This window comes from Myodes glareolus, chromosome 9 (assembly GCF_982192425.1).
Source record: "Myodes glareolus chromosome 9, mMyoGla1.1, whole genome shotgun sequence".
Taxonomy (NCBI): Eukaryota; Metazoa; Chordata; class Mammalia; order Rodentia; family Cricetidae; genus Myodes; species Myodes glareolus.
The window spans coordinates 103,730,497-103,874,675 of NC_142034.1; the positions used below are offsets into that span (position 1 = coordinate 103,730,497).

Genomic DNA, 144,179 nt, shown 5'->3' on the forward strand with positions numbered 1-144,179 from the left:
ACTGGCTCTAGCACAGAAACAAATAAAGAGATAAGGAAGGGGGGGAGCAGAAGGAGTGAAGGAGCCAGTGAGCTGAACCTGGTGGAGGATGCCTGCAGCCTCAGCACTTAAGAGGCTGAGAAAGAAGGATCAAGAGCTTGAGGCCATCTGGGGCTCCTGTCTCCAAAATAAATCAGTTCTTTAGCTAATAAAATATTTTCCTAATCCCTGCCACTTAAAAATGAAATGACTGTCTTTGGAAAATGACAACAGGACAGGAATGCTATAGACTTTGATTTCAAAATGAACTTGATCATATTCATCATGAGTATCTTCTTTGAAACAGAAAGATCTAAAATAAAATACAATAAAACACCCACTGTAATGACTTAATATATTAAGATAAAATGACAGTCCTACTCATAAACTTAAAAGTCACCTGTCATAAGTCAGAGCATAATAGCCACCAGGTCACCTCAGATGTATGTGTGCCAGCCTGAGCACTGACTATGCCAACATCAGGGGTGACTCTCCTCCATGCCCCAGGCATTGCTGGGAAGGCAGGTCTGGTCTCTTACCGCCATGCAAGATGGACAAACTACAAAGCGGTTCAGGGACAGCACCTCAGTGTCTACAGCTTTGTATCCCCATCCTTCTGATCCTCCTATTCACTTCATAGGGTTGCCTTGCCCATGTTATTCCTGCCATATTAAAAAACTATGAGGAATTTCAAAATACACTAAAACACAGTGAACAGAAGCCTCCATGCACACTGTCCCCCCAAAACTCCCAGCAACCATTAATCTATGGCCAGTCATTCCGTTTTACACATTCTATGTGGATTACTTTGAAGCAAATCTAAAAGCATTTCACTTCAAATATAAGTGTTTGAACAGATAATCTGTAAAAATGCCTGGCTTTAAGATTTTTTAATTGTATGTGTATGAGTGTTTTCCTGCATATATGTATGTTCACCCCCCATGCCTGCCTATTGCCCTCAGAGGTCAGAAGCGGGCACTAGGTTCCCTGGAACTGGAGCGACCACATGGGTGCTGGGGACAAGGTCCTCTACAAGAGCAGTGGGTGTCCTTCTTAACTGCTGGGCCATCTCTCCAGCCCCCAAAGAGGGACTCCAACCGACGCTTCTACCTTCTATGGACACCAACTGCATCTGTGCCTCTGATGCATTTGCTCCTGCTGTTGGCTACAGGGAGAGTGTGAATGCACCTGGGGCTGCATATCTGACAAATGCAGCAGCGGCACTGGTGTGGGGCTTCCCTGGGTGCACATCTGAACAGCCATGTGTGAAAACATGGACTTTTATCTTTGTGAGCCTGACTCTTCTGCAGTGCAGTGCTGATAACAGAAGTCTTTGACTTGGTTAACTAAAGAAGTGTGTGTGTGTGTGTGTGTGTGTGTGTGTGTGTTGTGCTTGCTAGTTTTGTGTCAATGACAAACTACAGTCATGTGAGAGACGGGAACTTCAATTAAGAAAAAATGCTTCCAGGGGCTGGAGAGATGGCTCAGTGGTTAAGAGCACTGGCTGCTCTTCTAGAGGATCCAGATTCAAGTCCCAGCACCCACACGGCAGCTCACAACTGTAACTCCGGTTCCAGGGGATATGACACCTTCACATCAATGTACATAAAATAAAAGGTAAACAAGTTATTTTTAAAAAGAAAAAGAAAGTACTTTCATAAGATTTGGTTGAGATAAGCCTGCAGGGCTTTTTAAGTCACTGTGGGTGGTGGTCCTGGGGTCTATAAGAAATCAGGCTGAGCAAGTCAGTGAACAGCATGGTCCATGGCCTCTGCATCAGCTCCTGCCTCCAAGTTCCTGCCCTGCTTATGTTTCTGAAAACCTTCAATGATGAACAGTAGTATGGAAGCTTAAGCCAAATAAACCCTTTCCTACCCAACTTGCTTTTGGCCAAGGTATTTTATCACAGCAATAGTAACCCTGAAAAAAAATATATAAACATTCATGTGTATACACACATATGTATATACATATACACACACAAATATATAATTAGTGTCCAATTCAGGCCTACATTTTGAGATTGGTTTGTTTCTCAAATCTCTTTAGCATAAATTTTAGAATATTTCAGAAGCTTCCCTTGTCCCACTAATACCCACCACATTACTTATCTATTTAATCCCAACACTCAGGAGGAAGAGGCAAGAGAATCTCTGTGAGTTCAAGGCCAGTCTGAGCTACATCTGGAATTAAAGACCAGCCAGGGTTACACAGAGAGACCCTGCCTCACACACACAAAAAAATAAGTAGAACTTCTCAGGGTCTGGGGAGTGCTCTGTGGGTCAAGCACTTGCTGAGCAAGTGTGAGGACAGGAGTTTGCACCCCCAGATGAACAGGGGGCGGAGACTGTGAAAGATCCTGCTTCGAAACATAAAGGGCAGTACAATGGAGGAAGACACTTGACAGTAACCTCGGGCCTCCACTTGCATGTGTACACACAACTGTGTACATACACACACCTTTGGCTACACACGAGAATGTGCACACACACATCACACACATAAGAATGTGTGTCACACCACACACACACATGCATGCACACATGAGAACATGCATGCACACATCACACACACGCATGCACGTACACACACACACACACACGCACACACGCACGCACGCACATGCACACACACCAGAAACAAAAAATAGACCCTTCCTTTGTCTGTGTGGTTTGGTTCCTCACTTTTAAGGAACAGAATGAGGTGGAGATGAAGGACTTGGTCACAAGGTATCCTTGTGTTCTGTTGGGAATTACCCAAGGGAAGCCAACCACTAAGTAGTTAAGACACTGAAGCAGCCCTAAGGTAGGTGTTCACAGCAAAGATCTGAGGCCCCACACATAGCCCAATGAATGAGCCACTTTGGAAGATGTAAGCACATATGTCACCAGAAATATTGGCACATGTTGATAATCAAAACACTCTGGACATAGAGGCAGGAAGATTAGAAGTTCAAGGCAAGTTTTGGCTACATGAGATCATGTCTCAAAAAAATTAAAAATTTAAAACTTTAAAAAAGCACATGAGTGTAAAATTCCTGTGGCCAAGCCCAACATAGCTGCTCCAGGTTCATGTGCAGAGTGTGTGGAAAGATCTTAGCCAAGGCAGATATTTACATTTTATAGATAAGGGAATTCCAGCTCGGAGAAGGTAGTGAAATGGCAATGCTGGGTTCTTCTGCGGCTCCCAGTCCTTTGTGGGTCTTCAGTGGTCCACCAGCTCTGGCTACCTCTGGCTTCTCCATCCCTTCTCTGCTGGAGGCTTCAATCCAGTGAAGAGGCCATTGTGCTGGGCTCAGCCTTAGATAAAAGCCCTGAGGTGGACCTGGGAAACAGCTCCTGCCAGACCTGGAGGCCGATACCATGGTGGTGTGAACAGAGCACGGGATAGACTGATTCCCTCCAGGTATGAACTAATGAGTTTATTTAGCTTTCTGAGGAGAAGCGTAGGTGATCATGATCCCCAAACACTTATCACAGAAAAGTCTCAGGCCAGCCTGGATGTGCTTTCCTGTGGCTGCTCAGCTGGGATCCCCCTTGAGGCAATCTTCCATCTTCTATACAGGAATAATCGGGGCAGAATAACATACGCCTGGAGGGAGGAGCAGTACAGAGTGGCTGGGACCTCAGATGAGAGTCTAATGATCCTTCCATCTATAAAAGGTCACAGGCCCCTTCTTGAAGGTCTCTTGTGGATAGTAACAACCTACTCTGATAAAGATGGTGATGGCTACCATGCTTGGAGGATGGCAGTCCACCATGCCCAGGGACCCTGGGGTTCATCGCCTCTGTTGTCCAAGAACGAGGAGGTCTTCTTTTCTTTTCTGTTCTTCCCTTCTCTCCCTCCTTCCTTTCTTTCCTCCTCTTTCCCTTTAGACAGAGTCTAGAATGGTCCAGAATACTCAATTCTACTGGCCTCTGTCTCCTAAGTACAAAGATGACAGGTGTGGGCTCGAATGCCCTCCTGCCCCCATTAGCTAGGGCTCTGGCCTATGGAGGACAAATGCAGGGCTTAGCATCCTTTATGAGAAACATGAGGGAATATAGCCTGGGGCTGCAGAGCAGTCAGCAGAGGCCCATCTAGCATGTGCAAACCCCTGGGTTCCATCTATGTTGGACATCACAGAAATGAGGCCCTGTGGTGCATGCCTGTCATCCCAGCACTTGAACAGGGAGGGGGAAAGTAACTCATACATGTTTGAACATTCGATGTTTGTTAGCCCTAAATAGTCCTGTTTAGAAAGGAAAAGCCAGGCGTAATGGCACACGTCTTTAATCCCAGCACTTGGGAGGCAGAAGGCAAGCTGATCTCGGTGAGTTCGGGGCCAGCCTGGTCTACAGAGTGAGTTTCAGGATACCCAGGGCTACACAGAGAAACCCTGTCTTGAAAACAAAGAAAGAAAAGGAAAGAGTGTGTCAAAAACAAAAGCAACATCAGGCTCATAAAGTCAAAGGGAACTGAGACATAAATGCATAGAAAATAACACATTAGCTCAGGAGTGTCAGCCACCCGAAATAGGCTGGCAAGCCTTCTCTCTGGCTCTAAGAGCTTGAACCAGCCATAGAGAAAGCAGCAAAGCCATCAGCCCTGAGAGAGAAGCTGTGTTCCTTGGAGCAAGGGGAAGCTCTCTGTATTCCACAGAGACTCATTCTGGAGAATTCACCAGTGGTTCCCATTCACCCATCAGGAAACTCCCCTGTGGCCAAGTAATATTCACTTTGTTTTTAAGCCTGAACTGCTCCTGGGAATGCCTGGGAAACAGCTAACCGGCTCAGACTGGTAACCGCTGGCTCTACAGAGAGGCCCCGTTGCAGGGTGTCTCCTCTGAGGCTAGTTGAGGACTCCCTACTCCCAGGCCCAGCAAGCCCCTTCTTGTCCCAATGCCTCTGGCACACTGGAGAAGTGGGCACAGGGCCAGACTGGCCCATAGCAGGCCCAGCTGGGCTCCAGCAAGCCCTTAATTATCTTTCTTGTTAATGAAAATCTGAGAACCTCCAGTCAGCCGCACTGGGAAGACCCTGGGTCGGATGTTACCATGAAGGAGGAAGGAACGAGAGGAAATGGGTGCGGGGGCAGAGCAAGACTTCCTGCCTGTTTGTAGGGGAGAGAAAGTTAGGGTACGGGACGAGCAGTTAGGTTCACAGTTACAAGTGCAGGGCTCCCAATGGGCCATGTGGGGCTCAACCACAGGCGAGATGCCTGCAGCCTGTCACCTTCAGTAGCTCACAGCCCCTGGCTGCTCAAGTGTGGTTCCCACATGATCAACACCTCCTAGGAGCTAATAGGAAAATCAGAATATCGGATGAGTGGTGGTGGCCCACATTTTTAATCCCAGCATTTGGGAGGCAGGTCTCTGTAAGTTCAAGGACAGCCTGATCTATGTAGTGAGTTACAGGACAGCCAGAGCTATGTAGTGAGACCCTGTCTTGGGAACAAAAACAAACAAAGCAGAATCTCAGGTTCAAACCAGCTACTGAAAAACCTGTACTGGGACACTCTCTACTGGGTGACGCCTTCGTTTCCTCATCTGTGCAATGGGAGCTGCCTACCTAAGAGTTTACCACTTTTTTTGAGGCAGGGTTTCATGTAGCCCAGGCTGGCCACAAACTGATGTGCAGCTGAGGATGACTCCCACATGCTGGGATTACAGGTGTTTGCCACTGTGTTCTCTTTATGCAGTGCTGGGGATGGAACCCAGGCTTCTTGCACGCCAGGCAAGCACTCTGCTAGCTGAGCCCCATCTCCAACCTGCCACCTTCAAACTCCCATGCCTACCACTGTTCCCATCAGGGGAGCATTCTGAGCAGTTCCGGGCTCCTGCCAGCCACTGCCTTTCTCGCCATCTCCAGTACTGGGGAGCACGAGACCCACCATGAAGATGAGGAAGCCATGGCTCAGAGAGGTGCAGTCACTGGCCCAAAATCCAAATGGGGACATCTGTGTCTTCTCTAAGTCTAAACTGTTACTACGATGACCAGTGAGCAGGTAGGAGGTCTCCCCCTGTTCCATTACTCGATGTGTTCCCAACTCTGAGAGGTCTACCTTGCTGGTGGCCCCATTTTTCAGATAAGAAAAAGTGAGGCACAGAGAGCTTGGGCTGCTTTTCCAAAGCCCTCCAGGAAGCAAGGCTAGATTTGAAGCAGGGAGGACGACATCACTTCTGTGTTACACTGCCCACCTCTCAACATGTCCTCTGTAACGTCTCTGCCTCCCTGTTCCTCTCCCTGCCAATCCCAGCTCTGGAGTTCTGAGCTGACCTCTTCCAGGCCTAGACCACTAATGAGCCATGTGAGGCCCAAACTGGACTGGCTTGGGGGAAGAACCCTTCCTTCCAGTCTGCACTCCCAGCCGTGGTTGACATGGTTCATGGGGCAGGAGCGCCGAGGACAGCAATGGGAAAATCTGTATTCAGGAGCTGCTCAGAACCACCTGGCTCTAGTCTGGAGGCAGCTGGCCCAGAATCCTGATTCATTCTGCCTCTGAACCCAGCATACCTCCTCAGCCTGATCTTCTTCAGGACCTCCCCCCACCGAGAGAGAGTTTCTCTGTGTAGTCTTGGCTGTCCTGGAACTTGCTCTGTAGACCATGCTGGCCTCTAACTCACAGAGGTCCATCTGGCTCTGCCTCCCAACTGCTGGGATTAAAGGTGTGCATAACCACCGCCTGGCTCAGTCAATGTATTTTATCCAGAGCCTACTGTAGCCAGGTGGTGGTGGTGCATGCCTTTAATCCCAGCGCTCAGGAGATAGAGGAAGTTAGCCCAACCAAGTTGTCCCTTCCTATCTTCCGGAGTACCTTGGGCCTCAAAGGTCTTGAGCCTCTTGGGAGTTCCAGGTGGCCACCATGGAATGTCCTTTCTCTTCCTGGACTCTCTTCTTGGGGGCAGTCATCACACCAATTACCATCTCTGTGTTCCTAGCCATTGTCTAGCCTCACATCCTACCTCTGTGAGAGCACAGGGGTAGCATTGGGTTCCTAAAGTCAAATGGGATGATACATTTTTATTTGGGGTTATTTTGATTTGTTGAGCAGGCTGAACAGAGAATGGTACTTGGTGAAGTCTTAACTAAGAGATTATGTTAAAATAACGCATCCCAGTCCGCAGCTCTGGGGGCAGGGACCTTGTTTGTCTGGGTTGTGGCTGACTTGTGGCTCAGCAAGATACGTGATCCGTGCAGATAGGTGGGTGGATGGTGGGATATAGCTAGATGATGATGAAATTAACCAAAAATGAACGGCCAGCTCCTTTCCAAAGCAGTCACTCAACTCTGCCCGTGCCTGCAACTTTGGGGCTGTGTGCCACTCACACCTGTTGCGTGCCTCAGTTTCCCTTCTGTCATTGTGCTGGGACTACCCTCACAGAAAGAGGACGTCAGGAGCAGGCCAGTACCGCCGGCACCCAAAAAGGCGCACACGGAAGTCCAGCCGCCCACCGCCCGCCCCAGCTCCCGGACCCGCTAGCCGCCCAGCATCCTCCCTCACCCACTTCGCGGCTAAAGCTCCCAACCCGCTTACCCCAAACCCACGCACCGCGCCCCACCCCCAATGCGTGTGACTCCACCTCTCCCGTCCCGCCCCGCCCCGCCCCGTCGTCCCAGCGCAATCTCCCGTTGGCCGTATCGGAGCATCCCGCCCCCGGCCTGGGCGGAGCCGAAGCACCCCGCCCGCCGCAGATCTGGCTCTGGCGTCTGGCTAGTGCGCGGCGGCCCGACCCGGCTTGTGTGCGGGCGGAGCCGGGCGGCGAGGCTGCAGCTGGCGGATCGTGCCGGACTACGGGCCGCGACATGGTGAGCAGGACCAGGCAGGGCGGCCGGATAAGGGGGAAGGGATGCGCCGGATGAGCCGGGGTGCGGCGCTGGCGGGTCGGCGCCGCAGACGCCGTGCGCGGGCGGGGGCTCTTTGTCCTCGGCGGTGTGATTGGGACAAAGGAGGTGGTGGGGGGCGGAGGCTGCTCGGCGGGGCGTCAGTCCCTCTCGGCGACCCGCGGTTCTGCGCCCTGCGCGGATCCTCTGGGCTGCCCCGAACACTCACTTTCAGCACCGACAGGATTCCTGGCAGCGTCCCAGCGTGGTCAAGATGGGATCAAGGGGGATGGGAGCCCAAGGAACATCTGGCGTCCGTTTCTTCGGTGGGGAAACTGAGGCCGAGCCGCAGCGTTTGTTCCCGATCCGGCTGGCTGCGCGGTGTGGGCTGGTCCGTCCTGGTCCTCTTCGCCCCCCCGGACCCCCCCCCCCTCGCAAAAAGAAAATCCGGGTCAGGAGGACTTGATTTTTCTCTTCAGCTGTCGTTTCTTTCGCAGCTGTCGCCCCCTGAACGGGCCCCTGCTTCCCTCACGCTTCGCCTTGCTCCTTCTGTAGAGTGGGGGAGACTCGGCGTCGCCTGGCACAGCGCCTGCACGCCGCCCGCGCTTTGCACGCGGGAGCTGCTGGGGCGCTTGCCATCAGTGCCTAGTCCTCGGCCCAGGTCACCTAGACTAGCTCCTAGGAAGGGGTCAGACACCGATTCAGTGCCCTTGGCCTCCAGAAGAGAGACAGGTCAGGTAGATGACGTTTTAGAATCAGGTTTGAAATCGTTAATTTAGGATCCAGACTGCCAGGATTGAATAACCGCAGATCCACTTTTAAGATGTGTGACCTTGGGCTGCTGACTTAACTTCTCTAAGCTATATTTATTTATGAAGTGGGAAGAATTAATACCTCGACTCTAGGATTGTTTTGAGGCAGAAATTTTGGGGAGATCTACTGAGATGTTGAGCTCAAGAGTTCGACACCAAGGAACTTTTTCAGGATCTACTGTTATATCACTCCCAAAGTTGTATGACCAAATGGGATCCTGAAGAGTGCGACACAGGAGGGCCAGGACTCAGGCCTGGACTGTGAGACCGCAGCTGACCTTGGGGCAGTCCCCAAACTTCTCAGTCCTAGCTTCCTCTTCTGCCATGAGATCTGGCAGTGAGATGGCTCCTGGAGCAGCTTTCTCTTCTAGAATGGAGGGACGGGGGGGGGGGGGGGGGGGGGCGGGGGCAGTAGATACAGCCATGCTGGATGTTAGCTCTCCTTCGGATGCTGTTACCCTTATCTAAGCTCTTGGACGGCAGAAGCCCTCCGTGGCGGTGCCTGTTGGAGTATGGCAGAACAGAACCTGACGATGGAAATACTTCTGGCCTGGGGTCCCCAAGGAGGATACTTGGCAGGTGGCTTTGTTGGAGGGTAGGACAGTGCTGGAAGCTCCTAAGCATTAAAAACATTAAAAATTTTTAGCTGGCCATAAAAACAAGGCAGTGTTTCTGGCTCCCTTGGAGTGCCCCAGGAGGTGGAGGCTTAAGGTGAGGTGGCAGAGCTGAGTTCAGCTGCACTCGTGATGTGCACAGTTAAGTGAGGAGCAGGCCGTGGGTGTCCCCAGAGAAGAGGTCATGTGACATTGGGTCCAGGCCAGACTCTGTGCTTTGGGGTGCAAGGGTCACAGGAGGAAAGGGAGGTCATTGAGAACAGTCTGTGGGGTAGAGAGGGTGTACCCTCTGGGTTGAGCATGAATGATGGGGTGAAGGGTGATTTTGGGGATCCCATGAAGAGGAGGTAAGGGTAACAGAGACCCTCACCGAGGAAGATCTAGAGGAGAGTCTGAATTTCAGGAGACCCCTGCCCAGAGTGCACTGTGTTGAGACCCGTGTGCTCTGGGTCTGAGAAACTGGACTCAGCAATTCGCAAGCATTGCAGACTGGGGTGGCTGTGGAGTGCCCCTGGCCGTCTGTCCAGTGCTCACTGCTGTTGCTTCCAACAAGGGACATGGTCTGTGGTATGACCTGTGCTCTAGATGGGCCTCAGTTTCCGCATCTGCAGAATAGGATGATCAAGGCAAGTAAAGAGGAGATGAGGTGGATTGGGGTGTGATGGCTCTGAGGTAGCCCTGGGATTGTCCTCAACTGGACTGTGTTATGCCCAGACCCACGGGCCTCGGTGGATGAAGTGGTCAGTGGTGTGCAGAGGGCTGTACTAGCCAGTTGCAGGGTGTCCCAGCTTCCTCTGGACTCTGCTTTTCTGCTGCTGCCCTTCTCTGCCCCAAGCATGGACAGTTTGCCTGGTGGTTCTTAACTTGTAGGTCGTGACTCTTGGGGTTCGAATGACCCTTCCATGGGGATCACCTAAGCCCACAGGAAAACCCATATTCACATTACAATCCATAACAATGGCAAACTTAAGTTTTGAAGTAGCGACAAAAAAAGTTTTATGGTTGTTATCCCCACAACATGAGGAACTGTATTAAAGGATCACAGCATTGGGAAGGTTGAGAACCACTAAGTTAGCTATTTTTGTTTGGGCTCAGACCTGTTAGGCACCACTGGCATGCCTTGCCCCTGCCTGAACTTGGCTTATATCCTCTTTTCTCAAAGACTGTTGGCAGCATGGGGACCTGTGCTTAGGAACCTGGGAGTTGGCTCGGACTGGACTAGTGTGTTCTGATTGGTCCCCAGGACAGCCAGGTCTCTTAGCTCATCACCAGGTACCCAGGTCTGGAACCACGCAGCTAGCCTTTCCTGAGTTCCCACTGTGTGTCACGTGTCATCCACAGTGGAGCATGACTGTGAACACGAGGGACAGTAACCTTTTCTTAGACTCTCTAAAGGCCACAGGCCAGGAAGTAACAGCCAGGGAAATAATCCCTAAACCAGGAAATGATAGCAGAGAGCTGAGATAAGACTGGGGTGCAGGGGGTGCAGGCTGGGCCGTGTGGGAAGAGGCAACATCTGGAGTCCTGGAAGCAGCCCCAAGAGTCACCTCTGGAAAAGTTCCCAGTCCAGTACTAAGGGAGGAGGCAGCTGCAGGACAGTTTAGGATGCATGGGTGGTAGGTAGTCACACTTTCAGCAGAGGGTGAGGCAACCTTAAGAGTCCCCCCTTTCTGAGGCCACCGTGACAGGTTTGGGATTACTTCTCAGGAAACATTTGGTAAATGAAAAAAGAAAGAGGCCCATCAGGGCTAGGGGGAGGCCACAGGCCAAGCATGGCCAGCTGGGTCACAAGTCTTTATGCTCAGAGGTCAGAGCCATATACCTGACTGTCCACCTCCAGGCCTGGGGCAGGCATACACAGGAGTTTGAGGTCGTCCTTGCTCTCCTGGGGTCTCTCTGGGCTGGAGCTGCTTGGCCTCAGTTTCCTCATTAATCCCAGGACAGCTGTTTCCCTCAGACCACAGTACCATTGTTTGATTTTCCACTTGCTATCCCAAAACCACCCCAGACCCCAAACACACACTTCCCCTTCCTGTCCAGAAGACAACGGGAGGAAAGGCAGGTGAAGGCAGAACCATGGGTGTCCTGTGTGGTCTGGCTGCGTGGGCGGGGGGAACTGATGTTGACAGGGTAGGTGCCAGGCTAAGGAGCAAGCAGAGCACTCTTGGGACATGGCACTCTGGAGATGAGGGAAGGCCAGGAGCTAGGTCGCCATGCCAGGGGAAGGAGCTTCCCTGGCTTCTGGTTGGAGAGGCTTCTTTCCTGGAGTTGGTGTAAACTAAGTCAGAGTTTCTTTCTCCACCTCCATGTGGGTGCCATTTGGGGCCAGGGTGTTCTTCACTGAGGTTTTGGGAACTGTCCTCTACCTTAAAGAGCGCTAAGCAGAATCGCTGGACTCTGCCTACCAGGTGTGGTCTGGTGCACGGTTGCCCCCAGTTGAGACTTAGTGATCAAAAGTCAGGGAATGGATCACCCTGGGCAGAAGGAACTGGGCTCTGGGAGATACTGGAGGGCACAAGGCTGGGGAGCTCTGAGCAGGAATGGGGACACTGTCAGTCACTATAAGTACTTGGGCACGTCCTGTGTGCTCTGATTGCAAGAGTGGACAGGGAGCCAGCTAAGTGGGACCCCCACAGCTCAGACTCAGGAGACCACAAGGTTAAGAGTTCCAAGGGTGCTGCCCCTCCCTGCCTGGAGCTTTGCTGTAGAGTCGGCACAGGTGATGAGGGTGGCACTCTTTGGTCACAGGGCCTGGTTCCTGGGCACTCTGGGGCATTGATTTGACTGCCTGTGACCTTCAGGCGGACCTGACTCCTGGCAGCCTCCTTGGTTGAGTGAGAGTCATTTCTAATTAAAGGGATTATTGCTCAAGGTTGCAGCAAGTCCCATCCTGTTTGGAGGGAGAACCTTCCTGCACTGTCTACCTGAGCACACGTATGGGAAGACTTTGAACATTCAGGTCTTACTCAGTGTAGGTTGTGCCTGGCCTGTGCAGACACTCCTGGCATCTGCATTCCTGGAACCACACTGATGTCCATTACTGATTGGCATTAGTAAGAAAGTGGGGAACCCTGAGACACTGGAACAGTCTGCTGCATTCAGTAGCTGGAAGGCCATGGTAGCAAAGCCCTGATCCTGGGAGGTGGTGGCGGGCTGGGCTTTGGGGTACCCCATAGAGTAAGTCCTGGAGGTTTGAGAGGGAGACTGGGGCAGATTCTGCCTTGTATCCCACTGCCTCTTTCTCCTTTGCCACTTGAAACCTTGTCTACAGACGAGACTGGGCTCTGTGACGTGGAGAACCCAGGTGGCTCTCCCTCTTGCCTTCCGACCCTAGCAGTACTGTCCCCCTACCGTGAATGCCCTGTCCTGCCAGTGTGGCCTCCCTGAAGCTCACCCACCCATCCAGTTCACATCCCAGCACCTGGTCCCTGTGCATCTGATGTCACCATACATGGACAGACATTTGGGGGTGCTGACCTCTTGGTGATTTGGCTCCTGTGCTAGATGCCAAGTTATGTACAGTCCGGAGCCAGCTACTGCACCCCCCCCCCCCGCCTTCCCTGAAGCTTTCCCCAGTACCCACGTCTTCCAGGACTTCCTTTACTTTTGCTTGCCTACCCTATATCCATGGGCTTCCTGAGAACCAGGGTCTTCACAGATCAGCTGTGGCTCCCTAGGGCAAAAGCTGTTGGCTGTTGTGACCTCTCACCTGGGTCCAAGAAGCTCAGACCCTGGAGACCTTGAAGGTTGAGACATTATGTGTTACGTGACCATCCCGCCACCCCTGCAGGAGCTGAGGCTGTTTCTCTACTTTTGGACCCATCCTCTCTAGCTTCCCGGACACATACTGGTGCTAGCTTCTAGAGTGCCCACCTCCAGCTAGGTGTGGTAGTACAGGCCTGTGATCCTAAGGCTCTGAAGGCAAAAGCCAGAGAATCCTAAGTTTGAGATAGCCTGGGCTACAGAGTGAGACTTTCTTAAAGACAAACAAAAAACAACGTATGCCTTCAACAGAAAAGCCAGATTAGTGACCAGTCCTTTTGCAGACTCTGACTCAACTGTCATGGTGTCCGTTTCCCTTCCCATCAGAGTGACTTACTGCTAGTGGAAACACCTGGTTGTCAGAAGTAGTTGGGGGAAGTAGGGTGGGTGAGCATCTGGGCAGACAGTCGAAAGGCAACCCCATGCTTATCACTGGGTTGAGTGCCTGATGGGTTGAGCTCAAGAACTTAAAAACAGACCCCAGCAAGGGCCACCTGGGTGGCCGAGTTCCCTACCGAGCTCCTGGTATAGTCTTTCCTGGCTTTGTCTTTCAGGATTGTACTGTGCAGCCCAAATTCCAGCCTCGTTGAGCCAGCCACACCAAGAACTTTCCACCAGAAGAGCCCTTCCAAGTACTGACCATGTCTATCATGGACCACAGCCCCACTACGGGGGTGGTCACGGTCATTGTCATCCTCATCGCCATTGCTGCCCTGGGGGCCTTGATCCTGGGCTGCTGGTGCTACCTGCGGCTGCAGCGCATCAGCCAGTCGGAGGATGAGGAGAGCATCGTGGGTGATGGCGAGACAAAGGAGCCCTTTCTCCTAGTGCAGTACTCTGCCAAGGGGCCATGTGTGGAAAGAAAGACCAAGTTGATGACCGCCAATGGCCCAGAAGTGCATGGCTGAGCTGGGCTGCGAAGGCCCTGGTTCCATTTGCAGCCAGCCCAGAAGCACTAAGAGGGCCGAAGCAGACATGACGGATGCTGTGTGAGAGAGGTTGACACTTGCCGGCATGGTCTCTTCGGGCTTCATCATCGCATGCACTGACTTGCGGGTCCCGGCTGTCCTGGCATTCCCCCTCAGCCTCCTGGTGGGGCTGCCCATTGCAGGCAGTGGGCAGGCCTGACCTTGCTGGGGCTCATGGCCCCTTAGCGCTTTTGTTACTTGAATGTTTTAGCTGAGCCTGTTTTGATGGAGCTACTACTGTAATGCGTGAACTAACCAACCTGTGAACTGTAAATAGGCCCAGAAGCACGTGCTTAAGCCTTTTTGCTGATTTTTAAAATTACCACATAGATCCCATGGGACTGGCTTGATGACTGTACTCGTGGTGAGCTGCGGCAGCATGACCATGGAGGGTCTTTGACTGGTCAGGCCCCAATTGCCCTTGGCAGGTCTCACTGAGGTCTGATCATGTGTATGGAAAGGAAGTGAAAGGCTAAGCAGCTGGGGTGCTTGGGTGATTTCTGCTTGGTTAGTAATGAGTAGAAGAAAAACCACACCTCTCCTTTTGGAGAGGTTCAGTGCGTGCAGATGGCAGTCACTGCAAGGAAGCTGCTGTACTTGTTTTGAAGCCTATGATGGACAAGTCTCTGAGTCCTGAGGGCTGCCAGGCAGCTTAGCGGAGCAGTATCTTGCCCTTTGGTCTTGAGCATGCCCAGTACATCCCTTCAGCACAGGCCTTGCAGAAACACCAGAGCCTGTGGCGGCTACTCGAAGTCTGAAACCTAGTCAGCCCAAGCAAGCAAGGTTTTGTTTTTATATTTAATATTTTCTGCACTGGAGTGGGGGTGGGGTAGGGGATGAATTTTTTTTCCTCCTATCTTTTCACAAGTGAGCTTCCTTTCCTCTCCAATGACTGCCCACTGGCTGAGTATTGGGTTTCACTTTAGTCCTTGGAGCTTTGTACAGAGCCCCTGCCCCAGCTCTAAAGGCGCCTGTGTGCTGTAGAAGATCATTTCTAGTGTGCACATAAGTATTTACAACAGAGCCACCAGGAGTTCAGATTCACAGCCTGGCTCTCACAGGAAAGGGAGCCAGCAGCATGTGTCTCCGAGATATCTTTTGCCTGTAAGCTTGTTTGGATGTTAATCCCACCACTATAAGTACATTCTAAACCATTCTGATTAAAACACGAGTGTGTGGGCACCCTTGATAATGACTAGGTGGTTGGCCCTGGCTTGGACAGCACACTTGAGAGCAGCATGGGCAGGAAGCAGAGAACTTCAGGCTGGAGACAGCTTTAAAAAGCATGTGAAACTAATCCATTCTCTAAACCCCAAGGAAAGAGCTGTAGGGAACACTTTTTAGTAGTATATATCTACACATGGTGTGTGTGTGTGTGTGTGTGTGTGTGTGTCAGATGTTAAGTAACAGCTCTAGGTGAGGAGAGATAGCTCTAAGGCCATTTAGAGGGTAGGAATAAGACACGTATGGTGGGCTGCTGCAGTAGGTTAACTCTTGGACCCTGGTGAGAAAGCTAAGTCATGGAAGACGTAGTAAGGGGTAGACTGGACATCGGCAGAGGCTGCTTAGGCTGGCTTGGATGCATGTTGGACCTGGCAGCAATGACTCTTCGGGTCCAGGAGGAGGACAGAATGTATGAAAGGCTCTGCCCTGGAGCTGGCAGAGGCTGAGGGTTTTGGCCCATCCCCATCCCACTTCCAGCTTTCTACCTCTAATTCTTACAGCAGCGGCCTATACACTGCTGATCCTTTAGCTCCACTGCACACTGACCCGAGAACAGCTTGGATCTACACTTTCAGTGTGAGCCTGGCTCCTGGAAATGCTCAAGTCACTCCACTGTCAGACACAGACTGCATCTTTTGCTATGCCAATGACGTTTCTCTTTTTTTAGACATCACATTCTTATCAGTTATACTTGTTGGGAGCTTCCTGTCTCCTCCCCAGTTGCCAGGGATGTCTTTGGCATTTTAGTCAACCCATCGAGAGTTGTCTGAATAAGTTCAGACACTGTGGGGCACTGGTAGAAGTCTTAGGGAGAAAAATGAAACACCTATTGAACTAGTGAACAACCACACAATAGTCTTCCCTGTCCTTGTTTATAACTGGCTATCTTTTTATTTTACACTCCAATGGTTAATAAGTTACAACCCTCTCTTCAGATTCTTTCTCAATCGTGCAAACCTTTGTGGGGAAGTCTTCTGATGAGTAAGAAGTTAGTTAGCCTTTCATCCTGGGGAGCAGGCAAGAACACCGAGGCTCAGCCACTGAAGCAAGGACTGACTTTCCCAGATTAATCTTCAAATGGACTGTGCTACTGTTGTGTCTCAAAGCTACCAAGTTTGTGCAATAAGTGGAAGGGATGCCATTCCTGATCAATAAATGCTGAATGACATTCAAGTTCATTTTCTAGACCACTGAGAAAATCTTTATTTACAATAAATTTCAATAAAATTTGCATAAATATATTCCCAATGTACAGTTTTCACCTCTGATTTCTTCATTTCTTTGAAAAGTTAATCTGTCCTGTTCTCATGCTTCCTCTCTGATGTCAGAGTGGAGCTGGTGGCAGAAGGTGGAAGGGTGTCACCAGGTAACTGGGTAGCACCCTTGGGCTTAGAGTGGCTGGGGTGAGCCTTTTCCAGAGGGGCTGGTTCCTTAGCTCCACCTTGGCCTTCCAGCTCCTTCTCCATAGTGGCTACAAGGATTTTGAGCCATGTGTGCTCAGGGAGTGCGGTCTCTGAGGCACTGGCCAGCTCTTGGAGCTCACGGGCCTTCTGCACATACAGAGCCTGCAGTTTCTGGCTGTGGCGACGGAGCAATCTGTGCTGTTGCTCTAAAGCACGCTGCCGGCGTAACAGGCGGTGTCCATCCCTGCGGGCACTAAAGAGCCGACCCTCCACCTTCTCCTGTGTACGGCGTAGGCTGCTCATCTCAGATCTTAGCTTCTGCATGGCACTCTCCACGTGAGAGATGTGTTCACGCTGCAGGACTGCCTTGTTCTGGACACATTCTTGGGTAGGAGGGCTGATGCCAAGGTCCTGAGGGGCAGAGGCAGGGTCTGAGTGATGCAGAATGAACCTCAGCAGGTTTGGAAGGGTGATGGGGAGGTCTCCAGGGTATTTCACACTCAGGTCCTTTCTGGAGAGGAAGGGAAAGTCAAAAGTGAGGATCTGAAGCACAGTGTAGAGACAAATAGGACTTAATGTCAGTCTGGTCACCCTGACCAAGAAAAGATCCTGAGTTCTTACTGAAAAGAAGTGATGACCAGGCAATCAGTTCTCGGTGGAGTTGAGGTACCCCACAGACTTGCACTGCAATTGTAATGCAATTTGACTTAAACAAAGTATCTGTTCCTGAGGCTAGAACTCAAGTGTCTGTACTCAATTTTCAGACAAGCTTGCTCATGCCTAAGCCCAAAGCCAGTGAATTAGGGAGGAGGAAGAATGTGGCTACTCGTCTGAACTATATGGGCTGGTGATCACAGTCACAGGACTGTCCTCAGTTACCATGGCTTTTAGCAGTACTTATAAAGCTGAAAAAACAAAAGCCAGTAACAGCACACACTTAATGCACAGTATAGCAAAAAGTGTTCTTGGTTTAGAGGAACTGTATCCCAGGCTGGAGACACTGGGCTCACACCTGGGCTACTGTCAAACGGACCAACCAGGATACAGATGCAACCTGGTTTACAAGGTGAAGATGAATTAGGGCCACTCAGCCTTGACAGCACAGAAGTGAGGATGATGACATTCATAGGGGTTTTTACATCTTTGTTCCATGCTCTATTCAGAAAGGCCCTTTTCAGAATGTGTCATTTAACTGTCCAGCCACCAAAGTTTTTCCCACAGGTATGTTTACCTGTGCACACACAATCTAGCCACCATACCTCAAAGCACTACTTTGTACAGTTCTGTCTGAGGTTAGTCAACAGACAGGAATGAACATCCTCAGAGTAAAGAAATGGAGCTGGCAGGACTCCAAAGGCAGGGTCCCATGATGCTCTTGCTCAGTGCTAGATATTCTTAGACAGATGATCTACAAACTGAGTTTCACGATAGCCAGGGCTACACAAAGAAATCTTGTCTCTGGGAAGGGGTTGGGACTGAGGCAAGAGTATAACCAAAAGTTTGAAGCCAGCCTAGACTACACTGTGAGGGCCTGTCTCACAACAAAAAAAGAAACCAGATTATGCCCCTCTCTACGTAATGTCTATGGGGGAGGGGAAGCATAAAAACTTTCAGGTACCAGAAAACAACTTCAAAGCTTGCAATGTCAGCTGCTTTTATCAATAATCTGCTAAATGCACTTTACAATGTTTTTTCCTTGGGACACTCCGGATGACCGCAGAGTGGATGCTTGGGCCTGCCACTCTACCAAGCAACATGGACCTGTCTTTTCTAGGGCCAAATGTAGATGCACCATCCCAGTGAAGAGCCGTGAGACACTTCAGTATGTCTCTAGAGACATTTACAAAAGAATGAGACTGATAAGCAGAATGCTTTTTTGAAGTCTTGGGGCAATGCTAAAAATGCTTTCATACCTTTTATCTTATTATTTTTTGTTGTTGTTATGTTTTGGTTTTGGAAACAGGGTTGCATTCTGTAGCCTTGGCTGGCCTCTAACTCACTATGTAGACCAGGCTGGTCATAAACTCAAGAGATCTGCCTGCCTCTGCCTCTTGAGTATTGGATTAAAGGTGTGCACCACACCCTTTTTAAAGAAAAATCCAGCCAGGTGGTGGTAGCAGGCCTTTAATCCCAGCACTGGGAGGCAGAGGCAGGCGGATCTCTGTGAGTTCAAGGCCAACCTGGTCTACAAGAGCTAGTTCCCGGACAGGTTTCAAAGCTACAGAGAAACCCTGTCTCGAAACCCCCCCCCTAAAAAAAAATTAAAAATAAATAAAAATCCACCTTTTTATAAATCACATTTATTTTGTGTTTGTATACAATTGCAGTGGTGGCCCTGTGGAGGTCAAGGGACAAGTTATGGAAGCTGGTTCTCTTCTTCTACCATCTGGACTTTCAGAACTCTTACCAACTAACCCATCTTGTCAGCTGTTTTGTTTTAGACAGAGTCTCACTCAATATGTGGTACAGGCTGACTCTGAGCTTGTGATCTTCATCTCTCCTTTGCTGGGATCATAAGAGTGACGTGCTTGGCTACTTTTTTTCTTTTTCTAGTTTTGATTCAGGGTTTCTCTGAGTAGCCCTGGCCATCCTAGAACTCATTCTAGCTTCAAACTCAAGAGATCCTCCTGCTGATGCTTCCAAGTGCTGGAATTAAAGGCACATAACTTCACTGCCATATATATGTATTTTAAAGGTCAAATGTTGGCTGTTTTTGTTTTTTTCCATACATTTAAAAAAAGTAGCTAGGACACAGAGTATCTATAAACTGCTTCCAAAAAGCAGTCCTTTTAATCTGGGAATGGTGGCTCCCATATATTAATTTCAGCACCCCCAGGATTACATATTGAGTTTTAGACCAGCTTGAGAACAATGTGAGCCTCTGGTCTCAAAGAATAGAAAAAAAAAGAAGGAAAAAAAAAAAGAGGTCCCACATCTAGTTAGAGCTCCTCAGAAGCAGTGAAGTTCTTCCTAGGTGCAACACTGGAGCATCCTTGTGGAGCATGTACCTGCACCCTCTGGCCCAGAGTAGGGTAGACTGCTGATTTGGATAAGAAGGTAAGGGTCCACATCCCAGCCTCCACTTATGAAGAAGAGAGAAAGAAGCTAGGCAGGCTACATGTGGGTGGAGGAGAGGCCTCTGACTGCAATGGGGCACAATCAATGTAGTTTTCAGGACATAAAAATCATACAATCACTATCTTCCAGTGCATGTTGCCTTCACATCTCAGAAGCAGTCATGTTACACCTTAGCATTCTCCCTCTGCATATCACCACCTTGTGTAGGGTTTGCATTTCCCATACTGCATGTACAGCTTTATACTTTCACTAAAAATAGCAGGAGCAGGTGAAGCATGAAAAACCCTCTTATTACATGTTACCCAACAGTGTTTCATTTCCCCTTCTGTGAGCCTTTGTACTCGATAGCTGATAGTCACAAGCCACTTTTACTTCTTAGAGCTGCCTAGTAGCCCTCAGAGTCCTCACTCAGCTGATTGCTTCTTGCTGGGCCAGTACATCCCTGCCCCCTTTTATTTATTGTTATACAGGCAAGAGTCACATTACAATTTTCTCTTCCACCTTCTGGGTAAGCCAGATGCTCTCTGGACCAGCTAATGATGAGTTCCCTCCACTTGTGCCCACCATCTGTCTTTAGGAAATGAGAAAAATCCCATTCCAAAGCAATAAAGGATTTGATTCACCAAACTCCGTGTTTAACAAACATGGGCAGTCTTCTACTCTTCAGTATCAAGGGACACAGGAGGGGCTGCAGGACCTGGTGAATTCACTTTTTTTTTTTTTGGATGCAGGATCTCATTTTATAACTCCTGCTGACTTTCAGCTCAAAGAGCTCAGAGCCTTTCAAGCTGGAATTAAAGGTGTATGCCACCATACCTGGCCTGCACTCATTCTTTCATGATACAAGGCAGCTCTGGAAGTGAAATGCTGGCCAAGCATGTCTCTCTTGTGCACCTGTCCTGCAGATGTCTTTCCTTCCAAGTACACACACTCATTAGTCCACTTGCTGAGAGCCTTTGCCTGCAAAGGCATTTATTGTGTGCTGTAACTTTAATATTTTTTGAAGTATATTTGGAATTCAAAAATTACATATCATTACATGCCCAACTTGTGTCTCATTCAGATGAAATTACTGGTGTTAGTGTCCATGATTTCTTGATTATATGGCAATTTAATATGTCTTAGAAAGAGAATAGCAGAGCCAGCAGTGGAACAGATTGAGCCACACTGTTTTTAGTGTGACCTGACAAGCCCCTGCTACCCTGGGAAGTATTCTAGCACACATTCTTTGGGAAGAAGAGCAAAACAGAGGCAATGATTTGACAAAGTGCAAGGAAGCCCTCTCCTAGAGAGGCCTGATGAACACTGTTGTGGTGCAGTGGTGTAGGAGTTCCTTCTGTCTATATGTTGCTTTGATTGGTTAATGAATAAAGAAACTCTCTTGGCCTAGTTGAAAGGGCAGAACTAAGGTAAGTGGAGAAGACATAACTGAATTCTGGGAGGAAGAAAGCAGAGTCAGAGAGAAGCCATGGATCCTCCGCCTGAGATGGACACTGGTTAGAATCTTTCCCGGTAAGCCACTGCCATGTGGTGATACACAGATTAATAGAAATGTCTTAAATTAAGATGTGAGAGTTAGCCAGTAGGAGGCTAGAACTAATGGGCCAAGCAGTGATTTAATTAATACAATTTCTGTGTGATTATTTCAGGGCTAAGCTAGCCGGGCAGCTGGAATGAACAAGCAGCTCTCCCTTACAACAGTGCAGTGACTTGTAAAATGCAAGAAGTTAAAGCAAAAGTGACTGAAACATGGGCCAGGCCTTACTAAAGGATCCTGCAAACACATTTCCCACAGGGGATGTGAATGGATTCCCATGTGGACCTATTCTATAATCAAAGGGGTTAGCATTCAGCTTATTTGGCTTTGAGGGATCATTTCTCTTTTTTGTGTGTGTGTGGAAACATTTGGGCCTACACTCATTGCCAAGTCCAGCTCTCTGCTAATGGTCCCACCCCTCCTTATTGTAGCTTTAAGCACAACTGGGTGACAGACAACCTCAGGGCAGACTACACATGCAGAGAGAGCTCCCTAAGAAAGGAGCAGTGGGTGGGGAACTGCCAGGATTCCCTCAGGTATCAGCAGGACTCATCCCACACAAACACGAACACTTTCTGTCAATTGTAGCATCCTCTATGGGTTCACACAGGTATGAAACCTAAGTAGTTCTCAGGGCAACATGGACACGTGTGTAAGAAAGACTTAGGGAAGAAGAGCAAACATCAAAGAAAACCAGCACATGCTGGACATGTTTGTTAACATATGCCTTTTATCCCAGCACTTTAGGGAGGCTTAGTTTGAGGCCAGCTTAGTCTACACAGTGAGTTCTAGGACAGCCAGAGGTACATAGTGAGACCCTGTTTAAAAAACAAACAAACAAAAAAAGCAACAGAAAAAAAAAAATCACAGCACATGACATTTCAACACTGGAGTTCTTCTGCTCTATATTCCTAATGGCACAGTTTTAACAATAGTTTAGAACATAATGAAGGATTTACAATAAAAGCACATTTCTTTTTTAGGCCTCAACAAGAAAATCCCACCTGCCCAATACTGAAAAAAAAATTCAGCCTTACCTATTGCAGGGAAAAAACAAAACAGTAGGAAGGCGGTCAACCATGAATTCCCAAGGAAGATCATTCTGAGACACATCAATCCTGGCAGAGGCAAAGGAAATTACTTAGTTAGGAAGTGACTGGCCAAATCTGAAGACTCTGGAGTATTTCTATGCCTCAGGGTAGACCAAACCCCTTACTACAGGTGTAAGTCAGGCACCTACACTTTAAGAACATGTGCCAACTGTCCACCCTGGGTTATACAAGAATCTGAAATTAAACATAAATCTCCCAAGCTGCCTCAGTGAAGTAGCACTCCATCTGCCAACAGGATCTGGCAAGCATTTTAATTGGTGTATTAGTTCTAGAAAAAGAAAGCTATTGAACACAGCACACACAACAGGTCTCTTTGAAGATTACACTTCATAGTCTGTAAACTTTCTTAACAGAGTGCCAATTCTTCTCCCTTTTTAAGTTTGTATTTCCCCCATCATGGGGCTGTGCTGCTGCAGCTAGTTTAGTTCTCACTGTTTAGCCCAGGATGGCATCAAACTCTCAGCAGCCATCTTGCCTCACCATCCCTAGTGCTGGGATTACTGGCAGTGTACCACCAAGGTCAGCAGATTGATTTATGAATACAAAAAATGGCATCTACTAAATCACCCACCCTTTGGTCAATTACTGTTGGTGTAATCTACATATGCCCTGGGGAATGGCCCTCCAGCAGTAGGAACTGACCTGGCAGGTGCAGAGGATCCACATGTGCTGACCCATACATCTGGCTGATGGCATCCTTTAAGTGAGGGATATTCATGACCAGTGATATGGAAGATGATAATGTCTGGACCTATTAATTTGGTGAGGGTTTTCAAAAAGTATAAATGGGGCTGGGCAGTGGTGCACACCTTTAATCGCAGCACTTGGGAGGCAGAGGCAGGCGGATCTCTGTGAGTTTGAGTCCAGCCTGGTCTACAAGAGTAAGTTCCAGGACAGGCTCCAAAGCTACATAGAAACCCTCTCTTGGAAAAAAAAAAGAAAGTATAAATGGTGTGAGATGATCAGGCAGTATAAACTAGTGTTGTGTATTTGCTTAAACTGGCATATGGGCAAGGAATGTGGCTGAGCTGGTGGAGTGCTCACTCAGCATAATTTATAGCAAAGCCCTTCTTAAACCTGGCATGATGGTGTGCACCTACAGTCACAGCACTCAAGAGACCGAGCAAGAGGGTCACAAGGTCATCCTGGGCTGCAGGCAGCTGGAGGCCAGCCTGGGAAACAGGAGACCCTGTCTCAAATATACACAGAGAAAACTCGAAAACTGGCACAACCACATGCATTCCCCCCCACACACACACACACATCTTTTAACAAAATGTCACATCTACCTCTGCCTGTGAAAGCCTGTCTAAAGACTGGTGCCCCTTTCAGCTAAGGGGTACTGGCCACTATATTTTATAACTGAATGCTTTTTCTCTCCTAATATGTACTTCAATGAAGAGTCAACTGTGCAGTGAAAAGACTATAATAAAACTCATGGGAACTGCACTGGGCCATTGGAGGCTTCCTTCCTGGGATCCTTTCGGGTGTGGCTTATACACTGACCAGTCACACAGCTCATACTCTATTACTGTCCATTATGCCAACACCACTGAACACACTTTCCTGTTGCTGTAAAGAATGCTGTAAGAACTGGACCACACATTGCTGCAATCCCTATTTTCCTAAGTCCCAAAGTGAAATTAACTGAGTCAGAAACATACAACTATTTTTTATAACTTCTTGCAAATGTCAATTCCATTGGCTATGTCTGAGTATAACAACTTTATTTTATCAATTCAAGATTCTGTCACTTGGAAGCATTTATAAATTGAGTAACTGTTATGACACTTCATTGGTGTTTTAATTTGCGTTTCTCAGGTTATAATTTTCCAGTTGTTTGTTTATGCTGTACTCTTTGTCTACACTAGAGTTTACCTGTCCTTAAGCTCTCTCTCTCTGTGTGTGTGTGTGTGTGTGTGTGTGTTTCCAGACAGGGTTTCTTTGTGTAGCACCTGGCTGTCCTGGAACTCTCTATAGACCAGGCTGGCCTCGAACTCAGAGATCCACCTGCCCCTGCTTCCCAAGTGTTGGGATTAAAGATGTGTGCTATAACCACCTGGCTAAATTTTTAATTATTTAAAAAATTCCTTTAATATTTTGAGACAGGATGCCTTGTAGTCTAGGCTGGTCTCTAATTCACTATGCAGCTGAAATGATCTTGAACTTCTGATTCTTCTGCCTCCACCTCCTGAGTGCTGTAATTACCAGCATGAGCCACCACCTAGTTCACCTGATTTATGCAGAGCTGTGGACTGAATCAAGGCTTTGTATATACCAGACAGCACTCTATCACTCGAGCTACAGCCCTAACCCATTTTAAATGTGGCGTATCTAGAGTATGAACTCCTGATTCTGAATACTGATCTCTAATTTACATGTTCCATAATTTTGGGCAAGTTGCCTATCTGTGCCTCAGATTAATTAAAACGATGGACAGATACAGCAGCTTCACTGGGTATTCTGAGCTTTAAGCCTCTATGTATGTAACAATCTCTCAGCACACTCACGTCTCAAATTTGGCTCTGATCATTACTGGAAATACATAGCAGGCAGCAGGTGAAATATAAACATACACGTGCTTATGATTACCTTTAAAGCATGTTTTTTTATTAGGACTAGGGATTGTAGCTCAGTAGTAGAGCACTTGCTTTGCATGCATGAGGTCCCAGGTTCAATACTGCTACTAACAAAAAAAAGAGAGAGAAGAAAAAAAGAAAGCATCAAGTATGTTGTTTTCACTGCACATACTTGTAGTGGAATGTGCTCATCCTTTTTATTTTTTATATGCACTGATGTTTTTCCATGAGTGCTGGGTTATAGACAGTTGTGAGCTGCCATGTGGTTGCTGGGAATTGAACCCAGGTCCTCTGGAAGATCAGTCAGTGCTCTTAACCACTGAGTCAACTCTCTAGCCCAGAATATCTTCCTCTTTTGTTATCTTTTCCTCAGAAAGATTTTATCTATATCTTCAGCTATTTTTTCCCCATATCCTGGTGATTCACATTTAGTGGCAAGGATGGAGAAGATATACCTTGAAGCTAAACTGTTCACTTCCTGATCTTACAAACTGGATTTGAGGGCTTGGTAAAGCACTTATTAAATAAGCATAAGAACCTGAGTTGGATCCCCAAAACACATAGAAAGTCATGTATGGTGGTGCACACTTGTGCTAGGAGGCAAACAGAGTAAGATCCCAGGTCAGCCAAGCTAGCCAACTGTTGAGTTCCAGGTTCACTGAAAGACCCTGATTTTAAAAAAATAAAATATACTGCCGGGCAGTGGTGGCGTACGCCTTTAATCCCAGCACTCGGGAGGCAGGAGCAGCCTCCCTCTTCAGCCTGATCTACAAGAGCTAGCTAGTTTCCAGGACAGGCTCCAAAACTACAGAGAAACCCTATCTCGAAAAAACAGAAAGAGAGCGAGAGAGAGCTAGAGAGAGAGAGGTATACCATCCCATTTGTTAGCCATGAATGTCCCAAAGGTCCTCCAAACAGCACAAGCTATTGCTATTGCTGACCAGCAAAGTAAGACCCAATTGCAGACACCATACATCTTGGCTACAAGACAGAGAAATCAAGCTGGAAGGAAATGGAAGGACTTCCCCTTCTAACCATAATATAATATCAGGCAGCTGAGAAAGAAAAGTCACCAATAATATTATCCAATAGTAGTAGACCTTGCATGTTATAATGCTGACCCCTCCATGCAAGATGTGCCCACAGGCACAACAGTGGCATGAGTATTTTCTGACTGAATTTGAGGGATAGGAAGGGATGGGAGTTTTACTGGTACTATAAAACTCATTAAAAGAGTGAACATTTTTACTAAATGTACATGGTGTCAGACTGCTTTCTAAATATTTATGCTTATACCCATAGGCAAATGCTGCTCTCAGCTTTTATCAGAGAAGCTTCTGTCTGCAGCCAATATCTCAGGGAGATGGAAAGATTTAAGAACTGATGATTGAGGGGAGGGATGGCCATTGCAATTATGAACTCATAACATTTAGTCATGAATAGGGGAAAGACTCATGGGCCTACCCCTCCTGGGTATCCATTGGCTACTGATGGATGCTAGGGGAGGGGAAATATTGATCTTCAATAGTGTAGCCATTGATATGTCCTCTGTGCTCTAGTGTGTGGCCCCACAACCATGAGCATGTGAGTGACTCTGGTTAAACTCAATTACTAAACAAAAACCACGTGAAATCAGGATGGAGAGAAAAGTGAAAGGCTTAGCAGGGGTGGAAAGGCAAACAAAGATGGGCACTGAGTATAATCAGGATATAGTATATACATATATAAAACTGTCAAGGAGCTGGGCATGGTTGTGTACATCTTCAACATCTGCACTTAAGAGGCAGAGGTAGGTGGTTCTGAGTTCTAGGTCAGCCTAGGCTACATAGTAGACCGTCTCAAAATAAAACAAAGCAAACTTACCCACATACACAACTGTCAAGGAATATGTGTAATTAAACTGGTATTTGAAGGCAGATATGGTAGCTTACAACTGTAACCCTAGCTCTTGATAGACCAAGGCAGAAGGACTTCCAGGAATTAAAGGCCAGTGTGGGCTACACAGCAAGTTCAAACCATTCTGAACTATAGACTGAGAGCCTGCCTCTAAACAAAGGATTCAAAATGTGTTTATACAAAAGCCCACATATAGTAGCCATAGAATCACAAAACTAGACACATGATGGCTATTAACAAAATCTTCCTCTTAATCTCATTGATGAAGAGAAAAAGAAGGGTAGAGGCTCTAAGCCCCAGGGCTAGGTGGCAATTCTGGGCATTCCCGGGCATTCCCTTTCCAAGACCTCCAAGCAGCCAAACCTGGTATGAGAGAATTGTCTGTATTCTGTCAATCATGTTTTAAATAAACGCTGATTGGCCAGGCAGGAAGTATAGGTGGGTCAACCAGACAGAAAGTAGAGGCGAGGCGATGAGAACAGGAGAATGCTGGGAAGGAGGAAGCCCATTCCTTCCAGTCCTGTCCAGATCACCCAAGAAGCAGGATGTGACTTGCCCCACTGAAAAAGGTACCAAGCCATGTGGCTAACATAGATAAGAATAATGGGTTAATATAAGCTACAAGAGCTAATAAGAAGCCTCAGCTAATGGGTCAATCAGTTTATAATCCTATGGAGACCTCTGTGTGATTTTCTTTGGGACTTGCCGGCTGTGGGAACTGGGCAGGATGAAAACCCCAACAAGCAAGCCTTCATGTTACAGAATGGTGCCCAACATGGATAATTGCATCTGGGCAGGATGGAAACCCCAATTAGCAGGCCCTCATGTTACACAAACCTGTACCTGTTTTCCTATTAATCCAATCAGCAATAAACATCTTCATTATCATCAGATTCAAGCCTACCTACCATGGGCTAGGTGACAGAAAGGACCCATGGTGCCCTTACCTAGCCACAGTAAATGTGTCTTCTGGCAGGAGCCGAGCTAGCTGGATGAAGATGTGATTGAGAGATGGGCAAAAGCCACACCATGGTGTGTAATAGAGAAGCAGAACATCCTGTGGAAAGGAGAGACAGTTAGTCACACCTGGTCCTGGACCTCATTCCCTGCTGTGCTCAGAGGCCTGAAGGCATTGAGTCATTGACTACAGGAATTATGGTCAGATTTTTTTCATCTTTAGTTCTAATTATGTGTTTTCATTACAATCTATGCAGTTAGAAGAGCACCATGCAATCCGCTCATATTTCACTAGATTAACGTGCATATCAGAAATAGACTGTTTTCCCCCAAATGACTACAGCTGTAGAAATTAAGAGGAATGGATGCTTGATTTCTGCCCACCCTTGAGCCCCTAAACCTGTTTCTTATAGTGATCAGGGCCTTGTAATGCTCAAGTGCTCTACCATGAACTCATCTCTCCAGTCCCATACCTGTTTCCGAAGGGTTACTTCCCAGAAGGTATCAGTTGTCACTTCAGTGATTAAATGTTGAGACGGGAACTGAGCAGAATCACTCCCAGTAAGATGCCTTTTCAAGGGACTGTAGAGAACACTGAAGTTTTGAATAAAAGACTCTAAAGATAAAGAGAAAATGAGATCATCTTTGCTCTAGGTACAAGCAGAATAGCTCACCTACTTTAAAGCTGAAATGCTCTCCCATGCTTACTTCTTTTTATTGTTGTTATTTTATTTGGGGGTTTTTGTTTTGAGTGTCTTACTTTGTAGCTCCAACTGACCTGGAATTTGCTATGTAGACCAGTCTGGCCTTGAACTCAGATCCACCTGCCTCTGCCTCTTGAGTAATGGGTTCAAAGGCTTGCACCACCACACCCAGCTCTATGCTTATAGTTTGTTTTTTTTTTAAATCACCTCAACTAAGCAAACCCTGGCAGAAAGGTGACCAAGTTGCCATTCTGCTTGAGTTTGGTAGTGTTAATTCAGAGGACAGTCCTTTAACAAAACACCATGTAGGTGGAATGCTCAGTACAATTGTAGATTCCATCCTGCTCTTTTCCAAAGAGAATGCCACACATACACAACATGAGGACACACGCAGCCACACAGGTTGTACCTTCTGCAAGAAAGGCAGTCTTGAACACAATAGTAGCTCATAAGCATCACTACAAATACAGTGGCATTACAATGTGAAGGTTTTTAATGATCATTAATGTGAGACCAAGGAGCCTTTTTGTTCCCTTTATTCAAGTTCTTCAAGTTTCCTTTTTTTAAAAGCTAACAAAAATAAACAATTATACATGGTGGAAAAAATACATAAATAAACCAAGTAATAAAAGCCCTAACTTAACCCAACAATCTCACCCTTCCCACCAATGGAACCATTTCAGAATCTTCTGCCTCAGTGAAGCAACAACACTAGTCTGATCTTTGCTTATCTCTTCCAATTCCCTCCAATGGGAGGTCTTAACAATGACTTGCTCTGCAGAAGCAGGAGGAAATGAAAAGTATCATGTGAACATTAAAGACATGCTCTTATCACATTTGAACACTAGTTGGCTATAGTTTTGGACTGTGAAACCAAGATTGCCCAATCTGAATGAGGGTTAAATTCTGAAGCCACTCTAGGGACAGTTGACTTAGGAGTTAACCCCCTAAGTAATTTTTTTTTTACTTTACAAAGATTCTCAAAACTGCTACCAAGTATAGAATAGCTGGCCCAACAGAGACTAGCTGACACAGAAGATAAACAGCTGATACAGAATATAGAAAATAGAAGATAAATAGTTAATACAAAAGATAAAATGAAACCCGAAGAGGGCTTCTTTCAAGAAACCTGTAAATTAAAATAATGTGTCTGAGCTTCTCTGAGATGAGTATTACTCACAGAATCCAGAGAACCCAATCACCATTTACTTTAAAACTTATATGCTTGCTTGGGGGTGGTGGCACACACCTTTAATTCCATGCTTGAGAGGCAGAGGCAGGTGGATCTTTCTGAGTCTGAAGCCAGCATGGTCTACATAGTGAATTCTAGGATAGTCAGGACTATATATAGAGAGAGACCCTATCTCAATGAAGGAAAAAAAGCCAAATAAATAACAGTAACAAAAACATGGTTGAGGGGTGTGGAAAGACAGCCTATTGGTAAAAAGCATCAGCTACTCCTCCAGAGGTCCAATTTTCAGCATCTACCTAATAGCTCACAATTTGCCTAAAATTCCAGTTCCAGGAGATCTAATGCCTTCTTCTAGCCTCTCTAGGTACCAGGTATGCATGCAGGCAAAATACCATACACATAAAAAAATAAAAATAAAATTTTAAGCTACATGGCTTGGGAGATAGAGAAATAGCTCAGCAGTTAAGAGCACTGACTGCTCTTCCAGTGACCTAGGTTTGATTCCTAGCACCTACATGGTGGCTCAGGAATCTGATGTCCTCTGATGGCCTCTGCAGATATTGTACACGTGTTGGTATACAGACATACATGCCTCAAAACACCCATGTACATAAAATAAAAATATATAAATGTCAAAATAAAATAAACTACACAGTTGTTCATTTTAACAAAGTCTACTACACCAACATATCATGAGTTGGGAGTAACTGGACTCCATAAAGTGACTGATCACAGATTTCCTTTGAGCATTGAGGAGCTCTCGTAATCATTATAATCTGATACAGAACGTTACGTGAGTCCTTTCACGAAGGTGGCTAATGTGAAGGATTCACCTGGACTGATGAAAGGATAGCCAGAAGGACTAGTACCTCGGGAGCTGTTCTCATCCTGCTTTTATATTCTCTCAACTTAGAAATCAAGTTTCTTTCGCTATTAAATTCCTCTTCTCTCCATTTGACATTGGCTCTCCCTGTACTTCCAGTGATGCTGAACTAACAAGACTTTTGAATTCTTACTTTCCTGTGTTGTACGTCAGGGCCTTCATTCAGCAGAGTCCTGGGAACAGGACAGCATGAGTCCATCTGCTGCTGTTGCTGCCAATGCCCAGGAGCCAACTCTGGGGAACTTCCCACAGTAAAGCCTTAGGTCATCCCAAGTGGATTTCACTGGTTTGCAACCTGCTCTCAACACTTGTGCGTTGCAATGTAGGAACTGGGGGGGGGGGGTTGTGTGTCAAGGCAGGCTTCCCCAACATGAAGTAAAACTTCAGTAGAACAAATGGGGCCCACTGGCCCTGACACTTCTACATTCAAGAAGTGAAGCAAGAATGAGCAACAAAGTCTAAGCTCACTCCTTTCCGCTTCAGTTCCTTCTCATTGCTGGTGCTATTAATGGCCATGTTCATCAGCCCCTGCACGTCCCACTAGAAAGGCTCTCGCCACTGTCTGACACGGGAGCCAGGTTCCTGGGATTAATGTTGTTCAGCCTCGGAAATGTGACAGAAGTTGTCAGTCTTGGTCCCTTAGCCCCCATGGGTTAGCTAACAAACTCAACCAGAATTTGGCAGATGGAAGCTTCTACCCTCTTTACTAGACAAACTGGCTTCTTTTCAAACTGACCAACAGATAAAGACAACTTATGGTCAGCTGTCTGAAGACTTCAAATGAGCAATGAAGCTGGCATCACCCCATGATCAGGAATAATGAGACCATCAATGTAAGTTAGGGAGACAAACCACCTACAGTACCTAGAGTGAACTTCATGAGGGCTTGATTGGGATCCAAGATATAGTGCGACTCTTCTTTCACATCAACAATTGTTGCAAACTCCTTCACGGGAGCAGAGCTTGGGGCACCCAGTCTTTCTGCATATAACCAAAATAAATTGGAATCCAAAAGGTAGATATTCAGGGTCTTGTTGGTTCTGCAGCTCAGGCCTGTGAAGGTTGTGCTAGTGAGGCCCACTTCAGGAAAGTGGTACCTGTTCTCCTCAATGTGAGGAATGGAGCTCGGGGCAGTGGCCTCACAGCTCTTCTCTAGGGAAGAGAATGCAATGGCCGGGGCTGTAAAGACATCCTGTTCAGAGCCAGTGAAGCCTGCCATGCCCCGGGATATGGTCCTGCAACATGCAGTGTAGTAGCTGAAAGGACTGTAAGAGATTAAAAAATTGCTGCATTCTATGCTGCCCGACACCACATGATAAAAAGTCTGCTCCTTGAGGTAGAAAGAATCCAGAGCGGCTGCCATCTCAAAGAAGCTGCACTGTGGCACGCTCACTGAGCTCGGCTTGGTACCACCTACTGTCTGGTTGACACAGAGCTCACAGACATTGTGGGTTCTGGAGAAGGCTGGACCCTGGGGCAGCACCACTGTGTTACAACAAGGGGACGCTGCCATCAGCTGAACATCAGGCATTGGGGCTGGCAGCTCTGGTGCCAAGGACTGGAACACAGGTGCCTCCACTCGCCGAAGGTGCTGAAGAAGGAGCTCTACCACCTGGTCCCCATGACAGTTATTGTACTCCAAGGCCACTTCGGTGATCTGAAAAACAGGGTAGAGCTGGTGAGAGACAAGGATTATGGATGTAGAGAAGGCAGCTGTGTTACCTGAATGGCATATCTGAGTCACATGTAGGAGCCCAGACATAGGCTGCCTCAAAGGAGAAGTGGTCACACCAAAACTCTTCTGTTCTAGCTACCCTGGAACTCATTCTGTAGCCCAGGCTGGCCTCAAACTCACAGAGATGTGTCAACCCCTGCCTCCTAAGTGCTGGAATTAAAGGTGTGTGCCACAGGTCTATGTCTTACAACACACCCCTCTCTGCAAGCATGAAACCATTGCTCTGAGTTAGAAGGTTCTGGAAATGTTTGCCCACCACAGATAAATGAAGTCCAGCCCATAAAACTGTTCAGCTCAGGTATGTGTCCAGACCACTAAAAGAATAAGAACAGACTTGAGCCCTCTTGCCTTCCAGGTGAGTGTACTTTCTTCACACCTTTAATACTCCCCTGTGCTGCCATTTTTTTCCATCTTTAGTAAGTCTGAAAACTTCCCAAACACATGTACAGATTTAAGTAAGTTTACAGCATATATTCTCGCAAATATATTCATGCCTTCCAGGAGATCACCAATCCAGCCCACTCCCAACTATCCATACCCATCTTCCCTTTCTAGAGCACCTCTTCTCCTCCCTCACTACTGTGGTTGGGTCTCAGCACCATCAGGCTAGAAAACAGCTCATCCTCTATTTCTGTTCCGTCTCCTCAGGCTCCATCCTCCTCCTCCTAACAACTGAACTTTCCATGCTGATGTTTCTTTCTCGAGTATGACCCTTAGCTAGGTAATATTTGGAGGCTCTCTATTACCTGCAGGATAAATACATTTGCCTGTACTGTTGGTCTGGTTTGCCTTTCCAGGCTCGTGCCACCTGTTTAGGCCAGACCAGGGCCTCTTATAATGCTGTACCTTTTGCATGCCTGGCCCAGGACTCTACCTTTTCCTCCTGCTGTTCCTAAGACCCTCAAAAAGGGAGGTTGCTCAGGAAAAGGCAACCCCACTCTGAACTAGCTTCTGCACTTCTAGTCCCTGACACACCTCTCACAGCCTCAAAAACTTCTGCTACAACATCCCTTTTCTTTACAGGTTTTATGGCCTCACCAATAGGACCAAGTTTGGGCACAGGCGAACAATTGGCATTTCAGAGAAATGTGCACAATATCTTTTCTTGAAGAGAGTAACCACCTTACTCTCAAGTTTAAGGTCATCTTCAGCTACTTAATAAAGCTAGCCTGGGCTACATAAAATTTCAAATAAGTGAGTACGTATGTATGAACCTGAGTTCTGGAGAAAAACCTAGCACTCCCAGCTCCCATCCACCTGGCTTAGCTTCCACATAAAGATGGAAAATACAGAGCATGAATACTGTACATTATTGTGCTGTCTTTGAATTGTCTGACTGCTGAGGAGGGAACAACAGCTCCTAAAAGACATTTGATTATAAATGTTGCTGGATTAATACAACCTATACATTTTGAAAATGCCTTGACTTCAAAATTTAAGTCAAAAGATATGTTAATTTGAAGAAGAGGTTTTGCTCTTGTTTCCACAGGAAATGAGAGGTTGTGGATTCATTCTTGGTTAAAAAAAAATAATTGATCAAGGAATACCCCCTGAAAATCTCTGACAGGAGCAGATAGCCCAGATGATCCAACATTTTAATACACCTCTGTTGCAGTTTCCTGAGTTGGACATCCATCACAGTTTCAAGATTGCTGTCTGAGATGATCCAGCATCACAGAATACTCCAGTCAGGTCAGGACTTGACCATAATCCTAAATTTTGTAGGGGTACCCATGAGATTATCAGCACCCTCCAATCAACAGGAAGTGGACTAGAAAACTATGCCCACATTTTCAAAATATGGATTATGGATGTTTGTCTTTGTTTGGTGTGTTGGCTATAAGTTGTTAGGAATAATGGTCAGGAAAAAAAGCTAAACAGAGGAAATTAAATTCAAGGTTCAAAAAAGGGAGAATAAAGATATGATCTTGTTTTGTAAGAAAAAAAGGGGGAATATAGATAGGATAAAGGGTAGATTATTGAATCTACTCTGAAAAAGAAGGAGGATATAGATATGTAAGATAAAAAAGTAGATCATTGAATCTACTTTTAAAAAGCAACTACTAGTTTTAAATGTTTTACACTGGATTGGCCTTTAGTATATTGAGACTAATTTTGCTAAAACATACTGTACATAAATTTCTGTGGGGCAATATTATACTCCATATGGAGTTTACTTTCTTTGTGGCAAAAGTAAGTTACTGGGCAAGAAAATGTCCCTGCCTTGACTGCTGACAGTATGCTGTCCTAATTAGACAAGCTGAACACAAAATATCCTGCTTCACGGAAAAGTCTGTTGGATATGCTAGGCCTGTGGACCAAAAACAGATGCCCCAATGTTGCAGAGGAACTTTGCGTGACTGTCCAGGTAGCCAGCTGTTTCTGTAATTTCTCACATTTTTTGGAAGTCGCTTGCTGGCACTTCCTGCTTACTCAGTTAATTTATTATTTTCTTTTGGGTCTCTGAGAGTGTTGAAGACTAGACAGTAACAGTTATAGTTTTCCTTGTTTACCTGACACAGAAAGCAAGTTATGCTAGAAAGTAAATTAGGTACTAGATTTTGGACTCACCAAAATAGGATAGAAATGGAGTATTTTCTCTGAATTTGTCAAATGCAAATGGACTAGACATTGTTGATGTATTTATTGCCTGTATATATTGTATATAGTTATTATACTTATTGTATATAGTTTTTCTTACATTAGTTATAGCCTTCTTATTTTAGACAAAAGGGGGAAATGTAGTGGCATTTCATTTGCATTTTAATAAATAAAGCTTGCTTGAAGATTGGAGAGTGAAACAGCCTCACTGGTCAGCCTTACAGACCAGGTAGTGATAACATACACCTTTAATCCTAGCAGCCACACTAGCTTGTCAGAGAAACCTGGCGGTACATGTCTTTAACCCCAGTGGTGCACACCTTTAATCTCAGCCCTAGAGAAGATCATAAAACAGGAGGAGACAGCTCTAAGTCTCAATATTATTCTGAGATTCCTGGAGGCAGGATCACCATTTTCGGACTGAGGTTGAAGTCAGTGGCCAGCTGCTTTGCTTTTCTGACCTTTAGGTTAAACCCCAATTTCTGTCTCTGAGTTTTTATTAGTTGTGTTTCATTTCTCTTCTGTGAATTATGTTGGTTTTCACATCATAACCCTCTTACAGAACAGTTTTGAAAACAAAATTCATGGTACATCCTGTTAATGTGTTTGAATCTATGTCATATTTAACTAATGTAAATAATTAAAAACTTGGGGGAAAATTGTAAATTCCATGCTGTCAACACTTCTGTTCTCTTCTATCAAAGATATTCATAAATCTAGATGCCTCTGCTTACTTGACTCATGCTGTCAATGCCTGAAAGACTACTCAGAGTGGAGAACAAGTCAAAAGGATACTGCAGGCCGAAATAGAAACTTTGACTAGTGTGTTGCATGATGTCTTAGAAATGCTCAAAGGACACTAGGGAACAGTGTCCCTGGTGTCAGAATCTATGTTTTCTTTGTGTGCACACATGCAGATATGGGGTATACAGGCTGGTGGTTGGTGTATATGTAGAACAGTTGCCCATTCCTAGGTTGGTACAGCCACCAATTGGCCACTTCTGACCTACATGAAGCCCACAGTTGTTACAAGGGTCCTTGCCTACTATGCTCTCAAAAGTGTAAGTTCTTCTCATTTTCTGCCCAGACCTAGGCCCACAATGAAAAACAAAGCTGCCCTGCACTCTCTATTGAGCTGACAACTCTCCTTACCCAAGTGTGACACTCTTCCTGCCAAGCCTCTCCTCCCCTCTTCTGCTACTTCCTGACTGCATTCTGGCTAGGGTCCAGTTGTCCTCTGAGTAATGAGCAGGCTCTTAGTTCCCAACCACACCAGCTTCTGAGACCAGATGCCTACAGTTGCCACACACTTCTTTCCCCACGAGCTCCCAGGACTCAATGAACACTGGCCAGACTGACCTGACACATGGAGGAAAGTACGGGGCAGACGTTGCTTGTCTCAAGAATACACAGTATTATGATGGGTCATCCCACCTATATGTGGATGTAGGGTAACAAACTCCACCTGCTACAGAGCACCCTAGGAGCCCAGGTGACTCATTTTAAAAGGCCTGTTTGTAGATGCTAGAAACAGAAGATGTGGGGAGATGTTCATGTGAGGACAAAAGGCTGAACACAAGGCCTCCCTCTGGGGCCAAACTCAACTTCAACCCTCTGGAGTGAAGGTCTGGACCCTTGCCAACTACCGGCCACTCTGCATGCCCAAGTCAAGGAAGACAATGTCCCAGAAGTAAAAAGCCACAGCTACCAACAAGGTTGAAACCTTGTCTTTCCTGCAAAGACCTTAATCTAAATAGCAGAGGCCTGGGCATGGAAAAGAGACTCTTGGATCATAAAACATTCTGGCAGCACACATTTTCCAAAGAAATGAGGCTGTAAGACCAATTCAGAGGAAGGAACAGAACTACTTCATTGTTCTCTCCTTCCCTCCTTTAAAGTCAGACTGTGGTATCAGTGAGAAGACTCCCAGTGAGTATAACAACTTGAATCAAATGCTGAAGAACAGCACAGTGAGTCTGGCTGGTGAGAAGTTCTGCTCCAGCCTTCAGAGCAGTGCTGAGGGTCCCAGGGACAGGCACTGTCTGCCTGACCTGGTCTCTGCTAGACTGACTGGCTGTCAGATTCTCAAGGGATCCTTGAGGCAAAGAAAAAAAATAAAACCCTAGCAAATCCAATTTAGCAATCCCAGGCTCTTTCTGCTGATTATTAATGCTCCCTCTAAGTGCCTCCAAATAATCCATGTATAAAATAAACTCATGCCAGAAAGCAAAGGAAGGAAGGAAGGCAGGCAGGCAGGCAGGCAGGCAGGCAGGCTCCAGGCAGTACCTGTCTCTGAAAACCTATCTGTACAACAAGGAAAATCTAGAGAAAAAGGCACACAGCCATCAAATGCAGCTGCACCTGGCCACTGTGTTGCTGCCCCCAAGACGGCCAAGGCTGGCGGCTTGGCCAGGTGCCATAACAGTGGCATTTCCTAGGCCTTATCAACTTGTCTGTGTTCCCAATACCGTCTAAACAGGAACATCAGTGCAGTCACCTGAGGAAGAGGGCGTTTGGTCTGTGTTGGGGAGACAATTTCATTTCCCTTCTCTAGTCACCCCTGACCAGAGCAACAAATAAAGACGGTCAGAGAATCTGGGGGAATTCCTGTCATAAACAGAGACCACTGAGCCATAGCTCCTATTCCTGATGACCACTCTGATGATAGGTTAGTGCCTCGAATGTGGAAGAAGAGCCATGAGACGACCACCAGAACTCCTACCTCATCCAGGAGAGGATGGTTCTCAGCTAAGGGATCAAAAGGTATGAACAGGAAGAGTGCTGGTCCCTTCTTCAGCTCATTGTTCAACAGCAGACTCTTGCCTCCATGGGGCTGCAGCCATCGGAAGAGGGTCTCCTGGTTTTCTGAGGCCCATTTATAGATGTTCTCAGCAGTGAAGCTCATGACCTCCCTTGGGAAGACCTGCCAAGGATAAATGTGAGAGAATAAAACAAAGGTGAGTAGACAAGGCAGAGCCAGAGTGCCAGCACTGTCCTCCAGAGGCCTGGCCAAGCCGCACTGAGGGAGAAAAGGCACCACTGCTGGCTACAAAGCCAGCCCTTGCCCCCTCCACACGTATCCTCAACATGTGGGAGAACGCCATCATGGCAGCAGGCCACTTTCACATCACTGGGTTCACCTTTTGCTGAGAGACTCACTATTCACAGATACTCTCCCTGCCCTCTGGTGGCTGTAATGACCTCTAATACCCTGTCATCTAAGGAGAGCACCACAAAGCATTTATAAAAGAATCTAGGCCTACCGTCCAGAGGCCAAAGTTGAGTTTCCACTAGGCAGAGGCTACAAAAGACTTTGTTCACAGTCACCCCAGTAACTGGACAAATTCCTGGACAGAACAGGGACCCAGCAAACACTTGAGCAAATCAGTTAGTGACCTAAGCTTACACAAGGTCCCAGATTGTACTTTGTGTGTAGCAGGAAGGAAAGAGACACTTCGTGTTTTTGCTTTCTTTTTCTGTAACATGAAAGTATCTTTCAAAGTCCAATGCCATAAATCAGAGCTTCAGATATTTCCAGAGTGGAAGGTTTCACAAGATGAAGCATTTGGTACCACTAGAAATGAGATTTAAATGACCTTACAATGAGTGTGCCCACTGCTTCTGCTATTCCAATGATGCTTCATTTGATAAAAGGCATTAGCTGATAAACAACTGAAAGCACCTGACTAAGACAGCAAGCCTGAATAGTTTCACAATTACTTCACAGATCTTCCTTCCTCCATTTACTCTTCTGTGCTGCCCTGTGCTATAAACACATGTAGGCTAACACAGTGGAATAAGAATGAGAGCTGGCAAAGCAGATGAAGTGAAAAGCTAGACAGGCACAAGAAAAGTGGGCACGCAGTGGGAGAAGCAATCACAGCAGTGATGCTAAGAGTGCAGCAGTGAGGGTTTAAAGCACACCAGGAACATTCCCATCTGGAAAACACAAAATACACTTAGGAATATAAAAAGCAAGAAGAAAATAACAGTATCTGTGATATGAGAGATAGACAGTTGTTGAAATGACTGGCAAACCAGGGGCACTCTGAAATGAGTACTCAATAGCACTTGGAAAGACCTTTGACCTGAGCTAAGGGCAGAGATTGTCACAATATCTGAAAGTCAGTGTTCTGTTGAGAGCTAGCAATTCTGTCAACATGAATACACCTCAGAGGTCCAGCGAGACGGCTCACTGGACAAGGGCACTTGCTGCCAAGCCTAACAACCTGTGTTCCACTCTTAGAACATATATGGTGGAAGGAGAGAATCAAGTCCTGCAAATTGTCTTTGGTCCTCCGTGTGTGTGTGTGTCTGTGTGTGCATGTGCACGTGTGATAAAGTTAATAAATCTAACTAAAAATAAAATACTTCAGAAAAATAGCCTGTCAGCATAACTGTGGAAGTAGCAAGGGCACAGATGTGAAGCTTAATGCTCAGAAGTAGGGAAGTGGCAGCAGTCCCAGCAAAAAAGCAAATGAAATCAGGGAACAAAGAAGACAGTGAAAGCCTAGGATCTCTGAGGTGAAACGCTATCAACGTCTACCTATGTCTTGACAAGAACTTCAACACTCCACTGTTATTGTAGGAGAAAAGCCCTTCACATCCCTGCTCTTCACAAGAATAAATGAACAACACTGCCCAGTAGAAGCTAATCTCAGAGAACCTGGGCCTAGAGTAAGAAATCACCAACTGAATAACCACAGTTTTACTCAAGAAGGGCAACTAACAAAACTGTATCACAATGTAAGACTCTAAGCAAACAAGTTCTAGACTACATTCAAGAGCCCTCTAATGCAAAGATACTTACTAGGGTCTGAGCTCTAGGGTAGACTTATAGGAATTCTCAATTTGCACATAAAATCATGTGCTGTTTTCTAGGGAAATGTCCATACATTTCATCCAGTTCTCAATTGAGTCTGTGACCTACATAAGGTTAAAAACCACTGCACTAATACAAATGTGATTTGAAAATACTTACAAGTGATGTGTTGAAATGTCTATGTAAATACACACTTCCAGAGTGTACTAAGGATACCAGTTTCGCAAGATGTTTATTTGTGATAACCCCAAATCGTACTGTTCCTAGGTAATCTGAAACAGAAAATTTTCCTTTATTAAAGAGGAGGCCTAGGCCTTAAAACAATCACAAACCCATTGTTGCAGTCCTAATGTGCTTATCCCCCTAGGGCAAGGCTGTTGCTAACCTGGCCTGGCCCCAGGAAGAGCAGCTGCTGATATTGGACTCTTCATTTCAATCACTTAGGCTGAACTGTCTGCTTTGCCACCCTGTTTCCCTTGCTCAAACAAGCCTATTTCTGGGCCAAGGCGTAAGCTGGTGTCTCTGGACATGGCCAGCTCCTTATCACTCATCTTTCCTGACTACCCACCCAATAGTAAGGACCCAGTAGACAGAAGCTCGGGGAGATGTTAGGACTCTATTCTATGTTGATGGTACCTTTAAGTACCTATGTTGTCATATTTATTAATTTAGACTTTCTTTCATCCAAATTCCTCTTAGAAATTCAAGTTATTATTTATTGCTGGTACCCTAGTTAGATGAAGATGATTATGAACTTCTGATCTTCCTGCCTCCACCTTCCCAGTACTGGGATTACAGGACTGTGTCACCATAAACAGTTTATGGGGTACTAGAGATCAAACCCACGGTTTTATGCATGCTAGGCAAGCATTATTCCAACCGAGAGGCATTGCATGCCAATAAATATAATATATATAATAAATATAATGAATAAAAATAAATAAAATGAATGGATCTGGTAAATACAAAGAAGTCACACAAACTTGACATTTAAAAATGATTAAAATGGGCACACCACAGAAAGGGAATGGACCTGGCTAATCATTACATTGAAAAATACTCAACCTCACTCTGAGTAAAGAAAAACAATACCACTTTTGCCAAGCTGCCTGAAATTTAAGGCTTAAGAGCAATGGGAGCTATGATACAACACTGGCAGAGAAGGTAAAATTTGGCACTTGACAAAGAAGTTTGTGAACTGCTAGGAACAAAGAAGGAATACCACTAGCAATCTCACATGTGTACAAGGAGTCACATTCAGGGACACTAGCTAGCAGACACTGTTAAGGGAGGATGAGGTAGAACTACTATAAAGCAGAGAAACATCTCCAAGACAACAGAACTTTTGTTTAAAGAAACAAAGAAAACCACCTCATACTTGAAAAACAGTAGGTATTCTTTTCTTATGGGCACATAGGAGAGTACAAGTTCATAAAGAACCTGGAAGGGGGATGCAGCTGCACACAGTAGTCCCAGACACTCTGAAGACTGGGGCAAGAAGAATGCTTGAGCCTAGGAGGAGCTTAAGACCAAGCTGAGCAAAATATGGAGACCTGCCTCTGAAAGGAAAATAAAACTGGTTTATTGTTGGAACAAAAGAGTTATATCCTCACATGTGAGGCTTCTATTACTAAAAATAATCAGATAACTAAATTTAAATTTACGGTGTGTGAACATGCCATATCATGAGTATGGTATAGGTTCTAGGGATAGAATTTAGGTTGTCAGGCTTGGTAGCAAGTACCCTTATCCACTTAGTCTTCATTATTCTTCAAGGAACATGCAATACTGTAGTGTCCAAACAATTCTAAAATAAAGGGTATGAGTAAGGTGGCACAGGATAGAGTGTGTCCTATTTTCTTGCCTTATTACAGATACTAAATAAGACCTTAAACTTCAAATTTACCAACTTATATCCAAATAACCAAAGTATAAAAATATGAAGGCATTCAACATACCAAGTGTCACCCTCAGCCAGGTATGGTGGTGCACACCTTTAGTACCAGCACTTGGAAGCAGAGTCAGGCAGAGTTCCAGGACAGCTTGAACTGTCACATACTGAGATCCTGTCTCACAAACAACAAAAAGTGTTCTTCAATACCAAACCCTACACTCCAGCATTGCCAAGTGAGGACAGGTAGGCAGAACAGCAGGAATGCCTCCTTACACGGTAATCAATTTACACAAAAACCTGACAAGTCTGACGTGACACAAGAGAAAAGCAGTAAGAATAAACCAAAAAATAAAAGAGTGGTCTGTGAGGAGGCCTGCATACCCGAGTAAGGCTATCTGAACTTGACTCAGAGCCACAGTCATGTTCACATAATCCAAACGAAGCCAAAGGAAATGGAGGAAAACTATTGTAGAATGCTACCACTAGCAAATACAACTGCAAATGATTAACACCACAGCGAGGGGTGAAGGAGAAAGATCCAACCTCAGTAACTACAGAACTGCACAATTTAGAGCAAAGAGAACTGGACCACATCCATAAATCTCATTAAGAAATATGTTTCCCAATCCAGTACAATAAAGGAACTTCTGGAGACATCACAACCCCTGACCTCAAACTCTACTACAGAGCTACAGTACTGAAAACAGCCTGACATTGGCATAAGAACAGACAAGAGGACCGATGGAACCAAATAGAAGACCAGAATATTAATCCACACACCTACAAACACCTGACTGTTGGTTGACAAAGAAGCAAAAAATATCAAATGGAAAAAAAGAAAGCATATTTAACAAATGGTGCTGGCATAACTGGATATGAATATGTAGAAGAATGAAAATAGACCCATATCTATCACCATGTACAAAACTCAAGTCCAGTTGAATCAAAGACTTCAACAGCCAACCACACTGAACCTCATAGAAGAGAAAGTGGGAAGTACACTTGAATGCATTGGCACAAGAGACCACTTCTTAAATATAACCCCAGTAGCACAGACACTGAGAGAAACAATTAACAAATGGGACCTTCTGAAACGCAAAGGCCACAGTCAAGACAAAACGACAGCCTACAGAATGGGAAAAGATCTTCACCAACCCCACATTGGCTAATCTCTAAAATATACAAAGAACTCAAGGAATTGGTCATCAAAAGAACAAATAATTCAATCAAAAAAATGTAGTACAGACCTAAACAGAGAACTCTCAACACAGAAATCTAAAATGACTGAAAAACACTTAAGGAAATACTCAACATCCTTAGTCATCAGAGAAATGCAAATCAAAAAACAACTCTGAGATTCCAAGAATGGCCAAGATCAAAAACACTGATGATAACTTACGCTGGAGAGGTTGTGGGGTAAAGGGAACACTCCTCCATTGCTGGTGGGAGTGCAAACTGGTACAGCCCCTTTGGATATCTGTATGGTCATTTCTTAGAAAATTAGGAAACAACCTTCTTCAAGACCCAGTAATACTACTTTTGGATATATATCCAAAGGATGCTCAATCATACCACAAGGACTGTGTTCCTATGTTTATAGCAGCATTATTTGTCATAGCCAGAACCTGGAAACAACCTAAATGCCCCTTGACTGAAGAATGGATAAGGAAAATGTGGTACGTTTACAGAGTGGAATACTACATAGCAGAGAAAAATAATGACACCTTGAAACTTGCCGGCAAATGGTTGGAGTTAGAAAACATCATACTGAGTGAGGTAACCCAGACCCAGAAAGACAATTATTGTATGTACTCACTTCATAAGTGGTTTTTAAGCATAAAGCAAAGAAAGCCAGCCTACAAATCACAATCCCAGAAAAATGTATAGCTCAATAAAATCAGAAAAAAAAAGGAAGGAAAGAAGGATTCCCACAAGGCTATAAACAGCAATTCTGTAAACACATTGTAAACCGAAGGAGGGGGAAGCTAAAATGTGTTACACTGGAATCAGAGAACATTGTATAAGCTGGCTTTTAATTTGCATGTTAAGTATGCAATATAAAAATATGAATGCATGTATATCACAAGAGTATAAACACATACGCTTCCTGGTTCTATCTGCTAGACCTTGAAGTGAGGTCTCACTGATACTGCTGAAGAGTACACCCCCAGGCAGCACGAGTAATAAAAACCCAGAGACAGATATTGAGGTTCAACAAGAAGATCAGAAATAAAAGCAACCAGCCACTGGTTATTACCTCTACCTCAAACTGAAATGTAGATCCTGCCTCCACAAATTCTCAGAATGACACTAAGCGTGAGACTTATCTCCAACCATTTTTTGACCCCCTCCTGCACTCCTCTCCTACCATTTTATATTCCTCTCTATAGGAATAATCTTTGCTGGGATTAAAGACATGCACCACCACTGCCCAGCCTCAGTGGCTAACTAGTATGGTTGCTGGGATTGAAGGGGTGTGCAACCACTGCCTGGCATGTATGGCTGACGAATGTGGTTGCTTTGCACTGACCTTCAGGCAAGCTTTATTTATTAAAATACAAATATATTTCCCCTTTTGTCTAAAATAAAAAAGAAAGACTGCAACCAATAAGAAAAAATATATACAATTAGTACAATAACTATATACAGGCAATAAATATAACAATGTCTAGTCCATTTGCATTTGACAAAGTCAGAGAAAATACTCCATTATGTATCCTATGAGTCCAAGCTTTGTACCTAATTTACTTTCTATCATAACTTGCTTTCTGCATCTGGTAAGCAAGGAAAACTATAAGTAGCTAGTCTTCAATTTCAATGTAGAGTTTCTTCCGTGCCCATTGTCTTCTCTCAAGTAGATTGGTGCTACCAGGAGCAGACATGTCTCATCATCATAAAAAGAGAAAAAAGATACTATGCTATTAAAACATCTTAAATGCCATATTCTGTAGTGTTTGAAGATCACCTGTCTATTTAAAATATATCTCTGTCTGACCTTGAAAACATATTCTAATATGACTACAAGTTCGATTATACTAGATGACTAATTACTAACCTGCACTTCATTATCCAAACACTTGGTAATAATGATTTTCAAGGATTAGAAATCTGCATTACATTGTTAAAATCGGTGTACTGAACAAGATTAGAAACATATATATTGTATGTTTTAACAAAATTCATCTCAAATTTGTATCAATATACAAAATTTGAATACAATATATGAAAGAACAATCCAATGTAAAATATTTAAAACTAGCAGATGCTTTTTAAAAGTATATTCAATAATCTTCCTTTTTATCTTAGCCTTTTATCTATAGCCTCCCCTTTTTCTTCTCAGAGTAGATTCAATAATCTACCCTTTTATCCTATATTTATACCCCCCCTTTCTTCAAAACTAGAACCCTGAATCTAATCTCCTTTGTTCAACTTTCCTCCTGATCGTAACCAATAACAACTTGTAACCAACCCCCCAAATAATGACAATATCCATTACCCATTGAATGACCAAAAAATCACCCACCCCACCTCTTGGGAACATGTATGTTATATTCTTAAATTTACTTCCTGCTGTCTGTTTGGGGGCAATGGCATCTTTAGGGGATCCTGAAAAGAAAAACGGGTTAATTGTCAAATCCCAAGAGAGGTAGCTGTATCGTTTGTGTCCAGTCTCTGTGTAATGGGAAAGTGCAGGGCTTGTCTCACGTTCTGGCTAGAGTGGTCTGTTAGGCTGGATCATCTCAGCTAGCCACCTCAAAATTGTTCTGAGCAGTTTGTAGTCCAAAGTCAATCTCTAGGTGATGTTTTTCAGCTTAGTGCTGTTATTACAGTCCTGGAGGATCATAGTCATTGGGCCCCAGGTTACTTTTGGATACTTGAACCCAAAATTATGTACAGAAAGATAGAGGAAACTTTTTTCTAGAATTAGTTAGTACTCTGTATGACCATTAATATGACAAAAAGTTTAAAATATATATTAATCTTATGAATTTTATACCTTAAGAAAAGCTGTTAAGGCCGGGCGGTAGTGGTGCACACCTCTAATCCCAGCGCTCAGGAGTCTGAGGCAGGCAGATCTCTGATTTTGAGGCCAGCCTGGTCTACAAAAGCTAGCTCCAGGACAGGCTCCAAAAACACAGAGAAACCCTGCCTTGAAAAAATAAAAATAAAAAAATAAAAATAAATAAAAAAAAGAAAGAAAAGCTGTTAAAAACCGGGCGGTAGTGGTGCACACCTTTAATCCCAGCACTTGGGGGGAAGAGGTAGAATCTCTTGAGAGTTCAAGGCCAGCCTGGTCTACAAGAGCTAGTTCCAGGATAGCTACAGTTACACCACATAGAAACCCTGTCTTGAAAAACTAAAAAACGAAAATAAGAAAAAGAAAAGTTGTTAAAGAGTCAATATAAAGCCAAAGGGGCTGGAGAGATGGCTCAGTGGTTAAGAGCATTGCCTGCTCTTCCAAAGGTCCTGAGTTCAATTCCCGGCAACCACATGGTAGCTCACAACCATCTGAAATGAGATCTGGTGCCCCCTTCTGGTTTGCAGACATACACAAAGACAGAATATTGTATACATACATAAATAAATAAATAAATAAATAAATAAATATTTTAAAAAAAGACAAAGGATTATGAGATTAGTAGCATATTAGTAGCATATGCCCATATTAGGAGAGTCTTCTGATACGAGACAGAGATTTTAGATTTCACTTAAATAAGCATGCTTGGGTTTAGAGAAGGAGAGAGCCACACTCCAACTCCAAAGCCACTTTAATTTTTAATTTAACCAGGACTACAAAAAGATTATTTGTATTATATGTCTGTAGAGAACAGCAGAAACAAACATTTGGGAAGATTTATGAAATTTTATCCTGTTGGAATTGTGATACACCAACAGTTAATTTACTCCTTTTCTTGAGACATTGTTTCTGGATGATTTGTAGTTTTTCTTCAGATGTCTTAATTTTCTAATAGTCTTCAGATTCCTTACCTGGATGTCTTCATTCTCCTGAAAAGACGGAAACAAAACCCTTCCCCAACCATGTACTTTGGGAGATTCTCTTTTGGCAAGTTATCTCTGATCAAAGGAAAAGCATGTGTTAATTTTATAGGTTAGTTTATATTAAACAGCCACGGTGCTTAACGAACTATCATCTCTTCTAAATAAGAAGTGTCTCTTGTTCAAATAGAATCTTTATCAATTTTGATGGATCCATAGCTTTTCTTCTCCTGTGGAAACAAAAGCAAAACCCCTTCCCCAAAGTAACACATGTCCTGGTTCCCATTCTGAGGTCAGTACATCTTTAAGGTATATCAGCTGATTTAATTCTGTAGGTTTTTTCTTTTTTTGGACTATCCAAAGTTTCTCCACAGCTGCAGTTCCTTTCTCATTATCATTTAGAAAACTCAAAGTTAATAAAGTGTTATGCAACCAATTTCTATGGGTATTTTTCATCCTTTCCTATTTAACATATACTTTAGAGTTCGATTTGATATTTTTATAACTGCCTGACTTGTAGAATTGTGTGGTATGCCTGCAATATGATTAATATAATAAGCAAAAATCTGTTTCACTTTCTTAGAGACACATGCTGGAGCATTATCTGTCTTTATTTGTGATAGCCATGACTTCTAGCAGATGTATGATTAATAAATCAGGCTTTTCCCAACTCAAAACAGTTTCCCATTGAAAACCTGAATAGGAACCAATGGTGTGGTATACATATTTTAGGTTTTCAAATTCTACAAAATGGAACACACCTATCTGCCAGATTTCAAATGTATAGGGTCCGAAGGACAGAGAGGAAAGTGACCACAAGTTTATCATTTGCTTCACAAAAGGTGAAAAGAATGCCATATGAGACTGTTGCTTCCTTGAATCTCTTCAAATCTAACATTGGCAAGGAGTTCAGTTAGCTGTAACAGAGCCTCTGCCATTTGGCAGTTCCTGTAATTGGATATGTTAAGGTTGGTTGTCTGAAAACTTAATGCTGCTCTTCTCTATTCTTATAATGCAACACTGAATTGGTTCTCCATTAAATTCCTCTGTCTGGATTTAAATATCTCTGTGATCTGTTTCATGATTTTTTTTCTTCTAAGGTGTGTACCCTAGCATTTTTAGTGATAAGACAAAAATGATAAAGCTGGTAAGTTTACAATTGACATTACATAAATTCCTTCTAAATTAGATATCCTCTCATTTAATCATTCCATTTTCAAACTGTCCAGCATGTTTCATACAGAGACCCAAATTCCTCCAGTGTAATGGTGTTTCCCATTTTTAATGTGGGGGGGGGGGACTCTCTTTTTAACACTAATTCTTCCCTTTAAGAATTCCCAATTGTCTTACCAAATCTACCAACAAGTTGATGAAGGTATGTGGCTTATTTGCTGCTGTGTAGAACAGGAAAAGCCTGACTGGATTTCAAGTCAGCTACCTAGTTTGGCAACAGCCCAAGTAGGGGGTTCAGGGAAAGCCCTCAACTCACAGTGGGGGAGAGAAAAAGAGTGTGTGTGTCAGCTGTCTGAAAAATGTACCGGGGTTCAGAAAAAACCATGTGTGGTAGGGGTCTGCCTGAAGGCAGAATCAGTCAGTCTAAGGCTGGTGAGTCCTTTGGTGTTTGGAGCCCAGGTGCTTCTGGAGTTTGGGTGGTAGCTAGAGACTGTTTCAGAGAGGCTTCAACAGAAAAATCCCAAACTCATTTAGAGACTTGGAAAAAAAAGAAAAGAAAGCCTAGCTGGTGGGGCTGGAGCTCCACCTGCAGCTTTAGCCTCTGTCAATAGCTAAAAAGTCACAGGCAAACAAATGGCTTTTTCATGAATTCATAGCCCAAACATTGGGCGCCAACTATAACACAAATAAAAACCCAGAGATAGATATGGGGGCTCAATCTGAAGACTAGAAAAGCAAAGCAACCAGCCACAGGCTCTTACTTCTACCTCAAACCAAAATGGCAATCTTGCCTCCATCAATCCTCAGAATAAGACTGAGCATGAGACCTGTCTCCTCCCATCTTACATTTCTCTCTAGTGTGGGATTAAAGGCATGCACCACCCCTGCCCAGCCTCTACTGCTAACCAGTGTGGCTGCTGGGACTAAAGGTGTGTGCCACAACTGCCTGGCCTGTGTGGCTGAACTAGTGAGGCTGTTTTGTACTGACCCTCAGGCAAGCTTTATTTATTAAAATACAAATAAATAATAGGGGCTGGAGAGATGGCTCAGAGGTTAAGAGCATTGCCTGTTCTTCCAAAAGTCCTGAGTTCAATTCCCAGCAACCACATGGTGGCTCACAACCATCTGTAATGAGATCTGGTGCCCTCTTCTGGCCTGCAGACATACACACAGACAGAATAGTGTATACATAATAAACAAATAAATATTTTTTAAAAAACACAAATAATATATTATTGTACACCCAGCACTGAGATCTTCATCTCCAAGTGTCAATCCCGGCTGAAACGTACCAGGTTCTTAGAGAAGAGGTTGATGAAAAGGGAAAGAAATATGTATGTTCCAGTCCTAGGGATGGACCCTGGGTCTTCCACCTGCTAGCAAATACTCCATCACTGAGCCACTCCCCAAGTCCCTTTTAAAAAATTTAAAAGGTAAAATTCAGATAATGAAAAAGATCAGTGGAAAAAAAAAAACAGCACCTAAGTATGAACTGCAAGCACATAAACGACACTGTACACAGGAAAAGGTGAATCCTGGAGAACAGCTGCAGTGAGAAGAACAGGAAAATTAGTCAATAAGGACACTTATTTGGTAGTCACCAAAGTCAACAGAATATGCTGCAGCAGAAAAATAAAACTGACAGCCTGACCCAGAGACTGAATGGGGCCATTCAAAGGCCAGTTTAACTGCATCGGTGTGAAAGCACAGGTTGCCTGAACAAAGCAGAGCCTAGCAATGCCAACATACTGCAATTCTAAAACTTTACTTTTCATACATAAAGACATTTATAAAGATCATACTTCTGGCATAGCTCCTGTACATGGTGGAAATTTTCCAGGAAGAAGTATCTAAAGTTTGCCATCCCATGTGAATAATACTTGGATCAACATAAGAAGTTTACAGTCTAAGAATAATCTGAGTGCACTGTTAGCTCTAAAAATGTGGTTTCTCTGACAACACATGACCGCCACCATTTTGACTAATGGCAGGTCAGGTGACCTCACCACCATCTTGACTAAGAGTAGGTCAGGTGACCAAGTCCGACCGTCTTTACTGAGTTATTCCTTGCCTAGTCTTGAGGTTTACTTGTCCCTAAATTCCTCTTACTGACTCTGCTACATATGTTTTGTGCAGTGGCATGCTTTTTGTAGGACCAACAAAAACATCCACTGCACCCAATTCCTGTTTAATATATGTGTGTGTGCACGCACGCATGCATGTGACTCAAGTTAACTATGAATAAACATAAGTTAGCTTTAACTCTGTGTGCATATGTGTATAAAACTTAAATTCAACTGGGTATAAATATACATATATTACTGTTAAAATGTTTTAAATAATCTGTTTATTATCTCATTCCAGACTAAAAAAGCAGTAAGTCTCATATTTTAAATTGGTATGTATTCTTAATTCTCTTACAAAAATACGGTATATGTGATCCAACTCTGCTATAAAATATACCGAGCTGTTCTCCACTATTGTCAGTTCTACTGCTAAGCTTCTATTGCAAGCAGTTTTTCTTCTTTGTCTTTCACAAGTGTAAATCTCACCTGTCAGGTTGAGAGCTAGGACAGTCTAGCTTGGATTCAGCTCTCCAGGCAGATCCTATGCTTGTAGTCATCACTTATCTATACCCGATAAACAGCCCTCAAATGCTCAGCGATCTGGGGAATATGGCATTTAACCATATGGGAAAAATTGCCTTTTATCTAAACTGAAACTTTTTAGACATGGACAAAGAATCAAATGAAATCAACTTGCCTAGCTGCTCAGGTCAATGTAGGCTTGTCTTCCTACAGATTTCTTAACCCACAGGATCTTTCAAAACCTGGCAGGCCTGGCGTTAAACAACAAAAGGCAAATACGACCCTCAACAACTATGGAGGACCCTGAGGAGAGGCTCTAGGTAGCCAATAGAGTAAGAATTCTGTCATTTTTTAATCAATAACTCAAGTAAAATTTTATCCTTCTCAAAGGTCTCGGAAACAGTTCGACAGCAGAGAGGTTTTGTCAGTTTAAAAAGACAAATTTGAGGCTTCACCAAACAAATTTCAGAATCTTAAGATATACAAATTCAAGTTATTAAATAGTGTACCTGCAAGTTATAAAGGTGTGAGGTCAAACATAAGCTATCAAATTTCTCTCTCATGCTGCCTTTCACAGTCTTAAAAATACTTTTCATTGTGCAAAAACATCTGTCACAATCATTCTGACATGAATATGCTGCTGTGTATACAATGTATGTGTCTAAAACTTATGTTTTCACAAACTTAAAAATTCTTACAAGTTCCAGTGAGTCAAATTAAAGGATCCACCTTAAACAGGTCAGATACATCCCTCTCAATTCCCTGGTCCTGAAATTTTTTTTCCTTCCTAAACTTTGTCCTCTGTTCTGCCAACACCTTGCCAGGCCCAAGAACACCTTGGACAGTTCCACACCACAAATCATGGACAGGAGTAAAGCGACCAGCTACCCCAGGATGTGACCAGCACCCAGTTTTCTCAGTCCCCACAAAAAAACTTCGACACATATAATTAAGCAGGAAATAGAATTGAGAATCTGCCATCTTAATTCCTTCAACCTGCTGTACCTAACTCCCCATCTTTTTATTATAAGAAAAGAAGGAAATGTTGTAATCTTCTGGCCTGCTCTGTCACCTGGGTACTCTGTTCCTTTAAGAGAAGAGCCTTGTCCACTTCCAACCTCCTGCTTCCACCAAGGCAAGCAAGCAATCTCTCTCTCTCTCTCTCTCTCTCTCTCTCTCTCTCTCTCTCTCTCCTTCCCCCAATTTTCCCTTCCCCCTCCATAACCCACTAAATAAACTCTATATCCCAGATCTCTCTGCATGGCGTATGTGTCTGTCTCCCACTGAGGCCTCAGGCCAACCGCCAGGGGACCCGCCGCCAACCCTTGGGTCCCCTATCACCTCTTTATAAATGATAATATGTACCCTGCTAAAGCGAGCACCAACATGTTCTACAACAGTACTCTTTGTCACTTATAGAATGAATTCTTTTGTTCTAAAATAGTAAGTTCCAATATTTTAATTAAGAACTATGAAAGCCAGGCATAACAGGAGGTAGAAGGATCAGTTCATGGACATCTTCAGCTATGTAGGGAGTTTGAGGTTAGCCTAGACTCCATGAGAGTTTAAGGAAACAAACAAACAGACAAACCTTTTTTGAAGAATTTAAAATGAATCCCCTCAAAAAACAAAAACAAAAACAAAAAGCCAGGTGTGGCAGCACATGCTTTTAATCAAGGCAGAGGCAAGCGGGTCTGTCTGAGTTCAATGCCAGCCTAGTCTACATACCTAGTTCCAAGGCTTCATAGAGAAATCTATCTTGAAAAACCAAAAAAAAAAAAAAAAAAAAAAATTAATGAAGTCCATTAGCTTGGTCATCAGTCAGTTTCAAATCTCTAAACTACACAGTGGTAAATGGTAACAAAGATGACTACAAATGTGTCAAGCTCCTGGAAGAATATCTCAGTAAAGAGACAGCTGTATGTGTCAATAGCTAATGAGATAAAGGGGATCAGAGCCCAAACTGTAGAATACATGGACAGACAACTGGCTTGTCTGGTGCTTGTTGTGAGTGATAAGTAATGGGCCCCGTGTCCCTAGAGCTCATAGAAACACTATTAAGTGCACAATAGGATATGCTTCATGACATGATGTGAGGGGAAGTAACAGAAGACACCGGTGCTTGTGCAGTCTGGTGGGCTTTGAGTGGTCAGCCATCTTGCTTTGACTCCTCAGTCTCAGCTCCTGGCCATCTGTTAAAGGATTGGGACTCTTTGCCAATAACAGACTACTCCACTCCAATTCCCATGTACCCTAGGGACAACTTTGGTCACTTTTCCTGTTTCTTGTACACATGTTTGTCACCACCCACTATTTAGCTCACCAAGAGTGCAAGGAAAATGAAAAACGTGAAATTCCCAATGGTTTCCATTCACGTCAATCTGGACTCTCAAGCTTGCATCAAGGATTTTGTTAGGGGCTTTCTGAATGTTCTCATCTCAATCTGTTTTGTTAAGTATCAAATTCAATATTAAAACTTAGTTTATTATTGGGAAGAGCACGTAACTTCTTGAGCCATGAACCACATAAATAAGGCAAAATAGTAACATTTCAAATGCTGAAGAAAAAATAAGCAAAGCTACTTTCATTGAAAAACAGACTAGAGGACCAGGCATGGGGGCACTGGCCTTTGATCCTAGCACTTGGAAGGCTGGGGCAGGCAGATCTGAGTTCAAAGTCAACCTCGTCTACAGAACAAGTTCCAATACAGCCAGAGTCACACAGAGAAACCCTGTCTTGAACATCACCCCTAAAAAAAACTTTCAGGAGATATCATATCCTTCAACAAGGGCTTTTCATTTGGAGGTATCTGGCAACAGTGCATGTCCAATGTGGTTAATGTACACTTTAAATGTTAGCTATGAGGAATTAAACCTATTTTAGTCTGATGATTAATGCAGCAGCAAACGAGTCTTAATAATGGCCAGCTACCTTTGAAGGACACAGGACAGGGCCTCCTGAACTTCCCCATCAGAACCACTCCAATATTGGGATAATTACCATCAAAGATATTCCCCCTTTCAGAAAGAGTTGTGACACCCTAACTACAAACTCAGCTTAATTTAACTGTCTCAGAGGCACTTGGTGTGCTATGAGTACTATACCCAAGGATCCCCCAAAACAAACAGGACAGAAATGAACAAGACAGAGCTCTTAGACCTCCAGGAGACCTCTATGTGAGCTAATCTCTCAGGGATATCAAAGAGGAATATTGTGTCAAGAGACATAGCATACAGACACCTAATGATAAGTATGTCATGGTCTACCTCATAACTAAGTTGTCACCAGATAAAGCTACATAGCATTTAATCAGTATGACTAAGGTGCAATTTACCTCTAGGGAAATTTCTCTTCTGGGCAATTTTTCTTCTTAACATTGAGAAACAGTGACATTCCAATAGGCAAAGCAGTGTGGCCTGGAAACAACTCTTATTTTATTCTCATTAACTTCTAATTTCTCCCCCAGGTTTTAGATGAGTTGGGAAACAGAATAAGAGGACTGTTTAAAGAGTAACAACTCTTCCAGTGTTGCTGGTATCTCCCCCCGCCCCAGTATACTTCCGATGATGACTTCAGACCCCAAAGATAAACAAGTCTAATAAATGAAAATCCTTCAAAGAAATGGACACATTGCAGAAATACCTGTTTCCTATGTATAAACTATTGCCAATACTCCTATGTTCCCCTAGAAATGTAAACTACTTCTGATTCTGTAACAGGCACACTTGTTTACATAAAATAAAAATTAAAAATTAAGAAACTGTCTCATATAGTCTAGGCTAGCCTCACACTTACGACAGATAGATAGATAGATAGACAGACAGACAGACAGACAGACAGATGTAGTAGTTAAGGATGATCTTGAACTCCTGCCTATGCTTCCAAAGTGCTGAAACTACATGCATTACACAAGGTTTACACAGTGCTAAGAATTGAAGCCAAGGCTTTGCGCATGTGAGGCAAGCTCTCTACCACCTGAACCATATCTTAGCCGCCCTAAAAGTACTCAAGAGAAGCTTTATTTACAATTAAGCACATAGAGAAGGGATTTTTTCCTGTGCAAAAAACTCATTTTTATCAGCAAATCATGGTTCTCCACTCAGTTCTATCAGGTGCCACCACTTAGAAGAGAGGACCTATACTGCAATAAGAAGGTCCTCCTCTGTTTCTTCTAAAAAACAACCATTAAAACAGAATACCTCAGGCCTTGGGGAAACAGAAAAAAAAAAAAAAAAAAGAACAGTCGTCCTTTGCTATCTGGGAAAAAGCTGCATCCCAAGACTCCCTGAGGGACCAACAACCAAGGTATCCGAGTTCCTTACACAAAATAGCACAGCATTTGCATATTACCTTTGCATCTGCCTGTGTGCTTTAACCCACTCTACATAATACAGCTCTTATACTATATTCTTTAAGGAATGGCGATTTAAAAGTCTGTACATGTGGGGCTGGAGAAATAGTTCAGTGATTATAAGCACTTGCTGCTCTTGCAGAGGCTCAGAGCTCTATTCCCAGCACCCATAACTACAACTCCAGGGGATTTAATACTCTCTTCTGGCCTCTGTGGGTACCTGAACGTACACACGCTTTTTAAAAACTGTACGTGTTCGGGGGGCTGGAGAGATGGCTCAGTGGTTAAGAGCATTGCCTGCTCTTCCAAAGGTCCTGAGTTCAATTCCCGGAAACCACATGGTGGCTCACAACCATCTGTAATGAGGTCTGGTGCCGTCTTCTGGCTTGCAGACATACACACAGACAGAATATTGTATACATAATAAATAAATAAATATAGAAAAAAAAGAAAAAGAAAAACTGTACGTGTTCAACAAAGACACTATTCTTTAAGAGAAAAAAAGGATATCAATATGTTACCTAGGCTGGCCTTAAACTCCTGGGCTCAGGCAATTCTCCTATCTCAGCTTTATTGAACAGACAATTTTTAATACTCACTTGAATCTGCAGATCAATAAAGCTAACACAAAGTAACAGAAAGGAATGGAAATTATTGACATTAATAAATCAGTATATTTTCAAGGTGGCATTTAGGTACCATGTAAATTTTAATTCAGTTTATCAGGTTTCTTGTATCAGGACGGTGATAAACCAGGGAGAAAAAAGTAGGAAGAAACAAGAAGGGGCTCCAGGAAGACTCACAGTGACTGCTATATACAAAGCTACGATCCGAAAGCATGGCATGAGAAGCAGTGATGGGACAAAAGTCACAGGACTTTCAAATCTTACTTGGTCTAAAGAGATGGCTCAGTCAGTAAAGCGCCTGATGCACAAGTGTGACAACCTCAGTTCAGATCCCCAGTACCCACATAAAAAAGCCAACCATGGTCACAACATATGTCTGTAACTCCTGGATGATAGGTGCAGTGAATCCCTAGAGATCCCTGCACCAGTCAATCTAGACAATTGGGGAGTACCAGGTTCAAGGAGAAACCCTGTCTCAAAAGAGAGCAACTGAGGAAGACAACTGACACAACCGCTGGCGGACACACCTAAGGCCAGTCAGGTGACAGAATTCCTGCAGATGGTCTTTCAAAAGCACAAACTGTGTGTATGTGGGCACTTCCCAGCAGGGTGTGGTTCCTGAAGAACTACAGACTTTAAGCTATTTATTCACGCACAAACTAGACTTATAAAATAAGCACCAGCCCTCCATCTCCAACTTCCAAATTTCCATACAGGTGAACTCAATCAAAGAAAAATTAATGACCTTATTCTAGGGTGAGGTGAGACACTGCCAGCTTCCAGTTCACTGCTTCTCATCTTCCCCACACTGCGATCTCTTTTAGTCAATCAGATGAAATGAAAATCCAAAATTTGCTGCAAGGGGTAAGGACTCTTATCTAAGCATTTGTGAGGTTTTCCCTGTATTTTATGTCACTCTGGAGTACAAAGGGGAGATGGTCTCAAAAAACATTTTTATGTCAGGCAGTGGCGGCACACACCTTTTTAATCCCAGCACTAGGGAGGCAGAGGCAGGCGGGAGGCAGAGGCAGGCGGGAGGCAGAGGCAGGCGGATTACTGTAAATTCAAGGTCAGTGTGAACTACAGAGGGGGTTTCAGGACAGTCAGGGCTACAAAGGAGGTTCTAGGCCAACATGAGATACACATTGTGACTATGTGACAAAAACTAATGGACCAACCAATCAAATAGTAGCACAAAGTAGAAATCTAGAGTAAAAGAAAACACCAAAACAGATCCATAAGCACTAGAGCCTGCAGTCTGGGCTAATGAAGCCCCTACTCTGACAGAGAAAAGTTGTAAATGGTACAACAGATTAGCCAATGAAAAGGGAAATTTGTGTTCCACAAAGTAAAATCAAGTAGTGAAAAACGTTAAATAAATAACTTAATTTTTAAAAAAAATTTATTAATAGGATTTTCAGAAAGAAATAAATCAAGAAAAAGAGTCAATGGGTATGTTTGTTTAAGACAAGATCTTGCAATACAGCCTAAACTGACTTCCAATTTAGGATCTTTCTTTCTGCCTCTGCCTCCCAAGTGCTGGTATTTGTAAGTGTGCAACATGATGCCTGGCTCAGGACCTAAGATTTAAGCACATCAAAAATAATGCTAGTGGGGCTAGAAAGACAGCTTGGCAATTGGAAGTATTAGCTTTAGAGGGCTCACAACCACCTGTAACTCCAGCTCCATGGGCTCCAAGACCATCTTCTGGTCTCTGTTGGCACTGTGCACACATGACACACATACACACATGAATATCAAATAGGTGACACTAATGTTAGCATTATTTCTTAGCAGTAAGGAGACTGGGAAGATAATGGGCAGAAATAAAACAGGCTCCTGTCCATATCTGTTAGCAGGCATATTACAACAGCTGACACAGTAGCACCAAGGTTGAGCAAACCTCAGAAAAACAGGACATGCAATCAAGCAAAAGGAGAAAGTTCAAACAGTAAAGAGGAGCAGCAGACCAAATTACAGGGCTAAGACAGTATACAAATTTCCCCTAATTTCCTTTACCCTAATGTGTAAAGACATCAAACAACAGCTGTTTGGTTGTGGTAAAGCTGATCTTGCAATTCTACCCTCGCTCCCCAGAGGCAACTGTGAGCACTCCTCTAGCAGGGCCCCAGCGAGTCAGAACTCAATATCTTTATTTATTTTGGTTGCATTTGTCTATATTTTGAAACAGGGTCTCTCTTTATTGTCCTGTCTGTCCTGAAGTTGATAGTAGTCCAGACTGGCCTTGAAACCAGAGATCTTGCTATCTCTACCTCCAGAGTACTGATTAGAGCTGTGTGTCACCAACTAAGTTCTAAGACAATTAAAAAATCATTAAGACAGGCTTATCAAGAGTAAGTCTCTACTTTTGAGTCCTAGGCTCCCCTTCCCTCAGTGCGCGCGCGCACGCACGCACATACACACACACATACACACACACACACACACACACACACACACACTCAAAAACAAAAAACAAAAAAACAAACAAAAAACAGTGGAGGAATTGAGAAGACGTATGTATCTAGCTGGGGTATCTGCTCCCTACACAACAGTCTAAGCACTTCAACTCACCTGACCCAGGCCTCAATTTCTGTGCACAGTCTAAATAGGACAGACAGTAACCTACAATCTACATTTGAAACTGTCCCATTAAAAAAAGTAAGCACATGCTTCTCTTTCTTTTACATGCTTCTGCTATTAACAATAAGGAAAAAAACTGTCCTTTCGAGCAAGAGAGAGAAAAGGGAGAAAGAAATCCAAATATTCAAGGCAAGACTCATCTTAGGTAATCCTTCAAAATTAGGGAAAAAATAATTTCAAATGTGTCTTTTTCTTAAGAAAATGGTTCATGGGGCTGGAGAGATGGCTCAGAGGTTAAGAGCACTGGCTGCCCTTCCAGAAGTCCTGAGTCCAGAAGTCTGAGTAGCCAGAACCATAAGTGCTACCAACATGACTGACTGGAGTAATTTTGAGTCTTCTATCTCTCTTGAGCACCCCATGTTATTTATCTTTGTTTTGCTTTAAGCTTTGTTGTTGTTGTTCTAGCTTTAAGAAAGAAAGGGGAAGGAAGGAAGGAAGGCTGTTGTATCTTGAAATCTGAATTTGAATGCTGCCTTCCTTTTAGGGGTCACTGGGTTCCCTTTCATATATAACTTTATTTATGGTCTTCCATGAAATGCTCTGAATGTGTGCTTCTTAAACTATTTAAGTTGTATTTTGTTTTGAAAGTTTAAACCTAGTGGTACAGTCCTACAATCTCAACTGTTTGATAGGCTCAGGCATAAGAACTTAAAGTTCAAAGCCAACCTGGACACCTTAGTGAGACCTTGTCTAAGATGAAAAGAGAGGATTGGGAGGAAGCTCAGTGAAAGAGCATAAGGCAGAGGGAAAATTTCACTAAGTCTTAGTCACCTGAGGCTGTGAAGCTCAGTCTTTCAGGTAGACAGGAGACACATAACAATCCGTTTTTTCTCTCCCATTATCTCTCAGACAAGAAAATGTGAGCATAGTCAATTCTCTGTGCAAAAAACCTCAAGACAATGCGCACATTAAAATGGTCAGTAACATAACTGTTTGATATAATAATGATATGCTGTTTTAAGTTTTTAAACCTGAAGTAATCTAACACCCAGTGATATAATAATGATATGCTGTTTTAAGTTTTTAAACCTGAAGTAATCTAACACCCAGTAAAAAACAGATGGGTAAACTGGACACTGGTGTTGCACGCCTTTAATCCCAGCACTCAGGAGGGAGAGGCAGGAGGATCTTTGAGTTCAAGGCCAGCCTGGTCTACAGACTGAGTTCCAGGACAGCCAGGGCTACATAGTGAGACCCTGTATCAAAAACCAAACAAATGAAACAAACAATCAAACAAACAAAAACCCAGATGGTTAATCTATCAGGGTAACATGGTATAGCCATTAACATTATCTCTCACTTGGTAAATACCCTGCTACATGCCAGTCACTGGAGAAAAACACATGATCCCTACCCTCAGAAACCCGAGTATGGGAAAGATGAAAGACATTAAATAAATTATTTTATAATTAGATTCATAAGTGCATCCATGTATGTGTTAAGTAGAGAGAAATAACAAAGAACTCAATTTAGGTTGGGAGAGGGACTTATTGTTACTGAATTGTAAGAGTGATATTTGAGCGAGACCATGAAGGATGAATAGGAGTTTGACAGGTAGAGGGTTTGGGGCACTTTACCTTCAAGACAAGACTAACACTTGAAATCAGGGTATCATGGAAGTAGGAAGGCAGAAGCTGGAAACAGCTAAGTGTCCACTGTCTAGTCCAGGTGTGGGTAAAGCACCAGTGGTAACAAGAGTTGGAGGCAAGTGCGTAGATGAATGTAGCCAATAGAACTGACAGACTCAGTCATGACCTTGAGAGAACACAAAACAATATGGAAAGAGGAGAATATGGAATTCGTACACAGGACATGGACCTGAGAGGAGTGAAACTGGCACAGGCTCACAATGGACCTGCGACCTTTAGAAGCCACCCTGTGAAGGGAGGGTCCTGCTAAGCTATGGCATAGCCAGCTAGTAGCTAAGGTAAGCACCGAGTCAGACCAAACCCTGTCAACTTCACACTTAACAAATGACAACAATATTAACAAACACATTTTAAAGCACAGAACATAGTTTTGTCATTAGAGGGTCAAACTATTTTTATAATAATATGCTAAATATAATAAAGAATATATTTGATTATTTTATTAATTAATTTTTAGGCAGGTTCTCACTATGTAGACCAGACTGATCTGGAACTCAGAGATTCACCTGCCTCTGCCTCCCAAAATTAGGATTAAAGGCATGTGCCACCATGTCCAGCAAGAGAATATATTTGGAATAGCACAATGCTTTGTTAATGAAAATTAAACAAGATATTTATTAAAAATACCTTGAGAAAAGGAACCTAGCAAACTAGAAGATATAATCATAAAGATACTATAAGCCAAACATATCAAAATAGTACATCTCTGCTAAAGTGCCAATGTCTTAACACACATCAGGTTTACCTTTCTTTAAAGAGTGCAATGCGGAGGTGAAGAAGGTCAAGTAGCCAGGGGGCTGGGGTGAGCCATTGAACTCAAAGTAGCCAAGTACGCCAGGCTGCAAGGACAAGAGCACATTAGGTGACAGAGGCATTGTCAGTCCTGTCATCCCTATGATTAATAGTTGCTATATTAAGTATATAAAAACATGATGCCAGACATGGGTGGTAAAAATGTATTGCTGCATTTCATTTTCTAACCTTGACCACCTGAGGAAGACTATGGGCTGCAGTGAACTTCTCCATTTCTGTTGGCAGCAGAAAGCCCTGGCACCAAACTTCACCATATTCAGATTTTCATTCCTTGTGGTTCAACCATTCTGGGTAAACTGTATCAGTAACATCACTGTACTTTTCTTGGGTTTCTCTTTCAATCAACTTCCTCTCCAAATTTATCTCCCCCTTTGGTAAATTTACACCTGCTGGCTTCCCCGTAACCAGGTCTCTTCTTTTTCCCCACACCCAATACCACTGATGGCAAGGTCCCTTTCTGTTCAGGTTAGTTACAGAGACCCAACTCTGGCCCTCTTTCCTCCTCCTTCTCAAACTCAATGTCACCTGCTTAATCTACTCCTCTAAGCTAGCACAGCACAGTCCTTCAACATGCCAAACTACAATTAACTTAGCACAGAACAGTCCTTTAACATGCCAAACTACAGTTAACTGCTCCCCAACACATCTGCTTTGCTTGCTCCCTCTTTGAGGGTTCCATGGCACCCCTGTCTGGATTGGTTCTGTGGCAATAACACCTGTTTAAAAAGCCCAGCAGCTCTGAGATCCCTGAGGAAGCAATGATGAGGCTAGAGTGAGAAGAGCCAAACTCAAGCCAAAACTTCAGGAGCTAACTATACAGCCTTAGGGTGACCTTCACGTAAGCAATGGTTGCATACTGGCATCAGGGCCAACTCGTCACATGGTAACAGTGAAGAGAGTCTTAACATAAGGTGTTAGTCTCATGGAGTTGAGCCCCGTTCTAGCCAATGCCCTCAGCCTCATGTTCCTAGTAAAAGGCAAATCCTTGGGACAAAACTGGATTCAAAAAATTTAAGACAGGGGGCTGGAGAGGTGGCTCAGCGGTTAAGAGCATTGCCTGTTCTTCCAAAAGTTCTGAGTTCAATTCCCAGCAACCACATGGTGGCTCACAACCATCTGTAATGAGGTCCGGTGCCCTCTTCTGGCCTTCAGGCATACACACAGAAGGAATATTGTATACATAATAAATAAATAAATATTTTTTAAAAATTTAAGACAGAAATTATATATGTTGATAACATTTAAAACCAGTGTTAACCAGCTATGGTGGCTCAAGTCCATAATTCCAGGTTTTAGAAGGTGGAAACAGTAGTCCAGCCTATTTTACACAGGGTTACACATTGAGACTTTGTCACAAAAATAAAATAAATTAAAAAAAAATAAAGACCCAGCACAGTGGTACCTATACACATCCCGCACTTGGCAGGTAAAAACAGGAGGATCAAAAGCTCAAAGTTGAGGAGCTGGAGAGATGGCTCAGCGGTTAAGAGCACTGGCTGCTCTTCCAGAGGTCTTCAGTTCAATTCCCAACAACTACATGGTGGCTCACAACGATCTGTAATGAGAACTGATGTTCCCTTCTGGCCTTCAGGCATACATGTAAACAGAACACAGTATACATAATAAATAAATAAATATTTTTTTAAAAAAGTTCAAAGTTGAGAGATGGTTCAGTGGTTAAGAGAGCACTGGCTACTCTTTTAGAAGACCTGGGTTCAATTCCCAGTACCCACCCACATAGCAGCTCAATGTCTGTAACTCCAGTTCCAGGAGATCTGACACTCTCACATCAATACACATAAAATAAAATTAAATAAATTCAAAGTTGTTATATGATTTTGAGACCAGCCTGGGCTGCATGAAATCCTGTTTTTAGACAACAAAAGTCCTTTCCCTACCAAAATCAGTATACCGCACAAAAGAGGACATTTCTGATCTATACTGGAAGAGCCTCTTTTCAGTCTAAACTATCTGGTTAACTCTTCAGATTCAATTAACTCAACTGGTCTTCATTCTGGGGAAAAAACTGAGATGAAATGTTTAATACTAACATCTAGAAAAATCTAGCAAAAACAGCCACTTTCTCAAACTGAGGAAAAATTAAAGCTGTTTTTTCATGTAATTTGAAGTTCTAGGGATGGAACCCAGGGCCTCTTAACACACTCTCCCATTTAACCCCAGCCCCAGTACAAAGGCAAACACTGGAAACTTTTGTCCTGCTTCTTCAGAACTCCTTAACAAGCCAGCCTACAGTGAATTTACAACACAACATGTTTGCTTTCTTAAGGTTTCCAGCCATTCCATAAAAGAATAAGCTTTGCTACCATGAACAAAAGACAGAACCGTCAGAAATTCTAGAAACTGTTAATACTGTATGAAAATAGAAAGATAATGACTCATTTAAATTTTTTAAATTTCTGATCACTCTCCTAAACCAAAGTCATGGAGTAAATTAGTTCTAAATAAAAATAAACACCACATGTGAATTTTATTTCTCTTTTCACATCACATTACCTTAGAGAGGTATAAAAAGAAGTTTCTCTCCCACCCAGTTCTGCAGCTGTTCAGTCCCAAAAAAACCCCACACATTTTATATTAATTATAAACTGTTTGGCCTATTGGCTCAGGCTTATTATTAACTAGCTCTTACAACTTAAACCCCTAATTCTTGTCTGTGTTTAGCCATGTGGCTTGTTGCCTTTTCTCAGTAAGGCATTCTCATCTTGTTTCCTCTGCATCTGTCTCTGCCTTTCCACTTCCCAGAATTCTCTTACTCTGGTTGCCCCACCTATATTTCCTGCCTGGCTACTGGCCAATCAATGTTTTATTAAACCAATATGAGAGATAAATCTTTACAGTGTACAAAAGTATTATACCACAGCAGAGGGGTTCATGAAAATGGACATGTATATTATCCACAGGTATACATTTATCCATACCCATGCATGCATACAATTGCATATGTATAAAAATGAGCACGCATGCACAAACTGAAAGTAAAATGAATACAAATTCTGATTCCCCAAGAAAAATCCAAATTAAAATTTGTGTGTGTGGCGATATACACATGCCATGGTGCATGTTAAGAAGTCAGTTCTCTCCTCTTGCTATGTGAGTACTGGAGATTAAATTCAGGTTGTCAGGCTTGGGGACAAGTGCCTTTACTCACTTAACAACCTTTATAGACTTCCATGTTACATCTTTGTGATTTTTTTAATATTTATTTATTTATTTATTATGTATACAATATTCTGTCTGCATGTATGCCTGAAGGCCAGAAGAGGGCACCAGATCTCATTACAGATGGCTGTGAGCCACCATGTGGTTGCTGGGAATTGAACTCAGGACCTTTGGAAGAGCAGGCAGTGCTCTTAACCTCTGAGCCATCTCTCCAGCCCCCCATGTTACATCTTTGAAAATGAAAAACACTTGGACTGTTTGCTGTACCCATTGCAGTACCCTTTGAGAACACTTAAGTATAAGTTTGTTTGCACTGTGGCAGTTTTTAGTTTTTGCCAGTGGTGGGCAATCAAACCCAGGGTTTTTGTGTGTTCTAGGTAAATCCCCTAACTCACGCTGACACTCCCAGCCCTACTGCTGAAGCACATATTGTGTGGATGAAGGAGCCTTTATCTTCCGAGAAACTGGTATGGAAACTGTCAAGTAGTTTCAGCTACATGTTCATCAGAGTGGCACTGCAAACTTCAGGGTACCCTACAATATGTGTCCCACAGAATACAAGAAATTCAAGCAGTACAATGCAATACACAGCAAAATCATTTTCATTCTTCACCATCAAAGGTGAAGAACCAAGAACAGAAGCTTCACCCTGACTGTACAAAATGAGTAAAAGTTGTAAAAAACTGCTCCTGGCATCCTGTAACAGCTGACAATCCACAGTAGCCATGTGGAGCTTGGTACACAGATGAGAGATGCTGCTGCTGAGCTGATGCCCCCTCCCGCCTTAGCTGTCAGCCCATCAACTGCCATGGAGGAGCTGAGGAATAAAGAGTATGGGAGCAGTGTGAGAGAGTGCAGGTGCAGCAAAGAACGTGACATTAGCCAATTGTGCCAGCCCACAGCATAGAATCTCCTCTGCTGCATCCCACACTACTTGATGAGAGGAGGAGAACTTGGAGCAGCAGCACTCCTGGCAGACTGCAAGCACAACTCAGGATGGCTGACACCAAGGGTGAAGAGGTATGCAGTCACCAGTAGCTCACACGAATCCTGCTCCCAGATGCCCTGCCTAGTTGCAAGATCACTCTGACTCTGGGCAATACTGGGCAATCCAAGATGAGCCTTGGCAATGGTCCAGTATTTACGGTGCATTAGAAACAGGAAACCTTGAACCAGACCAGTGACTTTTTACAATGAGTATTTCTGCAAGTAAAGCTGTTTGGGCAAAACAACAACAACCACAAAAATAAAAACCCATAAATGTGTGACACATTTAAGTTTGCAATACCACTCTGATGAACAAATAAGTACTGGAGAGGTGGGAACTATGGAGGAATGAAACACAGTGCACAGGCAGTGAAGACTGTGTTTCATTTTCTGAATTGGGCCTCCTCTAAAGATCTCCAGAGTTCATGCTGCTCCCAGAAGCCATCTTCATATTTGTGATGTGTGCTACAGCTGGGGGATGTGTTAGTATCCATAGTCCCTGCCACCACCTGAAGCCATGTCTGTGGCCTGTGCTGCCACTGAGGGTCATGATGGTTCCATGGTCTGTGCTACAGCTGAGAGTCATGCTGAAGTCTGTGATGCTGCCACAGACGATGTTAATGCTGATGTCTGTGGCCTGTACTACATCTGAGGACTGTGTTGATTTTGTGGTTTATACTGCCACTGGAGACCATGCTGAGGTCTGTGGTCTATGCTGGGGTCAGAAACCATGTGATATCCATGATCTGTGCTGCTGCTGATGGAAAATGACAAGGAAACTTCTTTTGCAGTGATTGATGCCCACAGACTCACACTTGACAATGAGAGATATAAAAGGCATCCTCTCCTCCCCCACCCACAAAAGAAGAAACAGTCTAGACAGGAAGCCATTAAAGAGAACTCTTAAAAACTATGACAGGGATCCAGAAGTGTAGCTCTTCAGAGTAGACAGCTTCTGGTGGGGGTGAAGGACTCGGTTTTAAGGCACTGACCATGGGGAGTTTGACCATGCTCAACAAAAATTGGACTTTATTTTTGTTGTTGTTTTTCTGTTCTTTTTTTCTTGGGGGAGGTCATAAGGATGGGGATGTGGACCTGGGAGGACTTGGAAGAGAATATGATAGGGTACATTGTGTGAAACTCCCAAATAGTCAATATAATATTATGTTAGAGGAAAAAAACCCTGCATAAACTGTAAAATATTACCTATTTAAAATACAACAGGTTGGACTAGAAAGACTGTTCAGTAGTTAAGAGCAGATACTGCTCTTGAAGAGAACCTGAATTCAATTTCCAGCAACTATATTGGGCACTATTTATAACTGCCTTCAACTCAAGAGCTCCAAAAACTCTTCTGGCCTCCGAGGGCACCTATACTTTTATGCATACATTCCCCAAATGCATATAATTAAAAATAAAAAGCTTAACAAATTAAGAAATAACAGGCATCCTAAGTGCTAGCTGACAGATGCAATACTGCAGCAGTCTGTACTAAGTTCTGAGAGCAGGCATTTGATAACATAATCAATATTAATTAATAAATAACACAAAGAGAGTAATGTGCGGTGGGTAATAGTGAGCTGTTCACTTCTACTGCAGATTAAATTTGAAAGCAACTTTGGTTATGTCGTAAGTAAAGCAAAATCTACAAAGATTTCCCCCAAATTCTAAAGTCTCTTCAACAGAAGTCATGTCATTATTCAACAAATAACATAAATTAATTACACAGATTTCAATTCCTTCCACATGTCTTGTTCAAATCTGAGAAAACAAGGGTGAGGAGCAAATATATCTCCAAATAGATTTTACTAGACTTGAGCCTTTGTGAGCTCAGCTACAAACACATCCTGTACTTAACACCCTCACAGAGGCCCTTCTGGAGAAGAAAGCTGAGGACTAGGGCCAAACTGGTACTGGGTAGCGGGCAGCAAGGCAGCAGGCTTAGAATCTGGTAATGTCCTGGTGTCTCTCCCGGTTCTTAGAAGCTTAACCAGGCCCCAGTGAACAAGCCACTGTCTGTTTCTTACTCAGTCAACTGAGTGTCATCTGGAGACACAATGGGAACAGAACACAGCCCTGAAGCTTTATCTCCTCTCACTGTTCTCTTTCTTTGGCCTGAACAATCCCAGTCCTCCTTGAGGGCTCTGTACTTTTTCCAACTTCCTCAGGTCTGGTCTGGCCAGATCACACAGGTTTCATCTTGTTTAGGTTATCCTTTCCCAGTGAGGACTTCCCCAGTCCCCAGATCACTACTCTCACATCACAGCACTTACAATCTGAAACCACCTCATTCCCTAAGGTTGTCCTGACAAATTACCACAAACAGGTGGTACAGAACCACAGCAACCATTCCCTACTCTCTAGAGAATTGGGGAGGTGGGGAGGGATATCTTTCCTGCTTCTTCCAGCTTCAGATCGCTCCAGACCCGGCTTGCTCTGAGACTGCAATGCTCCAGTGGCCGCAGCCTTCAGTCCCCCTCCAAAGCAGCTGCTGTTCTGTCAGCCCAACAGTCACAGGGGTTTAGGATTTCACACTAAATTCTTGGTGACTTAATCACAAGACCCTTGATAAATTATGTCTGCAAAGACACTTTTGTGTTTTGGGGTTTTTTTTTTGGGGGGGGGGGTGGAGGGAGAGAGGAAGGGTCATTCCAAGTAGCCTTGGTTGCCCTGGAACTTGCTATATAGACCAGGCTAGCCTAAAATTCATAAAGAGCCTCCTATCTCTATCTCCCAAGTGCTGGGATTAAAGGTGCACCCATGCCCAGCTCCAGAGACCCTATTTTCAAGTAAGGTTACATTCTAAAGTTTCACACAGACATGCATATCAGGAGGACACTAGTCAGCCTAGTGCCTCTTGTTCATTTGTTTTCTGAAGCTTGCTTAGCATACCCCATTTGCTGTCAATCTATGAAACAGTCCTCTCTTCTTCATAATTATACTTCCATCTCAGAGTGCCTAGCACAAGGCAAACAATATGCACTTGACAAACTTTATAATTTAGCAAAACAACAACACACAATGGGTGTCAGGTTATCCCTTGACCTACTTTGTGTGATATAACCCCATTCCATGATGTACAGACGGTTAGTAGTCATTTTAGCAAGGAGGCAGAAACCAGTTACTTACAGATGGCCAGCAAATACCTCCTGTAATACTTCTGTTAAGGAAGCACCCATCATTTGCAGAATAGTGTAAGTTTTGGCAGATAGCACACATCCTCTAGTGGCCTCATGAACAGTTACCCTGATGTGTTTTTTAAAAGTCCTTTTTCCCCTTTCTTTTTTAGACTTAGATATGTAAGTCTGTTAAGTGCTTATATGTGTGTATGTGAACCACATACATGCCTGGTGCCTGAGGGAGTTGGATGCCCTGGAACTGGTACAGCACAGATGGGTTGTGAACCACCACATGGATGCTGAGAATGGAACCAGGGTTCTCAAGAACAGCCAGTGCCTTTACCTTCTACAACAACTCTCCAGTTCCCCTGCCTCGCTGGCACTTGGACCATTTCTGCCTTGATGTTAACTCATTGTAAAACTACCCTACTCATAGTAATATAACACTCTGAACTGACAGAAATGCTGCATACTTGCTCAACACTGAGATTTTATATTAGCTTGGCAATAGTGGCACATGCCTTTAATCCCAGCACTCAGGAGGCTGGAGGGGGGGGAGGGGAGTGTCTCTGTGAGTTCAAGGCCAGCCTGGTCTTCAGAACTAGTTCCAAAACAGGCACCAAAGCTACACAGAGAAACTCTTGTCTAGAGAAAACAAAGAAACAAAACAAAACAAAAACAGTATGATATTATTAGGAACTGGGCATTCAAGCTTTTCTGCAAAATGCTCAGGCTTTCTCTCACCTAGCAATTTGTCAACACCCTACTCATACAAACCCCTAAAGATTCCTAAGGCCTCTTATCATCCCATTTAATTTTAAAACAATTTAGTATTTTTAACTTCTAAGAATAATAGCCGAGCGGTGGTGGTGCACGCCTTTAATCCCAGCACTTGGGAGGAAGAGGCAGGTGGATCTCTGTGAGTTCGAGGCCAACCTAGTCTACAAGAGCTAGTTCCAGGACAGCCAGGGCTATACAGAGAAACCTTGTCTCAAAAAAACAAACAAACAACAACAAAAAAAGAATAAATAAATAGACATATGCTAAATAATTCATCTTAAGTTAATTACAGAAATTCATTAAAAGGTTTAGAAACTATTTTGGGACAAATATAAAAGTTCTAAATAACAATACTGTTGGTATTTGGTAGGAAGGTTGTAAAGTAAAATCAAATTATTTTGTTCATGAGCTTTAAAAATAAAGCACTTGATATGGAAGCTACCAATACCTGAGAGATAATACCTTTAAAAAAAAAAGAAAAGAAACGCTAAAATTAGAAGACATAAAACCAGTTAAAATTTCATCCTACTCCTTTTCAATCAACTTCAAGACCACCAAAATAACTATGACCCACATTCTGTTTGACTATGTTGTCCATGGTAATAAACTACATCTGTCTGTAAACAAAGAGGCAAGAAGAGCTATCTGAGAATAAGTAGGAATAACTTGAGGAAGCTCAATCTAACACGCTTGCAAGGACATGACTAAAGCTCTCTTATTCCTCCGTAGTGTCCCTGGGCAAGTTCACTGCAGCTTCTAGCTACACACATAAGGTGTAAGTTAGTATCGTGCCAGTGTTTACCTAGGAAGAAAATCCTAGATCCTACCATCCCATTCTTGTTAATTATCATACATGGGCCATTCTCCATTCTCAGAATAAATACTGACAACTCAATGTGATGGTTTGAATAAAAATGTTCCCCCACAGGTGCATAGGGAGTGGCACTACTACTCAGCAGATCAGGTTGGCCTTGAACTCAAGAGATCCACCTGCTTCTGCCACACAGGGCAAGGTTTGTGCCACCAGGCCTGGTTCATAAAACATTTTAAAAGAAAAAAAAATGCAGCAGAAAGCTGGAGGTGTAACTTAGTTGGCAGATTGCTTGCCTAGGGTCCAGGAAGCCTTGGGTCAGTCCCCAGCCCAATATATATTAGGTGTGTTGAGGCATGCCTGAAAGTCCATAATTAAGAAGGTAGCGGCAGGAGGATCATAAATTCAAAGTCATCTTTTGTTACACAGAAAGTCTGAAGCCAACCTGGGCTAGAGTCAAATTCTGCCCCAAAATAACAACAAAAACTAAACAAACAAAACTTTCCTTTGGATATAAGTCTCTGACAAAACTGCCTTCCTCCTCCCCTATTATCAGGTGCAGAAATGATCAGTGTCTGCCACATATGTATTGGAAGGTTCACAGGAACTTTATGCTATGTGTTGCTACTCTCTCATTTCTTTCTCTTTAAAGAGTGAAAATATGAATAATAAAAAATTGGGCAAAGTACTCTACAAACATCCCAACAGAGAAAAACTGAAGGACTGTGTGAGTCAGTCTTTGCAGATCACTTTATCATCTTAATTATAAAAACAATTTCTTAAACATGAATAAGGAATCCCAGCATTATTAGTATGACATTTAAAGACTTGACAACAATCCTAATGCCTAGAATTTTCTCCATATATTTTTTTAATTTTTATTGCTTTATAAATAATACCATTCAAAATTTTCACTTCCTCCCCTCTCTCCATAATATTTTGAGAGTGTTTCTCTCTCTCTTTCTCTACCCCCCCCCTCGTGTGTGTGTGTGTGTGTGTGTGTGTGTGTGTTGCGGGGATTGGAGACAGGGTTTCTCTGTGTAGCCTTGGCTGTCCTGGAACTCACTCTGTAGACCAGACTGGCCTTGAACACACAGAGATCCATCTGCCTCTGCCTCCAGAGTGCTGGTGTTAAAGGTGTGTGCCATCACAGCCCAGCTCCCAAAGATTTTTTTTACTTTTATTTTTTGAGACAAGGTCTCATTATGTAGAGAGACCCCAACTCTCATCCTAGAGATGTTGTCTTATCTAGACTATTTCTATTTTATAAATGAGAAAAATTAAGGCTTAAAGAAATTAAACCACCAGCCCAAGCTTTGACTTAAGCATGATATCAAATTTTCACTATTTTGGAGAACTACCTCCAGTGACTCCAGGTGCTCACCTAGGGGAGTGCTGAAGAAGAAAGGCAGCTGTGGGTTTGAGGCCAGCTTGGACTTACTTGGCAAATAACTACTAGGCCAGTCAGAAGTAACTATTAACCCTACTACCAAGACTTTGCCTTAAAACAAAAACACTGACACCATCACAAATCCTGAAACAACTTGGGAGGTTAAGAAAAGAAATCACTGGCCCTAGGTCAGACTCAGCTGTGTCTGTGTCAGGAGATCAAAATCCAGCTGGGATACACGAAATCCTGCCTCAAAAAAGAAAACCTAGGCACTAGAGAGAAGGCTCAGCAGTTAAAAGCACTTGCTACTTGCAAAAGACCGAAGCTTGGTCCCAGCACCCAGATGGACATTCACAACCACCTATAACTCTAGCTCCAGGGAATCCAGTGCCGCCTTCTGGCAATATTTGCTGGCTTTTAAAAAAAGGTTTGTTTGTTTGTTTGTTTATTTATTATGTACACAACATTCTGCCTCCATGTATGCCCGCACACCAGAGGGTGCCAGATCTCATTACAGATGGTTGTCAGCCACCATGTGGTTGTTGGGAATCTAACTCAGGACCTCTGGAAGAGTAGCCAGTGCTCTTAACCACTGAGCCATCTCTCCAGCCCCCAATATTTGCTGATTTTTAAAAAGGCTAAACTACAACAGACAAGAAAATTCAGGTACCTCACAGTGCAATACTAGAGGGTCAAAGAATATTCTTAGAAATGAGTAGCTGCAGGGGCTGGACAGATGAGATGGCTCAGCAGTTAAGAGCACTGGTTGCTCTTCCACAACAATATGGTGGCTCACAACCATCTATAAGATGCACTCTTCTGGTGTGCAGGCAGACATATAGGCAAAACACCATATACATAATAAAAAAAAATCTTAAAAAAAATGAGTAGTTGCACAGAAACTATGAGCTAATTGTATATTTGAGTAAACTATAAGACAAGGCTAGTATTTGTTTAAAAATCAAACAAAACAGACAGGACTTTCCAAGTATTCGAGTCTTTTAAAGCTCACTTGGTAGCTACCTTTATAACTAGCATCTCAAGATGCACTTTAACTGGGGCTTCTCTATAAGGTGATTTTTTAAAAATTACTTTTAATGGGAGGAAGTATATGTGCATGTGTGTGCAGTTGCCTGAGGAGCCCAGAAGCATGAAATCTCCCAGAACTGGAGTTACAGGCAGCTTCAAGCCACCTGAGGAGGGTGCAGGGAATTAAACTTGGATCCTCTGAAAGAATAGTACTACATGCTCTTAACCCCTAAGCCAGCTCTCCAGCCACCAATGTAATTTTTTAACTGCTGAAATCCAGGAGGTATTTTTTTTAAAAGTATGAAAATGTCATAATGAAACCCACTATCTTGTACAATTAATATACAAAAACTAAAAACCACTTAATATAAACAATCCAGTTCAACCCAGTAAAGGTCTCAGAAAGAGAGGAGATAAGAAAGAAAGGTACCTCATAGTTCGAGAGAAAATCTAGCAATTCTGATTGAGATGGGATGTAGAGAAGTGGTTTCATCACCCGGCGAACAAACTTCTCAATGTAAACGGCACTCATGGGGCCTTTGTATTCGATTGGTCCAAAACTAGTACCAAAAAACAAATAAATAAATAAATAAATAAAAACAATACACCATGCATTAAAATCATCAACAACACACAATGAAAACATCTTTGCTTTAACAACTGGTTCAGAGACAAGCAGCCTACTTTGCTCAGAAGGTGAAAAGAGAACCAGCATTTTAGGTGGGAGAAACAAGCACATCTATGAGGTCAACTTTAATCCAGTTGCAAATTAAAATCATTCTCTTCTCCAAAAGAAAAACTTAGTTTCTACTAAAAAAAGAAAAAGGTGGTTTGGAAACTAACCACATGATAAAGAATTTCAGGATCTTAGCTATAACACTTAACACACATAGGCAGATTCCCTTTTCAAAGAAACTGTGAAATAAGAAACTTTGGCAGCTGACGTTTTCCCTACTATAAAGTAATTATTAGTATTCCCAAAGGCACACCAACAAGGGATCACTAAGCAAATCTGACACCTGTTTAAAGTATCATTACAACAGGAACAGAATGGCAAGGGTGAAGTCAGGAGGTGTCCCTTATGGCTATGCTTCAACATGAATAGGAACCTGGTCCAGCTCTCAAAACAGTAACACCACCCTGAGCTAATCAGAATTTCACCTGACTGCCTCAATATCCTCCCAAACTCATCAAAAGTCTCTCAAGTCTCTCAGTGATCCACAATATATACAAATGTTACTGAACGATGAGGGGAGGGGCACTGAAATTCAGAAATTCCACCACCTTTCTTTTCTCTACAGAGATTGACATTAAGTTTACTGTTCACAGTAGCAATACACAGAGCTCAGGAAAGAATTACATATATGCTGTACTCACAATGATGTGACATAATTAAAAAAACTTGAATACATGAGATAAACACAATTCTTCAGTGCACACTATAGAATATGATATCAAAGGAATAAAAGTGTGAAAATAGTAAGGTAAACACAGCATTCTACAAGCACAGTTGGGAAACAGAAGTAAGAATTCCACCAACTAAAGAAGCCAGGCATTGTGAAGCACACCTTAATCCCAAAATTTGGGAGGCATAGACAGGTAGATGTTTGAGATCAGCCTGTTCTACATAGTGAGTTCCAGGCCAGTCAGGGCTGAAGAGAAAAATATTTTCTTAATTAAAAAATAAAATAATTGCTACCATAACTATCAATTATCAACAGATTTTAATTTGAAAGACAAAAATAATAAGGACAGATATGGTAGTGCATTAATCCCAGGACTCAGGAAGTGGAGGAGGGCAAGGTAATCTATATTATCTATATCAAATCTGAGGCTATCCTGAACCACATTAGAACCTGTCTCAAACATACTATGAAAGAATGAGTGAATGAATGGATGAATGAATGAAGAAAAAAAAAATCAAGAAAGCATCTGATAACATGTTTTGTCCAGCAAAAGGAGCCCATCTGCTGGGAACTGGTGGCACATGCCTTTAATACCAGCACTCAGGAGGCAGAGGCAGGTGGATCTCTGTAAGTCTGAGGTCAGCCTGGTCTACAAAACAGGTTTCAGAACAGTAAGGACTGTTACACAGAGAAACCGTGTCTCATTAAAAAAAAAAAAGAAGAAAAAAAAAGAGCCAATCCATGAAGAAATCTCATTTACTTAAGGTATAAAGTGTAGAAAAAGAAACTACAGCCATCAGTGTAGAATGAGCCGATCTAGAGCTCCTGTGTGAGCAGGGTGAGAACCATTTACATGCTCCAAACTCGGTTTCATCAACCCTGGGAGGACATCAGTACAAATCCCAAAAGTCTGTCCCACAAAGCAGAAACCATTAGTTTAAGTAGTTACAAGATGAAGCATTACAGCAACAAAGGACACGGACAGCAGCAGCATCTGCTCAGCCATGAGATCCAGTGGGACATGTGCAAGCACTGTAAGCAGGAAAAGCTTTTGAATACTAGGAGAGCCCAAGAGCATTCAGTTGATGGACGAATCATATAAGGATGTATGCACATGTATAAAAATGAAGCCTCTAGAATCTCAGAACATGAAAAAGTCTATCTGGGAAGTTCCTGTGGCTCAGCACTGCTGAACACTGGATACTAAGTGATGAAATAGACAGAAAGGCTAAGATGAAGAGTGAGCATTTCAAAGCCCCTATGCAGAAAACCAAGGTACTGGGGCAGGTACTCACTTTTTTAAACAAGCTAGCTTCAGACTCACAGCAATCTGCCTGTCTCAGCCTAAAGAGTTCTGAGTTTAAAGGCATGCAGCACAACAGCTAGCTTGGACTATTTGACTTTAAAGTCTACAGAAGCTGAGGACACAGACAGTTGATGTGTTTTCCTCACACATCTCAAAATGACCATCCTAATTCAAGGGACTGCTCATTTTAATGTCACATCAAGTTAAATCTACCTCTGGCAGCCTGAAAGGTTTAACCACCCCACTGGGCATCTGTGTCCTTTTTCCAAAGCCAAAGAGTGACAGAGGGACCTAAATAGAAAAAGTGTACCATCCCCTGCAGCACAATGGTTTCTACTGGCTTTTACGAGAAAAGAAGTAGGCCTGAGATGGTTACTGGGAGCGTACCTTATGTTTAAGAACCCACAGAGGAAGAAACCACTGAACAAGAAGCAGAGTGGGGAAATCCAAAGCAGTCTAAATGGCTACCAAGAGAAGACAGCTTGTTCCTTCGGTGAACATTAAACCACAATCATTTGATATACAATGGAAAATTTGAGGATGGAAAAGGTAGTCTTGACTAAATAACACCAATTGTACCAGTAAAACCCTGTCTGACCACAGTTTATGTTAAAGCAGTAGAACTGGGACAGAGTGGGATAGAGACCAGTTTGCTGATGATTGCTGTGAGACCTACTAAGACCAGGAGGGACATGCGGAGGGGAGGGAAGCCCTAAAAATAAAGGTCTCACTAGTCAAGTCCCACTTGTCCTTTCAGATTTTAAGCCAATCACAGAGAATGAAACCTAAATTCCATCTTCTGCCCTAGGAGGCTAAAGTTAGAAGATCATCAGTTCAAGGCTAGCCTGGAATACAGAATGAGACTGTCTCAAAAATCAAAATTTATAACTAGGTGTGGTGGCGCATGCCTTTAATCCCAGCACTAAGAAGGCAGAAGCATGACAGTCTTTAAATTCAAAGCCAGCTTGGGTCTACATAGTTAAGTTCCAGAACAGCCAGGGCTGCATAATGAGACTCTGCCTCTAAATAAATAGCCCAAATTCAGATTTTTTTCAAACATCACTTAACTTCCATATTAGGACCTGAGCATGTCTGCAAAACCAAACATTAACATATATATGGTAAAAGTAAATAGCTTAAAGCCAAATGTGGTGACACTTATCTATCACATTAGCACTTAGGAGAAGTTGAAGCAGAGTTACTACATTCTAGGCCAGCCTGGGTTATACAGTGACTATAAGGCCAGCCTATGCTACAGCATGAGATCCCTTATCCAACAAAGCAAGTCATGGTGGTGCACACCTTTATTTAACCCCAGTACTAGGGAGGTAGAGGCAGTTAGATCTGAGTTTCAGGCAACCCTAGTCTACATGGTGAGTTCCAAGACAGTCAGGACTGCACAGTGAGATCCTGTTAACACCCCACAAATAAATGAATGGATAAATGAATAAATAAATAAATGGATTGGAGAGATGGATCAATAGTTAAGAGCACGGTCCAATCTTCCCTTGCTGGATTTTATTCCCAGCACCAACATGATGGTCCAGAATGTCTTGTAGTTCCAGGGAATCTGATGCTTTCCTTCTGACTACCTTGAGCTCCTGTATGCACATGGTACATATACAAAGACTCAAGTGCATGCGCACGCGCAAGCGCACACACACACACACACACACACACACACAAACACACACAGATAGATCGGTGGATGGACGGACAGGTAGACAGGTAGGTAAGTAGGTCAGTCTTATGCCTAAAGAGATGGTTCTGAAGCTAAGATGTAACTGCTTGTGCAAAGAATCAGAGTTTGGTTTTCAGCACCCATGTTTGGCAATTTATAACTATCTAAAACTGCAGATCCAGGGAATCAACACCCTCTTCTGTTCTAGGTGCACACCTACACTTATATACACTCATACCAACAGAAGGGCACACACATACATACATACTAAATTTTAAAAGATTAAAAAACAAGAGATAGTTTAAAATAAAAACCGCCAAGCAGCAGTGATGCACGCCTTTAATCCTAGCACTCAGAGGGCAGAGGCAAGCAGATCTCTTTTTGAATTTGAGGCCAGCCTGGCCTACAAACTGAGTTCCAGGACAGCCAGTGCTGTTACACAAAGAAACCTTGCCTCAAAAAACAAAATAAATGAATAAATTCTAAAAACCATAGGTAGTTTGTCCCTTTTAGCAAAATTAACATAACTAGAGATAAAAAATCCTGAAACTTTCTTTAGGGTTTCTACCCTCTGCCACTTCTGAAATTATGGAGTACTAGTAATTCTCTTCCTAACTGAAAGAACTGGTACAACATTCCCTCCCCTTTTTCTGCAATACTAGGGACTGAACCCGGGTCACCTATGTTAGAAAATCACTTTACTACTGAATTAATATTCCCAGCTATTTAGATGGCTGACTGAAATAGGATTCAAATTGTCCAGGTTGGCCTCAAAAAATCATTCTGCCTCAGCCTCCGAAGTAGCTTAGATTATAGGCACGTGCCACCATATATGGCGAAAGCTATTATCTTGAGCATGCTACACTACCAGGTTAACAGAATGAGGAACAGGGTGTACTTCTGCACTGCATAATACTTTTGGATAGCTAAAATGTACAGCCATACAATGGAGTAATTCATACTTTTAAAAACAATGCGATAACATACACTGATGTAAACATACACTGATGCTCACAAAAGTGTAAAAGAACAATTTAGAAAATAACATTACAACTAGAGGGCTGACATACACATTCACAGAAAAAGACAATCAAAACACACTGCTTGCTCATGGCTGACACAATTATCAAATCCCTTTACATTTTTTTAAATTTATTTTTGTCTATCTGTATTTTCTCAATTTTCTACATTGACTATCTAATAATTTTATATATATATAAAATTAACCAAAGTGCACTGATAAACTGATAAATATAAGTGGGGCTGAAAATACCACTGCAAGTCCTTACTGCTGTGGAACAATGGTTTGTACCCTGTAAATCATATTTTAGTAAAACGCTGATTGGCCAGTAGCCAGGCAGGAAGTAGAGTAGGGGCAACGAGAATTCTGGTAGAGGAAAGCTAGAGTGGTGACCCAGCTGCAGAGGAAGCAAGATTGACTCCCTCACTGAAAAAGGTACCAAGCCACATGGCTAACATAGACAAAAATTAATTATGGGCTAATATAATTTATAAGAGTTAATAAGAAGCCTGGGCTAATAGGCCAATCAGTTTATATTTAATGTAGACCTCTGTGTGTTTATTTGGGGCTAAACAACTGTGGGAACAGGGCAGGATAGAAAACTCCGTCAACACCTTACCTCCGATGATATAGATGTATTACAGGAAAGTAAAAGAAATGCTTCTGTTTTCTGCATTTTCCCTGGTTCCACCAACAGTTAATTGCAACAAACAACACCTGCAAAGGCAAAGGTTTCATATGACTATGAATAGCAACTCAACAGTTACCAAGCCTTACAACTGTAGAAACACAACTAGTTCCGCCAACAGAACAGAAAGTATTAAACAAAAACCAAACCAATCCTGTTTCAAACTTTTGTTTTTCTTTTTGTTTTTCAAGACAGGGTTTCTCTGTATAACTGTTCTGGTTGTTCTTAACTTGCTTTGCAGACCAGGCTGGCCTAAAACTGCCTCCCCAGTGCTGGAATTAAAGGTATGTACCACAAGGCCTGGCTCTGTTTCAGTTTTTGTTTTGTTTTTTTTTTTTGTTTGTTTGTTTGTTTGGAGGAGGAGGGTGTGCAGTTTCAAGACAGGGTAGCTCTGGCTGTCCTGGAACTAGCTCTGTAAACCAGGTTGGTCTTGAACTCAAAGACCTGTGTGCCTCTGCCTCCTGACTACAAAGATTAAAGGCATGCGCCACCACGGCCCAACTGTTTCAAGCTTTCTAAGGTGACATTTACCAATAAAATAAAACATAGGCCTAAGTGGTAGCTCGTAACTGTAATACCAACACTGGGGCATAGGAATGAGGGGTGGGGGTGAGGGAACTGACTCAGGTGAATTGTCATGAGTTACATACGGGCTAACTTGATCTACAGAATGAGATCTTATGTCAAAAATGAAAAATTGGGGCTAGAGAGATGACTCAGAAGGGTAGTAGCTGCTCTTTCAGAGGACATGGATTTGATTCCCAGCACCCACATGGTGACTTACAACTATCTGTAACTCCAGTTCCTCCACCCCAGTGCTCTCTCCTAGGGCATAAGGCATGTGGTGTACAGACATACATGCCCATACCATGCCTAGCTGAAGGAAATATCTTAGGTGGGAGCTAGGGATGTTGTTCAGTGTTAGGACATTAGCCTAACATTTGAAAGACCTTGAGTTGAGATACACATGCACACAGGCATACTTGTAGAGGACAGAGGAGTCAGAGGATGATAATCTGTCCTCCCATTGTGTGGGCCCTGGGGATTAAATTCAAGTCCTTAGGCTTGGTGGCAAGTGCCTTTCTTTACCCACTGAGCAATCTCTCCAGGCCAAGGCCAATGACTATTTTAAAAGATAATAAAGATAAGATTAAGGCGATGTTCTAGAAGGTCAGTACTAAACAGTAAAAACATGGATTAAATATACATTTAAAAGTAGATGTTGAGCAGGGTGGTAGTGGTGCATGCCTTTAATCCCAGCACTTGAGGTGGATCTCTGAGTTCAAGTTAAGGCTCTACAGAATGAGTTCCAAGATAGGCAAGGTTACAGAGAAACCATGTCTTGGAAAACCAAAAAACCAGAGTTAGGCCTGGAGAAATGACTCAGCAGTTAACTGCTATTCCAGAGAACCCAGGTTTGGTTCCTGGCACTCACATGGCAGCTCACAAGATCTGCAAGCAGTTCCAGGAGATCCAATGCCCTATGGCTTCTATGAACACAGGGCACTCATTGGTACAGGGAAAACACTGCATACACATAAAACAAAAATACTTTGCTTACTTGCTTTCTGTCTACAGATACAGCACAAGTGCTCAACTTAGTAGGGACTTCTAAGTAGGGACTTGTAGGACACTTCAGTGTTTGTAGGGCCCATTTCTTTTCTTAAAACTTTTAGTTTTTATGTATGTATTTATGTCTGTGTAAGTGTATGTTTTGTGTATGTGTGTGTGTGCGTGCCCCCCTGAAGGCCAGTACATGAAACTGTGACCTACAGAACTGATGTGGGCCCTGGGAACCAAACTAGGATCCTCTGGAAGAACAGCCAGTTAGTTCCCTTAACCACTGACTCACCCCTCTGGCCCGTTAGTCCATTTCTAAGGGAGAAAAAGCAACATTTATTACCTATGGCTGATGTCTCATTTTCTTTACTTAAGAATAGGGCACAATCTACCATCTGCTAATTTGACTAGGCAATATGGCTCAAATGATTTTTGCTTGTTTCTAAAAATAAACTCACTGTCTTTTCCCTACTATGCACACAGAACCACAAGCTCTCAATTTAGGAGGAACTGAAAGGAACACATCTGGTCATTGTGTCACTGTGGGTGTTTAACAGACTGCTAAGCCCTGAAAGCCAGAGACCCTGTTTAAGAAAGGCACGAGTAAAAGAGAAAAAAAAAAAACAAAAAACCTTGGAAGTACTGTTGTAAAGACGAGCATGGTACCTGGCACACAAAAATAGTGCTGTTACTATTTCATGATTCGGGACACACCGCTTACACCAGCCACAAACAACACCACCTTAACATGAAACTCAATGGATTTCCCCTTTGCTTCCTACACGGGAGACAGACCCCTGCTCTCCAATTCAGAGAGCTGCGGAGTGATGGGGAAAGTGGTGCTTTCTTTCATGTTTATAAACTGCATGCTTGCCCCGGGCCCCCTTAGAATTCCTGCTTCCTCTCTGAAAAGTTGATATAAAAGGACTTTCAATTTTCAGATCATCCTTGGCACAAAGCACCTTTACTCACTCAGTCATCTTTATCAGCTAACTATATATGGGGGGGTAGGTATGTATGCACATACCACAAACACATAATTTATACATATACACATATACATAGTCTTTTTTTATTATTTTCTTTTGAAAGGGTCTCATGTAGTTTGGGCTGGCATCAAACTCATTACGTAGATGTGCATGGCACTGAACCCCAGATGCTCCTGTTACTACCTCTAAGTGCTGGGATTCCTCTCTGGAAATATTAACAGGGTAAGAAATGTACATGGTATACTTTAAGGTATAAAATAGTTTTAAGTCAGGCGGTGGTGATGCACACCTTTAATCCCAGCAATCGGGAGGCAGAGGCAAGCAGATCTCTGTGAGTTCGAGGCCAGCCTGGTCTACAAAGCAAGTTCCAGGACTGGCTATATAGCTACTGGGAAAATCTGTCTCAAAAAAACAAAAAAAAAAAAAAAATTTTTTTAAAGGCTTCATGGAACTAGACAGGGCACCTAGGCACTATCTGTAATATTTCTTGTTTCTAGGAATAACAACTGAGAGTTCTGAATGAATTCTGCAACGCAGGGGCTCACCCACCCAAGTTAGCTCAAATCATGCTTCTCTACCATGGGGCTTTTTGCTTGCTACAGTGGTTAGGCAAACCACCTGAAGATGTCCTGCAATACTCACAACTGCTCTATGTGTGCCAGAGTCAGCCTGTTAGCTTACAGTATTTTCAAATGCCTGCCTAGCAATGATGCTGGAATGTCTGGTTTGTTATATTTCAAACCCAGAATCTAAGCCCATCTTACGTGTGAAGATGGCTGTTATGTTCATGGAATGTCTCAGGAATGAAACTACCATATAAACTGAGGCAGAAATCTCTCTATCTAGTTCAGAACTTCAGGGGCTGCTTCCTATTGTGGACAGTCAGTCATCACATCAATGTGGGACTGGAGTCATCAGCTCATCACTTCTTACCACAGGTCACTTCTGTAACTGTCTCAGTCACAGTGACTCCACATAAAGCATGATGCTTTGCCCTTGGAGCCACAATTTAAATACCTAAGATTTAGCTACAAGTTACTTTTCCATTTTCCCACTACCTCTGGTACAATTAATACACTAAATTACTTTAAAATTCTATGAATAGGGAAGCTTTGCCAAATATGAGCTGCCTCAGAGGCAGAAGGGGCATCATAAAATAGTCATTTTCAGTCTGTGTGCGGTGGCGCACACCTCTAATCTCAGCACCTGGGAGAATGAGGCACAAGTATCAGGAATTCAAGGCCAGCCTTCACCACTCAAAACACCATCTCAAAAACAAACTAGGGCTGGCAACTGGCTCAGCAGTTAGAAGCACTTGCTGCCCCTTCAGAGGATGGGGATTCAGTTCCCAACACCCACCTGGTGGCTCACAGTGATCCATCTGTAACTCCAGTTATAGGAGATATGACTCCATCTTCTGATCTCCATACAAAAACACTCATAAACATAAAATTTTATATATGTATGTGTGTGTGCACATTTTTTTTTAATTAACCAAGGGACCAGTGAGATGGATCAGCAAATAAAGGCACTTGCCATAAAACTTGGTGACTTGTGTTTAATTTCCAGAAACCACAGAAATGCAGAAGTTGAACTCAAGTCATCAAACTTGGTGAAACATACCTTAGTCCTTTTTGTTTGTGTGTTTGTTTTTTGTAACATGAGGGGGCCTGCTTGTTTGTGTTTCTGTCCTGCCCTGCCCCCTAGCTGTTTAGTCCCAAAGAAAATAATACAAAGAAATCTCTATAAGTTATAATGCTGATTGGCCCATTAGGTCAGGTTTCTTACTGGCTAACTCTCACATCTTGATTAACCCATTTTTCTGATCTATCTTAGCCATGTGGCTCAGTACCTTTTTCAGTGGGGCAGCTCAAATCCTGCTGCTTCGGTGATCTGGGCAGGAGTGGGAGGAATCAACTTCCTCCTCCCCAGAATTCTCCTGCTCTCCTTGCATTATTTTCACTTCCTGTCTGGTTTTCCCACCTACACCTCCTGCCTGGCCAATCAGCGTTTATTTAAAACATGATTGACAGATTACAGACAATTCTCCCACAACAATTTTTGTTTTTCAAGACATGGTTTCTCTGAGTAGTCCTTGCTGCTTTAGAACTCAGGAATCTATTTGCCTGCCTCTCCCTCCCAAGTGCTGGGATTAAAGGCATGTGCCACCACATCCAGCTACTGTTAGTCTTATTATACATAAAATTTTCCTGTATAAATATTTAAGTAGTTGGCTACAAGGAAAAAGAGAATTGACTCCTGCAAGTTGTCCTCTAACCTCCAAATTTGCACCATGACCTGCATACCACTTACAACAGAAAAGAGATAACAAGCCACATAAGCTGGTCATGAGAGAGCTCTACTAGGATTCTTGGGCTCTACTCTACTGTCTTTAGTGTGTGCTATAACATGAGGACTGGTATCGTGGGTGAGCACACAACTCCTTCTGAAGCCAAAGAACTGATTCCCATTCTTGCTACTCTGACCATCATGACAGGATCCTTCCTGCTTCTTCATAGGCTTTTTACCTGACAAGGTTTCCTGGAGTTCACCTGGACATCACTGCCAGTCTGGCACAATTTCTCTGAGGGGCCATACTCTCTGATACACAGACTTGACAGTCACTTGCTGCTTGGGTAGAAGGCATGCATTACCTGATCTGAAAGCCGGCTGGCTGCCTGCTCAATTTCTGCCCTGGCAGCGATGGACTGGCCACACCATGGAGCATAGAAGAACAGCAGAACTACCTCAGAATCCTGGCGAACATGCTCTGCATAGTCCAGCTGTCCCTGGAAGAGGTCAAGGACTGGGGACCTCGAGGAGAAAAAGCTGACAGGCGGCTTGGCTGGTATTATCACATCTTTTGCTCGACTAAAAAAGAGTAAACACAAACAAGATTTGTCAGCTTATTTTTGTCTTACATTATGGCTTTGTGTGGAAGGACAAAGACTTTTGTTTTGTTTTGTTTTGTTTTGGGGGGAGGGGGTGTTCCAAGACAAGGTATTCCTATGCAGACCTGGCTGGCCTCAGACTCAAGAGATCCGCCTGTCTCTGCCTTCCAAGTGCACCACCACCACCCAGCCTTTTTTTTTCCCCTTAAAGGCCTCTTTTGAGTAAGAAAATAAGTTCAAAAGTCTGCCCTGAAACAAAAAGCAATACATTATGCTAAGGTAATACCTGGCTGGGACAATGCAGGTGTTGGGTACTGTCCTGCAGGTGTGGGCTAAGAGAAGAATGAAGAATGGTATGACCCATGGTCTCACTACCCACAACCCCAAGTTCCAGCCTCACCTCTTTGCAGCATGACTTTCCACAAAAGTCACTTATCTCCAAGCATTGCCACTACCTGTTCTAATGCTCAAAAGCGAGGAATCCAGAGACACAGGCTGGAGCTATCTGTTTGGGTGAGATTTTTTCTTTTTAGATTTATTTATTTATTTATACAGTATCCTGCCTGTAGGCCAGAGGAGGGCACCAGGCCTCATTATAGGTGCTTGTAAGCCACCATGTGGTTGCTGGGAATTGAACTCAGGACCTCTGGAGGAGTAGTCAATGCTCTCAACTGCTGAGCCATCTCTACAGTCCGGCTGGAGCTATCTATATTTGTGCAGTATACCCATGATGGCCAAAACTTTTAGTATATGTGTGATTAGCAAATCAGTCTTTGTGAAACTCAAAGCAGCTGCCCATTGAAAACCTGAATAGGTATCAATGATGTGTAGTACATGTTTTAGTTTTCCAAATTCTACAAAATGGAACACATCCATCTGCCAGATTTCACTCATTTGAGTACTCTTTGGGTTACTTCCTGCAGGTAGTGGTGTTTGGTTGTATAAAGAACAAGTAGAACATCACTAGTCAGTTCCTATAGCAGACATTTACTGTTGAGTCCACTTTTAGAAAACATCATTTATTAAGTGAAGTTGGCCTATAAATATCTAAGGGGAAAAGAAACACTAACATAGACTTTTACATACAAATAATAACCCAATGGTAGGAAAGATGAAGACTGAAGAACAAAGCAAGAGCCTTACCTAGGAAGTTTCCCAGTCAGAAGGGTCACAACTCTCCCACCAGGCACATGGGTCCAATGCTAGAGCATAGAGCCCTGAGCACAGTGCTCTAAAACAATACAGTAACCCAAAACAAAGTAAAAGACTAAAAAAGGAACAACAACAACAACACAGAAGAGACAAATGAAAACAGGAAGCAAGAAAAATCAACTATATCAATAATCACAATTAATTAAAAATAGATTAAGTCACTCAACTAAGAAGTAAATGCCGGTACAAAATAAAGTCCTAAAAGAGATACTTTTAAAAATATATCAGAAAGCAGAGGCAGGAACAAGTGCCAGGCTGGGCTACATAAGGATACTAATTTCAAAAACCAAATGAATGAATGTCAGCAGTAAGCATAAAGGTTGGTATGATTCAGCCGGACGTGGTGGCACACACCTTTAATTCCAGCACTCAAGGCAGAGGTAGACGGATCTCCACGAGCTCAAGGCCAGCCTGGTCTATGGAGTGAGTTCCAGGACAGCCAAAGATTCAAAGATACACAAAGAAACCTGTCTTGAAAAAAAAAAAAAGAAGAAGAAGAAGAAGAAGAAGAAGGGCTAGAGTAAATCATCAGGCAAATATTCTTACAATTAAATATTACTAAAAATTGAGAAAAAAAACCCAAGAGCCAACAAGATGGGTTAGCAGGTAAAGGCGCCTGTCACCCAGGCTAAGGACCTGGGTTCAAAATTTGAGATTCACATAGTAGGACAGAACCAACTTCTGGCAGCCATATATTCCCCACATAAATAAATAAATGTTGCGGTAGTAGTAACTTAAAAAATACAAGAAGGAACCGGTGAAAAGCACTGGCTGCTCTTGCAAAGGACCTAGGTTCAGTTCCCAGCACCCACATGCTGGCTTACAACCATCTATAACTCCAGTCCCAGGGGATTCAATGCCTTCTTCTGGCCTCTACAGGTACCATGCACACACACAGTGCACTTATATACATGCAGGAAAACACTCATACACATAAAATAAAAATAAATAAATCTGTTTTTGAAAGAGCAAACAAAACCTAATACATTACCTGACTGAATCTCAAAATAATTATGCCAAGTTAAAAAAAAAAAAAGCTAGATATCAGAGGCCATAACAGAATGCCCCCCCCCAAAAAAAAAGAAAGAAAAAGAAAAAAGAAAAAGACTTCAAACTTACTTACTGAAACATTTCCCCACTGTAGCCTCTGCAGAGCTTTCTGCCTATGGAGGATACTTCCCTAATATGAGAAGTACAATCCTTGCACAACTATTCAAAAATCTACCTGAGCAACTGCTCTTGTGCTTCCAACACAAGCAAAGGCTGCTGCCAAGGGACTTCCTTCCTAGAGGAAGAAGATGGCAAAGAAACAGGCATATAAACAATAAGTAATAAAAGCTACACAAAATGAGCACTGTTGTGGAAGAACTCAGTATGGAGATGTGGACATCACAGATTCTGACAAGGTGGTAATCAAGTACCTCTCAAGCCAAAGCCTGAACGACAAGCAGGTAGATAGCCATGCAGAGAGGTAGAGAGGGTCCTGTGAAGAAAAGTGGCATATTCTGAAGAGATCCGAAAGACTGTCCGCTGGTGATGTTCCTACCATTCAAATGCATGACTCATCAAATGATGAACTGGGCATGACAGCACACTTATAATCCCAGCATTCAGATGGGATAAGCAGAACAGTTAGGTTCAGGTCAGCCTGGGTTAAAGTAACACACTGACTCAAATACAAAGCCAGGGGCTTGTTAAGAGCTCTGCAGTTAAGAATGGGCACTGTTCTTGCAGAGGATCCAAGGTCACTGCCCAGCACCCATGTCCCCATATTGAGTGGCTTAGAAACACCTGTAACTCAAGTTCCAGGGTATCCAATGCCGCTGGGCTCCATGAGTACTTGCTCTCATGTACACAAATCCACACATATGCACACATATACATATACACATACACATACACATAATTAAGACTTTTTTTTAAAGCCAGGCATGGTTATAGACATCTGAAATCCCAGCATTTAAGAGGTAAAAATAGTTTGAAATCATCCTGAATGGGATGGAGAGATAGTTCAGACGTTAAGAGCACTGGCTGCTCTTCCAGAGGTCCTGAGTTCAATTCCCAGCAACCACATGGTGGCTCACAACCATCTGTAATGAGATGTGATGCCCTCTTCTCGCCTGAAGGCATACACGCAGACAAAGCACTGTATACATAGTAAATAAATGAATAAAGGGAATGAGAGAGGTCAGATTGCCTGGCCTTTCTATTAAAAAAAAGAAAAGAAAAGAAATCATCCTGAACTAAATGGGATCCAGTCTCAAAAACAAAGGAAGAAAAACTGTATTTAGCATAAAATAATGCAATCTGAAGGAAATATGTGACATCAACTTATTATTTTTCACAGGTGTAGAGAAGTCCTTAAAGTTAAAATCCAGATAAAACACAAACCAAACAGATGGGAAAGAGAAACATGGCCCTCTCCTCTATCACAGTCCCTCTAGAGTTTTTGTGTCTCTCTCAAAATTTGCTTGACGTTTTTTCAAAACTTATATTTAAATCAGAAATTTCCTACAGATTTTAATCTTTCAAAACAGATACAAAGAACAAGAGTTGGTTGTGAACAATAAAGGCCTGTTTACAAAGAAGAAGAACTTTACTGTGTCTGAGTGCACAATGTTTGTGAGTGTAGGCATTCCCAAGAAGTCAGAAGACAACTTCTCAAAAGTGTTCTTCCTCTGTGAGTTCCAGGGTCAAACTCACCTATTAGGCTTCTGCAGTAAGTGCTTTCCCACTAAGCCTTATTGCCATCTTACAAACTCAATTCTTATATGAAACTTATACCTTAAGCATCCCTTCCAAAAGGCATGCATACATGCATGCAGTTTTATTCTTTACACACATACACATTTCTCCCATAAAGTCAGGATACAAGGAAAGCAAGCAGAACGAATGCACGGAGACTGAATGCCTATAAATAGATGCGGGCAGAGATCAGACGCTCGGAAATGCACAATTCACTGTGGTTCAACTGCAAATCTACTTTTTTATATACCATCCACTCTGAATTCAGTGAAGAAGACTGAATTCATTCATTTCAGACCTGGACGACAAGTAAAATTAAATTTAAAAAAGATCCTATTCTTCCTTAAGTCTCTGTCCTCATTAAAGATCATTAAAGTCATATGCTGTTGTCTCAGATCAAACACTGAGCACTGTTTTCACAGCTGGACAAACTGAAGTGAATCAACAACTCCCTGAAGTGGGAGAAGGGCTGTTTTCCTAATTTGAATCCAAGTGCCAACTTGCAATATTCCACCTTGTAAAATACTTTCTGTATTTTCCTTCTAAAGACAATAAAAATAACATCTGGTTGCTTAAGACAAAAAATTCGAACTCCAGGCCAGGCATGGTGACGCACACCTTGAATCCCGCAGTAGCACAGCACCTGGCCCACGGCAAACACTGAAAAACTAGTCTCTTTCCACTAAAACCTCAATCCATTGACCCTTGACGACAGGGACTTCATCTTGCCTTCATTACACTCAATATGGGCCCAGATAAGTCACCCACTGGACAGAAGGGTCAAGAGGATATGTTAAGTGACAACAGATTTTATAAACTGAAATCTCAAATGATGATCTGAGGCGAGAAGTATAATTGAAATATAAACTCTGTATTTATGTATTCCCATAGAAGAGGGACATTAGCGTCCATTAGTCCATTAGTTCCACAATGAACTCCAGCCTACTAGGGCTTCTCCCAAGTTTCAGAAAAGACCAACTCTGTGCAGATTCCAGATCTCTGCACTTAACTGTTCAGTAGCAGTCTCTTCCAGCACTGGTCCCTTCCTTTCCTTCGTACAAGCTTCGAATGCCACTTTCTTATGAAAGCCTCTCTGTCCTTTCTACCTTCATCCTTCTATTTCCTGCATAGCACTTACTAAGGTCTCTGAAGTGTTTGTTTACTGTATATCACCTCAATGAAAATACTCGAGGGAACAGGGATTTTTGTCTTCCGCATTAACAAGTACTGAGTCCAAAGTGCGCACTGATTGTCATTACATTAAATGCGTGCCTGGATTCCCAAAAGCGACTAAGACTCCTAAGTGGCTTGCAACTCATTACACTGCAAGTATTCATTAAGGGAAATGGAATTGATGAGAAAACAGAGTATAGCCTTGAGAAAACAGAGTATAGCCTCGACAAGAATTGACATGTGCACCCCGACAGACCCCAACAGGTGAGAAGCAGTTCAGGAACACGGCCAAACGCCCTCGGTACAAAAACTGATAAGGGGCAGCACCCTGAAAGGCCCCCATGTGGAACAGGGACAGTGGGAGACTGCGGCCCACAGGGAGAGTCAAGCCTATCGCCCCAGACCAGGTCAGACTTCCCCGCGGGAGACCTATGACCTCCGACCCGGAGACCCCGAGCTGACCCCGCGCTGCCGCGTTGGCGGAGCTCCGGCCATGAAGCCCGAGACCCGGCAGCCTCACCTGCAGGTGAACTTGAGGGCGAAGAGCAAGGCGCAGCCAAGCGCCACGGCTCCGCACAGCAGCTCCGGCCGCCGGCGCGCCATGAGCGAGGCGCCGCGCAATCCGCGGCGGAGCCGGCCCTCCGAGGAGGCCGCCACACCTGGCGGGCTGAGGGAGCCGGAGCCCTTGCGGCCGCCGCCGCCACCCTCGTCCTCGGCGTCGTCGCTGCTGCTGCTCCCGCCGCCGACGCCGCGGCCTCCGCATTCCGACATTACATGCTCCCCGTTGCCGGCTTTATACTGCCGCTGCCGCCGCCTCGGGCCCGGAGGGCCGGCCCCGCACGTAGCTCCCGGACCTCGCAGGCAGCGGCGCCCGCTAACCCGGACGCTCCACGTCAGCGACACTTCGAAGACGCCCCGCCCACCGTCTCAGAGTCTGCGCGAATGCACGCTCCCCCCATCCCCGAAAGCCACGCCCCTGGGGCCACGCCCCCGGGCATACGGAGTCTGCGCGGCTGCTCGCAGCACTCGCGGCCGCGTCATCCTTTTGCAGATCCCGCCCCACTTGTACGGACAGCGCAGTCTAGCAGTCATTCAAACTCGGCCCCACCCTCATCCGGCGACTGCGCAGGCGCTGCAGCCTCGTTCCCGGAAGCGAGTTGGTGTTGCGTCTTAGAGGGTGTTCGGTTTGTCAGTCCTTTCGTGTACTGTTGCTGCGCTTCTCTTCCGAGATTTCGGGGTCGAAACTGTCCCTAGTGCTCTGACCTGCAGACCCTGCAGAGCATAGATGCAGCTCATTTTCTCTGCTTTTCAGAAAGGGGGTGGGTGTGGAGAGGACTCAGGAAAGAGACGAGGGGCCGGCTTGCGCCAGAGTAAAGAGTAATAACGGCGCTTCCGCTATCAGGATTGGATGAGGCGACTCATAGAAAGTGATGAGTCCACTTTAGTTTCTTTCCAGAGCTTGATTCCACTGGGGAAAGTTGACAGACTCGCCCAAATTACAATTAAATGAGCTTATTATTTGCTGCTAGCAGGGCGACAGCCTCAACGCCAAATCAGAGGCGTGCGGTCCTGCCGCGCAAGAGGAGCTAGAGGAACGGTTTTTGGAAAGTGGAGACCACAATTGCCGTGTTTTTCCGTAATGTGCACCTGAATGAGAAACTGCTTCACTCCCCTCAACTAGTGAAGAGCTGTTCTTTTCATCCCTGTTACATTGCCATAAGCGGGTTTACAAAAGCCTGAGCAAGCAGTTTACATACAATTCTGGGGAGAAAGACAAGGAGAGTTGCGGGAATTTAGAATGGGTGCCTGTCGCACAATAGAGCTTTCACACTTAGCTATCACACTTTCCAGTAACTGCAATGTGTCCCGGTACTGCCTCTCTTGACCATAGCCCTACTGATCCATACTCCATACTCGTGTTCAGGTGGAAAGACAGGCTTAGAAAGCTCACTTGACTAAGGTCAGCAAGTTAGTGAGAAATTCTGACCCAAGACAGGCTTCAACTGAGGGACCTAGCAATCCACTGTGCTCCGTGGTAGCAGTAATGATGGACATGCAACAGGAAGATTGCCTAGAGTTTGATTGAGACCTGGACTATATCATGAAACCTTGTCTCGACTAAAAGACAAAAATATTATGGGCATGTGATGTATGCAAAAAACTGAGCGCTTGGGGCTGGAGAGATGACTCAGAGGTTAAGAGCACTGGCTGCTCTTCCAAAGGTCCTGAGTTCAATTCCTAGCCACCATCTGTGGCTCACAACCATCTCTAATTCAATCAGATTCCCTCCTCTGACCTGCAGACAGAAGCTCAGTAGAGTGCAGTGCTGTGCTGTACTGTGCAACCATCAGGACCTAAGTTCAGATCTCACACCCACATACTAAGCCAGGCCTGGTCTTGCAAACACCTATAACCCAGTACTCTGGAGAGAATCATTGAGATTTCCTGGCTTCTGTTAGCTGGGGAAAAAAAAAATCCAGCTACAAGTTCAAGGTGAGAACCTGCCTTAAAGAAATAAGGCAAAGAGTGGTGAAGGCACCTCTGGTTCCCTCATGTGCACAAGTGTGAACACACATACACAGACCAAACTGTGGCTAAGAGCGAAATGTTGAGATGAGATCCTACCCATGCCCTCTACCATCAGCTTTGAGACCTATGTGCTCAGTAATTCAGCTGTGCTGGCCAGCAAGCTCCAGGGATCTGCCTCCCCATAACTGGGGTCACCTTTTTATGTGGGTACTGGAGCTCCAATCTCAAGTCCACACTTAGCTGTATGACAAGTATCTTATATACTGAACCATCTTCCCAGTCCCTTCGTTTGTTTTTCTGAGACAGTTTCACTTTTGTAGCACAGACTGGCTAAAACAGCCATTCTCCTGCCTCAGGCTCTATGTCCAACTCATGAACACTTTGTATCATGACCCTACAATGGGCTTTCAACAGATCTGCATGCATTTCTTACACTAACACAAGAAGCCTGGACTCCAGTCTCTAGCTAAAAGAAGGTTTGTAAGCTGTGCCAATTCTTAGAGAATACTGCCTTTTCATTTCTCAATGGATTTGAGACCTAAATCTCAACAGTGAGGGTGTTATGCAATAGGTTCCCAAAGGACGAACAGCCTTGAAAAAAAAAAGATTGAGAATGGAGCTGTGCCACCCAGGATACCTAAGTCCCGGGGCAGGAGGGACGCGACCTGCAGCCACCTCAGACTACTCCAGGACAGACGGACAGGTTCACTGCAACCAGGGAAACTAGAGGCACAAAAGCGCACATGTAATATGCACAGGCATGATAGCGGAGCAGTGGAAACAGCCCACATGTTCATTGTTAACATGTAGTTTGTCTGCACAATAAAATACTATTTGGCCAAAGGGATGGACTACCATCCTGTTAAGTTTTTTGACAATTTGACACAACCTAGAGTCATCTGAAAAGGGATTCTCAATTGAAAAATGTTTCCTTAATATCCAGTTGTTGGAGCCGGGCGGTGATGGCACAAGCCTTTAATTAATTCCGTCCTGTTCAAGTAGCTTTTGTTCATGTTGTTTACCACAGCAAGAAGAAACCCTAAGTACAGATAAATGATAAAATAATTACATTCAACAAAAGAACCCAGCCATCAGTATGGCTTCATTTCTATGAAACATGTTTGATGGGCAAATTCAGACACAAAAGCAGGTTGGTGATTATAGCTTGGGAGGAAAAAGGGGGTCAATAGATTTGAGAAATACTCTGGATAAAAAGTATGAAGGTTAGGGGCTGGAGAGATGGCTCAGCGGTTGAGAGCATTGCCTGCTCTTCCAAAGGTCCTGCAATTCCCAGCAACCACATAGTGGCTCACAACCATCTGTAATGAGGTCTGGTGCCCTCTTCTGGCCTTCAGGCATACATACAGAAAGAATATTGCATACACACTAAATAAATATTTTAAAAACTATGAATTTTAGATAAGTAAAATATTACAAAATTGAATATTGTCTAGCTCACACTTATCCTAGCACTAAAAATGCTGAGGCCAGCCTAGGCTCTAGTGTTCGGGAATATTATTTTCAGATGTGTGACTTTTGTTTAGGCTGCATTTGATTAACTGTGAAGCTGTGATTCTTTGCCTGTCTCAAACACCTGATGGTCCTAATAAAAAGGTTAATGGCCAATAGCGAGGCAGGAATAAGGATAGGCGGGGCTAGCAGGGAGAGAGTATATATAGGAGATCCAAGTGGAAGAGCAAACAGCAAGAGAACAAGACGAAGACATCAGAGGTCACCTACACAGTCAGGTAAGAAGGAAAGTCAGATATATAGAAGTTAGAAAGATAAAAGCCCAGAGGTAAAACGTAGATGGGATAATTTAAGAAAAGCGGGCAAAAAGCAAGCCAAGCTAAGACCCAACTAAGCTAATTCACAACTAAGAATAAGCCTCTGTGATTTATTTGGGAGCTGAGTGGTGGGCCCCCAAAAGGTCAAAAGAATAAAACTTCACAAACTACGGAGTGAAGTATCTTAATTTTTTCCAAAAAGTGGTTTATATTATGAATAGTGCATAAGTAATTTCCTAAGCCAGGCCTAGTGGCACACAACTGTGATCCCAACTACTCCAAAAAAGACAGGAGGACCACATATCCCAGAACTACACACAGAGTTCAAGGCCAACCTGGGCAATTACCCTATTTCAAAATAAAAAAGGTCCTGGTTGAGGCTGGAGATGTGGCTCAGTAATTAGGAGTGTGGTTCCCAATACAGGTAGTTCACAATTACCTTTTAATTCCAGGTCCAGGTTATCCGATGTCCTCCAAGGGTACATTTACATGTAGATACCCACAGATACATACATATACATACAAATAATTAAAACTTTTTTGTAAATGTGGTGGGGAAGTGGAAATAGCCTAGCATGTTTGAGGCTTTTGGTTCTATCCCCAATAACCAAAACTTTTAATTAAAAGTTGAATGCTCACCATGGCAAAAAACTAGAAGTCAACAGCAATACTAATTCCAGAAAACCCATAAACACATGGAAATTAAATAATGCTCACCTGAATCATCAATGGGTCAAGGAAGAAATAAAGGGAGAAATTAAAGACTTCATAAAATTCAATCAAAATGACCACACAACATACCCAAATTTATGGAACACAATGAAAGCAGTGTTAAGAGGAAAGTTCATAGCACTAAATGCCTACATAAAGAAGCTGGAAAAATCCCACACTAGTGAATTAACAGAACATTTGAAAACTTTAGAACAAAAAAAGGCAAACTCACCTAAGAGAACTAGAGGGCAGGAAATAATCAAATTGAGAGCTGAAATAGACAAAATAGAAACAAAGAAAACAATAACAAAAAAAATCAATGAGACAAAGAGCTGATTCTTCAAGAAAATCAAAAAAATACACAAACTTTTATCCAAACTAACCAAAAGGCAGAGAGAGAATATACAAATTAACAAAATCAGAAATGAAAAGGGGACATAAAAACAGACACGGAGGTCATATTTTGAAAACCTGTACTCCACAAAATTAGAAAACATAAAGGAAATGAACAACTTTCTGGATAAATATCACTTACCAAAATTAAATCAAGACCAGATAAGCAAATTAAACAGACCTATCAAATGGAAATATCAAATGGAAAAAAGAAAGCATATTTAACAAATGGTGCTGGCATAACTGGATATCAACATGTAGAAGAATGAAAATAGACCCATATCTATCACCATGCACAAAACTCAAATCCAAATGGATCAAAGACCTCAACATAATGCCAGCCACACTGAACCTGATAGAAGATAAAGTGGGAAATACACTTGAATGCATTGGCACAGGAGACCACTATCTAAATATAACCCCAGCAGCACAGACACTGAGAGAAACAATTAATAAATGGGACCTCCTGAAACTGAAAAGCTTCTATAAAGCAAAGGACAACAAGACAAAATGACAGCCTACAGAATGGGAAAAGATCTTCACTAACCCCACATCAGACAGGCCTGTTCTTCAAAATATACAAAGAACTCAAGAAATTGGTCATCAAAAGAACATATAATCCAATAAAAAACAACAACAACAAAAAAAAGGAGTACAGACCTAAACAGAGAACTCTCAACAGAGGAATCTAAAATGGCTGAAAGACACTTAAGGAAATGCTCAACATCCTTAGTCATCAGAGAAATGCAAATCAAAACAACCCTGAGATTCCATCTTACACCTGTAAGAATGGCCAAGATCAAAAACACTGATGACAACTTATGCTGGAGAGGTTGTGGGGAAAAGGGAACACTTCTGCATTGCTGGTGGGAATGAAAGCTGGTACAACCCCTTTGGATGTCAGTGTGGTGATTTCTCAGAAAATTAGGAAACAACCTTCCTCAAGACCCAGTAACACCACTTTTGGGTATATATCCAAAGGATGTTCAATCGTGCCACAAGGACATATGCTCAACTATGTTCATAGCAGCTTTGTTTGTCATAGCCAGAACCTGGAAACAACCTAAATGCCCCTCAACCAAAGAATGAATAAGGAAAATGTGGTACATTTGCACAATGGAATACTACACAGCAGAAAAAAAAGAAAAACGACATCTTGAATATTGCAGGAAAAGGAATGGAGCTAGAAAACATTATTTTGAGTGAGGTAACCCAGACCCAGAAAGACAATTATCACATGTACTCACTCATAGGTGGTTTTTAAACATAAGGCAAAGAAAACCAGCCTACAAACCACAATCCCAGAGAATTTAGACAACAATGTGGACACTAAGAGAGACTTAAATAGATCTAAACTACTTGGGAAGTAGAAAGTAGAAAAAGAAAAGATCTCCTGAGTAAAATGGGAGCATGGGGACCTTGGGGAAGGGTTGAAGAGAGGAGGGGAGAAGCAGAGAGGGGAGCAGAGAAAAATGTAGAGCTTAATAAATATCAATAAAAAATTTTTTTCAAAAAAAGTCAAATGCTGCCAAGCATGATAGTGTATACCTTTAATCCCAGCACCATCAAGAGGCAGGAGGATCTTTGCTGAGACAAGCCTGGTCTACATAGTGAACTCAAGTGCAGCCAGTGTTAGAGTGAGACCCTGTTTCAGGAAAAAGAATAAAATGAAATGTTAACTTAAAAACGACTCCATTGGGGGCTGGAAAGATGGCTCAGTGGTTAAGATCACTGGCTGTTTTCCAGAACTCAGGTTCTATTCCGAGCACCCACATGAAGCTTACAAAAATCTGTAGCTCATCCCAGGGAACCTGACTTCCATGGGCACTGGGTATGTATCTTGTACATAGTCATGCAGGCAGAACACCCCTATACATAAAATTACTTTAGAAATAAAAACCATCCCCTGGAGATAACCAAGTCCTAACAGACATGGCAATTATTAGTTTTCCAAACTGTCGTTAGGGAACTAGAGGTGGCAATCACGCCCTACACACACACACACACACACACACACACACACACACACACTTTACTGCTTCTGTCCAGTAGGGTGAGGTATGATCGGTCTCAGTGTTATGATATGGAGAGCCAAGCTGTGGCTGCAAACTAGAGCATGATAATGGGCTGGTTTACGCAGAGATAGAGTTTTCTGGAAAAATGCAAACTGCTGAGCAGGTGGGGTACAGAAAATGAAGGGGAGTTTGAGGGACAAAACTGTCACTGGTATGCATGAGACCACAAACTTTCCTAGTCTAGATTCCAAAGTTTAAAATAATGAATTTTTTTCTCTTTATCAATTTGTGATGCTGAGAATTAGTAGGCAAGTGGTCTACTCCACAGCTCTGTCCCCAGGCTACAACTCTTTCATCTTTAAGATGAAACAGCAGCAGGGACTTCTCAGTGTATCTTACACTCCCTGGGAAAAGAGGAGATAAGAAATAACCAAACAAGTCAGGTGGTGGTGGGACTTTCGCCCAGCGTTGAGAGGCAGAGGCAGGCAGACCTCTTGAGTTCAATGGTCTACAAAGTGAGTTCCAGGAGAGCAGCAAGGGCTACACAGAGGCAGAGTGGTGTACGCCGGTTGTCAGTGGCAAAAATAAGTAATAGATAAGGACTGGGGTTGTAGTCAGTGCAGAATACTTGTCTAAAATATAAAGTCCTAGCTAGGTTCCAATACTGGGAGGAAACTTGTAGAGGGTCTCTGAGGACTTATGTAGGGAAACCAGTCTCTCCTGCTACCTTCCAAGAACTTCTCCTCAACTCAACTATCTGCAGCTTGCCCAACCTTGTCCTAGGATTCTCAGCATCCCACCTCCTCAGATTCATCCTGGAGAAATAATTCTGATTGGATAACTGCAGGACTGGTTCTCATAGACCCACCCCCCACTTCATTGGCAGCCTATGGACCACCCCTGCTCACCAACCTCTGCCCTGCTAGTTCCCTCTGCTGGAAGATTAGCTTAGTCATTTCTGTCATCTTACACAAGTCCTCACTGATCTCGCAACAATCTCAAGGGCCTGTTAAAGGTGTTGGATACACAATGCTTTTGAAGACTCCCACAGCTCATGTCTTATTGTTCTGCATGCCAGAAGAGGGCACCAGATCTCATTACCGATGGTTATGAATCACCATGTGGTTGCTGGGAACTGAACTCAGGACCTCTAGAAGGCATGCACTACCACTACTTGGCTCATGAAAGCTTATTCAGTCCAAATACTGAGGCAATAAGGTAAAAAGAAAAACTGTTGCCGGGCGGTGGTGGCGCACGCCTTTAATCCCAGCACTCGGGAGGCAGAGGCGGGCGGATCTTTGTGAGTTCGAGGCCAGCCTGGTCTGCAAGAGCTAGTTCCAGGACAGGCACCAAAGCTACAGAGAAACCCTGTCTCGAAAAAACAAAAACAAAAAAAAACAAAAAAAAAAAAGAAAAACTGTTTCACGAACCTTTAGTTTGCAGCTTATCACTGTCCAAATACAAATACTATTTTAAAAAACAATTTATGGAAGCCAGGTGGTGGTAGCACACTCTACATGAAGGCAGCAGGAGAGAACTGATGCAGTTATCAGCCCACACACATTAATAATAAACAAACAAAACCCAGGCTTGGTGGCACATCCAATGGGAGGTGCAAATAGGAGGCTCAGGCATTCAAAGCTAGACTAGACAGAACTATGTAATCCTGTCTCAAGAAAAACCACCAATTTGTGAGTTCAGCCTTGTGTTACAGGCCTATAGTCACTCACTCGGGAGAATCCCATGGTCAGCTCTGCCTCAAAACAGTGAAAACAGGTTGGCATTTAGTTCAGAGGTAGTGTCCACTTAGCATGTACAGAGTGCTGGGTGAGGCCAGCATAATCTACAGAGTTCCAGGACAGTCACAGCCACATGGAGAAACCCTGTCTCAAAAAACACAAAAGAATAAAATAAAATAAAAGTGCTGAGCTCAAGCCATAGCACACCACACACCAAATAAATAAATACCAAAAAACAAAACCTCTGTAAAAGCCTGTTCCAACAATTCTTTATGGAGAAAAGACTACACCAAAACTATGAGCATCATAGCTATATAAAATCTTTTATTACAGGCAATATTGGTCCATACACTACACAATACCAACAGTACAAGTTTAATCTTTCAAAAATCATTATTCAAACAGCAAAAGACCAAGAAATAAAATTTGTGTCAATTGATTATTTTCAAAATATTCTTGATGTACATGATCACCAGTTCCCTTACCACAGCGAAACATACAGATACAGAAAATACCCATTTAACAGATAGTAGTGCTAAATGGTTATTTGGCTTAAAAATCTGAGTTAAAATCCTTTTTAGCAACCTACATACAGATAAGTAGCAAACTTTATTATATTAAATAAATTCGTTCCACTAAAACATGTAAATAATTTCATCCATTATGTATTCTGATCCCAGTGTCCATTTATTCTCTCATGGTCATAGTTCTTATCTGATGGACCAACTCAGAGAGTCATCCTAGATGTAAACTTTATCCTTTCTCAACACACCTCATCCAAAAGTCTGTCCAACAGACAGCAACCAGCAGCAAGTCACTTTGCCATCCGATGCCAGAGGCTCTGTGAGAGCCTGGCCAGGCCTGTCAAACAGCCGTTTCCTATCTACTGTGGTTGCTGCTCAGGAGAACGATAGATACCAATCATGCAGGAAACCTGCGGCTCCTCTGCTACGTGCTTTTCAACACCTCCAATTTTTCTGGTCAGTGCTCTGATTGGGTTACATAAAAGCCAGTGTGTTAGTTTAAATCTTTAAACAAAAAACTATATTTTCCAAAGTCATTATCATTTGGGGCAATTAAGTGATCTTTTCGTGCTTTGTTGAGTTTCATCTCTAGGGCCTTCTTTCTTTCTTTCCATTCATGAAGTTCAGCATTTCCATGTGCAAATTTACAGTTGCTTCCTTCTGTGCAGGAGCCATTCATATACCTGTCAGGAGGAGGCAGCGTGCTTAGCATCCATGAGGCAATTAGAACACAGTCTTCCTCAGCTGATGACCTGCCTGCCTGTACACACCTTCTGCAGTCACAGGTTATCATGGCCACTGTTTTTGCTGCTGGGGATAACAGACAGGACCTCCTGCCTACTAAGTACATGTCCCTTCTAACCGTTTGAGTTGCATCCCAGATCCAGTTGGGAAGCTTAAACCTGGGAAACAAGTCTTGTATAGGCACAATATACATTACAGGGAAATTAGTACTATGAATTTATTTCAAAGAATTTATCATAAAGTACAGACTTGGGCTGGGGGTATAGCTCAGTGGAACAGTGCTAGGCTGGTGTGTGGACAGCAGAGGAGGGTCACTGGGTGCCCTGCTGTACCACACTCCCTGCAATTCCCTTAAAGGGTCTCTCACTGAACCTAAGGCTAGGCTAGTGGTAAGCATGCTCCATCAACTATCCTGTCCCCGCACTTCCTACTGGCAAACATGTCTGGCTTTTTTTTTACATGTGTTCTGGGGGTTTGAACTCAGGTCCTCACCCTTAGGCAATAAGCAGTGTTCATACCTGCTAGATCATCTTCCCAGCCTCTGATTGAGGATGGGGAAACGTAAATCAATCAATCAATCAATCGCTCAGCTGTGGTGGTGCGTACCTTTAACCCCCACACTTAGGAAGCAGAGGCAGGTGTATCTCAGTGAGTTTGAGGCCAGCCTGATCTACAAAGCAAGTTCCAGGACAGCCCAGAGCTACACACAGAGAAACCCTGTCTCGAAAAAATAAGAAAAAAAGAATTCTTTTTGTTGTTTTATTTTTTTCAAGACAGGGATTCTTTGTGTAGCTCAGGCTGTCCTGGAACTCACTCGGTAGATCAGGTTGGCCCTGAACTCAAATGCCTTTAATCCCAGCAGAGGTAGGCAGATCTCTCTGAGTTCAAGGCCAGCCTGGTCTACAAAGTGAGTTCAAGGACAGTCAGAGCTGTGACACAGAAAAACCCTATCTTTGGGGGGGGGGAATTTCATTTTTTTGATTTAATTTTTTTTCACTGAGATATTGTGTAGCTCAGACTAGCCTCAAACTTGAAGTAAGTTCCTTATGATGGCTTCCTGCTGCTAGGATTAGAGGCATGAATCCCCATACCCACACCCACTCTTTATTTAATTTTTTTCTAAGACAAAAGACTGATATAGTTATGCTCCTATTTTATTTCTGTTAATATTTGTTTTCTCATTTTCAGGATATATAGATATGCCTAAGTATATATCTGTACCATATGCATGTAAGTGCCTGCAGAGACCAGAAGAGCATGTCAGATCCATTGGAATCTGAAATTACAGGCGATTGTGACCTGGTCCTCCAAGAGCAGCAGATGCTCATAACTGCTGAGTTATTCCTCTAAAGGCCACCTCTATTTGATGACCATTTATTGTGAGCAAAGATTGTGACAAAAGATCAGAGAATCAGAGATGAGAATCCAAAGACGATAGACTAAAGTTCCCAGTGGGGAAGCAGTGCTGCCAGCAATACTGGTCATCCTCAGTATGGAAAACCTTCTCTTTGTGCTTCTGAGAGATACGGTGAGTTTGGATAGGTGCACACGCACAGCCTCTCCTCCCGGGGCAGAGCACTAACACAGGTACACCTGCACATCCTATCCTTCCAGGCATTATAACGAGACTACCACCTACATCCTATTCTGTCTGCAGATACAATAACCAAAGAAGTACCATGAGATCAGCTGTTTTTGCAGGGAGAAGCTGCCAAGGGCCTACATACCTCTCACAAATACTGAAGTTCCCAGTGGGGAAGCGGTGCTGCCAGCAATACTGGTCATCCTCAGTGTGGAAAACCTTCTCTTTGTGCTTCTCGGAAGAGATATGACCTTGCCATTGCTTCTCACTGTTGCAATTCTTCCCACACATCCAGCAGTGGAAGTCCACCTAAAGCGTGTGGGAAGATGTGCTGCCTGAGAGCCTGCACCTCCCAATGCAGCCTGAGCTCAGCTCAGGCTCCACTCTGGGGAAGTCAAGCAAGGGACATATAACCCAAAGTCAGAGGTAGTATCAGCACAGGACCAACTACAGTATGGGAACCTAAGCCAACATAGGAAGCACAAGAGTGGATGGGTCCTGTGCTAGTCATCTAGTTAAGTTCTGACAAGGAGGCCAAGAAAAGCTGCCGTACAAGCAAAGTCATCTGAGAAGCAGGTAAGTATTCTGGGCGGAAGTTTACATCCCAAGGAAAAGCAGGACATGCATTAAGGTCAGAGTGGGCCAGCTCTAGAATAACCAGCAGCAATTCTATAAATGAGCCCCGACTATACCAGATTTGCACCAGGTACCCCGTAAGTAAATATGCTGGCCCTGCACGGACAAAGTTACACGTCACAAAGAGGTTTAAGTATTAGGAACGATTCGAACTCACATGTGTCCTAAGCAGACACACAAAAGACCAGGACAGACACAGCTCTGCAGTGGTGATGGATGTGGGTGAGAAGCAAAAGTACAAAGGAAGAATAACCACATATAATGGCCAGGTGTGGTGTCTAACACCTGTAATTCCAGTGCTCTGCAGACTAAGACTGTTCAAATTCAAGGTCAGTTTGGGCTAGAGTGAACTCCTGCCTTTCATTTAAAAGAAAAAAGGTCACACCAGTGATATGTAAACATATGGAAATACACCCCCTGGATCTGGTTCCTCTGGGAAGAACACACACACTTCCAACTTTATCTGTAGAACCTTCACTTATTTTACAGACGCAAAGTATTAACATCACTTAATGTGGAATAGTAGACTCAAGCCATTCATGTTTTCTTCATTTTTTGCACAGGTCTCATTGTGGAGTCCTGGCTGACCTTGAACTCAAAGAGATCACCCAAGTGCTGAGATTAAAGGTGTGTACAACCATGTGTAACAATTTTGGTTTTAGAGACAGGTTTTGTTTTGTTTTTCAAGACAGGGTTTTTCTGTGTAGTTTTCGAGCCTGTCCTGGAGCTCATTCTGTAGACCAGGCTGGCCTCAAACTTAAGAGATCTGCCTGCCTCCCGACTGCTGGGATTAAAGGTGTGCGCTGCCACCACCTGGCTGAGACAGGTTCTTACAGAGCCCAGATGGCCTCTAATTTGCCAGGTAACCAAGGATGGCCTTAGATTTCTGACACTTCTGCTTCGATTTCCCAAGAGTGCTGGGATTACAGGCATGTAGCACCCAGTTGATGTGGTGCTGGGGACTGAACCCAGGGGATTGTGCATGCTAGACAAGGACTCTACCAATGGAGCTACATCCCAACCAAGCTTCTTTATGTTTTTGAAATTAAAAATTCAAGCAAGAATGTTTCAGGCACAGGAAACTTAAGCTAATGGCAAAAAAAGCACAGTGGAAAGAAGACACCAGAAGGTGACAGGGCCAGGCTTTGGAGAAGAGAGGAGGAGAAAGCTGCAGGAGCAGCCCCAAAGCACAAATGAGATAGCAATGGTACTTACAGTAATTTCAGCATAATCTGTTGGCATGTGGATCTGCTTCCCATTTTCTTTGTTACAGTGACTGGCTACATCATCACTTTTTTCACTTTTTTGATTCTTCAGCCAGAGTTCATAAAACTGCTCTATATCATGTACTGAGGAAAAAGGAACTGTGTTTAGAAACAACCAGGAAATGCCATTCAAATACACAAACAAGCCTGTGTATTTACTATCACTCGTACATTTTCAAAACAAACGTCATGGTGACTCATGCCTTTATTCTCAGCATTTGGGAGGCAGACACAGACATATCTCTAAGTTTGAGATCATGCTGACCTACAGACCAAGTTCTGGGACAGCTAGGGCTACACAGAGAAACCCTGTCGTTGCCCCTGCCCCCCGAAAAAATAAATAAATAAAAAGAAACAAAACAAAACTAAACAGATATTACATTAGACCTGAGAGATGACAAATCCAATCTAAGAAGCAGATAAACTTTCAGGCAGAAGAACCAATTTTCAGGACTTGTTAATACTGCAAAAATAGCTTCATTATTAACTTCTTCCTGTATTTGCAAGGCACTTGGAAGTGTTTAAAACTCAGGACCATCACAAGGCTGTGCACAAGGCCTCAGCACTACTTCAGGTCACCCTGTCTACACTAACTTCAGTGCTGTCACCACAGGAGGTACCTTACAGGAAGAGAACAGTTGCAGCTGACACACATCTTGGTCATTGTGAAAGATGGGAAACCCCACAGAAGCAAGGCTTGACTTTGAAAGGGCCCCACCAATCAAGCCACAGTCCTAGAGCATCAACATGCTGGGGTGCAATGTACAATATCACTATGACCACGTTCTGGACAGTGGTTGTAGGCTGGTTCCTGGGTAAGGACAGGTACATTCTACATTATTGTTGAACCTAAGGCCAGGGTTTACTAAAGTCAGTTCTGCTCCTTTCTGGCTGGGTAATGCATTACAGGCTATTTAGCAGCACCCCTGGACCCTGTCTTTAGAGGTCAGCAGCACATCTTCCCGAGTCATGGGTATGACAGCATCTCCAGACAGGGCCAGATGTTCCCAGGGAAGGAGGCTATGCAGCAAAATATGTTCCCAGTTGAGAATCAGTGTTAAAAAATCTGGTAGTGAGATCTAGTCTAAATTTGGCTTTGAAATTTTCTAACATTCAATCATCAATCAGAGATGAGGCATAAAACTAGAGATTGTTCTTCTTTCAGAGCAGGAAAAGCCTCAGGAAGGCCTACTTTAAGTAGAACAAGAGTGCATCCTCTCCACACAAATCACACGGCAGGTCGGCCTTCATTCCAAACGATTCTTGTAATAGAGGAATTGGATACATGCATTTCTATCAGTGTGGTTTTTTTTTTTAATTAAAACAAAAAGTTCTGTAGTAAAACTATTTATTTAGATTTCAAAGTAAAAGCTGCCTGAAGGACCTCTCAAACTCTCATCCACCTGATGGACCAATGAGGCAATCTTGTTTAAAATCACACCAACTGAGCTATCCCGGGCTTCTCTCTTGTAAGGAAGATGCCTACTATACCCGGGATGAGGAACTACAGATTCACACCCAAATGTGGTCAAACCAAACCCATATCAGGAGTCAGTTTCCACAGGTCGGGCAGTGGTGGCTCATGGCTTTAACCCCAGCCTGGTCTACAGAGCAAGTTTCAGGACAGCTAGAGGACTGTTACACAGAGAAACTGTCTCAAAAAGTTAAAAAAAAAAAAAAAAAGTCAGCTTCCACACCAAGGAGGCCATGGTCACGATTCCAGCCAGCAGCAGCACAGCTAGCGCTGCAGCCAAAACCATGCAAGCTGCTTGCTGTGTTCATGGGGAACTGAACTTCACAGAAGCCAAAGGACATAAATAACACGAACTTACTTCTATTATCCTTCATGTAAGTCCACACTTCACGTTCCTCAGGACTATGAGCAAAGGAACAGTTGCCAACATACTGACATTTTTTTCCAGAAGCAACATGGTTGCATAGCTGTGTGAAAAATAAATAATATATGTATATGTATAAACATACACATATACATATATACACATGCACGCGCACACACACACACATACACACACTTTAAAACAGGGCACTGCTTAGTATAACTATATTTAAATTTAAACAAAGTAAGTGTTGTTATCAGTGCTTAGCAGTACAAACTTCAAGATTAATTCCATTCAAATGGATCATAAGCCCAAAATACTTGAGATAGTAATACAAACATTTCTATTTCAGAATTTCCCAAAGAAAGTGAAGCACAGAATTAAGAAGCACAGATTTCCTACAAAGTCACCTCATCTCTACAGAGCACATCTGATGCCTGTCAGGTGGCTATTGCTCTCTTCCTAGAATATTCAGGATGCTTCCAAATCAGTCCTGGGAACAGAAAGAGACTATAGCTTGCTCCAAGTTTACTAGACACTGCCGGAAAACTTGCAGACTCAAATGCTAATGACCCTACACTGAGAACTAACCTTAGCCACAACTCACCAGACACAGTGTCTTTGGAGACAGCTACACTAACCAGGTCAGGGAGTTAAGAGGCTTTCAAACAGAACTCTTCTGGTTATGTGGAATTTTAACCAGCAATGGAAACAGGGTGCACTAGTAAAAAAACAAAGTGACAGTAATCATCAGAAAAGTTCTCCCTAAGAGTCACTAGTCTCCAAGAACAAGGAAAACCTCCATCACCAAGAAAGCGCGTTTCTAGGTCTCACCAGCTAGTGTTGGTAGTGATACAACATTAACCCTTAATTGCTAACTTGGCTATGTCTGCTCTTCCCACTATTCGTCTTACAGAACTGTGAATGTTCAGCATTTGCTTTTGCAAAATCCCCAACACTAAATTTTCTCTTTGGATGAAATTCAGTAATCCCACATGAAAACCTACAAGAGGTCAACAGCCTATTCAATAAGTCAGTGTAATCACTAGCTAGTGCACATTCTTTTTTTTTTCTCTTGTTTGAGACTTTGAGACACGGTCTGTTTATGTAACCCTGGCTAGCATGGAATTTGCTTACTTTGTACACTAGGCTGGCCTTAAACTTGTGGTGACTCTCCTGCCCCTGCATTAACAATCCTACCTCTACATTCTGAGTGTGGGAGTCACAGGTGTGAGCTACCACTCCTGGCTTACCCAAAGTCTTTCAAAGATAAAGAACAGAGAATACGAAGGACAAGACCAGGCACTGTGCTGGATTTCAAAGACTCCCATGAGATATTACTCTCTCTATGGCGTAATGATCCCAATTTAACAGATGTGCAAATGAAGCCAAGACATGGGACAGGGACCTTTTGAAAGATTATTTTCTACACAGTCTTACACACACACACACACACACACACACACACAAATACACAGAGGATTATCTGTTCTAGCAACACCTAACATGACTGGAGGAAAAGAGGCAATAAGCTACTGAGATGTTATGTGATAGAGCTCACCACACTGAAGATTAAATAAAAATCAACAGCCCTGAACATCTGCCTCAGAAACTACAATAAGAATCACAGGAGTAATGGGGATTGAACTCAGGACCTCACACACGCTAGACAAGTAATCTACCACTGAGCTACAACTTAGCCCAGATGCATGTTTTAGCGAAGTCTCTGGTACATATACAACCTTATCCTTTTAATGCCCAAGATATCAAGGTTCTAATAAATCTCTTAACTTTTCATACAAAAGTCATCTAATTCCACTTTAGACAAACAGCCAGATCACCGCCTTTCAAAGACTAGCCTTGTTAACAAAGCTGCAAGCCACACAGGTGATGCAAAATTCCCTCACTTTTCCTCAAGTCCGGTTATCTTTTCACTCTGTTCAAGTCATCTATGAAGTACCAATCAATATTAAAACTGTTGGAGTCACACACATACACCAAAGGGCAAGTAAAAAACAAAAACAGATTCAATTTCATTACAACTGACGAGCAGCACTTAAAGGGTTCTGAGCTTCAATCTGAGTTAGCACTAATTTCTAATAATTGGAAATGCCTAATTTAAAAAAGTGGCTTAAAAATTACGTATGTACATCAAACTGTAAAGGCATTTGTTTCTTTGTGGGGAGAGGACGGATGTTCTTCCACTTCTTACGTTCAAAAGACATCGCTCTCATCGCACGACGCTCTTTGGTCCACCTAAAAAACATGGAGTTCAGAAAAACAACACTTGGGCAAAAGACAACATAACCTAAAAGGAGAGGCACAGCTTGAGCACCCAAGGGATCAGAGATTTCTTGTTTCACCCCTTCTACGAAATGCTTTATGGGTCTATGGCTTCACTTTCTCTCGATCTTTATCAGCACTGATTGAATTCTTAACAAAGAAAGTGGTAAAACTAAAGAAAACACCATTTGCGAGGCTTGTAGGACACCTGCTGTATCCTTTCACTTTGTTCGCACATCTACTATTGACTTTCCTGTCCTGGCCGCTTTTCTACAGGCACGACTGCACGCCATGGAGTGCAGGGACTGGCAGGCATCCACACATACTTACGAGTGCTGTGCTTTGGCACTGCAGTACTTTCTGTTCTTGTCTGGTTCAATGACTTGACCATTTCTCAGACACTGAGCACATACAAATTTTATCTCCATATTAAGTAATCCAGGCATTATCTGATTGCCAAGTACCTTAAACAATGAAAGACCAATTATAACAGAAAACAATTTCCTAAACCAGCATATTAAATTGCAATGCATTTGTACCATGATAGCTTAGTTGTCTAGATCCATGACTTGACAAATAATATATGCTAATAATTAATCTAAACTGTCTCACATACACAAAAGAATCTGATAAAAACTGACTATACACACCACATACCACACCTCAACTGACAAAAGCTAATTTTTTGGTACAAGCCTTTAATACCAAACTTGGAAGGCAGAGGCAGGTGGATCTCTCAGTTTGAGGCCAGCCTGGTCTACAGACTGAGTTCCAGGACAGCCAGGGCTATAAAAAGAAACCCTGTCTTGAAAAACAAAAAATTAAAAAATAAAACAAAATCAAGTAAGCTGAGTGGCTTTTGGGTGGTGGAGGAGAATGAATGAATGGCTTAACAACTGAACCAAGGGCACAAAAACAAAACATAGCCCATCTGTCTCTTAAGCAAAAATAGCCAAAGTCGAAGACTCAGTGTTTCCCCCAAGTAAACTAAAAAGGAAAGCAGCGTTCTATGTCTTTAGCAGACATCACAGGATGCCATTTTCTCTTCTAGGGTGATCAATGCAGATAACTTTTTCACAGGAGAGTTACTCAGCTGAACAAATACTAAGGACTGCAAGCATGAACCTGAACCTGGCACCAACCTGGCACCAACTAGGCAACTCCAGAAAGGCGCACAACTCACAAAGACACAAACGAGGGACAATACCTGAGTTCCAGGCATGTTTGCTTCCAAACTTCTCCAATACTGTTTGGATTCTTGAGCAATAACATCATGGGAGATACCTAGGAAATGGACAAGTTTCTCTTAAGAACACAGCACAGTACCCACCTATTTGGGGTCAGTGACACACAGAACCCTGACTCCCCAGTTCTCAGGCAGCCAGATCCATCCAAGACGAATGTACATTGCATTACATTTTTCAAAACAGAATATTTACAAGCACAGTTCTTTATGCCTTCTGAGGAATTCTTTCTCCATTCTTAAAATCCATGCTACATCTAAATATCAATCATTAACTGCATGAAACCACATCCAAAATAGGTAACTCTTTAAAACAAACACTATAGTAGCCAAGCATGGTGGTCCCAGTCCTCTACTCAGGAATCTAAGGCAGGAGGATTCCAAACTCAAGATCAGCTTGGGCTACAGAGTGAGTTCTAGGTTAGCTCAACAAAGTAGTGACAGAAACAGTGAAAGTGGACTGGAGACAAGCTCAGCGGTCAAGAGCCTGCCCAGAGTGCACACAGCCCTAAGTTCAATCCCAACGCTGGGGTTGGAACTTCACCCATTTTTTTTTTTTTTTTTTTGGTTTTTCAAGACAGGGCTTCTTTGTGTAACAGCACACTTACATATTTTTATTACACATAATTTATTTACTCTGTTCTGCGCACAAGGGGAGCTCAGAGGACAAGGTGCAGGAGTCAGTTCTCTCCTTTCATCACATGGATTCCAGGGTCATCAGGCTGGGCAACAAGTGCCTTTGCCTACTGCTATCAGATGAACTAGCTAAGAAGGTAACTCCCCTTACTACTGTTCTGGCACTCCCTGACTCCTCATACAGGGACAGTAACAAGCCAACACAGACCTACCTCTTTCATTTTGCATTATCCATACTTTCAATTCAATAAGACTATGGGCATAGAAGCACTCATCTTCCCTTAAGCAACCGTAACGGACCTCATGTCGACACAGATCAAGCTGACACTGACTATGAAAAGAACGTATTTTGGAATATTTTACTGTGGTCTCTCTCAAAATGTGGACAAGGCACCTAAGACAAAAAAAAAAGTAACATTTTATTTTAATACTGTTCTTCCAACTTTGAATAACCATGCACACACACACACACACACACACACACACACATACACACAATGTCAAGTTCTAGTCAGAAAAATCATTAAAATTAGTGCCAGAAAAAATTATGCACATAACTAATTTCTAATTACAGTTTAAACAAGAAAAATCTAAATGTATGTCACAAGAAGCTGTAAATTAATATTCTCTTCTATATTAAATAATCTAGTAATTCTAAGTAATTCAGTACTTAATTCACAAATGGGCAAAAAAAGCATTTTTAAAAACTTTTCTGCCTTTTCTATTACATTTATTTAGCGTGTGTGTGTGTACGCGCGCGCACGCGCGCACACGCATGCATGTGTGTCCATGCCCTACATTTGGAGGTCAGAGAACAACTTGGAACAGATTCTGTTTATTCTACCGCGTGGGTCCTGGAGATGAACTCAAGCCGTCAGTCTTGGTAAAAATGCCTTTGCCCACTGAGTCATTTCACTGGTTCACTCTTTTGCTGTATTGAGACTGGTTTTTAAATTAGAACCTGCTGTCCTAATCTACCAAGTAGGCCATGCTAGATGCAAACTTGTGATCTTCCTGAGTACTGAGATTACAGGCATGTGCCATAACACCCAACGAGAAGACATTTAAAATAGTTATTGCTTCTCAGAAGAACAGAAGAGCAGGAGAAATGCCTTCTCCTGCCTTTCTTCCTTTTTTTTTCTTCCTTTCTTTTCATTGAGGCAGAGTGGTCTCCCTATGGAGCTCTGGCTGTCCTGAAGTTCAGGTCTACCTAATTTTGCCTCCTCTGCTATGTTAACTGTATATACCCGATATCTAGTCTACTATTGCCTTTATTGGATCTATGAAAATCTATTTTTTGTCACTATAAAAATGAGAAATCACCAACATACTTATTGTCCTCAAATTCATGCTTTGTAACCGGGTGAGAACAAGCAGTGGAATTATCTTTATTTCTTTTGCTTATCATTCTAGGTTTATGATCAAAACATTTCTGAAATAGAGAAAAAAGAAAATTATCATACAAATAAACACAAGTCTGAATTCTGTGCCAAGAATACTGCCTTAGTTTCAGTACCTTTTATGGATTTAAAATCTGTGCCAATTGATACTCAACCTGAAACCTTACTACCATTCATTCTGCTCTGGCTATTTTGAGACAGGATCTCTGTATAGTCCAGAATGGCCTTGAACTTACAGTGGTCCCTCTCCCTCAAACTCCTGCTGCACCAGGCTCAGATTTTGTCTATTTCTTCATACACTAATAGTACAGAGGCCATTGGTTATTGAGTGACTTTACAATATGACAGGGTCTGCTGAGCACTTTATACACTGAGGCTTACAAATCAGAAATTTTTAGAGATTTCTGTTTTCTTGAAAGGGAATCATTGGTATCCCTGGCTGATCTAAAATTCACTATGTAGACAAGACTGGCCTAAAACTCACAGAGACTTACCTGCCTTTGCCTTCCAGGAGTGCTGGGTTAAAGGTGGGTGCCATCATACCTGAACACAATTTTTGTTGTTGTTGTTTTTTGTTAAAACAAGAGTCTCACTAAGTAGCCCTGGAAAACCTGGAGCTCACTCAGGCTGACCTTGCACCCACAGAGATCTGTCTTCTTCTGCTTCCCAAATGCTGGATTAAAGACGTGCACCATAGCACCCAGCCACAACTTTTTTAAGAACACTGCTGCAACATCTATGCACGCCAGGCAAGAGCTCTCTAAGGAGTTACAATCTCCCACCATATCACCAAATTTTACAGCAGAAAATGAGTTATGAAGAAATCACCTCACAAAGAAATGTAAACTCTCCAAGATGCTCTTGAAGAAGTTTGACCACAGTAAGACTGATCTTTCCATTGCCACCAAAGAAAGCCTCTCGACTGAATGCCCCTTTTCTTTCAAGGGTCCACACATCTATCTCTTCTTGGCAATAAGCGAATGTACAGTGACCAGAATATCGACATTCATCCTCTGCAGCAACATCTGGAAAGGTAGGAGAGTCAGAGACACATGTTCCAGGGCCAACGAATGGTAAGCACAGTTACAACATCATCTGAACATCCCTAATAATCAGAGAGCTTCAAGCAAGGACAGCCATCCCTTACGGAGCATGGGGTAAGATTCAGTCTAAAAGCAGAAATGTTTAACTACAATGGGAGAAGACACTTCAATAGTCACATGTATAGCCTATTAAGGTTAAAAACCATTTTGTGGGGGCTGGAGAGATGGCTCAGCGGTTAAGAGCATTGACTGTTCTTCCAAAGGTCCTGAGTTCAATTCCCAGCAACCACATGGTGGCTCACAACCATCTGTAATGAGGTCTGGTGCCCTCTTCTGGCCTGCAGGCATATACACAGACAGAATATTGTATAGATAATAAATAAATATTTAAAAAAAAAATTAAAAAAAAAAACCATTTTGTGGGGAAAGTGGAACTTAAGAGGGTAACAGGTGAATGTGATCGTGATCTCTCTCTTACACACACACACACAAATTGGGGGGCTAGAGAGATAGCTCAGCAGTGAGGAACACTCACTGGCTGCTCTTCCAGAGGACCTGAGTCCAAATTCCCTGCACCCACAAGATGGTTCACAACCATCTATAGTGAGATATGGTGTCTTCCTCTAGCATGCAGGCTGAACATTGTATACATGATAAATTTTAAAAAATCAGGCTGGGAAGATGGCTCAGCAGTTTAGAGCACTGGCTGCTCTTGCAGAGGACCCAGGTTCCATTCCCAGCACCCACATGGTGGTTCACTACCTTCTATAACTGCAGGCCCAGGGGACTCCGCAGACCCTGAACAAATATATATTCAGATGCACAGACATATACTCTGACAAAACACTTGCACATATAAAATTCATAAATAAAATGAAAACTACAAAAAATAATAAAGCTGGGTGGTGGTGGTGCACACCTTTAATCCCAGCACTTAAAAGGCAGAGGCAGAAGGATCTTTGTGAGTTCAAGGCCAGCCTGGTCTATAAGAGCTAGTTCCATGACAGGCTCCAAAGCTACAGAGAAACCCTGTCTCGAAAAACCAAAAATAAATAAAATGAATAAACAAATAAAATCATCTTTTTATTTTTTTGCCTTTCTTTTTTCTTTTTTCCCTAGTGGCGTTCAAAGCTCACTCAGACGAAGCTTAAACCAAAAGGAGAATGCAAACTCTCAGGAACATTTCAGAGCTCTATTCCAGGGCTGTGGTTCTCAGAGGTGAAACTGAGGCCTCTACTTAAAACCCTTTTAGGCCTTGTCTTCACAAACTATAACATATACACAAAATGTTAAAACACACACACACAAAATAAAAAACAGTAAAAATAGCAGAAAATATGAACTGACCTATTCAAAGTACTGTTTTTCTCCTAACCTAAGCATCTTTTTTGTCTTTTTTTTTTTTTTAGGGGAAAGGGTTTCAAGACAGGGTTTCTCTATAGCTATGAAGCCAGTCCTGGAACTTGCTCTGCAGACCAGGCTGCTCTGTAACGCGCAGAGATCCGCCTGCCTCTGCCTCCTGAGTGCTGGGATTAAAGGTGTGTGCCACCATTGACTAAACATTTTTAACAACAGGAAGTACCGACACAAAAGGAGTCAAGAGGTACAGGAAAACGCCTGGTGGTCAGCAGAGACTTGCCAAAAGTTGATTAATCATATAACATACACCAATTAAGTAATTTCAATAAATACCTTTACATATATAATATGGTCCTTCATAATTTGTTTTTGTTGGTCTTGGACGTATTTTCTTCCATGATTTATCTTCAACATTTTTTATCCTACCAATTAAAATATCTTTCTTACATTTATGATCAAGATTAGCATGGTAAGTGAAATCCATTAACTTAGGGCCTGAAAAAGACATAAAAAAAGATTGCTCATAGGCAGAACAAACACCTTTTAATTTCATAGGCAGTTTATAAGCAGCCATGAATGGTGGACACTGACTACACGGCCCCAAATCTCAACAGGCTGCTTGAGTAGACTTGTGCCTTTGTCACCAAGTACATACAGTGTTGTACTCAACAGCGGCCCTGTTAAGGCACCTTACTGAAGGAAATGATCCAGATAAGAATTCTAATCACTCATAAACTAAAAGAAGGCAACAATTTAAATCACTTTTGGACCAGATGCTGCCTGTTTCTTTCCTTGCCTTCTTCCTAACATTTCAAAGTAGACAGCGCCAGAGCCAAGGCTGCTCCCACCAGTAACAGCTCCATAACTCACATCCTGCTGCCCACCAGTTCGGGGCTGACCTGATTTTACGAAGCAGATCTGGCAAGCTTGTCTCAGCTCGTGGGTTCCTTCGAGGGGGTGCCTAGGAGTCCCTGATGACAACGGCTTAGGAATCACACTTCCAAACAAGTTTCCATAGTCATTTCTAGGCTGATTTGCAATTCCCAGGAAATTTTCAGAGGGAAACAAACTGCCTGGTCCATTCATCTGCAAAAAGAGTAAGAAAACAAAAAAAACAAAACAAAACAAAACAAAACAAAACAGGCAACATATATTGTACTATCACTAAAGAAAGAACTGAACTCCTGTAGGGGTAGGATGAGGCTGGTGCCATTCCGTTCCCGTGTACTTCTCTATGACAAATTGCCAGTTTCTGTGTTTTGCTCTTTGGACTCTGGGCCCCTCTAGTAATATCCTCTATGGGCTGTGACTAGCACACGATTGGTCTGCTTCCACAGGACACACATCTTACACGTTCTGCTCTCCTGTCTCCTTGCTGTTAGGCTGCACTAAATAAAGTTTGCACTATCTGCAATTGTGATTAGTTTGTTCTGACAGATCCAGTCGCACACTCAAACATTTATTACTGGATCTTCTGAATGAGTTTTATAACACAGCACACAGAAAATTCAAGGGAGACTTTCACTTTCATTCACATAATTCAGTTACTTAAGCACAGGCCTATGTTCAATTTAAGCGATGTATTCACAAAAGAGGAAGTGAACTTACAAGGAAAAGGGAGGATTTACTGTTGTTAAGCGTTGTTCCCTCTCTAGCAGTTGAGGTGGACAGATCTAAAATAATAAAAAGACTTCAACAGACCTTTTCACTCTACATGGAATCAGCACACAAGGGCTCTGTAGCTGCCTGCCTATGGCTTCCCGCAGCTTTCCCACCCCAAACCTATGAGCTTTCTTACTCACTACTGACAAAAGAGAATCTTCCTTCCAGAGCCAGGGGCATGAATAACCCTTAGCCATTATTGGAGAAATTACCTATGGCCGGGTCTACTGAGTAGGGTTAAGATCTACATTCCCGCTGAGAACAGCCTCCTCTCTGACAGTAAGAGCAGAAGGCTCAGGGCTGTCTCATCTTAGTCTGCCATTCAGTTATTCCCTCTGCCATTCCGCATCCCATGGTTCTCAGTCTCTCTACTATAAATATCTGAAACAGTAACTTAGACTTTTATCCTTTAACTATTTAACAATAGCTCCAAAAACTATGAAGACTTTCCTCACTATAGTATATAGTATGGGCCCTGGATTCCATCTCTAGCACCCCAGAAAAACAAAAGAAAACTAACAACAAAAACCCCCAAACCAAATACTCAACCCACTACTGACCAGACTCATGTGCTCCATGATAAAATGAGGGTATAGGTTGCTGAACTCAACAGAATTCTAAATTTTATCATTCTAAATCCAGATGTGAAGCTAGTTTTAATGTTTTCCCAGTTTACATGCTTTAAAGTGGGACAGACTTTTACTGCAGAATACACTTCAAGGCATTTACCCAAAACAATGAACACCATCTTAGCCCATCATACAGCCTAAAACCAGTGCTGCATCCCAGCCTACATCATGCCCTTGCCTCTGACTCTCAGAATGTCAGTTACGTGAAGCCAAATGCAGACCTAAGGGTTCCCTCTTTAGAGTTTAGTCACAGTGAGAACAATTCAAGAAATTGCCACCTAAAAATGCTTTACAAAATTGCCATATACAATTTCATTTTTAGAAAACTGACTGTAATTGTTTATAATTTAGGAGAAAGTCTTACCTCGCTTGGACTCAGCCACTGAAAATGAATTTAAAGAAGAACAGAAGAAATCTTCCAAGGTCGAGGTCAGAGGTGGATAAAACTCTGTAAAGGAGGGCTCACGAGCATACCTTGCACCAATGGGCAAGGTTTCAAGCAGAGACGTTGATGTTCTAAAGGGCAAGCTAGGAGCCACACTGGCTGTTGGGAGGGATCCTCTGCCCAGGGTGGAAGGCTGAAGAGAAGAAATGAAGAGATTCATGAACCTCTCTCAATGGCTTAGCTTCCTGGTTTTAGCACCAGCATATCAACACAGACCCCAAACAGAGAGCTGTGCTGCACAAAAGGGCGGGCTTGCATCAAATGGAAATGGAAGGAAGTCCACTACAGCAATCTTAGAGCAGTTCTGTACAAACCCTTTGCTCTGGCCACCATGTCAGGGTGGACTGAATCCTCTAAAATCCAGTTCACAATTAAAAGACTGAGTCTTGGTGGAGACTTTTTTTTTCTGGTTTTTTGTTTGTTTGTTTGTTTGTTTGTAGACAGGCTGTGGTGTAACAGTCCCAGCTGTCCTGGAACTTGCTTTGGAGACCAGGCTGACCTCAAACTCACTATGTTACCATAGATGACCTTGAACTTCTGATCCTCCTGCTTCTACTTCCCAAATGGTAGGATTACAGGTGTGTGTAACCATGCAGTGTTGAGGATGTAACCCAGGCCCTCATGTATGCTAGCAAGTCATGAGCTACACTCTTAACCCTGAACTCACATATTTATTTATTTTATATTTATTTTTAAATTTTTTAAAATTTGCTTAAAAGGGGGGATGGGGCAGCAAAATGGCTCAGAAGTTAAGGCACTTGCTGTCAACACAAACATCACGACTTTGATCCCAGGATTCTCATGGTGGAAGAGAAGGACCAATTCTTGCAAGCTGTCCTTTTACCTCCCCCACTCACCCACACATGTACACAAATAAGTGTAAAAGGACAGAAATCATGTGTGTGGTAAATGCATGTGTGGTATGTGTGGAGGCCAGGTTGATATTAGAAAGTTCTCAATTGCCTTACCTTATTCTGAGACAGGGCATCTTCTCCCAGGCAAGAGCTCATTGTCTCAGCTAGGCTGGCTGGCCAGCAAGTCCCTGCACTCCCTAGCTGCAGGTTACAGCAGGTAATACCACGCCTCCCTTTCATGTGTGTGCCAGGGACCCTAATTCCGGTCCTCAAGCTTGCACACCAAGTGCTTTACCCACTGAGTCAACTTAAAAAAAAAGATTCAATTTTTTAAAAAGAGATTATTTATTTATATGTGTGAATGTTTTGCCTGCCAGAAGAGTCATCAGGTCTTTTGAACTGGAGGTACAGGCATTTGTGAGCCACCATGTCGGTGCTAGGAAGCAAGCCTGGGTCCTCTGGAAGAGCAGTCAGTAATCTTAACTGCTGAGTCATCTCTCCAGCCCCAAGGTTTAATATTTTTAAGGCAAATAACTTGTATGTATGTATGTATGTATGTATGCATGTATGTGTGTGTGTGTGTATGTGTGTGTGTGTGTGTATGCGTGCTATGTGTGTGCAGTATCTGCAGAGGCCAGGGAGGGCAACAGATGCCCTGGAATTGATGTTATAAATAGCTGGAAGCTGTCCTGTGGGTGCTAGGACTCAAACCTGGGTCCATGACTCCAGGTCGTGCGTATGTGTGTGTACATGTATACACATATATACACCCAAATATGTATTGTGCTACTATGTACATATCACCTGATACACACACACATTTAGTGAGTGAGTGAAAGAGAGAGTTTTGAGAAAGGGTCACATTATGTATATCTAGCTGGACTGGAACTACCAATATAGACCAGGTTAGCCTGAAACTCACAGAGATCTTCCTGCTTCTGCCTTACAAGTCTTGGGATTAAAAGCATGTGTCCCCATGCCTGGCAAAGATTTATCTTTTTAATTGTGTGAGTATGTGTGTGGGAGCAGGAGGAGGGGTCCTGAATATATACATGAAGCCAGAAATCAAAGCTTAACCTTCGATGTCATTCCTGAGGCTCTCCCTACCTTGAGGCTATGCTAGCTGGCCAATGAGTCCCAATGTGCTGTGTCCACTTCTGCAGCTCTAGGATTAGAGCCTTTTTACACTGGCACTGGGATCAAACTAGGGTCCTTATGCTTTTACGGTAAACACTTTGCTCACTGAGCCATCTCCGGGGCTCCAGCGCCTATTCTCTATGAGACTGTAATGCTAACCTTTGCACTCCAGAAACACTCATCAACTTCTAGACAGCAATGACCATGCTATCCAGTTATCTGTTATCTCCTCAAAAGAAGCAAAGAAAATGTCAAGGTAAGAAAGTCAAAGTGAACCCCAGAAGCAATACAAATTATCTACCACATTGCATTATACTTTAAACAGGAGGAACTATGCCCTTGAGAAGAGAAAGAAGGGTTGAAGAGATGGTTTAGAGGATAAAGGGCTTGCCTTGTAAGCATGAGAACATGAGTTCAACGTCTGGAACCGCTGTTAAAAGTATAAAAATAGCCGGGTGGTGGTGATGGCACAAGCCTTTAATCCCAGCATTAGGGAGGCAGAGACAGGCGGATTTCTGTGAATTCAAGGCCAGTCTGGTCTACAGAGTGAGTTCCAGGACAGGCTCAAAAAGCTACACTTTTGAGAAACCCTGTCTCAAAAAAAAAAAAAAAGTATAAAAATAAATGAAAATTTTAAAAGAAAGAGAAGAAACTAAACCAAGCAGGAGAGATGGCTCAGCAGTTAAGATCACTTCTCTTCCAAAGACTTGAGTTCTGTTTCCATATGGGTGGCTTGCAATTGCCTGTAACTCCAACAATACAGGATCTGATACCCTCTTCTGGTTTCCACAGGAACAGGTTTCCACATGTTACAAACACGTCTCACGTATACATGTGCACGTGCACACATATATACCACCACCCACACTTTTTAAAAAGGGAATTAAATAGGAAACTAAACAGTGAAACTCACCATGACAGCATCATTTGTTTCTGGGGCAGAATCAAGGAGATCATCTATGTCATCCCCAAGGACAATGTCTCCATCATCTACAAAGGTGTCTGGCAGCATAAAGGGGATCTTCCCTCCATTTGCAAACACTGTGGATGGCAGTGGGCTCTCATCCACTTGCAAAACAGAAGTTACAGGCATAACAGGAACTGAGGCCAGCTCACTCCCAATGTCATGAGGAAAACTGGACATAGGAAGGGAGACAACTGGAAGTGCTTCTTGCCTTGGGGTTAATAAATCTGCAATATACATAGAAATTTACTCACTCCAAGCCACTGTATTTACAAAACAGGAGTGTTAATGGCCAGTAACAGACAGTATGCAGGCTAGGTGAAAATAAGAAAGCAGTCAGTCTCGCTTCCATCCCACAGCACTCACACTTGACAATACTATATAACAAACACACTCCAAAACTGGAAAACTGCAGGCATATTTCAGAGGATTAAGATGACAAGTGAAAACGTACCTGGCTCAATATCTTCCACAGAATCGTTCACAGCCTGGAAATTAAGCCAAGAGTGATCATGTTTTCAGGATTCTAAACTCTAAAGCAGCCAGTAAAACTTGCCTTAGAAGACTGATGTAGACTTGCAAAGACATTTAACTAAGATACGAGAAATCAAAAGAACATTCAAACCACTTATCTCCTACTCTTTTTGTTATTTTGAAACAGGATCTCATTATGTAGCCCTGGTTGGCCTAGAACTCACAGAGATCCAGCTGCCTCTGCCTCCCAAGTGCTGGGATTAAAAGGTATACACCACCATGCCTTGCTTCTTCTCTTGAAACAAACTCTTGTAGCCCAGGATAGTCTTAATCTCAGGATATAGCTAAGGATGACCTTAAACTTCCAGTCCCCCTGCCTCCCTATCTGGGATTACCAGGCATCATCAGACCTTCTGGTCCCCCTGCCTCCCTATCTGGGATTACCAGGCATCATCAGACAGGGCTTTATTTTCTTTTGAAGACAGATCTATGTTGTCCTTGTTCACCTTACACTCTTGGGATCACAAGAGTGCACTTCTAGCAGACATGCATTTCTCAAAGGATATTTAGATGAGTACAGGGACTAATCCAATCACTGTCCACCAGCCCCTCACAATGACTAGTGCCATCCCAACAACCGTTAAGACTTGAAAGTTTTAAAAAAGAGAGAGAGACACAGTTTTCTCTGTAGTGCTGACTGGTCTGGCATTCTATGTAGACCAGGTTGGTCTTGAACTCACAGGGATCCTCCTGCCTCTGCCTTCTGAAACCTGAGACAAACAAATCTATTAGCCATTCCTGAGAAGTTTTTTCTTAATTAGATTTATTCATTTCAATGTTATCTGTGTTCTGCTTGTGGTGTGTAGGTATGTATACCACATGAGTGCTTGGTATCCTGGAAGGTCACAAGATAACATCAGGACACCCTGGAAGTGCAGTTACTGATATGGGAACCACTGTATGGGCGCCGGGAGCCACCTGGGTCCTGGTCCTCTGAAGAGCACCAAGTGCTCCTGTCTTTTTTTCTGTGGCTAATTTCCTTTTTAAACCCTAATGTCTCTCAAAACTAGTATCTGGCTTTGATCTATGATTTTCAAAGAAAACTGAGCAACTGTTAACATCCTGTCACATGCTCCAGTGGCCTGCGGGAAAGCTGGCTCAGATTAAAGTACAGTACTTGAATTGTTTTGTTCTCTAAAGTGACAGGAAGAAAAAAAAATTAAATAAAAATTAAAAAACAAAAAGTGACAGGAAGCCATGGCCAGTTTCATGTCTGAGGCATCACAGAAACACACACTAAACTACAAAAGCACAGCTGCTAAGCCTGCCGGCCCTCCTTTTCTCAGAAGCACGATTCTTGCAGAGATAATAACCCTACCTTGGTAGCCCCATCTCCTGGAACTGGCTTCAATGAGAGCTGAAATAAAATGAAAATGCAATTTCAAAACAGAACTGACTCAAGATTATAAAACCAAATGAAAAAGCCCTGAGAGAAGTCTGACTTACCTCAGCTCTAACATATGCTTTCCTTATTTTAAATCCCAATTTCTGAGCTAATTCTTGAGTTAGTTTTATTACATGTTCATCCTAAAAAAAAAAAAAAAAAAGCCAACATTCATGAATGTATCTGCACTGAACAAGCAAACAGGGCTGTGATGTTTCCCAGCTAGAAACTGGTTTATTGGGTATATTGGGTATCACACTGGACTAGAGCAGGCTGACGGCTGCAGGAAATCCTGATTCTTTCACATGCCATTTCTCCATACAAGAGCAGTAAAATATTTAATGCAAACCAATGAGCTGAAGAGTCCATTACATACCTGAGGCACTGCTAAGGAGCACTTAGCTACAGCATCATAGGCCTCTTTGTAGCGCCCTAAGTCACTCAAAGCCTTAGATTTCCGATACAGAGCCTTGCAGTTACTGGCATTAATACTGAGGACAGCATTACAATCTTCCAAAACTTTATCATGGAAACCCTGGTGGGAAAGGCCGAAAGAGAAAGCCAGAGTCACACAATTAATACCTCATTCTGATGCCTGTTTCAGACATGAGAACAAATGTGTGACTACATTCTATGACTCTCAACTTAAATTCAAAGTTCACAATGTTATTTTTCATTTCCGTAATTTTGTTAGGATGTTCCACATAAATAAAAGTGGGAAATTATCATGAATATCTATGTACTTCCTATCCTGTATCAGACAAATATGAGTACTTGGTCAGAGAGCCCTATGTCTCCAAGGAAAAAAGCTTCTGGGACTCCAGTGTCATAATCTACCCCATTTCCCTCACTACCAGCACTGCTTTTTAAATCCATTAAAGAAAGATGTCAAATGTGGAGGCTGGGGAGAGGGACCGCAGTTAAGAGTACTGGCACCCTTCTAGAGGACTCAGGTTCAATTCCCAATGTCCACATGGAGGCTCACAATTGCCTATAATTCCAATCTCAGGGGATCTGACATCCTCCTCTGTCTACACAGGCACCATGCAAACATGGCAGTGCACAGACATAGGCAAAACACTCAAACACATATACACATGGTACACGTACATGCATGCTGGTAAAACATAAAACAAAATAAATCTAAAAAATACATTTTTAAAGTCATGTGGGGGGTTAGTGAGATGTCTCACCAGGTAACCATGATGACCCAAAGCTGCCCTCTGACTGCTACACTCTCATTCTCTCTGTTCTATAATAAACAAAGTGGGTGACTACAGTAATGATAGTGTGATCTGTATGTATGAATGTATGTATGTATATAAAATGTGTATACGTATACACACACATTTTTTGTTTCTTTTTTTTAGGCAAGGTTTTACTGTGTAACCCTGGCTGGCCTCAAGCTCACAGAGATCCACCTGCCTCTTCCTCCCAAATACTGGGATCAAAGGTGTGCGCCACCACTGCTCAGCAGTGTGCTTGGAAAGAGGCTGGGGGGAGCTCAACGGGGGAGTGCTTGCCTAGCATGTGCAGGCCCTATATTCCAATCTCAGCCGTGTAAGGAATAAAACAAAACTTCTTATTTAAAAAAACGGGGGGGGGGGGGGGGGGCTAAAGAGATGGCTCAGCGGTTAAGAGGACTGACTGCTCTTCCAGAGGTCCTGAGTTCAATTCCCAGCACCCACATGGTGGCTCACAACCATCTATAGTGGGACCTGATGCTCTCTTCTGTCATAAAGGTGTACATGCAGATAGAGCACTAATATACATAAAATAAATCTTTTTTTGATTTTTGAGACAGGGTTTCTCTGTAGTTTTTGGTGCCTGTGCTGGAACTAGCTCTTGTAGACCAGGCTGGACTCGAACTCACAGAGATCCGTCTGCCTCTGCCTCCCAAGTGCTGGGATTAAAGGCGTGCACCACCACCACCCGGCCTTACATAAAATAAATCTTAAAAAAAAGTCAACAGCGATAAAAATACTATAAATTTATCTTGCAAGAGATTGCTCTTGGCTGGAAGTCCTCCAAGACTACAGAGATATAGCAACTATTCTCTGTAAAAAGAAAATTTAAAAATAGAAGAAAAAAAAGGGATTGCCCATGCTTACACTAAAAACAAATGTTCTTTCCCTGATCTAAACACTATATAGTGCACACACATCACTGAACACCACATGACACCCACAAACTTCCACTGCTGACATGTCAATTTTAAAAGTAAAATGTAAGTAGCTCTCAAATAGCTTATTAACCAGGGACATATTACAGAAAGCAACATTAGCCACCCATGAGTACAAATGTACAGTGCTAGAGGGCCAAGTGCAGCTCAGGGGTACAAGCCTAGTATCGTGCTATGGTCTTAAAAGCATAGGGGCTAGGCTCCACACCTAGGCCAGGGCAAAACTTAGGAAAATAGCTTCTTATTAATATATTACAGCACTGAAGAAAATGCTCTAGAATTAATTTGAAAACTTCCAACTCACCATATTAGAATAGCAGGCAATACGATTTATATGAAGTTTTTCAATGATTTCTTTAGGAATTAAAATTTCTTCAGACTTTGCATAATCAGCTATACTCAAAGCTTCCGAGTACTGACTTAGAGAGCTACTCCAATCACATTCCCGGTAAGTATCATTTCCTTCATTAAAAAGATTTCTCACGAGAGCATGCAAATACACCTAAAAAGAGAAAATTACTTCTTGAAGCCAGAACAAGGTAAGACAGAAGTAAATATCATGTTTATGCCTAAAACCTCAGAGAGCACTGCTGTAGGAAAGCCTGTCACTGTTGCCTTGCTAGGAAGTTCATCTTGCCTATGTCTGCAAGAAAAAATACACTCTCCCTATCAGAAAAAACAGGGTCAAAATTACTTTTTAAGTGTACTGTATGCATCTCTGATTCTGTGCAGGTAATAGACACTTGGCGCAAGTCCTCTGTCAAAAGAGTACATTTTACATTTATGGCTTCAAATTTGTTGCCATCCTCCTGCCTCTGCTTCTCAAGAGCTGAGATTACAGGTATGAGCCACCACACCCAGCTTTGGTTTAATTCTTTGACTTTCTTTTAAGTCTTTCTGATAAGGCAATAGTAACAAACACTTTCATGAGCTGCTATGCAGCACACTAGGGAGCGTGTGCATGTAGGTATGTACACACGCACAGTACCCTTTAGTATTTTCATGTCTTTACCAAAACAGTCAAACCTTTCCACATTTTTAACAGATCATTTTACATTTCATCTTTAAAAACATTTTGTCCCTTGTGGGCACTAGGAGGAGTAGTTCTATGCATGCCACTGTGAATGGGAGGGGTCAAAGAATTTGAGAGAGTCAGACCTCTCCTTCTGCCGTGCAGGACTCATGGAAGAAATTCAGGTCATTAGACTTGGTGCCTGGTGCCTTTCCATGCTGAGCCATCTCTCTGGCTCTGTATTTCTTCTTTTAAAAGCTATTTCCTTAGATTGTTTCCTGATCTATGGGAAGGAGATGAGGCTAAGTAATTTGCTTACTAAGTGACTATACCTATTTTTCGATATGTACAAAAAAATGCCTTCCTATTCTAAGAGGCCTTTTCTATCACAAGATCAGATAACATTTCTGGTCCTAATATGCACACATTTAAATTGCCCAAACTGGGGGCTGGAGAAATGGCTCAGTGGTTAAGGGCACTGACTGCTCTTTCAGAGGACCCGGGTTCAATTCCCAGCACCCACATGGCAGCTCACAACTGTCTGGAAACCCAGTTCCAGGGGATCTGACACTTTCACACTAATAAAATAAAAGATAAATAAATCATAAAAAAAAATAAAATGCCCAGACTGTTAAGGAACAACCAGGCATCAAGACCTGATGTGGCTTATGATGTGTCACACAACCTCTGTGGGCCCAGCTCCACATGCGTGAGAACAAAAGGATTTTCCAGATATTTCGGCCAAAGACTTAAGACTCCCCTCATGACAATAGGGAGGAAGAGGAGCTGAACACAGGGGAAGGAGGAATGTGGACCCTTGCAGACACACAGAGATGAGAAGCAATGGCCTGTGCTTGGCCAATTCAACCCAGCTCTTCCCTCCCATTCTCTAGACAACCCTCCTTCAGTGCTGTCAAGATTTATCAAGATGAAAATGATGACATCCACATTCTCTGTTCAATTCCACCCCACGTATAATTGATGAAATAGTATTGACAGAGGGCTCAAAATCCACACTAACTCAGAACACACTAACACAGGAAAGAAAATACAGGACAACTGTCTCAAAAATGTCCCAAAGGCTGTTCTATATAGAAGAGATTGGCAAGCTTTTCCTATGAATGCCAAAAAGTGAGCATTTAAAGCACTGTGGGACATTTAAGTTCTGTCCTATGTCACAAAAATGCCACAGAGAATACATAAACAAATGGCTGCAGTTGCAGTATTCTGATAAAGCTTTATTTGTGAAAGAGGGCAGCTGGTCAGGTCAGCTGTGACACACCAGGCCAGAGTTTATTAAACCCTGTTGCAGATTATAATTCTTAAATTACTGTGACTATCCACAGCTCTTCCCCAAGTCATTACCGCATATTGCTCCTGGGTCCCCGGATATGACAGTGGAGACCTGAGAAGAAGAAACAAATCCATTGTAATTACCAAGATCTACTGGAAGTCTTGTTCATTTGTTCTGAGACAGTACCCGTGATGGACATGGAACTCACTGAGATCAGCCCATCTCCACATCCCACATGCTGGGATTACAAGAATGCTGCACCCTGACAGGCTCCCTATCAGCATTACTCAGCCAGAAGTTATCTTAAACTGTGCTTTTTAGGGGCTAGAGAGATGCCTGGTAGTTAAAAGTATTTGCTGCTCTTGCAGAGGACCCTGATTTCAGTTCCCAATAACCACATGGCAGCTCAAAGATCCAATACTCTCTTCTGGCTTCTGAATGCAGAATTCCTATTACAAGTGCTAAGATATGTCTCTTCCCCAACAGGACCAGAAACCCTTCTGTCCCTGAACAAAAGCTGTCTGCCACTGATGCTGTTCCTAACAGCAAAGCCCGACAGCCAAAGCCTTCTGTGTTGCAGAAGTTCATTTCAGATGTTTAATGCTTCTTATGGAAATACATCCCAATTCTTAAGTCTAATTTGGGGGAAGGGGCTACAACAACAGGGCTGTAGCCCTAAAAATATAAAAATATTTTTTAAAAAAAGTTTAAGAATATCCAAAAGGGGGCGCATGCCTTTAATCCCAGCACATCGAAAACAGAGGGAGGCAGATCTCCAAATCCAAGGCCAGTCTGGTCTACAGAGTGAGTTGCAGGACAGCTAGGGCTACAGAGAAACCCTGTCTTGAAAAACAACAACAACAAAAATAATATCCAAAAAGAAAAGGGAAAAAAAGTACTCAAATGAAAATGTTCTTTCCAACCCAACCTGAACACTGACAGTTCCCAGTATGTTAGGGATGGGTTCATGCTTATAATCCACTACTTCTGGGATTGAAGCAGGAGGACTGCTAGGAGCTTGAGGTTTTCTTGAGCTACAGTGATTCTACTTCAAAACAGAACAACACAAGCCTGGAAAAACCCAAGAGATCTCCGATTTTCCACATGTGTGGACTTCATACATAGTACAGGGGTGGTCACTGGATAAGCACAGCAGGGGGCCATGAGGGGCCAAGTTCTTACTGGATGAACTGTAGACCTTCCTTAATGCTGTGCTGCCTTTTCCTTCTCTCCTCGGACACACTGGACATGTTACCCGCACATCCACTTGCTAATTGAGCAATCTGCAAAGAAACAAGGCACAAAATTACTGTATCTGTCAGCAATTCTGCATTCCCCACTAAACATCCAGAACTCTAAGCAGTCAGGAGGCAGAGGCAAGCAGATCTCTGTGAGTTCCAGGCCAGCCTGGTCTACAAAGGAGTTCTAGAACAGTCAAGGCTACAGAGAATACCCTGTCTTGCAAAAATAAAAAACAAACAAAAAAATTCCATGACTCTAAGCTCTCATTCAGACCACAAAACACACCCATCTCCATAATCCCTGGACACTGAGGAGCTGTCAGTCCCTTTTCTTTGGGGTCCCTCCAATGTGTCCACAGCATGCCATTTTCAGGCTGCTTAAGGACACCCTGGATGTCCCTCCTAAATGTCTCCATTCAAAGGCATCTCCCTTCCTCACACAGGTTTTGTTTTTTCCCTGTAAACCCACATGCATGAGCTGCAACAAGAACAATCTCAGCCTTGTTTAACTTCTGGAAGATCTCCAGAAATGAAAACTTTACCTCCGCCCATTACATCCGCCTGGATCAGAGGGAACCTGATATCCTAGTAAGTTAACTCTACAACAGTATGGACAGATTTCCACAGTGACTTCATGCCACTGCTACCCATCCCTCTGACCAACCTTCATTGAGAAGTTCCCAGTAACTTAAACAGAACCTCGGAGAAGTGGGTAAGAGAATTGGTTCTTCTTCCAGGACTCTTCAATCCCTAGCATGCACACTGACAGTTCCTAACCATCTGAGGCTCCGGTTCCAAGGAATCTGACACCTTTTTCTTATCTCTTCCCAGGCACTACAAGCATGTGGTACACAGACATATATGGGCAAAACACTCACACACATACAGTTTAAAATATGGATTCCCTTCCAGGTGGTGCCTTTAATCCCAGCACTCGGGAAGCAGAGAAAGGTGGATCTCTTTGAGTTCGAGGCCAGCCTGGTCTACAGAGCTACTTCCAGGACAAGCTCCAAAGCTACAGAGAAACCCTGTCTCGAAATACCAAAACAAAACAAAACAAAAAATGGATTCCCTGATCCCCACTCTAGAGTCCCAGTCTCAGCATCTGATAGCTGCTCATTTGCGCAGTGTCCTCTACTGTTGGAGCTTAGTAATCTCTCTAGCTACCAGGTGTGACGATCAAAGATATCTCCAGATATTACCAAACATCCCAGAGGGGTGGGGGGCAGAGGGGCACCCAATCACCCACACACACACCCTGGCTGAGAACTGATACCTTCAATGAACAAGGTATCTTAGCACATAATTCATGTGTTCAGAATGGAGACAGTAGGCACCCCACACCTCAAGCAGGCAGCTAAAATGTTCTAGTCCTCGACTGCTTGCCACTGTAATGTCATTTTCAGAGATATGAACTGGATACCCAAAGGCTGACTGGCATGAAGCATTTGTATTTGATACTACAAAGGTGACACTCAGAAAAGACATCTACTACTTCTTTCACATATTCCCCAGGTGTAGTGACATACACCTTTAATCACAGAGCGAATTCCAGGACACCTAGGTTATACCCTGTCTCAAAAAACTAAAAACTAAAAATAAGTGAAAATCAAATACTCCTCCATCTTATGAGAAGGGGAATCAGGAAAAGGCAGAAAGTTAACTATGGGTAGTAAGTACAAGAATTTACTTTTATGTCTTTGAAAATTTCCAGAATGAGTTTTTAAAAATCCATAACACTGAGAACTAGAAAGATGGCTCAGTGGTTAAGAGCACTGGCCGGGTAGTGCTGGCACACACCTTTAATCCCAGCACTCGGGAGGCAGAGGCAGTTTGTGGCCAGCCTGGTCTACAAAGCAAGTTCCAAGACAGGATCCAAAGCTATACAGAGAAACCCTGTCTCAAAAAATCAAAAGAAAAAAAGGTAGACAAGAAGCAGGCAAGATGGTTCATGTTGGTAATACTTGGTGCACTGGGCAGTGGTGGCACATGCCTTTAATCCTAGCACTTGGAAGAAAGAGGCAGGGAGATCCCTGTGAGGACAGTCTAGTCTACAGAGCAAGTTTCAGAACAACCAGGGCTATAGAGAGAGACCCTGTCTCTCGGGGGTGGAGGTAGAGGCTGGGTTCCTGGGTAATGATAATTGGTCAGGTTAATAGTCTTAGGATTATTTCCCTAGAAAGTGCTGGAACACTTTGAACTCTGACCTCTTACAAAGGGCACAGGGCAAAGAGTTAAAAATACAAGCATATGATTAGAAGGAAATTAAGTAGGCATGGTGGTGCACACCTGCCCTTGGGAGGCAGAAGCAGGTGGATCTTTGTGAGTTTGAGACCGATCTGGTCTACAGAAAGAGTTACAGTACAGCCAGGACTACACAGAAGAACCCTGTCTCAAAAACAAACAACAAACAAATACGTAAGTAAGTAAGTAAGTAAATAAATCCTCTTTAAAACTGAGGCCAGAGCCTCAGATGTCATAGCTTTGTCTTTCTGAGATAAAGTCTCCCTTTGTAACTCTGACTGAATTGGAACTCCAGAGGTGGACCAGGTTGGCCTTGAACTCTTGATCTTCCTGCTTCCATCTCCTAGATGCTGGAGGAATTACGTGCCCCGCTCAAAAGATTGTTTGGTTGTCATCCTAGAGAACTGAACCAAGGCCCTCACATACCCTTGGCAGACTCTACTACTGAAATAAATCCCCCATCCCCAAATACCCACAATTTCAGTACATCAGGTTATATTTAAACACAGTGTGAGGGACTACAGAGATGGCTCAGTCATTAAGGAAGCCTACATGGCAACTCACAACTGTCTGTAACTCCAGTTCCAAGCAATCTAACACACTCTTCTGATTTCCATGGACACTAGGCACTCACATGGTAAACAGACATACATGCCAGAAAAATACTTATACACATAAAATAAATTAAATAATCTAAACAACAGTGTAATAGCATTTCAATGTTTTTTTGTTTTTATCAAAATCCTGATGAAGAATTACAAGTTTATTGTAGACATTTTCTACAATGAAGACCATGCACTACCTAGATTCTACAAATAATATTTTTCAATATTTATCACATCTGTCCATCTTTAGCAACCTAACTTTCCTAGCTTAACACCAACTCACTCTGACAAATTTAAGTCAGAAGGACAATGAAATGACTCAGTGAAATTTGCCATCACCACTAACATTGTGAGTCTGATCCCAGAAAACTAGGAAAGAACCATTCCTGCACGGTATCATCTACACGCACGCACGCACGCACGCACGCATCCCTTCTCTGAGACAGGATCTCACTGTGTAGCCCAAGATGGCCTATGTGTGTTAGGAAGAAAGACATAGTGGTTCACACCTTTAACTCGGGAGGCAGAGGCAGGCAGATCTCTGTGAGTTTGAGGCCAGCCTGGTCTACAGAGTGAGTTCCAGGACAGGCTCCAAAGCTACAGAGAAACCCTATCTCGAAAAATAAAAATAAAAAATAAAACACAGACTATACCAATCCAGCCGTTCTCTTAGGCCCTTGCTTACGGAGTCAAGCTCGTGCCAACCCCACCCAAACTATGCAGACACTGCTCCACCAGATTTAACTTAACTTAGAAAATAACTCCACCTCCCACCTCCACTTTTTTTTTAAAAGATTTTATTTTTATTATGTGTACATCATTCCTTCCATGTGTGCCCACATGCCAGAAGGTGGTGCCAGGTCTACATTATAGATGGCTGTGAGCCACCATGTGGTTGCTGGGAATTGAACTCAGGGACTCTTGAAGAGCAGTCAGTGCTCTTAACCACTAAGCCATCTCTCCAGCACCCCTCCCACCTCCACTTTTAAAGAAAACTGTTTTAGTTTATCCCTTATTTTTGGTTTGTGGTTTTATTATGTATTTACCTGTAGAGTCCCTGAGTATTACTCCACACTATGACAACTAAACCCAGCTTACTTTGCTCTTCAATCCTGTCAAAATATGGCCTCAGGTTTTTTTTGTCTGCCTGTCTGGTTGGTTTTGATTTTCTGTAGCCCCGGCTGTCCTGAAACTCACTTTGTAAATCCGACTGACCTTGAACTCAGAGATCCACCTGCCTCTGCCCCCGAGGGCTGGGACGTCCAGATGAGAATATTTTTTTCTGTATAGGGGAGAACACAAATGCAATCCCCACTGCTCAAATTATGCAGTTGCGTTTCCTGCATTTGGGGAAATAAAAAAAAAAAAAAGTCAGCACACCCCAGGTGAAAACACCTTCTTGATCATGGTAGCTCCCTGCCAGGTAAGTAAGAAACTTCTTGTAAGAAAATCTAATCACTCCTCTCACACAAAGCAAAAGCTGCACGGCCTGGTTTGTCACTCCAGGATACTTCTTCCTCACCTTCCACCATGGCCCTTACTAGCTTGTCCCTGCCTCACTGCCATTCTCTCTTCACCGCGGGAAGGTCTACCTTTACCTGGCCTTACCCAGATCTCTCCTTACTGTCCTCTAGGAGGACCTCTAGCTAAGCCCAGATGTTAAGGACTCCCAGCTAGGCCCCCCCACTTCTGATGGTTCTCTGCCTCTGACAGTTCAACTCGGGTGTCACTCAGATGTCTTAGGTTATTTACAAGGTACTATGATAGTAAAAAGGAATTCTCCTTCCCAACAACACTGTCCCATCTGCATTCCCCAGGCTCTGAGTGTACTGCCAAAGATACCCTATAGAAAACCCTTTATCTAAACCAGACCTAGTGGCACATGCCTATAATCCTAGTATCCAGGAGAAGGCAGAAAGATCAGGAACTTCAGCCATCCTTAGCTACACAGGTGAGTTCAGGACTAGCCTGGGCTACATGAAACTCTGTCTCAAAGGAAAACCAAAAACCTTCTTTGTCTCATTTGTCTCGGCTTAGGGTGCTAGTTATGAACCAGCACCTCTAGATAACAGAGCACACAGTACACATCACATGTGCACACACAAGCACAATGACTCATAACGGACAGTCAGTACTTCTGTGGGAACTCCTTCAGCCAGTAGCCTTTAAGACACAGCCCCACGTTGGGCACCAATTTGTTGGTGCACAAAAGAGTTCCACAATAGTCCTGAATGGAGTATAACAAAGATTTATTTATTTAGAGATAAACTTACAGAAAGAGTAGTAATCTGCAGTCCTCTGCATGTGCTGGGAAATGGAACCGAATCCAGGATCCAGAGGCCTGCACATACTTTTTGTCTGCATTTATAGTACATGAGACCACGCCCAAAGTGGGCCCATATCTTAAAGGCTATTTCCTGATTCGTAATAAGTAGAAAAGGTTGTTTTGTATATATTGAAACCACTGAATTTATACCATATGATACAGAATTGACTTCATTATTTATTTAGGTTCAAGATATAATCAGGAATAGGTTTTGTCCCATATACATAACACACATCTGATCCCATATAGGTCTGTCAGGTCCTCTAGCACAAGGTAATGCAGAAACTGATCAATTATTGATTGAAAATGTGCAGAAGGCTTCAGAGTTTCATTTAAAAAAATGTCAATAGCAAAGGTTTAAAAAAGAACTTTTCTATTACATGGCAGCAAGCTAAGGAGATTATAAAGAAAAGTCTTACTTGCTCTTTCTATAACCAAACACCACTACCTGCAGGGAGTAACCCAAACGGTACTCAAAGGAATGAAATCTGGCAGATGGATGTGTTCCATTTCACAGAATTTGGAAAATTAAAATATGTACACCATATCATTGACACCTATTCAGGTTTTCAATGGGCAACTGCTTTGAGTTGGGAAAAGGCTGATTCAGTAATCACATATTTACTAGAAATCATAGCCATCGTGGGTATACCTGCACAAATAAAGACAGATAATGGCCCAGCATATATCTCTAAGAAAATGAAACCGTTTTTTGTTTATTATAATATAAAGCATATTACAGGAATACTTAACAATCCTACAGGTCAGGCAGTTTAGAAAGATCAAATTGAACTATAAAGGATATGTTAAACAAAGCCCCAGAAATATACTGCATGATGCTTAGGATAGGATAACTATTGAAACATTTGGCATATGTTGTTTGATGCTGTTCATGCTGGTTGTAATTCTAATTTTTATATATTTTTGCCCCTTCTTTCCCTGGACAATACTTGATATTTGTTCTTATTGTATATAGTTTTGTATTGGGCTTAGACTCTCTTATTTAGACAAAAGGGGAAAGTGCTGTTGGAATTCCTTTAGACAATAGCCTTTAAGACATCAACCCACTTTGGGTGAGGTCTCATGTACTATAAATGCAGTTAAAAAATGTGCACGAGATTCCTGACTGCTGGATTCAGTTCCAGTTCCCAGCATACACAGTTGGATTGCTACTCTTTTTGTGAGTTTATCCCTAAATAAACAAACATTTGTTATATTCCATTCCGGACTATTATGGAACTCCTTTGTACACCAACACAGTACAGTATGTATGAAAAATAGTCTTACACCCATGGCCTTTTCCTGCTTGTAACATGTTTGTCACCAGAAGGAGAAAGGTAGAAGGTTCATGGGACTCTGCTTTCCCTTTGTGATTTCCTGTGAGTCTATAATTATTTCTGAAAATAATAACCATTTTGTGGCCAGGCAGTGGTGGTGCATGTCTTTAATCCATAACTCAGGAGGCAAAGACAGGCAGATCTCTGTGGGTTTGAGACCAGGCTGGTCTACAGAACGAGTTCCAGGACAGCAAAAGCTACACAGAGAAACCCTGTCTTGAAAGAAAATTGTGCATTTTGTTGTTGTTGTTGTTGTTGTTATGCAAACTAAGGCGATTAGCATGTTCTGCACTTGGCTTTTTCCACTAAGCACCAAATCTCAGAGCATTCTACATTTATCTCCACATACTATACACAAGGATCCATAATTAGGCTGTACTAAAACATATCCAAGTCCTGGTGTGCACACCCTGCTGTTAACAATCTTGCAAATTTACTGGCCAAAGGGCATCTCATGAATGTGTCAGCATCTTTTGTAGAATAAAGGGCATATGTGTGCCAAATAACACTATTCAAACATTTAGTAAAAACTCCATCTAGCCAGGAGGAGGTGACCTTTAATTCCAGCACTCAGAGGGCCGAGGCAAGCAGATCTCTGTGAGTTCGAGGCCAGTCTGGTCTACAGAGCTAGTTCCAGGATAGCTAGGGCTATTACCCTGTCTCGAAAAACCAAAACCAAAACAATCAAACAAACAACAATAACAAAAAACCCTCCATCCAGTCCACACCAACACATCATGGTCATTTTCTGTTTTCTTTTTCTTTTGTTTATTGGTGTTTTGCCTGTGTGTATGTCTGTGTGAGGGTGTTGGGTTTCCCTGGAACTGGAGTTACAGACAGGTGTGAGCTGCCATGTGGGTGGGTGCTGGGAGTTGAACCAGGGTACTCTAACAGCCAGTGCTCTTAACCGCTGAGCCATCTCTCCAGCCCTACTTTTTGTTTTCCTGTTTCTGTTTTTGGTTTTTTTAGACAGGGTTTCTCTGCATAGCTTTGGTGCCTGTCATGGAACTAGCTCTTGTAGACCTTAAACTCACAGAGGCCTGCCTCTGCCTCTCCAGGGCTGGATTAAAGGCGAGTGCTACCACTGCCCAGCTCATCTTTTTCCATAAACAAAATGTTAGGGCTGTTGATACTTTTATTGATTACTCTAATTGTAAATTTAATTTTTTTATGTGCATAAGTGTTTTGCCTGTATCTATGTATACTATATGCATGTTTGGTGCCCTTGGGGGTCAGAAGAGAGCATGGGATCCCTTGGACCTGGAGTTACAGACAGTTGTGAGTCACCAAGTGGATGCTGAGAACCAAATCTGGGTCCTCTACAAGGGCAACAAGTGCTCTTAACTGCTGAGGTAATTAAATTAATTAACTGGCCCTATTAACTGTAAATTCTCTTCCCAAACCTATCCAGTTCCTCAATTCAGAAATTCAAGTGTAGACATGAATTTCTACATTCATGATTCCACACCCTACCAACCCTCAAAGCCCACCAAAGACGCCATGAGAACAAGGCATGTGCAGCACATGCTCTTCACTGTCCTTTTCCCCGCCTACCTCCCACAGGACACTAAAGGGAGGCTCTTGGAATAATACAATTTAGGAGCAGAGTGTGACACACTCCTGCAATCCAAGCTATTCTGGAGACAAGAGCATCAAGAGTTCAAAGTCAGTCTGGGCTTTAAAAAAGACCACATCTCAAAAAAAACAAAACAAAACAAAGCCCCAAGTTCATTACTGTACTTTACTTCTGAGAAAGTCCATTAGTGCCTTCCCAAGACATTTAAAAGAAAACCTACTTCCTTGCTATACTAAAAGAGCCTACCTTCCCACTCCCAGCACACGGTCCTCCTCAAGGCCAAATAGGTTTTTTGTGGGTTATGAGACTGGCTTAAGTACTCTATACTTATAGACATAGTACTTGCTGCTTTCTCTGTCCACAGTGTATATTCCAGTCCTCCACAGAGCTGGTTCCTTTTCATCCTAGAGTCTTGGCTTAAATGACACATTTTGGGACCAGACCTTAACTTATCACCTTAAATTGCCACAATGCCTGTCTTGACCTCTAATTCTACTGGTCACTTAAATAGGAACTTTGTTGTCTCTTGGTCCTGACTCTATGAACATACGGAACTAGTTCACTAAATAGCTGGATGGAAGATGAACAAAGTAGCCAAGTGTAAAGAGAATATTTCACGAAAAGTCCAGAGATCAGTTACATCAGAACTCTTTAGAAATGTTTCAAAGACAAAGTAAAATGAGTTGGACCCGGTGGCACACATCTGAATCCCAGCACCAGGGAGACAGGCAGAAAAGTGGTGAGTTCCAGGCTAGTCTGGGCTACAGGAGACCCTGTCTCAAAACAAGCAATTAAAGAAATAAGCAACAGAAGGGAGGGAGCTGGGTGGTGGTGGTGCACACCTTTAATCCCAGAATTTGGGAGGCTGAGGCAGGTGGATCTCTGTGAGTTCAAGGCCAGCCTAGTCTATAAAGCAGTTGTAGGATAGCCAAGGCTACAAAGAGAAACCCAGTCTGGGGTGGAAGGTAGGGAGAGGAATCCAAACAGGAAATTACTGTTGCAAACACTCATTGCAACAAGACAGGGATTAAAGCACAAGAGTGAGAAAATACATGTGTTCACAAAAACCTACAACCACACGGGATACCCCAAGGAGCAACAGTGCATTTCCTACATCAACACATCTCCTTGGTTAGAAGAAACTGAGGGAGGGCTTTCAGCAGTACACGTCCAAACAGGAAACTCAGATAAGTAGGAATTAGTTTCATTAACCAAACTCTAATAAGCTAAAATATCCTCTTTCAGAGATCAGCTGTTTAAAAATTTGTTATCTCCTGAGGAGGGAGAAAGCATCCTGAAGTCCCATTCTTACTCCCTGTTCAATCAGCATCTGTTAAGTGACATCATTCAGTCTAGTACAAAGCCAGTATAGTGAAATTAGTACCTCTCACCTTTCACAGCATGGGGAGAAATCAGCTCCCATGAGCGGCCCAAGAGCAGTGAGGTGTTACTATAGCACACTGAGACAGAGCCAGAGGCTGACAACCTCTGCTGCCACGCTGTGCCAAGAGCTTCCCTGTAGTAAGACATCTGCTCTCAGTGCACTAAGAGACAGGTGCTGGGGGGTACAAAGATGTGACCCTGGACAGAGAACTGGCCCCAGACCACAGAGCTAGATTCTGAAGCCAGCCTGATGCCTGTGAAGTTCACTATTCTACACCAAGTGCCCCAGGCTTCTGGAGGACCAGCACCTGCCTCTGGTAGTCTAGGCTTAGACACAGGTGGACATTTCACGGAATAAACATGCTCATGCACACATACGTACACACAGACAGGCTCATGGGAATCATTTAAAGCATCTTCACTCAAGATGAGGAGCCATTCACAAGAAAACCTCCGTGGACAAGGCTTGGCCAGAACATTAGACACAAATACTTCATGTAGGGGAAGCTGGAGAGATGGCTCAGCAGTTAAGAGTGTTGGCAGCTCTTCCAGAGATCCTGAGTTCAATTTCCAGCCCAGCAACCACATGGTGGCTCACAGTCATTTAAAATGGGATAATATGTCCTCTTCTGGAATGCAGGTATACATGCAGATAGAGCACCATATACATAAAATAAAACTTTTTAAAAAATTCATGTGAAACAACTTTCTTTCCAAGACATACCAAGAGATGGACTACCAGTTGGCCCTTGTTCAAACCATTATGGAGCTGGCAAAGCTTGGATATGATCAAGATATAAGACAATAGTAGATGAAATTGTCAAATATAAATAAAAGATATTTTTAAGGGGTGCAAGAAAAAGTAGTCCAGTATTACTGTATTTTTGCTTTAAAAGTATCTGCTGATGGTGGTGGCACATGTCTTTAATCCCAGCACTCCCAAGGCAGAGGCAGGCGGATCTCTGTGAATTCAAGGCCAGCCTGGTCTACTGAGCAAGTTTCAGGACAGTCAGAGATAAACACAGAGAAATCCTGTCATGAGAGAAAAACAGAAAACTACCAAATGGTTCAAGTAATGTCCCTGAGAGCCTTTCCTGAAACAGTGTACACTAGCTGACCCTAGCTGACCCTTCACTTATCCGGCCCTGGGCAAGAGGGCAAATGCCACACCCTTCCTGCTGCAATCCAGGTAGAGAAACCCTGCTAAACAGCTTCTCCCTTCCTGAGACAGCTTCTCCCTTCCTGAAAACCAGAGGAGGCTATGTCAAACAGTACCAGGAAGGTAACTCCTTATTTGAGCTAAGTCCTCCCTTCCCCCATGGGAACTGTTCACTCTGAAACTGCCAAGAGATTTCAGATTCTGTAAACTTGGGAAGCAGCCTCCAGTCAAGCCAGGCAGCTCACAGGGAACCCTACACCTCATGTACAATCCTGGGATTATTCAACAGAAAATATTTCATTGAGATAATCTGCCTCAGTCACCACAGTCATGAGTCACCTCAGATTCTCAAGGAAGTCCTCTACTCAAGGACTGCTATTTCTTTTTTTTTTTTTTTTTTAGTAAATTTTATTAAATTATAAAAGTTTCCATTTCCGCCCCCCCTCCCAACCCCCTCCCACTCCCCCCAGGACTGCTATTTCTTGCCTTCACCAGACATGTCCCAGCAACCCTCACTCCAAAATCGTCGAGTCGTCCTCTCTTACTTGGGGAAATAGAACTTTTGCCTCTCACCATTCCACGGCCCAGAAGGTTCATTATGTTACAAAATTAACTCGACAATACATTAAACTTGTAGAACTAAAAAGCAAATTCATAAATTTCTTATTGGGACAAAACCTGGCAAGGTTGAGAGTACCTCATTTTCTTTTTTTGAATTTTTATCAGTGAAATCTCTTAGAAAGCCTTGAGAGAGTGGTGAGGCAGCTCAGCATGTGAAGTTGCTGCTATCAGCAAAGCCTAACGAACCCATTTGAGACCCAGCTTACCTGGTGGATGGTGTGTGTATGTGTGTGTGTGTGTGTGTGTGTGTGTGTGTGTCCGGACGGAGGAGGAAGGGAGAGGGAAAGGGGAAGAGGGAAAGAGACAGAAAGAGGGAGAAAGAGAGTGCACAAACAACGTTTTCTTTGCAAATACCTTGGAAGTTTGTAAATACCTTGGAAGTTTCTTTGTATGGCTCTGTTGTTTACTGTTTGAGATGAGCTCTCATTCTGCTGCCCAGGCTTCTCTGGGACTCCTGGGATCCAAGGCCTCCTCCCACTTCGCTATAACAAGTGGCTGAGACTATAGCACCCAGCTGACAGCCCACACTTGAAGATTATGGAGAAAAATGTGGGTTTGCTGGGACAAAACATACCACCCAGGTACTATCTAGAAGACAAAGCTTCCTCACATGGTGTTCTGTCTAGAAAACTCGCTCTAAAGCACTTGTGGTAATAGAGCAGAGGTGTGTTTTGTTTCCTTTTTCTTAACTACCTATTCAATAAACTATTTCCACAATTGACAGTCTAACAACTGATTTCTTCACTTACAAATGGATTCAACACACTCAAATCAGTAGATTTCAAAATCAGTCACTACTAGCAACTGCGAGGTCTTAAACTGACAATGAACATTGTTAGCAGTAGATCTGGGAAATACAGGGAAGAGGGTTGTAGGTCTGAACAAGGGAAGAGGGTTGTAGGTCTGAACAGAACGCTAACCAAAAGTCACAAGAACACAGAGCAGGGAAGAAGTGTTCCAGTTCATCTGGAGGACACTAAATCAACTGACTCTTTGCACAACACCCCTCTCTAAATATTGACAATATTCAACTTCAATAACTCAATCTGACTACCAGCTAAAGCTTACCCTGTTGGTCCAACAGAGCAGAAAGAGAAATATTTCGACAGAGAAAACTGTCCAAGCACTGGATTTAATCCACAGATGAAGAACACCACCCCAAACTTACCAGGGTGAAAAGAACCTTTTGATTCCTTGAGAACCTCTAGGAAAGGCAGCCACTTCCAGAGAATCAGGAAGAGCAGATGGCAGAGGCTCCCAGCCCCTCCCCCATTACGAAGCTCCGTTGAGCACTGTCCAATCGAAATACGATGCCAGCCGTATAAGCCATTTTAAATTACCAAATGGCCATACTGAAAAAGTAGAAAGAAATCGGCCAGAGTGGTTCACTCTAACACGGCAACAACAGGTATTACCTCAATTAACTAAGTAACACACTACTAACACACATTGATTTAAGTATAGGAGTTTACCAAGGAGATCTTTTTCGTTATTTCTACCAAATCAGACTTTAAAATTGAAACCAGAGCTAGGCGGTGGTGGTTCACGCCCTTAGTCCTAGCACTCGGGAGGCAGAAGCAGGTGATCTCTGAGCCCGAGGCCAGCCTGGTATACAGAGTGAGTTCCGGGGCACTCGAGGGGGGGAGGGGGCGGGCAGAAGTATAACTCATTTGTCTTACCGCATTCAAGTTCTGGACGGCCCCACGTCACCAGTAACCACCTTAGTGGACAGCACAGGTTTAGTTTCACCAGACTCCGTGTTAAATACTCTACACCTTTACCCTCTTTGATCCCTTAACAGCTGGGTACCCGAAAACGCCCAACCCCGGAATAAATTCACCCAATCAGAATAAATGCACCACCCCTTGGGCCCAGCCAGGACCTTCCAGCCTGACCACACCCCTGCGCTGACCACCCCTTAACCGGAAATTCCCGCTAATGGGAACTGACAGGTCTCCATTCTTTAAGGGTGGGGAAAGAAAAACCAAGAACCCCCTTGTAGTCCCGGCACCTCCGCTGAACCCCGGAAACCGGTTGCCACCCATAAGCGGGTGCGACGCGCTCAAAACCCGCTGGCAGGAACCCGACACCAGCAGGCGCGCACTCGGCAGGCATCGTGCGCGCCCCCAAACCGAGACACTTATTAACCCGGATCCCCCGCGACCACCTAAGCACGCGGAAATAACGAAATGTGAAACCACCAAAAGCGACTGCGCGGACGTCGGCCAAGCTATCCGGAGGCAGGGGCCGCAGCGCGCCCCCCGCTAGCGACCCCGGAGGATCCCCGGGCAGCCAGCTTCCGGGGCCCGCGCCCCTCCCCCGCCTGGAGTCCGTTAACGACCGCGCGTGAGCACGAGGCGGCGGCGCGCGCGCGACTAGGAAAGCGCGATCCTCCCCGCGGTCCCCACGCGTCCCATTCCCTCACCTGCGGGGCAGCACCCGGGACGCGGACTCTGGGGGACTCGGAGGCGACACCCGGACGTGCGCTCATCCGCTCTCGCTCTCACAGCCTGGCAGCTTCCCTGGGCGACCAGAGGCGGCTGCCAGCCCGCGACGCTCGGGGCGGCGCCCTCTGGCGGCGGGAGGTCTCGCGCGCCACCCCGCAAACGCCACCATTGGCTGCGCCACCAGCGTCAGACCCGGGTTGGAGGCGCCACGTCGGGGCCTCGGGGCTGCGGAAGCGGTGGCGATGGGCGGATGCCCCGGTGGCTACGCGGAAAGGGCGCCCAGTGTCCTCGGCCTCTCCCTCACAGTTTGGAGACCAGAGTGGGACTGGGAGACGACCTAGATTTTTCTGGTCACCAGGGTGTCACTCTCCCCGCAATCTGTTCCCTGCAATAACTTATTCCATGCGTCATGCTCTGCTCCCCGTCACTGTTGGCATCACCTTGAAAACAACTATATGGTCATGTCCTTTCAAATGAATGACAGACATAGGGACCCTGGGAGGTGATATAAACTTATTCAGGCGCTCGGGTGTTAGTTGAGTTCTACTCTACACGCGGTCCCTATTTGTAATCATCTTGAAAACAAGATGCACTGGATCTCAGAGACAACACTATATAGTCAGTTTCATTCTCCCTGGCCTTCAGGTCTCATCTTAGATGTCACTGTATTCACCTGTGTTTCAATGGCCAGATGCTCATAGGGGCCTGCATTGTGTCAAGGCACAGCAGAATGGGAGTGGGGACCTATAAGCCTGCAAAGAATGGAAAAACTAGAGCAGGGTGTGAGAGCACTGTTTTAAAGGGAAAGAATCTAGGAAGGATTCTGAGAAATGACACCCATTCAAAACAGGAGGGAGAGGAACCAAGATTCTGAAGCTGGACTTGCATAGCCGAGGTACAGGGAAGGAGTGTGTGTGTGTGTGTGTGTGTGTGTGTGTGTGTGTGTGTGTGTGTGCAGAAAGCTCAAAGCCAGTGAACCACTACATGAAATTTGAAGTTCCTTCTCTGAAATGGAAATTCCAGAGTCTATTTTACAGTTTTAGGAAGTTTCTTTATGCTCTTGTGCAGATAATGATATGCAGAAGAGACAAGCAGAAAGTGAAAGGAGCTGAGGATGGAGCTCAGTGGGCAAAGAGCATGCACAAAGCCTTGGGTTTGATTCCCAGCACCAAAGAAACCGGGTGTGGTAGCATGCCCTTGTAATAGCAGCAGGGGGTGAGGAGGGAGATGGGGAGTTTCAGGACTTGTTTGGCTGTGAAGCTGGGGATGCCAAGGTATAGGGCCACGGGGCCTGGGGAGGGAGGGGAGAACTGACATTAGAAAACCCTGACCTCAGGAGTCAGAAGAGAGCACAGGATCCCCTGAATCTAAAGTGATTACAAGTGATTGTGATCTCCCACCACGTGGTTGCTGTGGACAGATGGTCCTCTGGAAGAGCAATAATCACTCTTAGCTGCCAAGCTTCTGTCTGGCCCTATTCTATTTTTTTTTATTTATGTGTATGTGTGTGTCTGTATGTGTGTGCACATGTATGGGAGTGACAGTGGAGGCAAGAAGGGGTCAGAGCAATGTATAGTTGTTATGGAAAATGGTGGAAGTTCTGAGTGTGTGAAGTCCTGAGTGAATGTGTCTTGTTGAGAAGAGCTAGCCATGTCAATGACCCTTAGGCTCATCGGGAAAAAAATGACAAAACCCCTCCCCTGAGGGTGTGAGGTTCCATGTGCTGACGTTGGTAGTGTGTAGAGGTAGTGTGTGCCATAGAGCTCAACCCCCGGATAATTACAGCTTGAAGGCTGCCCGCCCACAGAGTCCCCTCATACTAAGATGAACTAAACCCACCTCCTTACTCAGCCATATGCAATGAACATGCTGACTTTCCAGGGCACTAAGGTTCCTCCATCAGAGAGCTCCGACCACCTGATCCTACCTTTCCCATGTGTCTAGGTCTTTTCTGTATTTCCTCCATTCCCCAGTAAGGTCCATCTCTGGAGACATGATGGGTGTGGTAGGCTCTGGTTCACATGGCACGGGTGTTGAAGACTGAACACAGGTCCTTTGGAAGAGCAGTAGAGCTAACAGCTGAGCCTTCTCTCCAGCCCCTCCCCCTCCATTGTTGAGTCAGGGCCTTATGCATCCCAAGTTAACATCAAACTTGCTACAAAGTCAAGGATGATCTGATCTCTCAGCCTACTGCTTCAGTCTCCCAAGTGCTGGGATTACTGGACTGCACCACCATGTCCAGTTCTTATGCCGTGCCAGCCAAATTTTATATTCTTCAGTCATTAAGATAGTCATTTTTTTCAAGAGTGATAACTTGGTGCCCTCAAAAGCTCTAAAGAGTGTGGGAATCCGTACGGGATTCTTCCTGTGCTGGCATGTGGGCACACTGACACTCTTCTCCAAATGTGCACACTCCATTTTCAGACGAACGTCGTGGGGGGTGAGAGAGGCTGGCACTTGCTGCTCCCACCCAGTGAGTGCACCTGCACACTGGAGAGTGGGAAATCTGCACTTTGGTAAAGCACTGACAGGCGGGGAACCATGCTTTATAGTGAGCGGGAAAATACACTTTGGATTGCTGAGCTGTGATGCCCTCTGTATAAAAATCTGTTTGGAGCCAGGTGGTGGCGGTGCAAGTCTTTGAACCTAGCACTCCAGAGGCAGAGGCAGACAGATCTTTGGGTTCAAGGCCAACCTGGTCTACATAGTGAGTTCCAGAACAATCAGGAACTACTGAGAAACCCTGCTTGAGAAACCAAAACCACAAGACTCACATACAAAAACAAAACAAAGCCCCACTGTCCAGCAAGGGCGCTGTAGTAGTTTTAGGGGAGATCCCCTGTGGTAACAGACAAAAGTGAACAAAAGTTGGGGAAGAGAAGGGGCTGGATAACCCTGTCACAACAGAAACAGATTCATTGAGGGCATGGACAAAGATGAGGGCAACAGAGGCTGGATTCTAAGAGTGTGGGGGTGGAATACTCTTACATTCTGTAGATTTGTCTCAGGATACACAACACTATGGAAGTGGATCCCAATGGGAAGAAATAGCTAAGAACTGGATAGGATTAAAACAAAACAAACCATTTCTATGTATATAGGGACATGGCACTGGTATGGGTGTGGTCAGACAGCGGGGGTTGGTTTTCTCCTTCTACCATGTGACTCCTGGGGGCGTCAATTTCAGGTTTAGGCATCTTGCCAGCCCAGGACTGTATTTATATAGAGAAGGTGCCAATCTTGAGTGAGTTGTCTGGGTATATGCTTTTGCATATGCTTAAAGTTGCAGGAGTCAAGGTAAAGAGCCAGGAAGAGCTAGGCCTTCACTGGGCAGAGAGACAGAGACAGAGTAGAGAGTCAACTACTGACGATTCGGGCCCATGGCACGAATGTAGAAAAATCACTGCTTCCTCAGAAAAAAATCTATTGTCCCACAGAGAACAGGAACAAAATGAGACAGAAGGCTTTTACCTTTGGGTATTCTTGCTTTAGTGCTTTATTAGGAGACAGGCTACTAAAAGGCAATTTTTATTTGTATTTTTAATGTTCAGATTTAAAGGTTCAGGGGACCTTTATAAGTTCAATGTAGAGTTACACTCTGGTGCTGGCCAACACTGAAGTCTGGGAGGTGTATAAGGAACTTTCTGACCTGCTTCCTAACTCTGGTTCTTCTGTCAAATTCTCATTGTTAGGCAAAACTTGCACACGAGTGAGTACAATGAAAATAAAGCTTGCAACTGTCATGCATATTCCAACAGAGAAAGCCACTCGATGGGAGGAGCTGTAGACGATGAGAATGAGGCCCAGAGTCAGAGTCAGTACTCCCATGATGAAGACTAGTGCCTGCCACCAGGAACATTTCAAGGACAGACAGCAGACAGGCTTCCCCCTTGGCAGAAGACTGCTAATCGCATCCATTTGAAGAGGTTGGTACACTGTGGTTATTTTCCTGCAGTGATTGAGGGGGAGATTACAGTGAGAAACAGCCCAAAGTTATGGAGAGCTGCCTGGTTGGGGTGTTCATAAGCCAGCACTTGGGAGGCTGAGGTAGGAAGATTCAGAATTCCCAGCAAGTACCAGGACAGCCAAGGCTATGTAGAAACTGTCTCGAAGCACAAGCTAGTTTAACACTTCTTACAGTGACGCGGGTGGGATGGTGGGGTGCACACATAAGTAATGGCTTCACGCATGGTAGGGAAGCCCTCTACTCCTGAGCTACACCCACAGATCCACTGTGGTTCTCGGTGGTAATAAAAGATCCCACATAGCCAGGTGTTGGCACATGCCTTTCATCTCTCTACTCCTGAAGCAAAAGTGGGTGAATTTTCAGGACAGCCAGAGCTGCATGATGAGATCCCATCTCATGGGAAAAAAAAAAAAAGCTATTGTTAAAGATGGTAGCAGGTCATTCAAGACTCTGGAAAGGCTAGTAAGAACGGAGCATTGCCTCTTCCTCAAGTGTTTTTTTTCCCCTCCCCTGGGACAGGGTTTCTCTGTGTAGTTTTGGAGCCTTTCCTGGAACTCATTTGTAGACCAGTTTGGTCTTGAACTCACAGAGATCTGCCTGCCTCGGCCTTCCAAGTGCTGGGAGAAAGGTGTGCACCCACCCAGCTGTGTCTTGTTATACTTAATACAAGAAATAAAATTCAAAGATGGGTGTGGACTAGACTGATGAGGTGTCATGTGCCTGTAATCCTAGAACTTGGAAGCTGAATTCCAGGCCAGAATCAGTACATGGTGAAACACTTTCTCATAGCAAGCAAACAAAACCAACGAAAAGCAAAAACAAAACCCCTCTAAACAACACCAAAAGAGAGAGAGAGAGAGAGAGAGAGAGAGAGAGAGAGAGAGAGAGAGAGAGAGAGAGAAAGGAGAGAGAGGAGAGAGGGAAAAAGGAAGAAAGGGAAAATAGAAAACCCACGAAAAAATAACCTAGGTGATACACCTTTAAGCCTAGTACTTGGGAGGCAGATGCAGGCAGATATGAGTTTTAGGCTAGTCTGGTTTACAAAGC

General features: G+C 43.4%; 3 protein-coding genes across 12 annotated transcripts; 1 reads left to right on the plus strand and 2 right to left on the minus strand.

Annotated features, from left to right (window-relative positions):
- Nucleotides 1–7,648: 7,648 nt before the first annotated feature.
- Nucleotides 7,649–16,448, plus strand: Snn (stannin). The gene is made up of 2 exons (XM_048433212.3): nt 7,649–7,805; nt 13,563–16,448. Exon 2 carries the CDS (start codon nt 13,650–13,652, stop codon nt 13,914–13,916), a length of 267 nt encoding a protein of 88 aa, XP_048289169.1. The 5' UTR covers nt 7,649–7,805; nt 13,563–13,649; the 3' UTR covers nt 13,917–16,448.
- On the minus strand, nt 16,375–89,255 carry Txndc11 (thioredoxin domain containing 11). Of its 3 annotated transcripts, XM_048433209.3 has the most exons (12): nt 88,923–89,252; nt 83,036–83,252; nt 77,764–77,861; nt 72,161–72,290; nt 60,367–60,460; nt 39,859–39,971; nt 37,600–37,800; nt 31,406–32,198; nt 28,236–28,378; nt 27,753–27,862; nt 22,256–22,336; nt 16,375–17,114 (listed from the first exon to the last, which is right to left on the minus strand). In XM_048433209.3, the coding sequence occupies exons 1-12, from the start codon at nt 89,171–89,173 to the stop codon at nt 16,490–16,492; spliced, it is 2,856 nt and encodes a 951-aa protein (XP_048289166.2). In that variant the 5' UTR covers nt 89,174–89,252; the 3' UTR covers nt 16,375–16,489. The 3 variants fall into 3 exon arrangements, with proteins under 3 accessions (XP_048289166.2, XP_085550676.1, XP_048289167.1); XM_085694550.2 differs by lacking the exon at nt 22,256–22,336 and having other exon boundaries at nt 88,923–89,255; XM_048433210.2 differs by lacking the exons at nt 72,161–72,290; nt 88,923–89,252.
- An 8,625-nt stretch (nt 89,256–97,880) lies between these two features.
- On the minus strand, nt 97,881–139,301 carry Zc3h7a (zinc finger CCCH-type containing 7A). 8 transcript variants are annotated; one of them, XM_085694543.2, is made up of 24 exons: nt 139,144–139,217; nt 129,532–129,656; nt 125,409–125,509; nt 124,298–124,337; nt 122,225–122,422; nt 120,115–120,273; nt 119,801–119,881; nt 119,673–119,711; nt 118,275–118,308; nt 117,770–118,047; nt 114,785–114,998; nt 113,738–113,802; nt 113,029–113,215; nt 112,463–112,624; nt 110,556–110,752; nt 109,659–109,759; nt 108,540–108,721; nt 107,656–107,732; nt 106,779–106,912; nt 106,316–106,421; nt 104,160–104,268; nt 102,278–102,411; nt 100,572–100,735; nt 97,881–98,783 (listed from the first exon to the last, which is right to left on the minus strand). In XM_085694543.2, exons 3-24 carry the CDS (start codon nt 125,474–125,476, stop codon nt 98,594–98,596), a joined length of 2,919 nt encoding a protein of 972 aa, XP_085550669.1. In that variant the 5' UTR covers nt 125,477–125,509; nt 129,532–129,656; nt 139,144–139,217; the 3' UTR covers nt 97,881–98,593. The 8 variants fall into 8 exon arrangements, with proteins under 8 accessions (XP_085550669.1, XP_048289171.1, XP_085550668.1 ...); XM_048433214.3 differs by lacking the exon at nt 139,144–139,217 and adding an exon at nt 138,398–138,712; XM_085694542.2 differs by lacking the exon at nt 129,532–129,656 and having other exon boundaries at nt 139,144–139,300.
- Nucleotides 139,302–144,179: the final 4,878 nt, after the last annotated feature.

Bases quoted from the DNA above. Each gene is read 5' to 3' on its own strand.
- Zc3h7a (XM_085694542.2), bottom strand. From the start codon at position 139,209: ATGAGCGCACGTCCGGGTGTCGCCTCCGAGTCCCCCAGAGTCCGCGTC. The intron at 118,309-119,672 runs GTAGGGTTATTA...CTTAATTTCCAG, and splicing joins CAGGAGATGGGGCTACCAAG to GCTGTGAACGATTCTGTGGA. The intron at 100,736-102,277 runs GTAAGTACCATT...CACACGCTTTAG, and splicing joins CAGATTATGCTGAAATTACT to GTGGACTTCCACTGCTGGAT.
- Snn (XM_048433212.3), top strand. From the start codon at position 13,650: ATGTCTATCATGGACCACAGCCCCACTACGGGGGTGGTCACGGTCATT.
- Txndc11 (XM_048433209.3), bottom strand. From the start codon at position 89,173: ATGTCGGAATGCGGAGGCCGCGGCGTCGGCGGCGGGAGCAGCAGCAGC. The intron at 39,972-60,366 runs GTAAACCTGATG...TTTCTGTTTCAG, and splicing joins ATTGCACTCTTTAAAGAAAG to ATTACCTAGGAACAGTACGA. The intron at 37,801-39,858 runs GTAAGTATTTTC...TATCCTTGGCAG, and splicing joins GACATTTCAACACATCACTT to GTCTTCCCAAGGGAGGTCAT.